This window comes from Hemiscyllium ocellatum, chromosome 4 (genome assembly GCF_020745735.1).
Source record: "Hemiscyllium ocellatum isolate sHemOce1 chromosome 4, sHemOce1.pat.X.cur, whole genome shotgun sequence".
Classification (NCBI taxonomy): domain Eukaryota; kingdom Metazoa; phylum Chordata; class Chondrichthyes; order Orectolobiformes; family Hemiscylliidae; genus Hemiscyllium; species Hemiscyllium ocellatum.
Window position 1 is genome coordinate 107,123,157 of NC_083404.1, and position 144,179 is coordinate 107,267,335.

The window sequence follows — 144,179 nt, forward strand, 5'->3', positions numbered from 1 at the left end:
AAAAGGCATCAGGATGAGTATATATAAAGGAAGGGTTTAGAGGGAAATGGGCCATGTGCTGGCAAAAGTCGCTAGATTAATTTAGTGTATCTGGTCGGCATGGACTAGTTGAAGCTGAAAATGTGTTGCTGGTTAAAGCACAGCAGGTTAGGCAGCATCCAAGGAATAGGAAATTCGACGTTTCAGGCATAAGCCCTTCATCAGGACTAGTTGAACCTAAGGATCTGGATTAATGGTGCTGGAAGAGCACAGCACTTCAGGCAGTAACCGAGGAGCTCTGCTCTTCCAGCACCACTAATCCAGAATCTGGTTTCCAGCATCTGCAGTCATTGATTGTACCTAGTTGAACCTAAGGGCCTGTTTCCGTGCTATACAACTCAATGGCTGTATGACTCCTGCTTTGATCCCCTATGTGGCCAGCGGTAAGTTTCTGCAGACACGGTCTGATGGGCTGGCTATTTCAGGTCTATGCACTAGAGGGCAGCAGGAATTTCTTCCCACACAAAGATGGCTTCCCACAGTGTCTCCATGCTCCTGCAGTAAGATGGCGGCAGGATGTCGTCATCGCTGTGCGCCAGCCGTCGAAAGGAGGACCCGGGTCGCTCGTGGGTTTGTGCTTGGGGGCAAGTTAGTTGTTTCGGTTCTGACCGGCGGCTCGAAGATGATGGGCTCGGCCCGAGGTGGGGTCCGTGGCGGACAGGATCAGTTCACCTGGGAGGAGGTGAAGGCAGATAAACACCGAGAGAATTACCTGGGTAAGGCGCTGAGCTCTGGCGCTGACACAGGGAAGGAAGGGGGGGGGGGGGGGAAGGGTGAGGGCTGACCTTACCCCCCCCCCCACTTCTCCCCCGAAGGTGGGGAGTGGGTGAGTGACACACGCCCACACTCCCTCTCCCCCCCCCCCTCCCAGGGTGAGGAGTGACCGCCCCAGGGTGGGGCTGGAATAATATTTGTGTAAAAGGTGCAGGGAGGTGGTTAACCTCTGAGGGTATGGGTGGGATAGTCCCTAATGATAAGGGGTGGGTGGGTGAGGGAAAGGTAATGTATTCAGCCCAAGGAGGTTAGATTACTCACAGTGTGGAAACAGGCCCTTCGGCCCAACAAGTCCACACTGACCCGCTGAAGCGCTACCCACCCATTCCCCTACATTTACCTCTTTACCCAACACTACAGGCAATTTAGCATCCTGGGCAAAGTGATCTGAAATGATTTCATGTATGCCACATCTTTATTTGTGTCTTGTTCATAACCACATGCAGGAAATTCGCTGATGGCACCTGTTGGGCGATGGCAGAAAGGGAAGGACCTCACCTGGTATGCAAAGGAAAAAAAAGCAGAGGGGACACAGTCTCGCAGTGAAGAGTTGATGGCTGTACGGAGAGCTGAGCAAGAAGCCCTAATGGCAGCACTGTGAGTGGTGAGGATAGCCTGTACCAGCCTGATTGACTCCCTTCTCCTGTGAAGTATTATGATTCTGTGGATAGTGACATTTCTCTTTTGAGCTTCTATAAGGAGAGGGGCAAAGCCATTCAACTGAAGGGGCTGCTCTCCATGTTAAACACACTTGCAAACTAAAGATCTCTTTAGGATGATGCTCCTGATCTCTATTACTTACACTGTTCTGAATATCCACCTATTAAGTCATTGGTGAAGAGGGTGGAGGGAGAAAGTGGTGAGAGCCCTGTAATAGCACAACTTGTATTTATGTAATACTGCTTGTGTAATTATAATATTCCAAATACTTCATAGCGTTATACTTGGATCACTGTTGATAATGTCAAAGTTGAGGCAAATCCACAACATGGTTTTAAAAGTAGATTTTAGGCAGTTTAGAGAAGAAGAGAGCTGGAGGGTTTGTGCTAAAGAGATATGAGGGAAGTCAGTGCTTGGGTTCAAAATGCTAAAAGTACAGCTAACTACATTGGGGCAAAAGAGCATGAGGAGGAGGAGAAATCTAGCGCTAGAGCAGGGAAGAGGATTTCAACATGTGGATAGGAGTTTTAAAATTTTCATTTTAGAAAACCACTTTTTTGATGCAATGTTTTGTTTGATTAGTACGTTACACTGAATTTTTCAGCAGCTGTCATTGATTTCCTTCCTGTCTTACTGAATTAGATTTGAGCCCAGACTACTTGGTATCAAGCTGGTGACCGATAATTCCTCCATCCAATAACTGTTTGCTAATGAGTAAATAAATCTGTGTATGTGGTCTGCTTTACATGTATGTCTCCCGTGTTGGAAGATTCATGAAAGGTGAGACAAATCTCACTGTGTTGTTCTGTGGACCCGTTTATCGGTATTGGTTTTCTTGCACATCAGGACCAAGCCAATCCATCCTGTCAGAACATAAGAAATAGGAACAGCCTTATTATTTAATAGGGTCGTGCTGATCTGATGCTCGGCACATCCACTCTCCTGTCCTTTCCCCAAACTCTTGATTCCTTTACTGATCAGGAACCTATCTCTTGCAGCCTTAAATATACACAAGCATAGTGCTTTGTGGCAAGGAGTTTGAACAACTCTCAACTTTGAGAGAAGAAATTGCTCCTTAAATCAGCACCCCTTTATTCTGAGACTATGTCCTCTGCCCTAGACTCTCCCTTGAAGGCAAACATCCTCTCAGCATTTAACTTGTCAAGCCCATGAAGTAACCGTATGTTTCAATAAAGTCACCTCTCATTCTTCTAAATTCCAATGAGTGGTACTCCGACCTGCTTAGTCTTTACTCAAGACAATTTCTTCATGCTGAGGATCATCCTAGTGAACCTTCTCTGAGCTGCCCCCAATAAAATAATATTTTTCCTTAAATAAGGGGACCAAAACTGCTGTCAGTCCTCCAGATGTGGTCTTACCAGCACAATTGGAGTAGGACTGCCCTACACATACCATTAGCCACCTTGATTACCTGCTGATCCCCTGTGTTAGTTCTGTTTTGTGCACAAGTATGCCCATATATGTCCCTTTATGTTGCAGATTTCTTTTCATTTAAATAATAATCTATTCTTTTGTTTGCCTTTCCAAACTGAACAACTCCACATTTTCCCACCCTGCACTCCATTTGCTAGCCTTGTGCCCACTTACCAAATCTATTAATATCTCTCTGTAAACTGCTTGTATCTCCCTTGCAAACTGCCTTTCTACCTAGTTTGGTGTGTTCTGAACACTTGGCTACTATACGTTTGCTTCCCCCCTCCAAGTCATTAATATATTATTGTAAACAGTTGTGGTCCCTGCACTGATACCTGTGGAGCCCCACTGATCGCAGATCGCCAATCTGAAAAAGGTTGCTATTTCTTGCCCATTAGCCAAATCTCTCTCCATGCTAATATACTACCTCTAACACTGTGGGCTCTTACCTTTGTGACTGAAGTTTTTGTGAGGTACTTTGTCAAACGCTTTCTGGAAGTCCAAATACAATGCGTCTTCTGGTTTCCCCTCTCGCCACTTGAAAAGCTCGAATGAATTAGTCAGACAAAATGCTGACTGTGCTTGAATAGGTTAGGATTTTTGAAGTGTTCTGCTAGTTGTTCCTTAATAATTGATTCCAAAACTTTTCCAATAATAGATGTTAGGATAATTGGCCTATAGTTGCCTGCTTTTTGCCTCTCTCCCTTTTTGAATGGGGGTGTCACATTAGCAATTTTCCAATCCTCTGGTTCTTCAGAATTCAAGGATTTTTGGAAAATTACAACCAATGCATCCATTATTTCTCAGCTATCTCTCTTAAGATCCTACAGTACAAGCTTTCGGGGCCAGTGGACTCATCTGCCTTTAGCTCCATTGGTTTGTCTGGTACTGCTTATAGAACATTACAGCGCAGTACAGGCCCTTCGACCCTCGATGTTGCACCGCCCTGTCATACTAATCTGAAGCCCATCCCACCTACACTATTCCATGTACGTCCATTTTCCTGTCCAATGACGACTTAAATGTACTTAAACTTGGCGAATCTATTCCCGATGCAGACAAAGCATTCCATACCCTTACTACTCTCTGAGTAATGAAACTACCTCTGACATCTGTCTTATACTTATCTCCCCTCACTTTAAAGTTGTGTCCCCTCATGTTTGCCTTCCCATACTTGCAAAAAGGCTCCACCCTATCTAACCCTCTGATTACCTTGTATGTCTCTATTAAGTCACCTCTCAATCATCTTCTCTCTAATGAGAACAGCCTTAAGGCCCTCAGCCTTTCCTCGTAAGACATTCCTTCCATATCAGGCAACATCCTAGTAAATCTCCTCTGCACCCTTTCCAAAGCTTCCACATCCTCCTTATAATGTAGTGACCTGAACTGTACACAATACTACAAATGTGGCCATATTAGAGCTTTGTACGGCTGCAGCATAACCTCCTGGTTCCAGAACTCAATCCCTCTATTAATAAAGGCCAAAACACTGTATGCCTTCTTAACAACCCTGTCAATCTGGCTGGCAACTTTCAGGGATCTGTGTACATGGACACGGAGATCTCTCTGCTCATCTGCACTCCCAAGAATCTTACCATTAGCCCAGTACTTTGCATTCAGATTACTCCGACCAAAGTGTATCACCTCACACTTGTCCACATTATACTCCATTTGCCACCCTTCAGCCCAGCTCTGCATCCTATGTATTCTTTATTGATGGTACTTAATTCCTATACTGTATTCCTCAGTATCAATGGAGGATTTGAAGTATCCTCCACCATAAAGACTGATGCAAGATATCTGTTTAACTCCCCTACCATTTTCTTGTTTCCCAAAATTGTCTCCCAAATTCATTCTCTGAGATACTTATGTTCACTTTGACCTCTGATTCTTTTTTATATATTTGTAGAAGCATTTAGATTAGATTCTTTACAGTATGGAAACCGGCCCTTCGGCCTAACAAGTCCACACCGACCCTCTGAAGAGTAAACCACCCAGTCCCATTTCCCTCTCACTAATGCACCTAACTCTAAGGGCAATTTAACATGGCCAATTCACCTAACTTGCATGTCTTTAGACTGTGGGAGGAAACTGGAGTTCCCGGAGGAAACCCACACAGACACAGGGAGAATGTGCAAACTCCACACAGACAGTCATTTGAGGCTGTTATTGTCAGTTTTTATATTCCTTGCTAGTTTGCTATCATAGTTTATTTCCTCTCTCTTTATTGTCCTTTTCGTCCTCCTTTGCTGGATTCTGAATTTATCGCAGTCTTTGGGACTAGCACTGACCTTTCCTCTGCCCAGTTCACTTTAGCTAACACTCTCCTTATTTCATTGTAATTCCTTTTATTTAGGTTAACTACAGCTGTTTCTAATCCAAGTTTCTCTCACTTGAACTGAATATTAAAATTCTATCGTTTTATGCTCGCTATTTCCAAGGAGATAGAGTCATAAAGATGTACGGCATAGAAACAGACCTTTCAGTCCAACCTGTCCATGCCGACCAGATATCCCAACCCAATCTAGTCCCACCTGCCAGCACCCGACCATATCCCTCCAATCCTTTCTATTCATGTGCACATCAAGATGCCTTTTAAATGTTGCAATTGTACTTGCCTTCACCACTTCCTCTGGCAGCTCATTCCATACACGTGCCACCCTCTGTGTGAAAAAGTTGTGCCTTAGGTCTCTTTTATATCTTTCCCCTCTCACCCTAAACCTATGCCCTCTAGTTCTGGACTTCCCACCACAGGGAAAAGACTTTGACCATTTATCCTATCCATGCCCCTCGTAATTTTGTAAACCTCTATAAGGTCACCCCTTAGCCTCCGATGCTCCGGGGAAAACAGCCCCAGCCTATTCAGTCTCTCCCAAAAGTGCAATTCCTCCAATTCTGTCAACATCCTTGTAAATCTTTTCTAAACCCTTTCAAGTTTCATAACATCGTTCCGATAGGAAGGAGACCAGAATTGCACGCAATATTCCAACAGTGGCCTAACCAATGTCCTGTATAGCCACAGCAAGAACTCCCAACTCCTGTACTCAATACTCAATAAAGGAAAACATACCAAACGCTGACTTCACTATCCTATCTACCTGCAACTCCACTTTCAAGGAGCTATGAACCTGCACTCCAAGGTCTCTTTGTTCAGCAACACTCCCTAGGACCTTACCATTAAGTGTATAAGTCCTGCTAACATTTGCCTTCCCAAAATGCAGCACGTCGCATTTATCTGAATTAAACTCCATACTCTGATAATTTATTAAACCAGCCTCGTTACCCATTACCATATTTTAACCCAGTGACAATGAATGAAAACTAATATATTTCCAAATCAAAGTGATTGGGAGAACTTGGAGATATTGACTGCCATTGTCCTTCCAGACAGTAGGAGTCATTGATTTTGGAAGGTGCTGTTGTAGGAGCCTTAGTGAGTCACCTCTGTGCATCTTGTAGTTGGTACTTACTGTTGCCACTGTGGTGAGGTGGGGAGGTGGGGGGGTGGGGGGAGCAGCTCGCCTGAGGTGATAGTGCCGTATATACAATGTAATTCTGTGTAGAGCTATAGAACACAATGACATAAATGTGACAGTGGGCTTTGGTCTCCAAAATGTCGAATGTTGGTCATGGACTAGAAAGAGACCAGAATGAGTTTAAAGTTGAAAGAAAAATACTATTGGATCTTCCTGTTTCGCAGTCCCACTATAAATCTCCCAACTTGAAGAGTAAATCCCCAAGTTATGTGGCAGTCTGTTCAAATAGCTTTCTATCAAACCATTGCTGTGGCTGATTGGTTAATGTACTAGCAGCTAAGTGAGTATCTAGCAATGACCAATATCCTTTTCCTGGTCAATAAAAATAATAATAGACAACATCATTGGAACATAACCTTTCACTAGTCATAAACTTGGCATATGCATGTTAACTTTAAATTTTGTATAGATTGCTAGGATGAACAGACATCAAATAGTGATAAATAGTGATTTATGCAAATATTTATTTACTTTTTCCACAAAGCATTTTTTACTAATGAGTGTATGTGCCCAAAACAATATCACTGAGGTCATAACTGTGCCCAGCTGGTTAGTCATACTGGGCGTCACTGGCTTAAACATTCCACAGTTCCTTGAAGTCTTATTAGGCTAATCATGGAAGTGTTTTTAGTGAAGCAAGAGTATTTTTTGAAATACAAAGTTAGAAGTTCAACTCTAATTCAGGAATGAGCTGCCAGAGGATGTGGTGGAGGCTGGTACAATTGCAACATTTAAGAGGCATTTGGATGGGTATATGAATAGGAAGGGTTTGGAGGGATATGGGACAGATGCTGGCAGGTGGGACTAGATTGGGTTGGGATATCTGGTTGGCATGGACGGGTTGGACCGAAGGGTCTGTTTCCATGCTGTACATCTCTGATTCTATTAAAGAGTGCAGGAGGGCATGTCAGAGGCATCACCAGGTATTTGTAAAAATGAGTTGTTGATGTTTTTAAGTTACAAACCAAGACTACTTGCACATCATACAGTGGAAGCAGCATTTGATAGACAAGGTGACCTTCATTTCACAACCCTTAGATCGGATCATAGTTATGTGGTCTTGCCATATTCAGTTGTGAATGGTGGTTGATGGTTAAACAACTAACCAGAGCAGGAAGTTCCTCAGATTTCCCCATCCTTGATTATCACTCTATTAGCTTACTCTTGATCATGAACAACATGATGGGAAAGTCATCAACAGTGTTTACTCAGCAAAATCTTGCTTACTGATTTTTCCATTTGGGTTTTACGATGACCACTCAGCTCCTGACATTATAGCCTTCATTGAAACATTGATGAAAGACATGAACTGAGAGGCAACAGGAGAATGCCCACACTAGGTGTTATTATCATTAGACTGTTAGTCCAGAAACCCATTTGGGGACCTAGACTTAAATAAATTGCAATCAAGAGTCTGATTACCAAGATTGTTGGGAAAAACCCATCTGGTTTACTAATGTTCTTCGGGGAAGGAAGTCTGCTGTCTTATGTGGTCTGGCCTACGTGTCACTCTGGACTCATTCCAACATGGTTGACTTTCAATTGCCCTCTGGGTAATTAGTGTTAGACAATAAATATTAGCCTGGCCAAGGATGTTCACACCCTGTGATTTAAAAAAAACTTGAAATGAATGGAGCATTTGATTGAGTGTGAGCCCTAACACATTTTGAAGTTGGTGGGAATCAAGGTAAAATGTCTCTACTGATTGAAGTCCTATCAAATATAAAGGAATATTGCAGAACATTGTCCTGTGTAACTCCAGTAGTGCCCTGGGTCAGAATTGGGGGATATTTGCTGATGATTGTACCATGTTTCGTTTGGGGCGGCACGGTGGCACAGCAGTTAGCACTGCTGCCTCACAGTGCCAGAGACCTGGGTTCAATTCCAGACTCAGGCTTCCAGAATTCCAGACTGTGTGGAGTTTGCACATTCTCTCCGTGTCTGCGTGGGTTTCCTCCGGGTGCTCCGGTTTCCTCCCACAGTCCAAAAATGTGCAGGTTAGGTGAATTGGCCATGCTAAATTGCCCGTAGTATTAGGTGAAGGGGTAAAGGTAGGGATATGGGTGGGTTGCGCCTCGGCGGGTCGGTGTGGACTTGTTGGACCGAAGGGCCTGTTTCCACACTGTAAGTAATCTAAGTAATATACAACTCCTCATGTACTGAAGCAGTTTGGGTTCAAATGGCTGAGGATCTGGACTCCATTCAGGCTTAAACTGATGGATAGTGAGCAAAATTCATTTTATACAAGTGCAGGCAATTGCTATCTCCAATAAGACGAATGTTAACTATCCTGTTTTGATATTCAGATTAGCATTGTTGAATTCCCTGTCATCATCCTTTGGGTTACCATTGATTGCAAACTAGCTTCATAAATATTGTGGCTAAAGGAGCAGGTCAGAAGACTGAGGTTTTGTGGTGAATAACTCAACTCCTATTAATGTCATTTCACCATTTACAAGACCAGTCAGGAATGTCACTTGCTTAGATGAGTACAGCACCAACAAAACCAGCACAAAGTGGTCTGTTTGATCAGATCCCTGTCCATCACCTTTTAAATGTTCACCCCCTCCACCTCAGTGGCAGCATGTGCATCATCTACAAGATTTGTTGCACCAACTCGCCCAAACTTCTTCCCCAGCACCTTCTGAAAATGTAATGTTTACCAATTGTAATGAGAAAGGCAGTAGTGAATACTACGACACTCATATTCCCTGCCAGGTCACTGACTTGGAAATGGATTGTTATTTCTTGATCAGCGCTGGGTTAAAAACTCGAGAGCTCCCTTAAAATGGCACTGAGTGCAGTGCTTTTGAAAGCTGCTCATCAGCATCTTCTTAGTGGCAATTGGCTCAGGCCATAAACACTAGCATCATCTGTGATGCTGAAATTCCATGAATAAATTCAGAAAATAAATTCACAATGAGAAAATTGGATCTCGCTCACAACATGAACCAATTATGTGTACCCTAGTTTTCCATGAAGGTGATGGAGGTCATCTTGAGGTAGTAATGAGGGAGATTTGCCCAGCAGCAAACCTGGGCTATATTTGCTGTTAGAAGATTTTTTGAGATAGAGTGGATGAAACGTTATTGTTTATCTAATCCACGCTGCAGCTAACTTGGGAGTGTTTGGTCGTGTAGAATGGACAATGTGATGTCTTCAATCTGGATGATGGAACAATGTGGAATGAACTTTACCTTTTAAACTCATTCTTGCTCCATTCAACATGGGAGGACATGGTGGAGTGGTGTAAATGAATTATTACCCTGTAACCAACTTGTGGTTAATCAGCCTTGGGAGCATTTAAGTGAAATCATTGGGAAGATGTTCCATTGACAGTTATCAATCACTAGAAAGTAATGAAGTACTTATTTTTCTCTTGATAGAGGATACAAGAATCCCAAAAGGAAACCCACCGGAATAACAAAAGAAGTAAGTAATGAGTGAAGTCCAGTAAAATGAATGGAAATTGTACAATAGTAGGTTTGTGATTCTCTGTGATATACTGCATTTTGTATATCACCCATTATTGTACAGTACTCTGCAAGTGATCCATTGTAAGGTTCACTGCACTCTGATATATCACAGAGCATCAAACACTCACTCCACAAGAGATCTTAGAACATATAACAAATACAGTGCAGTACAGGCCCTTCAGCCCTCGCTGTTGCATCGACCTGTGGATCTATTCCATTCTTGTTCATATGCCTATCCAGTGACCATTTAAGTGCCCTGAAAATTGGTGAGTCTAGTGTTGCAGGCAATGCATTCCATGCCCCCACTACTATGAGTAAAGAAACTGCCTCTGACATCTGTCCTATATCTGTTACCCCTCAATTTAAAGCTATATTCCCTTGTGCTAGCCATCACCATTCAAGGAAAAAGGTTCTCACTGTCCAACCTATCAAACCCTCTGATTGACTTAATTGAGACATAGAATACTCTCAACTTTCATCTCTGTAACGAAAGCAGCCTCAGGTCCCTCGATCTTCCCTCCATAACAGGCAACATCCTTGTAAATCTCCTCTGAACCTTTTACAAAACTTCCACATCCTTCCTATGATGCGGTGACCAGAACTGTACATGGTACTCCAAATGTTGCCGCTCCAGAGTTTTGTACAGCTGCAGCATGATCTCATGGTTCTGAAACTCTGTCACTCTACCAATAAAAGCTAACACACCGTATGCCTTCTTAACAACCCCATCAACTGGGTGGCAACTTTCAAGGATCTATGCACCTGGACACCGAGATCTCTCTGTTCATCTTCACTAGCAAGAATCTTAACATTAGCCCAGTACTCTGCATTCCTGTTGCTCCTTCCAAAGTGAATCACCTCACATCTTTCCGCATTGGACTCCATTTGCCACCTCTCAGCCCAGCTCTGCAGCTTATCTATGTGTCTCTGTAACTTGCAACATCCTTCGTCACTATCCACAGCTCTACCGACGTTAGTGTCATCTGCAAATTTACTAACCCATCGTTCTATGCTCTCATCCAGGTCATTTTTCTAAATGACAAATAACAGTGGACTCAAAATAGATCCTTGTGATACACCACTGGTAACTGAACTCCAGGATGAATATTTCCCATTAACCACCACCCTCTGCCTTTCAGCTAGCCAATTTCTGATCCAAACCACTAAGTCACTCTCAATCCCATGCCTTCGTATTTTGTGCAATAGCCTACCGTGGGGAACCTTATCAAATGCCTTACTGAAATCCATATACACCAAATCAACCACTTTACCCTTATCCACCTGTTTGGTCACCTTCTCAAAGAACTCAATAAATTCTGTGAGGCATGACCTACCCTTCATAGAACTGTGTTGACTATCCCTAATCAACTTATTTCTTTCTAGATGATTATAAATCCTATCTCTTATAACCCTTTCCAACACTTTACCCACAACCAAAGTAAAACTCACTGGTCTATAATTACCAGGGTTGCCCTGACTCTCCTCCTTGAACACGGAAACAACATTTGCTATCCTCCAGTCTTCTGGCACTATTCCTGTCGACAATGATGACATAAAGATCAAAGCCAAATGTTCGGCAATCTCCTTCCTGGCTTCCCAGAGAATCCTGGGATAAGTCCCATCAGGCTCAGAGGACTTACCTATTTTTACAATTTCCAGAATTGCTAACACCTCCTTGTGCACTGCAATCCCATCTACTCTGGTAGCCAGTATTATCCTCAACATATCTTTCTAGTGTGAATACTGATGAAAAGTATTCATTTAGCGCTTCCCCATCTCCTATGACTTCGTACACAACTTCCCACTACTATCCTTGGTTGGTCCTAATCTTACTCTCGTCATTCTTTTATTTCTGATATACCTGTAGAAAGCCTTGGGGTTTTCCTTGATCCTATCTGCCAATGACTTCTCATGTCCCCTCCTAGCTGCTCTTTGCTCTCTTTAGATCTTCCCTGGCTATTTTTTTTGAACAAGGCTGTTTCTCACTGAAAAATGAGCTCTCAGTGCTGCATGTTTGGCTTTAACAACAAAGGAAATGTTTATTACTCACAAGTGAAGACTCTGAATGAATACTCAGATGTAAAATTTAGACTCTCAAACTGGATGCAATGTTCAATTCGTATTATTATGCATGTGTACAAAGAATGAACATTCAGCCATCTGACATTTTACAAAGGTTCAAATGAGCACATTTTAAGTATTTCTTATTATCAGTTACAATTAACAGCATAATTAACACCGGGTTTCTAGCAAGGTGACAATTGTGTACAATCGACTCATTTTGTGAGTTGCATTAGGGAGAAACAGCTAAGAATATGTATCAAAATCAATTTGCTGGAAAAACCCAGCACGTATGGCAGCATCTGTGGACAGAAAGTAATTATATTTCAGGTCCAGTGACCCCCCCGCCCCCCAAAGAAATATTTTAGTAAAGAATGTGTTTGTTTTGCAGGAAAGGTTTATGCAGGTGAGTGGTTGTTGTTTGGAGCTATCTGGCTGTGTGATGGTTACCTCCTTCATTTTGAATTGGACTATCCTCTGCCATGTTTGTGCTGTTGGCATGCCTGGGATTAACTCTTCCCCACTCTCGCCCATTCTCTTTGCCCAAAGTGTAGAATATGGGGTTACTTTGAGTAGTGTCAGTTTTAGTATTTGTAAATTTTTAACGGAGCTCTTTGCAGTGCTTAGAACTGCTGCTTGAAAGAGCAGGGACCCGGGTTCGATTCCACCCTTGGTCGGCTGTCTGTGTGGAATTTGCACGCTCTCCCCATGTCTGTGTGGGTTTCTTCCTGGTGCTCCAGTTTCTTTCCACAGTCTAAACATGCACAGGTTAGGTAGATTGGCCATGCTAAATGGATATATGGATTGGCCATGAGAAAAGCAGGGTTATGGGTTAGATAGGACAGTGGGTCTGGGTGAGATGCTCTTCAGAGGGTCAATATGGATTCAATGAACCGAACAGCCTGCTTCCACACTGCAGGGATTCTATGAAAATAATTTTGGCTCTCTTCTAAGGCTGTGATTGCCCATGTATGTTTTGGCACCCTTACTGCTAGTCCTACCTGATCCTCCAAAGCTAAATTCTGCACTGTCATAAGCGATGAAAATCAAAATAGAATAAGTAAAGGTATTTAGCAAAAAAGACAAATTTAAATTTTTCAGAACATACTGTAAAATACAATCTTAATTATACCAACAGTATTTGTCAGAAAGGATTCCTGTCTGTATCAAATCTATAATTTAACTGTGACTTCAATTCCCTTATCTTGAGAATCTGATCTCTTTTTTTTCTTGAGTTTTCATATAACTGAACTTAGTTTTTCTCTGCTTCAAATAACCTCTTCAGGGTTTTAACTGAAACAGTTCTTGTCTGGAACTTTAACTTAAACGTCTTTCACTGAGGAGCACATTTCTTCACAGTTTTAAACTATCTTCCTCCTTTTGAAGCAACTATTTTACATGCATTTTCATCCAAGACTTTTGATATTCGAGAAACTGAAACTAAAAGCTTTTCCAAGCTATGGGTGTTACCCATGCTTTAAACAATTCCAGAACCTTCGACCCAAAGCCTAATGCACTACACCCTGTGCTTGTAAAACTCCTCCAAAGTAAACAAATTCCTATTAGCCTCTAGGAATGATCCCTGTCATATTATTTTTAAAAATAAATCGTCATGGCAACAGGTATTTTTAATTAATTCAGTACGTTTCTCTGTCTCACATCCACACACGCATGCTATTAGTTAAGCATTTAGAATAAATTAAGATTCATATAAATCTCTCACCTTGCATTATAGTCACTGATATACTGCACTATGTTATCCTCGGTGATATACTGTACCCGTGTGATGGCATCTGTTTAATATGTTACATATTGATGTGTGAGAAACTGGCGTCCTTTTCCTTGGCAACAAATTATGTGAATGTTTGAAAGAGGTCCTTGAGCATGAAGGATCCAGACAGGATTGAAAATCAGACAGAGTAAAGGTAAGTAGCAAAGGAGTCAATGTTAAATATGAAGAAAATCTTTCTTGGGCAGCAAGTGATGAGAATCTGGCGGACATTGACTGAATGTGTGATGGAAATGAATTTGGTCGAGGCGTTCAAAAGGGAGTTGGATAAAGGGTGAATGAACTATTTGATGAAGATTGAAGAGTGACGCTAGCTGAGTTGTAGAAAAGCAGTATGGACCAAATAGCCTCTTTCTGTACTAGAGCCATTCTATGATTATATAATTCTGAGTGGCGAGGTATCTGTCATTATCTGAATATTATCTCTCCAAAAATTTATTCTCCATCTTACTTTAGGAGCTGTTAGAAGTCTGTAAACGTGAGACCGTGGAACCAGACAGCAAAGATGTTGACAGAATCCTCGGACTTGGCAGTTCCAGGTATGGAAATCCATGTCTTAGCAATTATAGACCTTCCCTCTATGTCTCCTTTATTGCTGCATATAACACTGCCAAATTATATTGTAACACATGACTGTAGATAATATTCCTGAATATATTATCCCAACATGAGATACAGCTGTTTGCATTGTATGTTAACTTTTCTTGCACGACATATTTTGCAGAGAGGGTTAAAACTAGGTAGAAGATAGCTATTTAGGCAATCATACCCAGAGTGGGACAGGAAAAGGTGGTGTACAAATATTAAAGTGGCAAGGTAAATAAATGCAAAATAAAATAGGGAAAAAGCAAAGTTAATGGCTCTTTATTTAAATGCATATAGAATTTAAAATCAAATAAATGAATAACACAAATAGACGTTAATGGGTATGGTCTTCTATCCATTGTGGACACGTAATTACAAGGAGGCAAAGTTGGGAACTGTATGCAACGTTTTGGAAGGGCAGACCAGATGGGAATGGTGGAAGGGCGGCTTTGTTAGTATGAAATTGAAGTATGGAATGAGCAAGAAATGATCTTTGATCCATCCATATGGTTGGAGACATGAAATAACAAGGGGTAAAAAGACACTAATGGGACTAGTCTGTAGACATTCGAACAGTAGATGTTCTGTAAGATGAAGAATAAATCATATTATGGAGTCATGATCTGAAAAGGAAAGGCACAATAATAATCATGGGTGGCTTTAACCATCATGTAAAGTTGGAAAATCAAATTCGCAGAAGTAACCATGAGGAAGTGCCATTATGAGACTAGATCAGTTAAGGCTATGTTCACTTGAGCTTAGAACAATGAGAGGGGATCTAGAATCCTATAAAATTCTAAAATGACTAGACAGGGTAAATGCAGACAGAATTCACCCTTCAGTTTGAAAGTGAGAAACTTGGCTAGAAAACAACTGTGCTAAACTTAATTTAATTGTAACAACTCTTGTTTAACCTGGAATGGACTTGGAAATGAGTTTAACAGAAGACGGTTGATGAATAATGGAAAGTGTTTCAGAAAATTCTTAATGATTTGAAATACTTAATGATTTCCAGCAAAGATTTATCTCAGTGAGGAAGAAGGATTCCAGAAATGAGATAAAACAACCATGGTTAACCAAGGAAATTAAGGATAGTATAAAAGGGACCTCGTGGCGCAGTGGTAGTGCCCTTACCAATGGACCAGATGATCCACCTTGAAGTCCACCTGCTCTAGGGTTGTGTAATAACATTACAGGGTTGACTGGAAAATATCTAAAATTGAAACAAAAAATACATACAGTGCAAAGATTTGTAGTAAGCCAGAGATTTGAGATGGTTTTCAAACCAATAACAATGATTAAAATAAAGACGGAGAAAATGAATCATCAAGTTAAACTAGCAATTATGTATAAAAGTGGACACAAAGAGCTTTTTTAAATATATAAATAGGAAGTGATATTAATAATGGGAACCAGGAAATAGCAGAGGAGTTTAATAAATACTATGCATTATAATAATGGTAGAAGACACTAATAGCATTGCAAAAAATATCAAATAATTCAGGGGCAAAAGTTGGGGAGGAGAGAGGAAATAAAATAACTAAAAAGAAAAAGTAGTCAGAAAGCTACTGGGGCTGAAGAGTGGTAAATTCCCTTTGACTGACTTAGTTGCATCCTTGGATATAAAAGGAAATGGCTGCACAGATAATGGATATACTAGCCATAACCTTCCAAGAATTCTTAGATTCTGGACAAAGCCCAGTGGATTGGAAAATGCCAATGTAATACCTTTATTCAGAAAGGGATGGAGACAAAAAACAGGTAACTATTGGCCAGTTAGCTTAACATCTCTCATTGTGAAAGTATTAGAACCTATTATAAGGGATGTAACAGCAGAGCATTTAGAAAAACTTATTCAAACAAAGTCGGCATGGCTATCTGAATTGGAAATCGTACATCACAAATGTTTGGAATTCTTTGAGGTAACATGAGGGTGGATAAGGGGAATGTAATGTATTTGGATTTCCAAAAGGTGTTTGATAATGTATTGCACATCAGGTTACTTAAGATAAGAGCCTAAGTAGATTAGTATGGTCAGAAGTCACATGGCATCAGGTTATAATCCAATAGGTTTATTTGAAGTCACAAGCTTTTGGAGCACTGCTCCATTGTCAGGTGAAGTGACTTAATCATCAAGTCACTCCACCTTATGATGGAGCAGTGCTCCAAAAGCTTGTGATTTCAAATAAACGTGTTGGACTATAACCTGGCGTTGTGTGACATTTGACCTTGTCCATACTATTCTGACATCAGCACCTCCACACCTGTACTACTACGGATAGAAGAATGGCTCATCACTTGGAAGTTTGGATAAGGGCCACATTTTCAGTGGGCACATGTGGAGGTACCACAGGAATCACTGTGGTTGCAATGATTTACAATATATGTTAGTGACTTGGATGAGGGAAGTGAATATCCTGTCACCAAGTTTGCAGGTGACAGAAATAGGTGGGATGGCAAGTGTGTTGGTGTCACATAGCCTGCAGAGGGATATAGACAGTTTCATTGAGTGGGCAAAGACTTTGAAGATGAAATATAATATGGAGAAATGTGAGGTTATGCACTTAGGCATGAAGATTAGAGGATTTGAACATTATTTTAAAAACGAGACTGGAAGAAACTTTAGCACAGAGGGACTTAGGAGCCTTTTGCATTAGTCATCAAGTTAGCATCCATTTTCACATGGTAGTAGGGAAAGCAAATGAACCTTTGGCCTATAGTTGAAAGGAAATGCAGTTTCTTTAAATAAAGGAAGTCTTGTGAAACTTTACAAGGCACTATTCAAACCGCTTTGGCTTCCCATCTGTGGTCTCTTATATTTTGTTATTGACTGTAAGGAATGTATGCTTTCTCAGATCACTGTGTAACCTAATAGGTTATAAAAGCACAGAATGCACCACAGGAGGGGGCCATTGTGCCCCATTGGCAGTTGTTTAAAATGATTTTGATTGTTTCAAAGGGTTGAAGGAGACCATTTAGCCCTTTTATGGCTGTGCAAACTATCTGCAACAACAATTCAGCCAATATCGTTTTGTCATTCTTTCCTTGCATTGTATAAGTTTTTTGTTTGTAATCTACTTACCTTTGAAAGCTTCAGTTGAATCTGTATGTGCCACACTGAGGCAGTGGAATTCAGATCCATTTGTTGCTCAAAAAAATCTTTTCTTCCTGATGTTGCTGTCTTTTTTGCTTATTTGCCTTAGTTTGAGGTCCTCTTGTTCTGACCCTTATGCTAATCAAAAATTTCTCTTTGCTTGTCTGGATGCCTTATGCTTTCAAACATCGGTGAAACCACGTCTCCTGCTCGAGGAAAAGTCCTATTTTCACCAATCTATCTACATCAATCTACAAACTGAAGTTCCCCATTCATGAAACCATTTTTGTTTTTTTTTTGCATCCTTTCTAAAGCCTCTGCATTATTTCTATAATGTGATGCCCAGAACTGGATGCTGCTCCAATTGAGGTTGAACCAATGACTTCCTTGCTTTTATACTCTGTACTTTTTATTTGTTCAACCCATATCTGGATTACATGAACAGTTTTGTTCTCCTTACGATAATTGCATTCAAAGCAGTTCAGTGAAGATTGATTTGACTTGTTCCTGGAATGGTGGACTGTTGTTTGGAGTTTAGAAGGATGAGAGGCGATCTTACTAAAATGTACTGGATCTTCAGGGACCTGGATATGGCGGATGCCAGGATGATACTTTCTTATATGGGGGAGATTATAACTAGGAGGCACAGTTTAAGACTAGAAGACCTCAATTTTAAGACTGAGAAAAGCGGAATTTTTTTTTGTGAAAGTCATTAGTCTGTGGAATTCGCTTTTGCAGGAAACTCTGGGAGCTGGGTCATTGTATTTATTCAAGGAACAGTTTGATTTTTGATCGAGTTGATCGAATCTTACAGGGCTCAGCCAGGAAAGTGTAGTAGAGACCCCAGCCAGATCAACCATAATAGTTTTGGGTGGTGATGTACGCTTGAAGGGCAGAATTGCCTATTTCCACTCTTATGTCTAAACCCCAGGCTGCCATAAGGCTTATTTATTGCTTTCTCTCTTGCCTTACCATCTTTAATGGTTTACGCACCAAAATCCTTGGGGCCCTTTATTTCTGAAACCCATTTGGAATCTTTTCCTTTATTTTATGTTGCCTCACCTCATGCGTCCTAACTAACTGTATTGTTTCACACCTTAAGTTCCATCAGTTATATGACTGCCCATTTGATTAGAATGTCTTCTGTTGTCTTGATGTCTATTACTATCCTTCATGAGGTTTCCCGACTTTGCCATCTGTGGTTAGATTTGATTTTATGCTCTCTTATGCTTTGTTATTGACTGTAAGGAATGTATACTTTTCTCAGATCACTGTGTAACAGAATAGGTTATATTTTAAACTTTATTGCATCTCTAATGGGCTGAGAGCTTTTTCCGTTCTCCCAGTTCTTTCATTTTGTATCCCCCCCTATCCTTTACCTCCCTATTGGAGCCTGTACCTTCAGCCATTCAGGCCCTAATCTCTGAAAATACCCCTGAATTGTCTCCCTACCCAACTTTCATCTGTCTCTATCTTTAAGCTTTTGGTCTCTTGCCCTAATGTCATCCCATTGCAATTGTGTGCCCTTCTACACACTGTCAAAGTGTCTGAGGAAGTTTTGCCATGTTAAATGGCACTATGAAATTACAAGTTATGTGACTGGCCTAATCTTGGCTATGGCAGTAATGGATGCGACACATTTTAAGATTTTATCTTCTTTAAAAGAGGATAGCTTAGCAAAATTGCCACTTTTAACTTGATTTCTCATTGGAAAGGGCGTGCACAACATCCTGGGACTGACTGTAATCCTTTGCCTTTGGATGCCATAGTCGACATACCTGCTAATAGTTCCTGCTTTTAGCAATGATTCATGGCTATTTGTAATGGGTGTGGACAAGATCTGGGAGCCTGTACCCGAGAACAGGCTTTTTCTTTGAGAAAAGCAAAGAGAACCACGATGATTGACTACCTATTATGTCAGTGATTCTGTAAAATTATAGGGTATAAATATCGTGTTTATATTGTAACATATCATTGATACTGCTTTCATGATTTTCAAATAAATCAAATTGTGTTTTGTAAAAGCAAATACATTTGGCAGTTGAAAGATTCCAGAAAGATGAATTACTGTTTCTCTGTCTCCTTTGGTTGAGGGAGAAATGTCACAAAACACTGAACTCTGTGCTCTTCTTTTACATCTTGTCACGTGTAGGGTTCACTTTTATTTTCAGGGGCTCCTCTTGAGAGCCTTTCAGGGCTGCATTTTTGATTTTCACAGGCTTCTTGTTCAGTTTCCCGTACTACTTTATTTGATTAAGCCATTTTGTAGCAATACAAATTTCCCTCCCAACTTCTATCAGTAAAAATATTATTATACTTGAATTTCCAGAAGGCACCTGGCGAGCTGCCACACCCTCATGGTATAGGAAGTAATATATGAGCACGGCAGGAGGATTGGTTGGCAGAAAATAGGGTGTGCATAAATTGGACTTTGCTTAATTGACAGGATGTGATATATGGAATCCTAAAAGGGCATCAGCTTTTTATATTTTATATCAATAACATAACATAAATGAGCAGAATTAAGGTCTGGTAGCTAAATTTATAAATAGGAAGGACAAAAAGATGAGTGGAAAAATATATTGTGAAAAGGACTTGAGGTTTAGTGAGTTGGTAAAAAATTGGCATAAGGAGTGTTATGTATAATTGTTCTGAATTCCACACTCTTATCTATCTTTGATAACCTTTTGTTAAACTAGAATCTATCTACTGCTGTCGTTAAAAATATTTGATGACCTCACAACCACCATCTTCTGACAGTTTCAAAGTCACACAAGACAGTGTTAAAACAGTGTTCTCTGGATCTTGACTCACCCATAAAAGTAAACACCTTTTCCACATCCTCTTTGTCCAAATCGTTCAGGATCTAAAAGTGTCAATCGACTTACCACTTGCTTTTCTAAACTCCAGTTGATCCAAAGTTTCCTAGTTTCAACATCATAACCCTTGTGTGTACTTCCTGCAATGTATTTTCATCCTTTCTTGAATACGGAAGCTAAAACTGCACACAGTATTCAAGATGTGGTCTCACCAATACCTCTGTATAATACTGAAGTATAGCATCTTTCCTTTTGAATTCACTTACCCTTGTAATAAAGGATAACATTCCATTAACCTTAATTATTTGCTGTACCTGCTTACTAAACTTATTTAAACTCATGAACTAGAACATCTTGGAACTCTGTAGTCCATTACTGTACTTTCTGAAGTGGCCAACTTCATATGTCCGCTCATTATAATTTATCAATTGGTTGCTTGCTCACTTAACCATCGATATCACACTCCATTCTTATGTCATCTTAACAACATACTTTCCCACCTATCTTTTGTGTCATCCGAAAATTTAGCAATAATGCCTTAGCTCCCCTCATTTAATTCATTAATATAGATTATAAAAAGTGCACTCATAACCTGGCCAAACAGGTTGGATATCAACTCGCAAATCTTTCCAACATGTTCCAGTGCCAGACAGTAAGTGTGGGAGAAATCTGTGGTCAGCCTGGCAATTACAAAAATTGGAACCTCCATCATCAATATCTGTAACTCCACATGGCAGCATACTTGCAAAAGTCCACTTTGCCACAACATGTCTGGCTACCTGAGTGTAACACTTCAGTGGTTGGGCAAGTAAATTATTCTTAAAAAGGGGTCTTATTGGTGGAGTGATGATGTTTCTAGGGCAGAAGGCCCAAATTCAAGTCCTACCTTCCCTATATATACAGGGAAACTTGAATTTGGTATGGAGTGTATTGCACATAGCAATCCATTGTAATAGGCTATTAAGATGGACTCTTGAGATCACCTGTATTTTGTGTGACCGTGAGGATTCAGTGTTCCCTGTGTACACAGCTGTGAGGTTTTACAGAGCCATGTTCATGATTTGAAGAGGCTTTCACTTAATTTTTGTTTAAACTTCAGCCTCATAATCCAGTTCTTTTGTCACCCAGTATGCAGAGGGGCAGGCAGATTGAAGGATTTCTTGGCACATCACAGCTGATTGGCACCATGGGACCTGCAGTGCATTGGATGTATTGTCACCCCAAAAGTAAATTCAATTGATGGTTCCCTTAAAGAATTTTATTTTTGTTGCAGGGCCCCTTTCAAGACATGATACTCTTTACTTGGTTTATTTTAGTTTGATCTTTCGGAAGAGTATGAAGGAAATTTAAACTTTCTTTCCTCTTTTCTGCCTACACCTGTTGTTCCTGGAGAGGAATACTGGAGCCCTTAATCATGGCTCACAATCCAATTTTAGTTATGTTCTGAAAGTTTAAATTGAATTTTGATTTTTATTTCAAAGTCCCTTTAATTTGGTTAGTTTTATTCATTTTGCTTTCATAGGAATATAAAGAGAAACGTTGATCTGATTATATTCACCTCTTCTATGGTTATATCCATGAACATGTGGTACAGGACTCGGAGCAAGTACATGGAGTCTGCTGATATGTTTGAGACCTCCCCTGACCAGTGGGCACCACAGGGGCTGGAGAATATTATCACTTTTTCTCAGTCCCTAAAATAACAATTTAACTTGATTTTGCAATGTTGCTTTAAAGTTTTGATGATAGGTGAGAGTGCCCCTTTAAAAGCTCATCACTTGTTAATTTAATTTCTTTCAATTTACATTGGTTTCAAAAGAAAAATGTGTTGACATCAGAGTATGATGGAGTTAAAAGGTGTGCGCTTTGTAATACTTTGCTGTCCAAGTTAGTTAATACTAAGCAAAGATTAGCAGCTGTACTATTTTTTTTTGTCAACTTAAATAAAATATTTGAGAGGATCTTGTTCCAACTGTGCTGTCACTTTCTTACCTCAGTGAGGAAGAAGGCACTTTGGTGGATCCATCCTGATGGAAGTTTACAAACATTTTGATGAGGAGAGTGATCTGGCACTTAACAGAGCTTAATTTCCCCTCCTCTTCAATCTCCAAACATGTTTGAATTTTGTTGCTACTATGATTTGAGTGTTGCAGAGGAATCCTTTGCATCTGTCACTCATCTGCTTCCAGTTCATGTAGATCTGGGATTAATCTCTCAAAGGGAGAGCAAGGTGTTTACCTGTCATGCATGCCCCCCAGTTCATTGATAGCGCAAAGGAAAACTACTTAAGGTAAAAGAAGGAACTAGTGAGGGTAAACTAGTATCTAATAACTAGCTGTTCTAACCTGTTTGCTTCTTTATAGTGGGTCCGCGCCCAGACTGATGCTGACCAGAGAGGACCGTGAGGCGGCTAAGCTTGGACTGGCTGTTTTTACGGTAGGCATGATTCAATTAAATGTTTTGCTGTGATAAGAGGCTGAGTTACCAATGAGAAAATTATGCAGATGTTTGCAGAATCTTGGTTGGGCCTCAGCGTATATTGACTTTAGAAGTGTTCATGTTCATAAGAATGGTATTGAGGCAATAGAAACATTGAAAATGATGTTACAGTGAAGAAGGTGGAAATGCACCTCTGCTAGACCCAATTTGTACTCTATTGGGTTTGTGGTGGCTCTGGTAAGGATCACGGCTTGCGTAGCAGCATGAAGCAGGCAGAGAATGGTGGCATTCGAGGAGGATATTTCACAGTCAACAGAGTTGAGGGCTTTTGAGAGATTGAAGAAGACCCCATACACAGGTTGGTGTTGCACTTTTCTTGGATTTGTCACACACTGAAAATCATGTCCATTGTACCTCTTGATTGGTGGAAGCAGCATTGAGACTCTGGGAGGAACTTTCTAGCACAGGGAAAAGGTAGTTGCGGAGCATTCTCTCTCTCTGTGAGAATCTAATAGTGTGGTGGGCACTAGGGAAATCCCTCTGTAGCGTCCACAGTCTGACCTGTTTCCTTTCCTGAAGATAGTTACAATTAGGGGGTATCTGTGAGATGTCCCAGCTTGGTCTCTTCCTTCCAGACAATGACCATGAGGTTGTGGTCATGCCTGTCTGCCATATTTTGGTATTTCAGGATTTTCATCAATGCACTAGGTCTTGTTATTTTTCAGGGTCAGATGGCTTTTTTGGCTTCATGGTGGATTGGTGGTATGCTGAGATGGCGAGAGATAGTGTTGCAGGATATTGTTGAAATCACTTGTGTCGAACGCTGCACCTTGGTTGAGGAGGTCCTTGGAAAGCTTGCTCAAGTGGGCATTTACGGCTTTTTGGAATGACTTTGACTCTCAGTGGAGTAGATCTCTGTCTACTTGTGCTGAAGACGCCATGCACGTTGTGGTTGTCAGCAACTTGATGAATTTTCTGCACTCTTCCCACTCACCATCTATTTAGATCATAGCTTCTGTTTTTGCACCTCACCTTTCAGTTGCCACAGGCCTGTTTCCTCTCACTTGTATTTTTGTGGAGCTGCTAGTTCAGGGAGGCCTTGTTTTTGTGGTGTAGGAAATACTGGATTACCTGATCTAAACATCATTTTTCTGCTGCCTCTTGATACCTCTCGACATCTTTAGTGTCGAGAAATCTTTCCTTCAAATATATTGAGTGACTTGGTGTTCACAACACACGTGGTATAGAACTACACAGATTTACCATTGTTTGAAGGTATTTCTCCTCACTATGGTCCTAAATCATAGAATTGTTAGAGCATGGAAGGAGGCTATTTGGTCCAGTGTCTCTGTACAGTTTGTCTGAACATTATGGCTTCGTGCCAACTCCTTTTTTCCTGTAACTCTGTATGTTATTTTTATTTAAGTAATTATCCACTGCCCTCTTGAATGTCTCCATTGAATCTGCTACCACCACACTTCCAGGCAGTGCATTCAAACCTGGCCCACTGAAAAAGTTTTCTCTCCTCTCAATTGCTGCTTTTGCAAACATTTTAAAACTTGCAATCGTCTTGATCTTATACAAGCAGGAAGATTTTCCTGTATACTCTGATTGGACCCTTTATGCTTTTGAGAACTACAATCAAGTCCTCTCTAAGAGAAACAGTTTTAACTTCTCCAACCCTAGTGGTATATTTCTACAGTTCCCTGCACAGTTTCTATATATTCAGGAGACTCTCTGATGTGATGATACTTTGGCGTTATATAAGAAGAGAGGTTGAGAAAGAGGTGACGTGTAGTTGCTTGGATTTTTTTAAACGTTGGAGCAATAGTAGAAGCCTGATAGGGTGGGGTCAAACTCCCAAGGAACCAGGATTTTAGTTTAGCTTTCAGTAGCTGTTGGGGTTGTGACAGCTGTTACATCTCTTGCTCATGCTCTCTCTCGTGCTTTGCTACAGCTACATATAAGACAATCTGTTACTGAACTTCCCTTTACCAAGTATGTGCTTGTAGGATGTTGCTATATTGGAAGAGTTGATGAGTACAGCTTGTTCTGCTATAACCTGTGTTTCATTAATGTGATTGGCGAAATGGGGATACTATTTCTACAGCGCGATCTTTTAAAATGTTTGTTATCTGTAATGCAATTGCATCACCAACACTTTAAGAGCTGTTTCTAAAAGTTTTTTTTTATAATGTGGGGTTGCACGAGAACACGACTATTGCATTATAGAAGAACTACCTGTAGTGCATTATTATTTTAAATAGTTTGATCGAGTTAATGTTAAGCCAATTCTCTTTTTGTCTTTATTTTAACCATTGTGTATGAATAGTGTGTTTTGTTTCAAGCTTGATAGTTTGACCAATTGAATTGGATCCCGAACACAATGTCTGGCACTTGCCTTTCAAAATAAGAAATGGTCAGGGTCTAGGCTATCACCTTGATGTATTTTGAGAGGGTTTAGTCTGTCCGTAACACTGGCACTATGTCAGTATTTGCAGTATTCCATGGGACTGTGCCAGTATATTCTGAGAGATCTGCAGTTGATTTTCAATATTCTTAAGTTCCTTTCTCTCTTGTTATAGCACCACAAATCTGACGACACCAGCAAGTCATCAAGCCAGAAGCGGAAATCAGAGCCACATTCTGGAGAACCTGAGACCCTGAGGTGGGTAGTTTGGGAAAGCTGGTGCTGGTCAGTGGTCAGAATGGCTGTGTTTTCTTTTTAAACTTCATGGCAGTGCTTCTGGCAATCAGAGGCAACTCCTCTCGAGCAGTGTAAATTATTATTTCTTTGAAATTTGGTACTCTTGTGATTTGCTAGTCTTGTGATTGACTTAATGAGTGTGTGATGAAAATCTTTGACAGCATATTAATATTCAAATTCTGCACTACCAAGCAACCAATCATTTGTTATTGAATATTTTTATATTTTAAAAAAATTTGCAATTACTTAGATTCCATCTCTAACTAGCAGTATTCACCAGCCAACTAACTGAAGACCTTTTCTTTTCCCTGTGATGACTGAGTGTGGGACGAGTGGCCTGTGGTCAGTTCTTGTTGAAAAAATTAGAATGACATCAAAAAGTCTGAGTTCATTGGCTGGTAGTAGAAAGGGAGAATTTAAAGGCAGAAAGGTCAAGCCAAATATCAGACCTGATGTGCACACTTCTTTATCAGGACAGAGTATGTATTATTTTATTGTAGTCTATTCTATACTCTGGTTTTAACCTTGATAAAGTTAATGTGAGTACTAGATAACATATAAAAAAAAGCAACATATTTGAACAATTTTACTAAATTACAGGCCAATTTATCTTAAATATTTTTCCGATGACAGATGTTAACATCTTTGAAGAATAGGTTCTAACACTTGGATATCTTCAACGTAATTAGCAGATTTGTAAAAGGGAAATGTTTAAATATTTATTAGAGTTCTTTGGAGAAGTAACTTGTGTTGTGGATAACGGGGAACTAGTGGATGTACAAGTACACAATCCTTTATCCAAAATCGTCAGGGCCAGCTGTTTTCCAGATGTTGTAGTTTTTCAGATTTTGAACAAATGTTGTACCCCCTGTAGGGTCCAGGGCAGCACTCCATAATCTAACATCAATAATGCAGCAAAAACATATGAATATTCACACTAAGTGGGATACATAAACCCTCTTCGCTGTCCACTACACCTACAATTTTGGTGTCATTGCAAACTCACTAAGTGTACCTCTTATGCTCGCATGTAAATGACAAGAAGTAGAGGACCCAGCACCGATCCTTGTGGCACTCCACTGGTCACAGGCCTCCAGTCGTCATCATCATCACTACTATCCTTAACGCTTATCTGTATTTAACACCATTTCAGCAATTTTCCCATTGCTCGAGGAATGCACGACAGGTGCATCATTGTCAATGTTCAGCATTTCTTCGATGTCAGCTTCCTGCAATCAATTTACACTTGTCTGATAAATGTTATGCATAAGTTACAAAGTTTGCTCTCATCGTTTTCTCTTCAGTGACACAAAATCCTTCAAAGTTTTCATTTGTAGGTTTATTTACATCAAACATCATTGCAGGCCACAGGCTGTGCCAAGCATTTGCTAATGTTGATTTATCAACATCCTTCCAAGCATTAGCAACTGCATAAATGGCATCCTTAACTCTAAACTCTTTCAAGAAGTCTTGTATTCTTACCCCGCTGTTAACTGCAGCAAGCGTACAGCTTTAAAAATAGTCTTTATTCTTGTTGTTCATGGAGCATAAAATTCCTTGAGTCACAAGGCTGTAATACAGATGTCAATTAGGGGACAAGTAAATACTGAAAGCATGATTTTTCACAAGTCGCCCAGGAACAATAAAATTATAGTTTTCTTCCAGTCCAGCTTGCCTGCAATGAGCCTGTGCTGCTGGAATGAAGTGTTTACTGAACCAGTTGCAAACTCCATGCATTCTTGTTTGCATAATAATGTGCAGGTAAATGGTGTATACCTTTCAGACATCTCGGATGTTTGCTTTTTCCAATCACAGCCAACTTCATCTTGTGTGTACCTGCAGCATTGGCACACCCAAGAATATTTCACTTGTTTTTAAAATCTGTTTGTGCTCTCTCAACAGCCATTGTTAATGTTTTTCTAGGGATGTAGTGCTAATAGAGAGAGTTTCATCAGCATTATAAATTTATTCAGGACCTAAGGCTTTTGTCGCAAATCACCACAGATTTTCAGATATTTTATACCATTATGCTGCTTAAACTTTTGAATATTGACACACACACCTTCCATGTTCAGTTCTTTATGATATTTTCTAGCTTATTTCATGACCAACAAACCAGTCAGTGGCAAACGTTCACTTAGTTGTCAAATTGACTCCATCCACAGTTAAGATCTGCATTTTTTTTGCCCTATGCAGTGTTTTCCTATTTTTCATTAGTTTATGATTGTCACTGTTGCCATAAAACTTCAGTCACTTCTCTATTTCTTTCAGTCATATATAGTGGTAGTTCTGATACCATATTATTCAGTAAGACACACCACAGACACACCATGATCAAGCTTCTGCACTAACTCCACATTCTGTTGTTGATAATGTCAGATACTTCCTTTTCTTATTATCTGCAGCTCTGTTGGCATTTTCACAGTGAAATTGAGACTGAAATTGAACACGATGGGGAAAACAAAACACAATTGACATCTGCCTGTGCTGGGCCTCACCGCCATGTGGGTTGAGTGGGTGTGAACTTCGTCCACCAAACGAATCTTATTACGTAGGCATGACTGATGCTCCACACACCACGAAAAACACCTTCAGAGCTTTTTGGATAAAGAATAGTGTACCTGTGTTGTATATGAGGTTTCCAGAAGGTGTTTGATCAGGTGCCACATCAAGTTATTCTGGAAGATAAAAGCTCATACTATAGGGAGTAAGATTGGCTAGTGAAAGGGAAGCAGAGTAGGAGTAAATTGATCTTTTTTAGGCTCGCAAGATGTCATGAGTGTGACATAAGGGTCATTGCTGGGGCCTCAACTCTACAATGATTGGGATGAAGGGATTGCAGGTTTGGTAGTTCAGTTTGCTGATGGACAGAGATAAGTAGGAAAATGAGTTGTGAAGAGAAGATAAGGAGCCTAAAAAGGGATCTATCAAGTGGGCAAATGGAGTACAATGCAGCAAGGTGTAAAACTGTCCATTTTGGTAGAAAGACTACAAAAGAAGCTTATTATTTAAATAATGAGAGGATGCAGAGATCTGGGTGAACTAGTTAATGAATCACAGGTTACTGTGCAGATATGGCAAATAATCTGGAAAACTAATCAAATGTTATGTTTCATTGTGAGGGGAACTCAACGCAAGAATAAGGTTATGTTTCAGCTATACTTAAAATTTGCATTGCTAAGACTGTATGAATAGTATGTATAGTACTGGCTGTTGCACTTATGGAAAAGTGTTAATACATTAGAAGTAGTTGAGAGAAACTTTACTAGACTAATATCTGGAATAAGTGGATTGCTTGAGAAAGATTAAGTAAGGCCTGTATCCTCTCAAATCCTCTACTACAGCAAAGAAACAAATCTGACTTCCCAATCTGACCAAGTTCCGCTTGTCATCATTTGGCCCTTCCTATTCATATACCCATCTAGATGCCTTTTAAATGTTGCAATTGTACTCTCCTCTTTCCGCTGGCAACTCATTCCATACATATACCACCCTCTTGGGGGAGAATCTAGAACTGAAAGTCATAGTTTGAAAATAAGGGGCTGCCCAGTTAAGACATGTAGAATTTTTTTTTTGGCTGAATGTTTGCAAGGTACTCAAAAAGACAGTGAACGCAGAATATTTACCTCTGCTGTAAAAAAATATCTAGATTGTTGATTACCAAGACGATTAAAAAATTCAGGAGTGTATACTGGTGGTTAAAATCAGAGCATATTTAAAGAGCCGAGTAACCACCTCTTGGTTGTATATTGAACCTAATTATTTGATTCTGATTCTGATCACGGGCTTGGACTCTCCACACCAGGGCAGCTAGCCCTTTCCACGACACTTGCTGAATTAAGGTCCTTCCCAATCAATATTTGCTGCAATCTTAATATAAATCATCTCTAATCAGTCGAAACTCCTATCTGGAGAGGTTAGTAACACTTGGATCTCTGTGAGAATTCCTCAAGAGGAAATCCGAATCCTGTGTCTTACGAATTGCAATTTGAACATTTTACTGGATACAAATGTTTTATCATTCCTATACCTGAACACTTGGGGTTTTTTTGTCGAAGGCTTTGTTCAGTAATGATATGTCACTCTGACTGGCATCACTGTTTCCTGAAACGATGTGGTCCTGCAATTTCACAGGGGAAAACCACTCTTTAAAGATGGAAATGAAGTATTATCTTGCGTTGAATGCAGACGAGCTTTCTCATTTTTACACCCAATTCTTTGTCCAGGGGTTCCAAATAACAGATCAGCCAATTAACACTACACACTGTAGAAATACAACCATTATCTAGTATAAAAATCACAAAACACCAGATAGTACTCAAAATAGCATTCTGAAAGCTTATATGTTCAAAGAAACTTGCTGGACTATAATCTGTGTGATTTTTAACTTAGTCATGGGAGACTGATTAGCAAGGTTGGATCTCATGGAATACAGGGAGAACTAGCCATTTGGATACAGAACTGGCTCAAAGGTAGAAGTCAGAGGGTGGTGATGGAGGGTTGTTTTTCAGACTGGAGGCCTGTGACCAGTGGAGTGCCACAAGGATCAGTGCTGGGTCCTCTACTTTTTGTCATTTACATGCGAGCATAAGAGGTACATTTAGTGAGTTAGCAAATGACACCAAAATTGTAGGTGTAGTGGCCAGCGATGGGCTGAGAAGTGGCAGATGGAGTTTAATTCAGATAAATGCAAGATGCTGCATTTTGGGAAAGCAAATCTTAGCAGGACTTAATGGTAAGGTTCTAGGAGTGTTGCTGAACAAAGAGACCTTGGAGTGCAGGTTCATAGCTTCTTGAAAGTGGAGTTGCAGGTGGATAGGATAGTAAAGGAGGCATTTGATATGTGTTCTTTTATTGGTCAGAGTACTGAGTACAGGAGTTGGGAGGTCATGTTGCAGTTGTACAGGACACTATGCAATTCTGGTCTCCTTTCTATTGGAAAGATGTTGTGAAACTTGAAAGGGTTCAAAAAAGATTTACAAGGATGTTGTCAGGGTTGGAGGATTTGAGCTATAGGGTGAGGCTGAACAGGCTGGGGCTGTTTTTCCTGGAGCACCGGAGGCTGAGGGGTGACCTCAGAGGTTTACAAAATTATGAGGGGCATGGATAGGATAAATAGACAAAATCTTTTCCCTGGGCTCGGGGAGTCCAGAACTAGAGGGCGTAGGTTTAGGGTGAGAGGAGAAAGATTTAAGAGACCTAAGGGGCAACTTTTTCACGCAGAGGGTGGTACGTGTATGGAATGAGCTGCCAGAGGATGTGGTGGAGGCTGGCACAATTGTAACATTTAAGAGGCATTTGCTTGGGTATATGAATAGGAAGGGTTTGGAGGGATATGGGCCAGGTACTGGTAGGTGGGACTAGATTGAGTTGGGATATTTGGTCGGTGTGGACGGGTAAGACTGAAGGCTCTGTTTACATGCTGTACATCTCTATGACTATGTGGAGGTGCCAGTTTTGGACAATCTAGTATAGCATAACCGGCAGCAACTATGATACTTTTGGGCTACCTTAAGTTTACAGCTACTATTTTCTTCCATTGTTATATTTGGCCTTAGACCCATCTGTTTCATGAGTTGCTTCAAAATTTGACTCCTTATCCTTGGGCAATATTCCTGAGTGATATTTGGAGTCATACTAGAAGCATCTATTAATAATTCCAGTAGATGAGATTTTTCAACTATCCCCAAACTTCTTTTGTCCTTGGTTTAGAAATCTACTAAAGGTACAGTCCACCCCCCCCCAAATGTATTGCAGCAACTTTATCCTTGTACTACTAGATGCCCTTCAACTTTGAGTGTCAGTACTTGTAATCTTCTATTCTCTGTAATGCAGAAGATCTTCCAACATGTCCTGGAAACAATACTCATAAGATTTTTAGTGCAGCTGCCATTTATTCGAAGAGAATCATTACCTCAAAATTGAACATGTGTCAAAACCAAAAGTCTGTCTGCCTGAGATTAGTGCATAATCTAATACCTTAAAACATCAGAATAGACTTTAGAATTTCTTTCTTGAAATGATTGTCCTTTAATCACCCCTCAAACTACATAATTGACTATTCATTTTAAATATATCAAATAGTGACACTCCCTTGGTGGCTTCAGACATTTTTTTTTTGGAAACTGTTTAAAAACCATAAAGATCTTCAGTCTCCAGGTCTGTTACATACAGCCCCAGAAATAAATGAAAAATAATGTTACTCTTTTTCCTTGTAATGAAAAGCCAAAGCCATTCCTTGTTTTTTGGTAAGGAAAATGACTGGGGTGAATATCTCTACAATTCATGCACTGCGGCTCTAATTCCAAAACACCTTTTTGAAAATCCAACACTAAGTCACCCAAATAATCAACTAAAATAATTAAACCAGTAACGATTAGTAAAAAAAGAGGGGACAACTTTGAAATGTATTTGGCAGCAGAAATAATGCACCCTACATCTTGCAATGCCAATACCCCTCCAAGACTCAGGAGTGTTGGGTTATAGTGGTGGCTTCTAAGGTACTTTAGGGTGTGCAGAGGATATGAAGCTTATTTTCACATAACTAAAGTGCTTTCAAGGAGGAATTTAAAGCCTGGTTAGTCAGACAGTAATGTTCTAAAATGGTGGTTAAATTTCAGATCAGATCTACATGAGAGCTTATGTATGTCTCAGTTTTACTAGTGTGTTGATCCCAAACTCTAGGTTTGAGGGCCAGAAACGACACAAGAAGCAGAAAAACAGCAAAAAGAAGAAGGAAAAGAAGAGAAAAAAGCACAAGAACCGAACAAAGTCACCACCACGGGTGTCAAGCCATCGAGACAGGTGGATGGAATGGACTGGGGTGGGGGTGGAGGTAGAGGGAAGAATCATCCAGTGCATCTTCATAATTGGGAGCGACCAAACAAACGCTGTCACTCAGAAAGGATCTTTTAAGTTGCGAAATGAGATAAATGTAACCTATCTTCACAGTGTCATTGTTGGCACTGGATGACAGTTCCTAGATGAACCACAATTCACATTCTAACCAGCCATAATAGTTCACTGAACAGATCAGGGTTAGTTTACAAAAGGTAACACCACTTATTGAAAAAAAATCATAATCTGACGTGGTAACTATTGCAGAGTTAATGTTGAGGCATGTTGGTTCACTTAAACTGTAATGAGTTTTACACTAACCTATGCTGTAAATAGTGCAAGTATTTGGTCCTGTGATTTTAAACCACATTTCCAAACTTTGTGGCAGAAATTACATTGTGAGCTTCCCCTCAAAGCAGTATTCTACTAGACTACCAATGGTGAGAGCGATTCTTTTGAAATAGGACACTAAAATTTAATGGACACTTGCTGAAATTTGTAGGTATTGATCCAACAATATTTAAGATTTAAAAATTGTTAATCTATAACTTAGAAACAATGTTAGTTTATTGTACTGTTGCTCATTTGTGATATTATAACAATGTATGGTAGTATGAAAGTGCTAGTTTAATCAAGTCCAATGATTGAGATAATAGGAACAAGTTGTTTGATCATAAAACTTAAGAACGGTCTGTGCTTTGAGATGTTCAACTCCTTGAAGCAACTGATGATTGGGACCAGGACTCAGCCCTGCATAACTACTGTAGTGATGTTGTCCATGATCTTCAAATGACTTTGCTTTATCAAATGCACCTAATATCACCTCAAATTCCACTTGTCATATTTAGTCCTAGGCTATGAAACTTAGAACAGTCTCTATGATGGAACCTAAACTGAGCATAGCAATAAATCAGCAATGTATATTCCTTATGGCCAACTTTTTTCTCGGAGGGTGGTGTGTGTATGGAATGAATGCCAAAGGAAGCATTCGGGCCAAATAGGACTAATTAGAGTAAGATATCAGGCTGGCATGGACGGGGGGTTTGACCAAAGGGTCAATTAATGCTGTATATCTTTATGCTGATTACCTCATGATAGAAACAGATGGAGGTGTTATTTGGTTTGTCCTTCTATGCACATGTACAATTTTCATTTACAAAAATTCCAGTATTAAATAGAAAAATAATTTCTCTCTACCACAGCCAGTTTCCCCCCCCCCCCCAGTATTTCCTCAGGATTATATTCAAGCAAAAAGCAACCAGTTTAAAAGCATCTTGATCAATCAGAAGCTGTGTTAAATTGTTACAATTTTGTACTTTGACCACTTGACATGTCTTAATGCACAATTTAAATATTAGAATGGGGCCACACTGCGAAAATTCAGAAGTCTTATTCTATCATCTTCTAACCCACTCTGATTTTCCAGGAAGTTCCATTCGTCATCTGACCAGAAGACAACAGCATAACATGGATTCTTCTGGGGGATAGTAGAACTTCTAATCAGAAGAATGAAGATCACTGTTTGACTCTTAAGTGGCATAGAATGGAACTTAGTTTGCAAATGTGTTTGCAGGTATGAAGTGTTTATACAACATTCTCTTAATCTGTAGTGGCTTAGCACTCAAATTGTAAATATTTATGCAAACACAATGAAGTTAAATAAAAACCATTTCTACACACCTGATTTCTTTTGCCATTATTGGTCAATTATCACCAAAAATGGGAGATATTCTGAGCCCGATTGCTATGCTAATTGACAATTTGCTTCAATAGCAGCAAATTCTTAAAATAGCATACAGTTAAAGAAATTAAGATTTTCTGTATATCTTTCCCACTTGTGTAGTATTTAAAATTTGTAAGTATCTCACTGCATTTTAAAATAATGCTAGGCAAGTGCAGGAGCAAAAATTAAGGAATCTTAGATTTTATTCTAACAGCTTTAATTACAGTGCTCAAAATAAATTGAAACAAGTATACAAAACATTTGATTAGTAGTGTATGTAATGAAAGGATTAACTTCACAGCAATATCCCAACCTGATCAGACCCAGGTATTACTGTCCACACTTCTCAGCATTAACTAAAGGTAACGATAGGAAAAAAAACTGCTGGCAAACCAGGTCCTTGCAGTATTCATGTATCAAGTGGCTGGGTCTTGCCTTGAACTCCACACATTCAGTGCTACAGCACGAGGGAAAAGGAACAGGAATTGATGGAAACAGGTCTTTGCTCAACACCAAAAATGGAATGACTCAGATGTAACTTTAACACACTAAGAAAAACATAAGGTGGGGAAAGGGATTTAGGTGCATTCACTGGACATTGCTATCTGGTATACACTAGCCAAGGAACAAGCTAACAAAAGCCAAAAAGCTCTTCATCTGACCCAACGGTGCCAGCATGCTGTGGTCAGTTTATAGTTACTCAGAGGTGAGCCACAAGGCAGAAAAGAGTCAGCACAACTCTTGAATCAAACACTATCAATTAGACACTTTTGGCTAATTGTGTCTTTTCACTTCAATAGTTTAAGAATTGTTGCCACAGTTACTGACTCCCTCTTCCCTGATAAAATTAATTTTGCTTTCAGGAGTTAAGTGGCCTATAATTCATATGAACCTCCAGCATTTCACTATCGAATAACTAACCAGTATTTACTCATTTTAAATTAAACCATTTGAAAATTGGACTTCAAATTATTCAGAAGGCAGAAAAGTGGGTTAGAATATTTTATTCTGATTTCAAATCCAGCCTGCATAGGTCTAGGAAAGGGATACTTTTGCAACCGTTGGGAATAATTCACAGGACAGTGCAAGAGAACTGGAATCCATAAAATCACTTCAAAACCATGTTAGAATTGAGAAAAATCTAACAGTCCTTCACTCCCAAAATCTGGGCAAGGAGGAAAACAAGTAGGAGAGTCACATGCAAGCTTCCCTCCCTCCATCAAAAAGCCATACCCCACACCTTGGAACCTTGTTCCAGAGTTAACAAATGAAATCTGCTAACATACTTTGCAGTGTGTTGCACTCTTCAGTGCATACAAACACCTCCCACTTTAGTCTATTTGTATATCCCTTTCCTACACTTAATATTTACACATCAGTTTTACACATCAGTTTAAACCTTCAAAAAGAAGGGAAAACAAAGAACAACCATGAGGGTAAATATTGCATAGGAGTAGCAAGAAGCTGCCTCATTACAAAAAGGGACGATATATATACACATTTTAAATAAGAAACTGCATATTTCCTTTCATGTCTGCACTTCTCACCCATACAGTATGTTATAGTTCGTGATTGGATGTAATGAAGCAGATTCCTGGCACCCAATACCACAAAGTAGCAGTTTGCCACACTACATTATGAAGCAGGAAGGAGAAGGGACAGGCAGGAAGGGGAAGGAGGAAGGGGGGGAAAAAAATTATTTGTTGCTTTTGAGCTGGCTGGACAGCCAGTCCAGTCCTTCATACAGGCCATCTCCACTGGTTGCACAGGTTGCCTGGATGAACCAGGTCCTATGACGGAGTTGATGCAGACCTAGTTTATCTGTGATCTCTGCAGCATTCATTGCATTAGGCAGATCCTGGAGGGAAAAAAAATGCAGAATTGGATCGAAGATTCAGTCATATAGCATGGAAACAGATTCTTTGATCTGACTTGCCCATGACAAGGTCAGCCCATAACCCTCTTCCTATTCAAATATCTATCCAAAATCTTTTATATTTAACTATTCCACATATGTTCTACCCCTTTTAAATCTTGCTCCCCTCACCTTAAAATATGCCATCTCTCCTCCAACACCCCCCACAAAATTCACATTATCTAAAAAGGCCACTCCTCAACATCCTATGCTCCAGTGAAAAAAATCCCAATCTATCCAGATAGTTCAGAAAAGATTTGAGGATGTTGTGGGACTAGAGGGTTTGAACTATCTCCAATTTAATATCTTTCCTTTAGCAGGCTGACCAGAACCACACACAGTACCCCAAAAATAGCCACACCAACATCCTGTATAAGTTAGAGGAACTGCGATCATCTGACAAAATACTCACCTCGATTATCCAAATGACAGGCGGATGATCGAATGATCAAGGTTCCTGACATAATCATTGGCCTGAAGGCAAGTGTGCTAAGCATGTTCTTAATCAACCTGTCTTCCTGTGACAACTTTCAAAGCACCATCTACTTGACCCCCAGGTCACTATCCAGGGCCTGACTGTAAACGGTAGAAGTCCTACCCTTGTTTGTTTTATCAAAATGCAATAGCTCACATTTATACCAGTTAAACTCATCTGCCAATCCTCAACCTATTGGCCCAATTTATTAAGATCTCTTTGTACTCTTAACATGCTTCACTGTCGACCAATTTTGGGATCATCCACAAGCTTACTAACCTTGCCTAAAATCTTATCCAAAATTATATTTAAGATTCACTCAGGGTGAGAGAGTGTTGCTGGCCAAGCCAGCATTTATTGCCCTAACCCTAATTGCCCAGAGGGCAGTTAAGAGTCAACCACCTTCCTGAGAGTCTGGAGTCTCAGACTAGAGCAGGTCCTTCAGGGAATCCTTACATCAGTGAACCAGATTTTTTCCAACCAGTGAATTCAGTCACCATAAGACTTACTTCTAAATTTTAGAGTTCAAATTACACCATGTGCCACAGTGGGATTTGAACCTGGGTGCCCAGATTACAATCTAGTGATAATAAGTCCACATAAAAAGTGACAAAACAAAAAATGTACACACCACAAATCCCCAAGGAACACTGCTGCTCACAGGCCTCCAGTCTGAAAAGCCACCACCTCTCCTACTGTCAAGTCAATTTCATGTCCAATTTAGTCAAGAGGGAGAAGATCAAATATGCAAATTAGCCAGTAATCTTAAAAAAAAGGAAGATTACAAGCTTCTTTAGATACATGAAGGGCAAAAGGAAGGCAAAGGTTGAAAGTGGGACTGCTGGGAGATGACGGAGAAGCAGTGGAGAATGAAGAAACGGCCAAGGAACTGAATAAGTACTTTGCAGTAGAAGGCTGTCAGAAAGGTGAGCAAAACAAAAAAAATTAAAAACTCACCTCTAGCATCCGGACCTGCCACTGTTGTTCCAGCAGAAGGAAGTGCGGGAGCATTGGGTAGGAGGCTGTCAGGAAGGTGAGCAACCAGGGGCTCACAACAATATATTCGGGCAGCGGCTGAACCAGAGACACTACAGGTGTAATGTCTCCCACCCACTCTCTTCCTCTAACCCAAAAAAGGGCTGGTTTAAAGAGTATTTTTCCTCTTCAATTAATTGAAGACCATAAAAAGTTATTTAACTCAAACGTGTATTTATTAACTAGGTAGAGATTAGGCAAAAGCAGGTACTGCAGATTAGACTAGTGCTGGAAAGCGCAGGTCAGGCAGCAGAGGAGCAGGAAGATTGAGGTTTCAGGCAAAAGCTCATCAGGCCCAAGTTTCCTGGACGCTGTGTTTCAGGAGGCAGTCACATCTGGTAGGTTAAGTAATTCAGATGTTGGGGTGCTTGCAAGTGTGGCAGGTAGGAGGATCCTAAGTTCAGGAGTAGTGGACACTCACCTGTTGGATATGATCAAAAGGTATGAGATTCTTGCTCCCAGTGTGCATGAGGAAAAGGGCTGTGGGGAGGATGAGCCAACTGACCATGGCACAATGGTGCAAAAAGGCCATTCAAGAGGAGAGAGCAAAAAGACGAGTGGTAGTTATAGGGATTCAATAATTAGGAGGACAGATAGTATTGTTTGCAAGCCGGATTGGGAGTCCTGCATGTGTGTTGCTTGCCCAGTGCCAGGATGCAAGAGATCTCTGACTGGCTTGAAAAAGGACGCTGGAGTGGGAGGGGGAGGATCCAATTGTAGTCAAAGTTGGGACTAACAACATAGGATGGAGGACCAGTTTGGGGATTAAGTACTAGGAACGAAATTAAAGAACAGGCCCTCAAGGGTTATAATCTCTGAATTACTGCCAGAGCCACATGCAAGTTGGCTTAGGGACAAGAAAATTAGGGAAGTAAATACATAGCTAACGGAGTGATATGGGAAGGAGGTTCCATTTCATCGGTCATTAGCATCAGTTTTGGAACTGGGGCTGAGGGTGGGGGAATTTGTACTGATGGTTTAGATGGAGATGGTCTCAATCTGGAACCAATGTTTGAGTGATAGTGATAAATAGGGTGGTCAGTAGGACTTTAAACTTGCGAGTCCAGGGAGATGGGGGGGGGGAAAAAGGGGGAGAAAGAAGAGAAAGAGGAGGAGGAATGGGGGTGTTGGCCAACAGGAACTATGGTAACCTTTTTTTTTGTTTGTCACCAACAGTTAACATGTATGCAGGAAGGTTTAAGTTCAAGGCAGACTGGAAGAAGCAAAAAACGAGGATAACTCCAAGAATGAGAGATGTTGTGAATTGTGACAGTTTAAGAAAGTTAGCATAAAGGCACTTTACCTGAATGCTCGTAACATTCTTAATGTTGGTGAGTTAACAGCATGAATCATTGTGAACAAATGATTTTGTAGCCATTACAGAGACATGCAGAATGGTCATGACTGGGAGTTAAATATCCAGGGGTACCAGTCTATTTGGAAGGACATACAACAATGCAAGGAAGGTGATGTAGCTCTGATATTCAGAGATGACATCAGGACGGTGCTGAGACATGACAGGTTCTATTGAGCGCAAGGTCGAATCCATTTGAGTGGTAATGAGCAATTCCCCAAGAAAAAAAAATGTCATTGATAGGTGTAGTCTACAGGTCACCAAATAACATTTCACTGGGGCATGCAATAAACACGAAAATAACTAATGCCTATAAAATGGTACAGCTATTATCATGGGGAATTTTAATCTGCATGTAGATTGGTCAAACCTGCTTGGTTAGGGTAGCCTTGAGGAGGAGTTTGTTGGAGTATATTCGGTGATAGTTTTCTCAAACAGCATGTAATAGAACAGACGAGGGAACAAGCTATCCTAGATCTGGTCTGAAGTAATGAGACTAGGAATAATTAGTGACCTCAGTCAGGGATCCTCTTGAAATGAGTGATCACAGTTTGGTTGAATTTAAAATACAGCTGGATAGTGTGAAGATAAAATCCAATACCAGGGTGCTGTGCTTGAGTAAGGGAGACTATGATAGAATGAGAGAGAGGACCTGCCTAAAAGTAGACTGGAAACAGACTTCATGGTGCAGCAGTTGACGAGCAGTGCTTGGCACAAGTATATTCTGATGAGAAGGAAGGATAATCTACCATGGGTGTCGAAGGAAATAAGACAGACAAAGTGAAAGAGAAGGCATATATATAAAAAACAAAGTGGCCAAAAACAGAAATCTAGAACATGTATCTGTTAGTCTTTAGTGTTCCCAAAGAGTATTAACGTAAGATACAGACGGAGAAAAAAGCTAGCACAGAATAAAGACAGACAGCAAGAACTTCTATAAAATGAAAAAAAAAGTAGCTAAAGTAAGTGTTGGTCCTTTAGAGGATGAGAAGGGGCAGTTATGAGAGATGAAATGGCTGACTCAAAACAGGTACTTTGCATTGGTCTTAAAAGTGGAGGAGACCATTAACCTGCCAGTAAGTGACAAAGAGGCGAAGTTAAGTGATGACCTAGAAACAATTATGGAAGAGCTAGGGTTGGGTAAGCTAATGGAGCCAAGGATAGATAGGTCTCCTGGCCCTGATGGATTGCATCCCAGGGTACTGAAAGAGATGACAGGAGAAATAGCAGGTGGACTGGTGGTAATTTTCCAAAATTTGCTGGACTCTGGGGCAGTCCCAGCAGTTTGGAAAATAGCAAGTGTGACACGGTTTCAAAAAAAAGGGAAAGTAGACAAAAGATGGGGAGTTAAGCTAGTGAGCTCAACTTATGCAATGGGGTAGATGCTAAAGTCTTATCAAGAAATAGCAGGGCATAATCGAAAGAAATTATCTAACTGTACAGACGCAGCATGGGTTCATGAAGTGCAGGTCATGATTCACAAATCTTTTTGAATTCTATGAAGACATTTTAAGCAAGGTGGACAATGGAGAGCCAGAGGATGTGGTATACCTAGATTTCCAAAATGCCTTTGACAAGGTGCTACACAGGAGGCTGCTGCATAAGATAATAATACATAGTGTTAGGGGTTAATACATAATATTAGCATGGATAGAGGATTGGTTGCCTGACAAAGCAAACAGTTGGGATAAAATGAGTGCTATTTTGGCTGGCAGTGACTAGTGGTGTGCATCAGGGATCAGTGTTGGGACCACATTTATTTGTAGTTTGTATAGATGATCGAGTTTGGGACCACAGGTATCAAAATTTGCCAATGACACCAAGGTGAGTGGCAGAGGAACTAGATACACTGAATCAGTGGGCAAAGGTCTGGCAGATGGAATACAATATTAGTAAATGTGAAGTCATACGATTTGGTAGGAGTAACAGCAAAATAGATTACTTGGATGGTAAAAAGTTGCAGCATGCTGATTGCAAAGGGACCTGGGTGTCCTTGTGCATGAATCGCAGAACGTTGGTCTACAGGTACAAGTGGAAAGACAAATGGAATTTTGTCCTTCATTGCTAAAGGGGTTGAGTTTAAAAGCAGCTGTAGAAAGTGCTGGTGAGGCCATACCTGGAGTACTATGTACAGTTTTGGTCTCCTTCAGGGATATACTGGCATAGGAGGTGGTTGACTTACAAGGAGAGGCTGAGTAGACTGGGATTATATTCATTGGAATTCAGAAGAATTGGGGGGGGGGGGGGGGGGGTGGTGTAGAAGAGAGAGATCTTGTAGAAACAAAATTATGAAGGGAAATCAATAAAACTAATACTTAGGATGATTCCACTTGTAGGTGAAAACTAGGACAAGAGGGCATGCCCTCAAGATTAGAGGGAGCAGGTTTAGAACTGAACCAAGAAGGAATTTCCTCACCCAGAGTTGTTGACCTATGGAATTTCTTGCCCAGGAAAGTAGTCGATGTTACTTCAGTTACCATTTTTAAAGCTAAGGTAGATAATTCCTTTATTTTTCAAAAAAGAAAGAGAAACGTTGAAAGTGTGGATAAGTGGAGCGGAGTCCACAAGATTAGCCATGATCTTACTGAGTGGCAAAGCAGGCTCGAAGGGCTGAACAGCCTAATCCTGCTCCTAGTTAGTTATGTTGTTTTCCACTGAAGACTGACATAAAATGAATAATATACCAAAAATTCAAGTCAGATACTCAATAGGTGAGTGTAATGGCCATTACCAAGAAAGATGTGGGCCTGGAAAAGCACAGCTGGTCAGGCAGCATCTGGAGGAGAATCAACATTTGGGGAATAAGCCTTCATCAGGAATGAGGCTTGTGGGTCAGGGCGGAGAGAAATGGGAGGGGGTGGTGTGGGGTTGGGGAGAGGCAGCTGGGAAAACGACAGGCAAAGAGGTAAAGGAGATGATAGGTCAGACAGGGCAGTAATGGATAGGTCTGGAGAGTAGGGCCAAGTTGGAGGCTTGGGACTGGAATGGGAAAATGAGGAAGCTGTTGAAATCCACATGTGGTTGCAGGGTCTTAAGGTAGCCCAGGACCTGCACGTCTTTGACGGAGTGAGAATGAGAGTTGAAGTGTTCAACTACAGAGCAGTGGGATTGGTGGGTGCAGTGTCTCAGATGTTCTGAAACGATCTGCTAGGCAGCATCCTGTCTCCCCATGGCTGAACACTTCAATACTTCCTCCCACTCCAAGGCTGTGCAGGTCCTAAGTCCCCTCTACCACCAAACCGTAACCACCTGACATCTGGAGGAACACCTCATCCTGCCACATGGGATCAATGTGGATTTCAATAGCTTCACTTCCCTTCCCCCATTATCCCAGTCCCAAGCCTCCAACTCGACCCCACCCTCTGGACCCATCCATCACTGCCCCCCTCTGACCTATCACCTTTGCCCTCACTTTCATCTGCCTGTCACTTTCCCAGCTGCCTCTCCCCAACCCCATCCGTGTCTCAGGCCCGACCCTCATTCCTGATGGAGGACTATACCCGAAACGTCAATTCCCCTGCTCCTCAGATGCTGCCTGACTAGCAGTGCCTTTCCAGCACCACACTCTAGACTGATCTCCAGCATCTGCAGTCCTTAGTTTTTCCATCACCAAGGAGAAGGTGGTATTAGAAAACCAAAAGGTCTGAGGACGGATTTTACAAAAAAAAAATCACTTGGACCAGGTGAACTACTCCCCAGAATTCTGAAGGAGATAGCTGAAGAGACAATGGAGGCATAGTGGTGATCTTTTAGGAATCACTGGAGTCAGGGAGAGTCCCAGAGGACTGGAAAATTGCTAATGTAACCCCATTTAAGAGGGAAGGCAGCAGGAAGTTACTGGCAGATTAGCCTGACCTATTGTTGATAAGATTTTGCAGTCCATTGGGAAGGACAAGATTTCTGAATACTTTGAAGTACATAGTAAAATAGGACAAAGTCAGGATAGTTTCATCAAGGGGATGTTGTGCCTAAAATCTGTTAGAACTCTGGAGGTGGTAACGAGCAAGTCAGACCAAGGAGAGCCAATGGATGTTGTTATCTATCCAGACTTCCAGAAGGCCTTTGACAAGATGCTGCACAGGAGGCTGCTCAGCAAGGTAAGAGGTCATAGGATTAGATGCAAGGTACCAGCTTGCAAAGAAAATTAGCTACTTGGCAGAGAGAGTGGGGATTAGTGGGTCCCTCCCAGGATGACAGGCGGCGACTAGGTGTTCAGACCACAACGTCCCATGGAAACATTAATGATTGCAATGAAAGCACTGAGGGCATGCTGGCTGGACCGATGGACAATATTGAGGCGGCAGAAGGATTCAAACAGGTTTAGAAAGTGGGCAAATTGACAGATGGAATAAGATGTGGTAAAGTTAAGTAATGCCTTTTTTTTTAAAAAAAAAAGAAAATTCACAAGTCTGAAGTGCAAAGGAACTTTGGAGTTTGGTCCAGGATTCTCTTAAGATAAACTTGCAAGTTGAGTCAGTAGTTAGGAAAGCAAATACAACCCTGGCATTTATTTCACTAGGACTACAGAATAAGAAAGCAGGATGTTCTCCTGAGACTTTATACAAATTCTGGTCAGACTACATTTATAATGAGAATTTTGGGCCCCATAAGTCAGGAAGAGTGTACTGGTCCTGGAGTGGATCCAGAGGAGGTTCACAAAAATGGTCCCAGGAATGAGAAGCTGAACATATGATAAGTGTTTCAAGACTCTGGGACTATACGCGACAGAGTTTAGAAAGATTTTTCTTCGGGGGGGGGGGGGGGGGAGGTCTACTTAAAATTTAGAATACTGAATGGCCTGAACAGAACAGACATTGAGATGATGTTTCCACTGGTAAAGGGAAGACCCTTTAGAAGGGAGGAGGCAAAACTTCAGCCAGGTCACAGTACATTTAAGATAGATTCTATCTTGTCAAAGGGGATCAAGGGTTACAGGGAGAATGGGATGGAGAAGCTTAAAAAAATCAGCCATGATTGAATGGCAGCAGACTAGGTGGGCCAAATGACCTAACTTATGTCTTATGGTCTCTGAATTCCATGTAATCTTACTAATAACCTACCATGCAAAAACTTGTCTGTGGATTTTAGTAAAACCTTTGACAACATCTGCTGATCTTCCCTCAATTGAGGACACAAAAACACTCAAGCTTATAAGACAGTCTTCCACAAAAGAAACCACACTGACTATCCTAATCAAACCTTGCCTCTCTAAATACATGTTAATCCTCTTTCAGAATCCCTTCCAACAACATATCCACCACTGATGTCAGACTCTCAGGTCTGCAGTTCCCAAGCTTCTTCTTACAGCCTCTTAAATAAAGGCACATTAGCCACCCTGCAGTCCTCCAGCACTCACCTTTGGCTATTGATGATACAAATACCCTTTGCTAGGATCCCTGCAATTGCTTTCCTAATCATTCAAATCCAGACCCATCTGAACATGGCAGTGAAGAGGAAAGTTTGACAAAAAGGCACTCAGTAACTAAGTCATGCCATATAAATGCAAAACATTAACTGCTGGAATGCAGTTAAAGTGTAAACAAGTTTCATGTAAGCAGCAACATTAGAATCAAATGGTACCATGTCAGCTTAGCAATCAGAATTTGAAACACTTGACTATTTAATAGATCATAATTCAATCTGATACAAGAGAACACTAGCTTTCATGCTCAAACCAGAATAAACATACTAAATCTTACAACTACAAAGTTTACACAGGTTGTGCAGCAAAGCAACAAGAGTCTGGCTCCATTCAATAGTGTGACCAGAATGTCAAGTTTTCAGTGCTGACTGTTCTTTCAAAGTCTGGAATTTACCTGTTTGTTTGCAAAAAGTAACAACACAGCATCTCGTAGCTCATCTTCAGATAGCATTCTCATCAACTCTTCTTTAGCTTCATTCACTCTCTCCCTGTCATTACTGTCAACCACAAAAATCAAACCTGGAATACAAGCAAATGTTAATTAGCAAGGTGGTTTCTCATCCCATCTTGCTGCATATCACCAAAGATTACTTCATTGTACTTTGCATACAGTGAACATGCCATCTGCAGATATCTCCACTTGTGATCCTAGAAGTTGGTAAAACCAAGGACACTATCCTCAGGAACACTGCAACAATCTCCTGACATGGATGTGGTTGTTGGTCACTAATCAATCTTTCTTACGAGTAGATATGACAATTCTGCTTCTCAATGTCCATTTTACTAAGGTTTCTTGATGCCACACCATAAAATGTTGCCTCTTTTCAAATGGGCACCCAATTCTGAAATTCAAAGATATTTTGAGCAGGTTTGGAAAAAGATTGTAATGAAGACAAGTATCTAGTAGTCAGGGTGAAACAAGAACTTATCAGTCATTAGATCAACACTATATTACCCAGTCTTGTCCACACCCACAGCAATGTGATCAATTCTTAACCACTCCTTTCAATCACCTAGCAAACCACTCAGTTTAAGGGCAACTGAAGTTGGGCAAATGCTGATCTTATGAGCAAAGCCCATAACACATGAAATTGTAAACAAGTGCTACTTGGCTAATTTGCCAATACAAGTGAACTGATGGGGCAGAAACTAGCAAGACTGGATGTGTCCCATTCATGGACAGGACATAACTGGTTAATTTTTCATTCTGTCAGGCTGATGCCAGTGTTGTAGCACTAAGTCAGCTTAAGGTACAAGCTCTAGTTATTTTTTGTTAATTCATTAAAGTGGATTTCACTGGTTGAGCCAGCATTTATTGCACTTTCCTAGTTATCTTTGAAAAGGTGATGTCGGTAAACTTTGTTGAACCACTTATTTTTGTAGGTACTCAATTTGGGAGGGATTCAGACCCAGGGAGAGAGTGAAGAAATGGTGATACAAATTCCTCAGTGGTACTGAAAGTGGCATCTTAATGGGTCAGCATCACCATATACCCAAACCATGGATAGGTTAAAGTGTGAAGATACCAGTCTCTACCACTGCCTGCCTGCATTTCTCGAGCAAAAAAGTCTTAGTTGGGACAAGTTGGAGAATCACTCCTTGGACCCAATTCACCTCAACTGATCTGGGTGAGATATTTTAATGCAACATAGATGCTCAAGGAAACTCTATCCCTGAGGGGAAAAAAAAGGAAAATCCTCAAAACAAAAAAAGGCATAACCTTTTGAGGGCTAAACTACTCATTGTTCTGGGAAGTGTCAATTGTTATTAGAAGCAGTGAAAGCTACTGATTGCCAATCAGAACTGTTTGTGAACATTACATACTGATCGGCAAGGCTTTTTGTGGTTAATTATGTAGTGGTGAGCCACACCGTTGCACTGCAGCAGTGCATCTCTATAGATGTAGTGCTGTTAGGAAGGAAATTCCAGGATTTTGATCCAGGTGACAATCCAGTCAGGATTGCACATGCCTCAATAGGGAACTTGCAGATCATGATGAAGCCATGCATCTGCAACTTTTGTCTTTGATGAGGCAACGGTCACAGGTTTGCAAGGTAATGTCATAAGGATCTTAAGTTTCTGACTCAATGCAAGCTTGGGAACGTGACAGCATCATGATAAATCCCAATATGGTAGATGGTGACATGCAAATTCAATAAAATATGGAATTCAAAGCTACCCAATAGAGGAACCTTGATTATCCAAATACTGGACTATACAAGACATAGAAACATCATATCAGACATGTTTCCAACACTGATCACATCTCTTGTTTACATTGATTAAAAGAGAACTCTGCTTCCTGAAATGCTGCCGAGAACAGTCCTGGACTGATGGGAGCCCAGGTACCATCTCCAAATGGACTGTCCACCCTCTCTCTCCACTTTACCTGGAGTTCGACACTGGGGGTGTACCCTAAATCCTTCCTCCAGAATCTCTCCAACATTGCCCTGTACAGGGCAGAGGTGGAACCTGTCAAAGGATTGCAGTAAAAAAAAGGAGAGTGTGTCTTGTTGATGATGTCCAGTCCAGCTGCCCAAGGGGGGTTTGGGGGCAGGCAGGTGTCAGTGTTGGACAGGGGGGCTTGTGCACAGGTGTGCTGCTGCCTAAACTTCTGTCCCCATTCAGTATACTACAGAAAAACGCCAAGCCCCAGAGTAAAGGCATTTAATCAATTTACCAAATAATCAGTTACCTGAACGAAAGTGCCTGCCCATCATGTTCAGATAATAGAGGTTCCTCTGCAGAGACTAACTGCCATTAACCAGTGGTGATAAAACCCAGATGGTCCACTAACATGCTGTGTCCTCATTTGTGGGCGGCACGGTGGCACAGTGGTTAGCACTGCTGCCTCACAGCGCCTGAGACCCGAGTTCAATTCCCGACTCAGGCGACTGACTGTGTGGAGTTTGCACGTTCTCCCCGTGTCTGCGTGGGTGTCCTCCGGGTGCTCCGGTTTCCTCCCACAGTCCAAAAGATGTGCGGGTCAGGTGAATTGGCCATGCTAAATTACCCGTAGTGTTAGGTAGGGGTAAATGTAGGGGTATGGGTGGGTTGCGCTTCAGCGGGTCAGTGTGGACTTGTTGGGCCGAAGTGCCTGTTTCTACACTAAGTAATCTAATCTAATGATCTGGTCTACATGTCACCCTAGACCCCAATAATGTAACTGACTCTTAAATGCCCTCTGAAACAATTAGATTCCCTGCAATGTGGAAACAGGCCCTTCGACCCTCCAAAGAGCAACCCGCCCAAACCCATTCCCGTATGTTCACCCCTGACTAATGCACCTAACACTATGGGCAATTCATTCAACCTGCACATCTTTGGATTGTGGGAAGAAACCGGAGCACCCAGAGGAAACCCACACAGACACGGGGAGAATGTGCAAGCTCCACAGTCACCCGAGGGTGGAATCAAACCTGGGTTCCTGATGCTGTGCGGCAGCAGTGCTAACCACTGAGCCACCATGCTGCCCCCAGAGAACCAAATCAGATCAAGGACAACAGGCAATAGTCAAATGCCAGTGATGCTGAATTAGATAATATATTTGTTCAGTTCCTCTCGCGGGAAATTCTGTGGTTGGCAGATGTGCAGTTTCTCAAGAGGTTAAAAGGAAGTGGCATGCAACTATAATTACGAAGCCCACAACCACAAGATCAGACTGTCTGACAGCTTTGCATAAATTGGACAATCAGCAAAGTGTGGAAAATATTGCAGAATGTTCAATATTTAGGCTCTCTCCAAAAGATAAAATCAGAAGATCAAAACTAAAGTAACATGAACTGCACTTACCTTGTGTATTCTGAAAGTAGTGGCGCCAAAGCGGACGGATCTTATCCTGTCCGCCCACATCCCACACTGTAAAACTAATGTTTTTGTATTCCACAGTTTCTACGTTGAAGCCTAGGAAAAAAAACAGGACATTACACAAATAATTGTACACTTGAAAAGCAAATTACTGCAGATGCTGGGGATCGGAAATAAAAACAAAGTTCTAGAGAAAGTTAACAGACCAGGCAGCATCCGCTAAAAGGGAAACAAAGTTAAAATGTCAAGTCCAATACTGGAAATGAAGCAGGCTGGAAAATTAATGTTGTTAACAAAGGCTGAGGAGCAACCGCTAGTGGTACAAACGGTGAGCAAATCCACAGACAGACAAAAGTGGTAGTAGAATTGGAACACAATCAAAATAGATGTTAATTGAACATGAATAATCAAATACTTTGCTCTCAACAAAACCAAAGGTCCAAGGACAGGGAGAAAAATCAAATTGGAAGACATTGAGTTCCAACAACTTGAGTATTCACAATGTTGACTCCCGAAGGCTGTGAAGCAGCAGACCAAGAAACAAATGTTAGGTCAGCAAAACGTGTCTTGAAACAGCAAGTAAATGGAAAGACAGGGTCATTCTTATGGATAAAGTGCAGGTGCTCCTCAAAGCAACTATCCAGTATTCGACTGGTCTCAGCAATGTAGAGTCAAGTTCATTGGGAGCAACAAATAAGCTAGATTGCTAGTACAGTAAAGTAGTGCTTCACCACTAAGTAGTGTTTGGGGTTTTGGACAGCAAAGAGGCAGGTGGTAAATGGGCAAGCATTACATTTTCTTAATTGCAGTGGGAAGGTGCTGAGAGGGGTTGTCTCAGGAATGGTGAAAGAGAATAGATCAGAGCATCAAGGATGGAACAGTCCCTACAGAATGCAGAGAATGGGAGAGGGACAATGCATTTAGTAGCAGTATCTTGGAGGATATTGAAAATGTAGCCTCATGTATTCTACTTCCCCCTTCCACTTTTGTCAGCATACAAAAATCATTCCAGCCTCCATCAGTTATACAGTCCAACTGGAACTCAATTTCTCTCCACAGATGCTGCCAAACCAGAATTTCTCCTGCTTTAGTTATTTTTGTAAAATTTTCTAAGCATGACCTTCCAGATTCACTTAAGCTATCAGAGGCAACTACTTCTTCCTCATATCCCACAAATGAACCCATTATTCAAGACTTCTTTAAAAGCAGAATGTCAATTTGAAGCTAAGCTTATATACATACTACACCTGTCAAAAAAAAATCCATTCTGAAGCCATCAAGCCAACACTGTCATCTGATAGCAGAAAGTATTTTTCTAAGCTAGTAAAGTTGCACACTTCAGAACCACGCATAATACATTTTCATTAAAAACAGTATTGCTGTTTTGTCCCATTTTGCACATAGTCCCAAATTTTTCTAGTACCATTTCACATGCATAAAGTTTCAAAATAATCATACTGCCATAGTGTTAAGAGTTTAGATGGAGAGGAATTTGTTAAGTGCGTACATGAAAACTTTGATTCAGTATGTGGATGTACCTACTCTTAGGAAATAAGGCAGGGCAAGTGACTGAGGTGTAGTGAGGGAGCAATTTGGAGCCATCAACCATAATTCTGTTACTTTTAAAACAGTAATAGAAAAGGATAGACCAGATCTAAAAAAGTTGAAGTTCTACATTGGAGGAAAGCTAATTGACAGTATTAGGCAAGAACTTTCAAAAGCTGATTGGAGGCTGATGTTCGCACGTAAATGGACAGCTGTAAAATAGAAAGCTTTCAGAAATGACATAACAAGAGTCCAGAGAAAGTATATTTGTTAGGGTGAAAGGAAAGGCTGGTAGGTGTAGGGAATACTGGATGACAAAAAGAAATTAATGGTTTGGTTAAAAATGAACGAAGCATGTCAGGTATAGACAAGCTCGATTGACTCAATCTTTAGAGTATAAAGGCAGTAGGCGTACACTTAAGGGAAATCAGGAGGGCAAAAAGGGGACATGAGAACTATTTGCCAAGCAAGGAGAATCCAAAACAGTTTTTACAGATACATGAAGGTCAAAAGGGTAACTAGGGAGAGAATAGGGCCCCTCAAAGATCAGCAAGGTGGCTTTTGTGTGGAGCTGCAGGAGATACTAAATGAGTATTTTGCATCAGTGTTTACTGTGGAAAAGGGCATGGAAGACATAGAATGTAGAGAAATAGATGGCAACACCTTGAAATATGTCCATTTACAGAGGAAGTAGTGCTGGATGTCTTGAAACACATGGATAAATCCCCAGGACCTGATCAGCTGTACCCCAGAACTCTGCAGGAAATTAGGGAAGTGATTTCTGGGCCCCTTGCTGAAATATTTGTATCATCGATAGTCACAGGTGAGGTGCTGGAGGTTGGCTAATGTGACGTCGCTATTTATGAAAAAGGTGGTAAGGACAAGCCAGGACCGTCAGACAGTGGTGGGAATCCTCAGGGACAAGATGTACATGTATTTAGAAAGGCAAAGACTGATTAGGAATAGTCGACATGGCTTTGTGAGTGGGAAATCATGTCTCACAAACTTGACTGAGTTGGTTTGAAGTAACAAAGATAATTGATGAGGGCAGAGCAGTGGACGTGATCTACGTGGACTTGAGTAAGGCAATTGACAAGGTTCCCATGGGAGACTGGTGAGCTCTCATGGAAAACAGGGAGAACTAGCCATTTGGATACAGAATTGGCTCAAAGTTAGACAGAGTAGTGGTGGTGGAGGGTTGTTTTTCAGACTGGAGGCCTGTGACCAGTGGAGTGTCTCAAGGATTGGTGCTGGGTCCACTTTTCATCATTTGAGAGATTTGAATGGGAGCATAAAAAAGGTAGAGTTAGTAAGTTTGCAGATGACACCAATATTGGAGTTTAGTGGACAGCAAAGGTTACCTCAGATTACAACAGGATCTTGATCAGATGGACCAACGGGCTGAGAAGTGGCAGATGGAGTTTAATTTAGATAAATGTGAGGTGCTGCATTTTGGGAAAGTAAATCTTAGCAGGACTTATACACTTAATGGTAAGGTCCTGGGAATGTTGCTGAACAAAGAGACCTTGGAGTGCAGGTTCATAGCTCCTTGAAAGTGGAGTTGCAGGTAGGTAGAATAGTGAAGATGGTGTTTGGTATGCTTTCCTTTATTGATCAGAGTATTGAGTACAGGAGTTGGGAGGCCATGTTGCAGCTGTACAGGACATTGGTTAGGCCACTGTTGGAATATTGCGTGCAACTCTGGTCTCCTTCCTTTCGGAAAGATGTTGTGAAACTTGAAAGGGTTCAAAACGGATTTGCAAGGGTGTTGCTAGGATTTGAGCTATAGGGAGAGGTTGAATAGGCTGAGGCTGTTTTCCCTGGAGCAAAGGCTGAGGGGTGATCTTCTAGAGATTTATAAAATTGTGAAGGGCATAGAGATGTACAGCATGGAAACAGACCCTCTAGTTCTGGACAGGGGTTGCAGATATATGGGCCAGGTGCTAGCAGATGGGACTAGATTGGTTTGGGATATCTGGTCGGCATGGACGAGTTGGACAGAAGGATTTGTTTCCATGCTGTACATCTCTACGAATTTGACGAAGTTAAAAACAAGTTCACTTACCTATAGTGGGAATAGTGGTTACAATTTCACCCAATTTCAGTTTGTACAAAATGGTGGTCTTTCCAGCTGCATCTAGACCCACCATGAGAATACGCATTTCCTTTTTTCCAATAATATTTTTGAGGAATGTAGGAAGTGATAACCCCATGGCAAAAGCTTCTGGTTTGACTCAAGGATTAATAACAATCTGTTGAAGATAAAAAATGCATCAGGCAAATACAGGAGACAAGATTCAGAGAAGATCAAGTTGCAAAAGAAACTGAAAATCTGCAGTTATCATAGGCTTTCAGCTGTTGGCAGAGCCATGTTGCCTGATTAAGAACTAAAATCTATGACGCAAGTACTCACTAGTAAATCACATCTGAAATGGTTTCTCAAAATCCCAGAATGGTATGAAGTTAGCTGATTGTAAAGCCATTGTGCTACAACACTCCATTTACTTCAGTTGGGGAAAAAAAGCTGGACGCAACTGTGGGTCATGATGCAATAAATATAAAAAGGAGACTTTTGTAATTAGAATTAAGAGCTCTCTACAAAACAAATGTAGAGCCAATTTTATTACTGCGACAGTACAGCTTTTGACAATAGCACCTCAGAATTTGTTAACTTGGAATTAGAAGTTCAGTGTTGGTCTTAGAGGTCACAATAAGCGTGACCATGGTAAAAAAGAGTAATGACAAAGTGTACTGTTACAGACTTGTGAAAAGGGTATCATAGCACTATTGAAAATAAAAGTGACTCAGATCCTAGAGACATACACACTGCCAATTTCTCAATTTCATAAGCTTGGGGAAAGCCTTCTTAACATCAGTTACTATGATAATTCACAAGCAGAATCAAAACATTAATAAAAAGATGAAAAGCCACAAAATAAGCTCATAGCTTTTCTACTCAAACCAGGTCAGTGCACAAAGAAACCAACAGGAGAGACAGAGCAGAGGAAACAGAACAATGTTTGGCTACAATTGAAAGTGAAAGGAGGAGACTCTCAGAATGGCAGAAGTACCCTATAACTCCATTGATACCTGTTGTTATTTCCTCACTTTAAAACATTGTGACCTCTAACTTTCTAACCATTACTTTCTACAGAAAATGCTTTCAACTTTTTTTTCTACAGTGTTGCAGGAAAGTGTTGAGTTTTAAGCCCAAAAAAACCAATGCACTGCTGATTTCTCAATTTCATGTGAGCTTTTGTTACAAGTGGTATTCTCTTAGATGTAGCACTGAGGGGACAACTACAGAAATTTCCCTGCAATTAATTTGCAAGTCACCAAACCAACCTATCCTGATCGAAATAGCCTCAGTCCAAATCAGGAATTTAGTTTCTACCATCTTTCAATCCTTCTTGGTCACAATTCTCCATTTTTAAACTCAGTTTAAATGAACTCCACCATTACACCTGTTAAATTTGCTTTATCTTTGTTCAGATTAGATTCCCTCCAGCGACCCTCGGAAGAGTAATCCACCCAGACCCGTTCCCCCTAACTAATGCATCTAACTCTACAGGCAATTTAGCATAACCAATTAACCTAACCTGCACATCTTTGGACCGTGGGAGGAAACATGAGAAAGTCACCTTCAGGAGCCAACATCTTATGTAAATAAATTTCCTCAACTGCCAATTACTCTGCAAACTCTAAAAACACCAGCTTCAACCTTCAGAATGCTTCCTTTCATTAGCACCTCGTCTTACTAGCTGAAACAGTTATAAGTTTTACAAATGCAAATTACTGCTTTAACTCTGTACCATTAAAATATGGCATAGCTTTCAGTCTAACAAGCAAAACTTGGCAGTTACATTGAATTTTCTTCTGAAAAATTCAGAAAATATGGCATACTCCATTTAAAATGGAATGGCAACACAATGCTTCAATCCAACAGCCCATTTAGATTCACTGGTGGAGCATTTAAAAAAGATCCATAGAGTCAAATAAAATGTTCACTGATGCAACAATATACCGGGAAGAGTTTAAAACTGTACTAATCTCCTGAAGTTCAGTTCTAGTACAAGACGGTGCAAAAAGTTCAGAAGGCCTTGGTTACAGAGTCAGGATTATACAGCACAGAAACAGATCCTTTGGTCCAACTTGTCTACACCAACCTAAAATTATCTTGTGCAATTTTTCAGCATTTGGTCCATATACCTCAAGATCCCTTGCTATTCATGTACCCATCCAGATGGATTTTAAAATATGATTATATCCTCCATCACCTCTTGTAGCTCGTTCTGGTCTCTCACCACCTTCTGCATGAAAAACTTGCCCCTCAGCTCCCCTTTAAGTCTTTTCCCATAAACATACACACTAGTTTTGGACCTTGGGGAAAAGACTTGGCTATTCACCTTATCCATGCCCCTCATGATTTTGTTAATCTCTATTAAAAGATCACCCTCAGCCTTGTTGAGAGACTTTACAACAATGCACACATTTCTCGAATAATTTATTTGCTGCAATAAAAATGATTGAGAAATTGATCAAGCTAAGCTGAACCATTTAAACAGGTCATTGTAACAAGAGACTTTAAAATACCTGTTTGGATGTGAACAAATATATTGTGTCTAGTCAAATGTTCCAGAACAGACAACTCTGGCACCTAAATGAAAACTGTTCAGGTGAACAAATCAAATCTGGCCAAACAACATTTCCATCCACAACCATGCTATCAAGTGGCATATACATAGCAATAACTTGGTGATGCTCAGTTTGAGTTCCATCAACGTCCCTCAGTTCTAGATTTTTTTGGTCCGAGGCTATAAAAAAAGTGGAATTTAAAGAGATAAGGCCACATTAAGTGCATTTGACATCAAAGCAACAGTGTGCAAACAAGCCTCACAAAATCAATGAGATCAGAGAAAAATCTCCAGTTTGCAGTCAAGCCTAAAATGAACACATTTGCAGATATTGAGACCAGATATCATTGCAGTGGTTACTCAGGGATGGGTCCTAGGCTTCAGTTGCTTCAATGAGTTCCTTCCATCCCATGGTAAAGTAAGGATGTTCACTGATGATTGTTCAGAAATTAGCACCCTTCACATATGCAAACAATTGTCCATACAGCAAGACATTGCAATCTGGCTTGGTCAGAAGTGTAACATTCACACAGAAACAGTAGTGGCAACTTCAAATCTTCAAAGAAAATAACCTCAGCATTCAAGGTACTTCTATCACTGGACACCACACACTGTAGGAGGAAAGTGTGACTAATTTGATACTTCTTTCAAACTGCTAGTCCAGGTAAGAGGGCTGGGTGTGCTCCACCATTGCTGCATGAAGTGAGACATTCAAGTGTCAAAGCCAGCAAATGAGACAGTTGGTGCACATCAGCAACATAACATTTCATTTGGAGCAGAAGCTAAAGCAAACATAATGCCTTAAGGTTGGTGCTTAAAGGACTAAGTGTCACAAAATTCACACTGCACAATATATTTTTCTTTAAAGAGGATATTTAATGGTCACCAAATATAGCACATTTTAGGTGATTAATGAAGCAGTGGAGAAAATTTAAGCTAATTTCTCACACTAAGGATATGAACAATTAATATAAGAAAAACAACATGAAGACAAATCAGGAATCTCAAATTGTATTTTGTCACCTTAATTTAGACAAAGTTAAAGTTGAAGTTTTCCAAAAAAGGGAAGAAATCACAGAGAGAAGTACATCAGAGTCTTCCATAAGGTAGGAAGGAAATTAAACAAAACTTAGAACTGCAATCTCTTTCCTGTGCTTCAGTCATGGAAAGCATGTTGCAGAATGGGAAGGAGGGCATAAGGCTGTGGAGATGGTGCATTAGTGAAGAATTCTTACTTCAACTGAGCACAAAAGCAATACTGAAGTGAAAGCTTTGACTATCAAGCCAAGATCAGAGATAATAAATTAGGTTGAGCAGTGAAAACTAAATTTTAGACTAATAGTGGAGCAAGATTGACAGTTGCTGGAATAGCAGAAAGCTTTGCTGACAAAATGGAAACCCAGAAAAGATCAAAATATGCTAGAAGAGATGCAGAAAATATTGAATATTCAAGAAAAGGAGTCAGGACTGGAAGAGCAATTATCTTGTAACTGCAAATTAAACTAAGAAAGTTATGGCTTAGGTTTATACAAGGCTGATAAAATCCACTTTCAGGACGGGAATGCTATGCAGCACTAAAGGATTTATTGTATAAAGCTTTAAGACAAATGGTTGCGAAATAAAGAAATACATGGCACAAACCTTGAAATGAGATGGCAGAGAACTGTCTTGCACAGAGATAAAGTAATGTTTGAAGTAATCCTAGTGCAGTAGAAGGTATCTAAAAACCCTAAAAACTGTAGTTGAAGGCTGAAGATCTTGCAAAATTTAGGATAAAATTATTGACTTGATTAGTCTAGAGACATTATATTGGTCCTCCATAGTTGCCAGAATGTAACAAGTGGAATCTGAAACTATGGGATAGAATCCATCATTGTAAGCAGCAGATAAAAGCATAATGCTAGGGATATTAGTAGAAGAGAAGAAAAACTTTAACCATCCACATGCGGCTATGACAATTGCCAAGACTGATCAAGACACATTCCTTATGGAGATGAAGTTTCATTTTCATACTGAGAATACCCTTCTTGTTGTGAGAAACTATCACTGCATTAAACAGGACAAACTTCAAACAGGTAGCAGGTCTGAAAATGACCGAGGAACTTGGTGAAAGGTATAGATCAACTTGCATAGACATAAGGCAGTAGCATTAAAGTGTAAGACAGAAGACTGAGTGGAAAAGCAAGGAATAGAATTAGATTTTCAATGCCAAAAATGTAAAAAGCATGAATGACCAGATGCAACAAATTCAATTCTACATAATTTAAGCAGATGGAGTTTTATGTTCAAGAAATTAGCATACATGAACAATTTTGTACAGAGAATTGACTTGGCAAGAGTGAAGAGTTCTGGTACAATTCTCAATAGCTTGCTGTATTCAGTATGTACAATACAGTACAGAAGCATGACATGTCAGGGTGGAAAATGGCCATGGAGAAACTTGAAGTACTAGAACCATTTCATCTAAGATTTAATATAACTTTTCCAACATCTGGACAGACTTAATTTGGGCATTTAAACTTAATACTAAGAATGTATGCAGATAAAGCAATTTGGTTTCTAGCAATGTTTCAAATATAGCGATGGGAAAAGAAATCAGATGAAGTTAGCTTGAATCTTTAGCAAAATGTCTTCAACAAAAGACAAATGGCTTGCTTCTGATCAAGAAACATTACCATTTCTATGACAGAGAGAAACACTGCAATACAGCATTCACAAATTTCAATCATTTGCAAATTGTCAAGACACAAACTAATTTCCCCCCCCCAAATCAGGCATGATTGTCTTATACAAATAAATGTCATTGTTGGTAGCAATACTCACCTGAGCCAGAGGTGTGGATTCAAACCAATGTACCAATTCAAGTAATTGTTACGCTGAACTAGGTGAATTATATTTTTTAAAAAGAAAAAAAAAAGAGACTGGAATACATGCAGAATGGTTACACAATCTGTGAAACAGATTAAGGCAGACTGGTTTTATTTCATCAATTCAGACAAGCACACAATTAACTACTTTCACTTACTCCCTTGGCCAAAAACCCTTCGCCTTCCCCCACTGCTTATTGGAGTGAGCCTGAACTGTACTGCACAGCACAAGAAACAATATTTCTGCAATACTGATGTTCCAATAGTAAACTTCGTAGATAATGCAGTGTATATTTTTAAACTGTTTTCTTGTAGTATTAGTGAGGTGGGTGATTGCCAAGATGTGTCACAGGTCCTGCTAGATGAATAACGAAGAAAATTCCTAAACACCTAAAACAAGAAGGATGCAGTCAATATCTTGCAATCACAGCATCTACCATTGCAGCTATAATAAGAAATCTAACTTACACAAATAATACTTACCTGAAAGCTATTAATAATTTATGACGATGCCAACTAATACACAAGTTGGGGAGAGAAGAAAAAAAAACGAACATGATCACCCATTCCATGTAGAAAACAAACATTCAGACTAAAGCTTTCAATCTTCAGGTGAAGATAATGTTGGTTTTTGTTCTTCCCTTCCCGCTCACTGAGGTTGAGGGTTGTTGATTATGTTGTGATTGAGGACCATGGAGGGACCTTTCAAACCCACTGCAACGATACTCAAGATTTAGAACCAGTTCTCAGTCATTTGACCAAATGGGACAAAGAGATTGATATTGACAATTTAATATTAGTTTGAAAATAATTCAAAGTTGAAGAACACAATTGTTCCAGCTCTTCAATACAGTTTTCAAAACTAGTATCCACTTGCATGGTTTATAATTAAGATGGGAGACTCAACAAGGACTTCTAATGTGGACAGATAACCAAACAAAAATCTATTCTCCTGAATATTGTAAGCATTGTGAAAAATCAGGAAATCAAACAACTGCTCATTATGGGATACCTTATTCACAAATGCGAAAGTTATGAATTTACCAAAAAAGGTAGTAGTCACCATTTCTGCTTTTATACTAGAAGTTTAAAACAATAGTAAAAGACAGAAACTGGCCTTTCAGTCCACCATGCATGCGCTGGCTACAATGCCATTGTAAACTAATTCCATCTGCCTGCACAGTAGTTTATAGCCTTCTATTTCATGCATCTAAATGCCTCTTAAGTGTTGCTATCATGCTGTTATATTCTATACCTTGCCAAACAATATTCAAATCTTTGAAGCCCCATTATCAGGCAGAGGAACTACACCCTGTACTAAACAATGATAAATGAAAAAAATTCAGCCGAAAGAAATAAGCTAATGAAACTTCATGTAAATTACAACTGAATGCTCTTACCCTATTTAGGCAGCAGGCTTTTGTATTTAAATTAAAACAGGGGCATAAATCTCCCAAAACTCTGATCACTTGCAGGGTTACAAGATTTTTCAATGAACCACTTCACCGTGCAAATATTTGAATTAGGCACCAAAGCACAATTCAGAGATAATTCACCCGACAGTTGATATCAACATTACTTCAAATCGTAACAAGTTATAATCATACTAACCCATAGCAAAGTTAGCCAAAGAAAATAGTCTTTCACAGAATATCAAGAAAAAAAATTTACGATTTCAAAATGAAATAATCAAAGTGAAAAATTTCTTAGATCCCATGGCACCTTTTGAAGATGATAATTTTCCTACTACTTATACCTCACCCAAAATCTCCAGACAGGCCAGTATCATTTCATTGTGCATGGCAACTTCCCACAAACAACAAACTGTCTGCCAGAACTCTTCACAGTTCTAAAAAAGTGTTATGTAGCACCCTGAAGTTGTCAGAGATTATACAAATTTCAGTTCTTTATTGGTAAGGCCTACACTGAGCTAACGTTGTCGCACATTATTAAACAAATGGTGATAATTGGACTGAGACTGTAGAAATAATTCAGCCCATACAATCTTAAAGCACAAAAAACACAATTAGTACCTATAGAGGATCAAGATTATCTGAACAATTCAATGTCCTAATTACTTTACCATAGCCTGCAAGTAAGTATTTCCTCAAATATACATTTAACTCCTTTTGGAGTGTGATAATTGAGGTGCTGGCATTGGACTGGGGGCAACAAACACCAGGTTTAGGCAAACAGGTTTATTTGGAAGGACTGAAGGATATTTCCATGCTGTACATCTCTATGATAAGTTTCCAGAGTGCTACTCCATCAGATGGCTGTCCACAACCACCTGGAGAAGGAGCAGCGCTCCAAAAGCTAGTACTGCCGAACAAACCTGTTGGACTACAGGATGGTGTCGGTCATTTTTAACATTTTGAAGGTGGCTATCGGAAAATTGTTCCATCTTCCCAAATCAAGTAGTGCGTTTCAAGTCATTACATTACCCACTACGTTTTGACACTCCGGTTTGTGTTTCCATTGTAAAGTCCGTTATTTACAATGGAAGCTATCCAAGTTAACCGTTACTGACTACACCCACACCTAGTAAAGGCATAGTAGCACCACCGCTGACAGGGGCTTGTAATTACACCTATGGCACGTTTTCTTCCAATCGCAGATGTAGATTGAAACTCTCAAGTTGTTAGCATACATGACGAATATTCGATAAATAGTGAATCAGGAAAAAAGAACTAGTAAGTTCTTTCTTTAAAAAAAAACGCAACCGGCCGTTCAAAGACGCATGAGAGCTTTTTGTAGGTCTAGAAATTATAGGGCCCCATATTAGCATTGAATAGGAAGGTACAAACTAACTGAAAACCAAAAGTACCGTGCGCACTGAAAATCTTGCATCACAACAATTGCTGCAAAAATCCAGGACTGGTAGCAGCGGGGAGAAAAAACAATAAGCGTTTCGAGTTTGGTGTGACTTTTTTCCGCCACTCCTGAATTTTGCCGCACAATTCTGATAAACCACATCAGACTTGAGACATTGACTGCCCCTCTCTTTCTACAGACACTATCAGATCCGCCGAGTGTCTACAGCAGCATCCGATTATTAGGTTAGCACCACACTATAGATATAAAAGAAACATTTATTTCCCCACCGAATGGATTACAACTCATGATACATTGGCAAATGGCGAAGGCGAATCAACATCTTGCAGCCCCTCTGCCAGTTCGTTAACTCAAAATGGCGGCAAAAAAAACCATGCCCCCACCGAAATGGTAAATATCGGCTCTAGTACGGCAAAGCACAAAGAGGAATTAATGGGGACGGGAGTAAGGAGGCAGAGATTTAACAAATTGCCGGTCACTACTAAGAAGAGCGGCCCCAGCCAACCATTACAGCCGAATCCATAAACTAACGGTTCGTACACTGCACCTGGGCCGAACCGTCACACGATTTTTCCTCTCTCTCTCTCTCCTTTGATAACGGTTTGTTCCTCCACCTGCGTCGCTGGTGCTTTCCTCCTTTTTTTCTCCCCTACCCCGTTATTTCTCTCAATGGAAAGGACACCCAACCGCTACTTAACCATCAACCGATCCTGGACATTTCGTTTCACTTTGCGTTCGGGTCCTCACCTCGCCTTAAGATGGCGGACACGGCTCGCTGGAGCTTTCGACCCCCCCTCTCCGTTCCTTTGCGCCACGTCAAGGGGATGAAGGAAAGAGAGCGACGAGCTGAGGTCACCCAATGGCGAGCAGGAACACACCCCTCCGTCCCTCCCTCCCTCGTATCACACGAGCCGCAACCACCAAGTCACGTGACAAACCGCAACTGATTCCGAGGTGGGGAGGTGGGAGGATGGTTCACCATGGAAACCCAAGGACGGCCAATGTCACTCCAACACCCACCAGAAAGAGCCTTTGAAAGTAGTTTGCTGGAGTGGGGATCTAATACTGTTTAGGTACAGAAGGATTCCTAGCACTGATTTTTTTTTATTACCTAATGCCACATAAGGTAATGTCGGTTGCATCAGTCTCCGCCACATTTCCAGGCAGTGGAAATCCAAACGGATCCTCACGCATCTGTTGGCACCCAGCTCCCAATTTAATTCGAAATGAAAATCAGCACTAGCCTCTTAACGGACAAACAAAAAGGAGATGGGCAAGGTTGGTGGATCATAAAGAAGGTTTTAAAACTTGATGTCACTAATACAGTGTTAGATTCCTCGAATTGTGCACCTATACCTCTCCCAACTCCTACTGCTAAATTATCATTGATGTTAGAACCTAGCGTTTAAAACATTGTAACAGGATATTTGGGCATGTTCAAGGTAATCAGGCATAGCCAACATGGTTTTATCGGAGGGGAGTCATGTTTAACTAATTTATTGGAAATTTTTGAGGAAGTAAATTGTGCTTTACATAAAGATAAATCAGTGGGTTTAAATTTAGATTTCCTGAAGGTCTTTGATAAGGCACCACACCAAAGCTTATTCCAGAAGATAAAAGCTCATGGTGTCACTGGCTCACCATGGATAGAAGATTGGCTGGCTAACAGGATGCCACAGAGTAGGAATAAATGGGTCTTCTAAGGCCTCCTCATCATGTGTCACAGGGGTCTGAGGTGGCCACAATTCTTTATGATTTATTTATATGATTTGTATGAGGGAGTGGAAGATATAATAACTAAATTTGCCAATGGCATAAAGATAGCTAGGAAAGTGTGTTGTGAAGCAGACATAAAAAGCCTACAAAGGGATAGAAATAGGTTAAGTGAGTGTGTAAACATCTGGCAATTGGAGTAGAATCAGGGAAAGAAGCCCCTTGGTCCAACTCATCCATGCTGACCAAATATCCTAAATTAACCTAGTCCCATTTGCCAGCATTTGGCCCAAATCCGTCTAATCCCATTCTATTCATGCACCCATCCAGATGCCTTTTAAAAGTTGTAATTGTACTAGCCTCCACCACCTCCTGTGGCAGCTCATTCCATAGAAGCACCACCCTTTGCTTGAAAAAGTTGCCAGATGTGAGCCTTTTTAAATCTTCCCTCTCCCACTTTGAACCCCCCCCCCCAGTTTTGGACTCCACTACCCTGGGAAATAGACGTTGCTCTCCACCCTATCAATTCCCCTCATGATTTTCTAAGACTTGAAAAGGGGCTTTTGACATCTGACACTCCAGGGAAAATAGCCCCATCCTATTCAATCTCTTCCTGTAGCTCAAGCCCTCCAATCCCGACAATATCCTTGTAAATCCTTTCCAGCAGCCGTCCAAGTTTAACAACATCTTTCCTCTAGCAGGGAGACCAGAATTGAATGCAGTGTTCCAAAAGTGGCCCAGCCAATGTCCTGTACAGCTGCAACATGACATCTTAACTCCTATACTCAGTGCGCTGACCAATAAATGCAAAGTGTACCAAATGCCTTCTTCACTATTCTATCTACCTGTGACCCAACCTTCAAGGACTACAAATCTGCATCCCAATGTCTATTTGTTTCACAGCACACTCTACCTTTTCATTAAGTATGTAATCCTGCCTTGATTTGCCTTACCACAATGCAACTGCTCACATTTAACTAAATGAAACTCCTCTGCCACCCTTGGCCCATCTGATCAAGGTTCCATAGTACTCGGAGATAGCCTTCTTCACTGTCTACTACACCACCAATTTTGTTGTCAGCTGCAAACTTACGAACCATTCCTCCTATATTCACATCCAAATCATTTACTTAAATGATAAAAGCAGTGGTCCCCGATCCTTGTGGCACATCGCTGGCCACAGGCTTCCAGTCCGAAAAACAATCCTCCACCACTATCCTCTATCTCCTACCTTCAAGCCTGTATAGTGTGGAAACGTGTGAAAGTAGCTATTTTAGCAGAAAGAATGAAAATAAGCCTATTATTTAAAGGATGTACAACTCTGAGGTATGGAGACACCTGGGTGCCCTAATGCATGAATTGCAAAACATTAGTGTGCATATACAACAAATAATCAGAAAAGCTAATAGATTAATATATTTGTTGCAAGAAGAATTAAATGCTTCACTTGTACATGGAATTGGTGAGATCGCATCTGGAATATTATGTATAATATTGGTCACTACATATGGAAGATTTTTATGCACTGGAAGCACTTCAGAGAAGTTTTAATAGACTATTAGCTAAAATGAGTGGATTTTCTTATGAGAAATAGACATGCTAGACCTGTAATCTGTGGAATTTGGAAGGTAAAAGATGACTTAGTTGAAACATAAGATCTTGAGGGGATTTGACTAGGTGGATATTGAAAGGACGTTTACTCTTGTGAAATAATCTAGAAAAGGGGATCATATTTTAAAGATAAGGCATTACCTATTTAAAACAAAAATGGGGAAACTTTTTTTTCCTCCAGATTGTTGTAGGGTTTTTATAATTCTTGTCCTTAAAAGTCAGTGGATGCAGAATCTTTAAATAATGTTAAAGCAGAGGTGAATAAATTATTGATTACCAAGAGGGTGAAAGATCATTGGGGAAATGTAGACATGTAGAACTGAGATCACCTATAATCTTATAAAATGGCAGAGCAGACATGAAGAACCGAGTGACCTATACTTGTTCTTTGTTCACCTGTTCATATCATACGGCCTCGCTTGCATTGAATGTTGCAGAATTGTTTTTGTTCTGAATGAGGCTTAATGCCAATTAGACTCCTGTCACTTCCTCATAACTCTGTATGTTGTTAAATAATTAACTAGTGCCCTCATGATTGCATCAATTGAACTACAAGGTTCCGCCTCACTTCCAGGCAATTCACTCCAACCCATTTAATCTGTGAATTTTTTTTTCTCACCCTGCATTTGTCTTTTATAAAATGCTTTAAAACTGCCCTCTGGTTCTTGATCCTTCTATGACCGTAAACCGATTTCCCTATCTACATATTCCAGAGTCTTCATGATTTTGAAAAGTTTTATCAAATTTCCCCTGTTATCTCTCCAAAGAAAACAGTCCCAACATCTCCAGTCTATCCTCAAAACTCAATCTTGAAAAGACTGATCCAATTGTCCTTGATACTTCCTCCAAACTTGCTTTCCTCATTGCCTACTCCATCCTGGTCCCATAGAGATTGAATCAGACTGTTTGCAACCTTGATGTTGTATTTGCATACATTTGTCAGATTGTCTCTTACAACCTATGTAATATCACCTGTTTGCCCCACCTCACTTCATTCATTATTCTGATTTGCTCTGGCCTGTCTTCCTATCTTCCATGCTACAAAATCATGAACTCATACAAACTTCTACTGTAAGTATGCCAACTCGCATGCAATCCCATTTACAAATGTCTTCCTTGCTTTACCTTTTGTTTGCTTATGGGCTATGAATTACTAGGCAAGGTCATTATTCATTGCCCCATCTTTAATTGTCTTTGTCAGGGTGGTGATGAGCTATCATCTTAAACAGCTAGCAATGGTATCATAAGAAGTAGGAGTAAGCCATTCAGCCCCTTGAGTTCTATCTTCAATTCATTGTCATGGCTGACTATCCACCTGAATGAAATATTCTTGTTCTATCCCCATAATGTAGTTAGGAGTGAGAACATATGAAAAAGGAGTAGGCTATTTGATCTCTCTACTGAAAATGTGTTGCTGGAAAAGCGCAGCAGGTCAGGCAGCATCCAACACATTTTCAGCTCTGATCTCCAGCATCTGCAGTCCTCACTTTCTGCTAGTTGATCTCTCTGGGCTGCTTTGCCATTTAATAAGATCATAGCTGATTTAATTGCAACTTCAATCCACATTCCCGTCAATTCCAATAACTGTTACTTTGTTGCTTCCCAAGAATCTATCCACCTTTGCCTTAAAGATATTCAAAGACTCAGCTTCCACTGTCTTTTGAGGGGAGGAGTTCTAAAGACTCATGATCCTTTATGAGAGAGAAACCTTCATCTCTTAATTTAAATGCACCATCCCTGATTTTGTAAACAGTGACCACTAGTTCTATATTCTGTCATTACGGGAAGAATCCTCTCCACACCTATCCTATTAGGACCTCTTATAAACTCCACCAGAAACAAAACCAACCTGCCAATCGTTCCTCATAAGACAACACAAGCATTCCAGATATTAGTCTGGTAAACACACAGAATGGCTTCCAATATGTTTACATCCTTCATTAAAAAGGTGACCATCATTGTGCACAGTTCTCCAGATGTGCCTTATATATTGATATATAATTGCCCTGTTACCGCAATTTTTCTCATAATAAACAATAACATTCTATTAGCATTCCTAAATTACTTGCTGAATCTGCATTTTAATCTTTGCAGTTCATGCATAGCCTCTTCCAGACTCCACTGGATCTCACAGCTCTCACACTGTATTGATGATATGCTGTACTTCTTCGCAGGCTGTCAAAATAGACAATTTCATATTCTAATCTCTCATGTTATACTCCTTTTACCAGATCTTTGTGCAGGCATTTATATCTCTTCTTTTTAGCTCCTCATAATTGTTTCACAGCTTACTTTCTTACTTTTTCGATGAAGAGATAGATTTGGTTCTTCAGGCTAAAGGGAACGGATGCAAGTTGGAGCAGGATACTGAGTTGGATAATTGGTCATGATCATATTGAATGGGTGGAACAGTCTTGAGGGGCCAAATGGCCTACTTCTGCTCCTATTTTCTATTATTCTATATTTTCTCTATCTTTATATCACTATCAAATTTGAGAACCATATGCTCTGTCCTTTAAAGGCTCTTGTGTTTGATTCCTTACCTCAAACCTGACCTGAGTAATAACATCTTTAAACAAGTTACTTAGAAAATATCTATCTTGTGTCCTTTTATCCAAGTAATTTGCGTACATTGTAAACCATTGAGTAGTAGCACGTCACTTACATTTAGCCAACATGAAAGATGTCCATTTATGTCAACTCTTCTTTCTGTTTTCCAATAAACCTTCAACAATGGCAATAATTTGTCTGTTTAACCATGAGCTTTTGTCTTATGCAATAACCTTTGATGTAGCATGTCCTCAACTGCCTTCTGGAAATCAAATTCTGGTATATCACAAGGTCTCCTTTAACATTAGCACATATGTGAAGTACTCCAATAAATTGGTTAAACATGATTTACCTTTTACAAAACCATGTTGACTTTGTCCGATTACTATTATGATCCTAGTTGATGTTATTACTGACAAGTCAGATCCCAGTCAGGAACCTGAATTAATAAATCAACTATCCATTTGGATACAGAACTGTCTCAAAGGTAGAAGACAGAGGGTCGTGGTGGAGGGTTGTTTTTCAGACTGGAGGCCTGAGACCAGTGGAATGCCACAAGGATCGGTGCTGGGTACTCTACTTTTTGTCATTTACATAAATGATTTGGATGCAAGCATAAGAGGTACCATTAGTACTATTGCTGATGACACCAAAATTGGAGGTGTAGTGGAAAGCAAAGAAGATTACCTCAGATTACAACAGGATCTGGACCAGATGGGCCAATGGGCTGAGAAGTGGCAGATGGAGTTTAATTCAGATAAATGCAAGGTGCTGCATTTTGGGGAAGCAAATCTTAGCAAGACTTATACACTTAATGGTAAGGTTGTAGGGAGTGTTGCTGAACAAAGATATCTTGGAGTGCAGGTTCATAGCTCCTTTAAAGTGGAGTCACAGGTAGACAGGATAGTGAAGAAAATGTTTGGTATGCTTTCCTTTATTGGTCAGAGTATTGAATACAGGAGTTGGGAGGTCATGTTGCGGCTGTACAGGACATTGGTTAGACCACTGTTGGAATATTGCGTGCAATTCTGGTCTCCTTCCTATTGGAAGGATGTTATGAAATACTAACGGGTTCAGAAAAGATTTACAAGGATGTTACCAGGGTTGGAGGATTTGAGCTATAGGGAGAGGCTGAACAGGGTGGGGCTGTTTTCCCTGGAGCGTCAGAGGCTGAGGAGTGACCTTATAGAAGTTTACAAAATTATGAGGGGCATGGATAGGATAAATAGGCAAAGTCTTTTCCCCGGGGTTGGGGAGTCCAGAACTAGAGGGCATAGGTTTAGGGTGAGAGGGGAAAAGATATAAAAGAGACCTTAGGGGCAACTTTTTCACGCAGAGGGTGGTATGTGTATGGAATGAACTGCCAAAGGAAGTGGTAGAGGCTGGTACAATTGCAACATTTAAGAGGCATTTGGAGGGGTCTATGAATAGGAAGGGTTTGGAGGGATATGGCCGGGTCTGGCAGGTGGGTCTAGATTGGGTTGGGATATCTGGTTGGCATAGACGGGTTGGACCGAAGGGTCTGTTTCCATGCTGTACATCTCTATGACTCTATGACTTTAGTTTGACTGAAACAAACACACAAAGCTGCAGATTTTGCTTTATCAATTAAGTAGAAATTTATTAATAAAAGGAAATCAACTATTTGTAATACAAATTCACATATTCTTATACACACAGTAAAAGTATAAAATTATTAATCTCAAACCCTCTTTTATAAATTGATAAGAAACAAAGCAGCTGTTTTATTGTATCCAAAACACATCTCTGTAGTTCATTTCTGAGTTCAACTTTCAGACTGGAGGCAAGGAACAAGTGACAAATGTTCCTGGAGTGCAGGAGAGTTTCCTACAACCTATGTGTTCATTCCAACACGAAAAGATGCACTTTTGTATCTGGTCCTTGGAAATGAAATCTAATATCGGCGGGAAAACAGAAGATAGCAATCGTTCTATCATAAACTTTAGGACAATGATGGAGAATGGCAAGCATCAAACCAGCGTAAGAAAACTCAGTTGGCAGAGAACTGATTTGAACGGACAAGGATAATGCTCGGCATGATTGACTGAAATAAGAGATTAGGTGAAAATCTGTCATTGTACAATGGGTTACCCTCAAAGAAGAGATGGTTTGGGTGCAGTCAGGGTGTATTACCTCAAATGGGAAAAGTAGGACAAACATTTAGAATACCATGGATGATAAAAGAGATACAAGTTAAGATAAAGATGAAAAAGTGTAATTGGTTGAGTGGCCCATCTGCTTCCATATCTTAAGGTTGGGGAGGAATTATGAGAAAAGTCTGACAGCCAACGTAAAGGGGTGTCAATAGTCTTTTTTAGAGTTGCATGGATCGTAAGAGAGTGGTCAAAGGAGAAGTAGGCCAGTTAGAAACCAGAAAGGGGATTTGCATGTGGAATTAGTAGGATTGCTGAGGTGTTGAAAGAACACTGAGGAGGAACCTCTGTCATCAGAAGCAATTGATAAGGAAGAATTGGTACTTAAAGTTGACAAGCATGTCTGAAGAAGGATCCAAGGATTTTGAAGGAAGTGAGAGTGGAGATTGCAGGGGCACAGGGCATTCTTCCCTTGAATTGTTCTCGTGGTGTAGTGGTAGTGTCCATACCTTTGGACCAGATTACCTAGGTTCATGTCCCTGCTGCTCCTGAGGTGTTTAGAGAATATCTACAGTGTTGACCAGTTTATCAAATTGGATAGTACATGTGTATATTATGAGGAAGGAAATGGCCTGGTGGTATGATTGCTAGATTATTAATTGGAGGTTCTGAGGACTTGCGTTCAAAACCTGTCATGGCAGATAGTTGAATTTAAATGCAGTAAAAATCTAGAATCTAGTTTCATGGTGACCATTGCCAATCGATGTAAAATCCCATCTAGTTCATTGATACCCTATGGAGAAGGAAATCTATTGTCCTTACCTGGTCTGAGCTACATGTGACATCAGACCCACAACATTAGTTGACTCTTAATTGCCCTTTGAAATGGCCTAGGGAGCAAATCAGTTCAAGGACTGCTAGGAGTAAACAACAAATTTTGACTTTACCAGTGCTGCTCATATCCCATTCAAGAAAAAAAACAATTATTGGTTTATTGTGAAAACACAACCTATTGGGCAACGTGCACACATTTGCGTGCATACTTGGAAGCACAGTGGTTCAGTGGTTTGTGCTGCTATCTCACAGTGCCAGGGACCCAGGTTTGATTCCAGCCTCGGGTGACTGTGCGTGCGTAGTTCGCATGTTCTCCCCATATCTGCGTGAGTTTCCTCCAGGTGCTCTGGTGTCCTTTCTCAGTCCAAACTGTGCGGCTTAGGTGGATTGGCCATGCTAAATTGCTCCTAGTGTCCAGGGATATGTAGGCTAGGGTAAATGTGAGGCTATGGAGATAGGGTGGTGAGTTGAATCTGGTTGGAATCCTGTTCGGATGGTCAGTGTGGACCTGATCATCCGAATGGGTCCTTTCTACACTGTAGGGATTCTGAGATCTATGATCTCTCTGTTTTTCTCTCTCTCTCTCTCTCTCTCTCACTCTCTCTCTCTCACACACACACACACGCACACACACACACAGAAATGAAAAAAATATATTTGTTTGTAGTGATTAATTTTGGGAAAAAACACTTTGGCCAATATTTGTTAGTTCTTGAAAAATACTAAAGTATGAAATGGTCAAGGTGGCTTTCACTCCGTATCATGGCACACTTAGATGAGTATCAGTAACCTCAGGCGGTTGTCATTGGATATTTGTGGGTGCAGTTCATTTTGTAATCCTTGAGAAGAGCATTCTCCTCGACTTTTCAGTAGAAAAACTGGATTACTGTTGTTATACTTCACTGGGATAGCACGCTTGACAATGTGAACTTTGGACAATTAGGAATGCATTCATTCCTGATGAAGGATTTTTGCTCGAAACGTCAATTTTCCTGCTCCTCGGATGCTGCCTGACCCGCTGTGCATTTCCAGCACCACTCTAATCTTGACTCTGATCTCCAACATCTCCTCACTTTTGCCTAATAAATGTTGGCCTAGTCAGTGATGCCAGCTTTCTGTGAGCGAATAAAGAAAAAAAGTAAGCCGAGGTATTCCCAGAGTCTCACAAAAGTTTAAAAAAATCCCCAATGCACTTGATTTTCAGACCTGTTTCACAGAAAGCACAGACCAGGTTTCTATACTTAAGAATTACTATTAGTTTCAAGTAATTAGACTCTAGCTACAAGTAAACAGTTATAAACCTTCACATTTAATGTAATAAACGAAAACACTAATCCTCCAAATCTCCCTCTTTCACAAACAGGCAAGGAAAAATATTTGCACAAGAGAAATGGAAAGCAGCTCAGTGGCTCTATTCACAAATTGCTGAGATGATCTTTATATTGGTCAGAATGTTGCTTCTCAGTTGTCTTTCTTCATATGCTTCGAATAGTTTGCAAGGTGGCTGGTGCACTTAGGAACTTTCCCTTTCCTATCAGTTAAAAATCACAGCTTAAAGCAAATGTTGAAGTAAAGATTAAATGTTTTCTTCAGGTTTAAAATGAATTTTATCTGCAGAGAACAGAGAGATAGCATCTGTGCTGGTGGAGATCAAAACACTTTGTGCTCTCTTCACTTAGAGAGCTGTTCACTTATCTGAGAACTATTCACATGTTGATGGCAGGCAATAGGCTTTGTCATTGATAACTAGATACTAGTACATAAACCACTTAATGTGTTCTTGCCACCCAGTTGCATCTGTACATAGGTACCTATAAAATGGTGTCATAAGTGTCAGGTTATTTGCTTTTCAAAGTGCACAGCAATCCTTCAAAACACAGGTTTTACCACAGTTCTTTCTCATTTCCGACCACATTAAAAAAAACACAAAAATAAACAGTTGTTCTTTCAGAAGCTTTTCAGTAGAACAGCTGAATTAGTGTTTCAGTTAGCACACTGGATCAGCCACAGGACTTCCTCAGAAAAGTAGAGGATGAACTGAGCTACCTTTCTCTTTCAGCAGGCTGTAGGCCAACTGAATTCCTAATTCAGAATGTGATTGTAAGTAAATATAAAAGTTAAGTGATGACATATGATTTCCAGTGAATCCAGTATCTTGACTGTTTCCTTGACTTAACCTATGTGATTTCTAGTAAGTGGTTTTGGAAAAAAAAATGTCCTGCTGTCCTTTGCTGACCAATGACCTATTTAAGAAAAATAAAGCTTCTCAGTATTCCAAATGTACCACTGTTTATTTAAACAAGAATTTGAAAAGGAAATTAAAAATGAAGGCATGTTCATAACACCATGTGATAGTGACCCTGAAGGCTGTAGCTGGGAGAAAGGGAGAGCGATATCAGAGCAGTTTCACACAGTTTGCTGCGGACCCGACTAGGCTTCCTGGACCACGGATCCAGGTAACTGATTAAATGATTAAAAATGTAATTAAGGGTGATTCTATAGAATCTGTGATTTTTTTTATGATAGTGGAGCAATTCCTGATGAATGTGGAGGCTAACATGTTGAAGGTGGTTTCTCTGTGGCAATCTGAAGAGCTGTCAGAATCGAAAGGTTTATGTTCCCAGTAGAGTGTCCAATAAGAAAGATCTTTCCTAATTTCTAAGCAATGCAATCAAAGGGGTTTCCCTTCCTGTTTGAGGTACCCAATGATCTGTCTGCTCCGAATTTATTTCAATGCGCATCTTGAACAGCACCTCTGTGTTGAGTCACCCTCACAGTTGCTGACCTGTTCAGTAACATTTATCTCACCTAAAGGAGCTTCCAAGACCGTGGATCTGCTGCTGTGTGATTTGACTAGCAGCCTTGAAGCCCTGCCCACTGTCCTTAATAGCATAATGAACATGGAGATGGTCCATTAGGATACTGCCTTTGGGAAGATTGCACTGTTGAGAGCCCTGCCAGTAAGTGCTGTCAGTGAGCACTGTTCTGTTCTAATGTAGAGACCCAAAATTCTTGGGAACTCAGCCCAATGTTCCTGATTTGTGACCTTTTATCAAAATAATGATATCTTTTGAAGTAAGCTTACTCTTTAGAAAAGGAGAAAGTGAGGATTGCAGATGCTGGAGATCAGAGCTGAAAATGTGTTGCTGGAAAAGCGCAGCAGGTCAGGCAGCATCCAAGGAGCAGGAGAATCGACATTTCGGGCATGAGCCCTTCTTCAGGAATCCTGAAGAAGGGCTGATGCCCGAAACGTCGATTCTCCTGCTCTACTCTTTAGAAGAGACAATCAAATCACAGGCCAGCTCTTTCCTCAAACTCACTTTTGAGCTCATTAAAGTTTCTGAGGTTTAGTCTGGGGATAAACCTTCATTTCAGCTTGTTGTACTTGAATCATCATTGTACCATCATAGCTTATGTGAATCTTAACTCTACTTTGCGTTTCCCTCATGCCCCTTATTATCCTAACCAAATGTCTAACGATCACAGTTTCATTGGTTCTTTTATGTCCTCCTAAATAGGACAGATTACATGGCAGGCTTAACATCTCTGTTGTAAGATAGTACTTAGAACATAGAACATTATAGTACAGTACAGGCCCTTTAGCCCTCGATGTTGTGCTGAGCTGTCATACCAATCTGAAGCCCATCTAGCCTGAACTATTCCATTCTCATCTATATGCCTATTCAGTGGCCATTTAAATGCCCTGTTGCAGGCAGTGTGTTCCACGCCCCTACTACTCTGAGTAAAGAAACTACCTCTGACATCTGTCCTATGTCAATCACTCCTCAATTTAAAGCTATGTCCCCTCATGCTAGCCATCGCCATTCAAGGAAAAAGGCTCTTAATGTGTCACCTATCTAACACTGATTATCTTATATGTCTCAATTAAGTCGCCTCTCAACCTTCTCTCTAACGAAAACAGCCTCAAGTCCCTCAGCCTTTCCTGTAAGACCTTTCCTCCATACCAGGCAACATCCGAGTAAATTTGCTCTGAACCCTTTCCAAAGCTTCCACGTCCTTTCAATAATGCAGTGACCAAAACTGTATGCTATACTCCAGATGTGGCCGCCCCAGAGTTTTGTACAGCTGCAGCATGATCTCATGGTTCTGAAACTCAATCCCTCTACCAATAAAAGCTAACACACTGTATGCCTTCTTAACACCGCCATCAACCTGGGTGGCAACTTTCAGGGATCTGTGTACCTGGACACCGAGATCTTTCTGCTCATCTTCACTAGCAAGAATCTTACCATTTGCCCAGTACTCTGCATTCCTGTTACTCCTTCCAATCACTTCACACTTTTCCACATTAAACTCCATTTGCCACTTCTCAGCCGAGCTCTGCAACTCATCTATGTCTCTCTGTAACCTGCAACATCCTTTGTCACTATCCACAACTCTACCAACCTTCGTGTCATCTGCAAATTTACTAACCCATTCTTCTATGCTCTCATCCAGGTCATTTTTAAAAATGACAAACAACAGTGGACTCAAAACAGATCCTTGCAGTACTCCACTCGTAACTGAACTCCAGGATCAATATTTCCCATCAGCCACCACCCTCTGTCTTCCTTCAGCTCGCCAATTTCTGATCCAAACCACTAAATCACCCTCAATCCCATGGTTCCGTATTTTGTGCAATAACCTATCGTGGGGAATCTTATCAAATGCCTTACTAAAATCGATATACACCATATCAACTGCTTTACCCTCATCCGCTGTTTGGCCACCTTCTCAAAAAACTCAATAAGGTTTGTGAGGCACGACCTACCTTCATAAACCATGTTGACTATCCCAAATCAATTATTCCTTTCTAGATGATTATAAATCCTATCTCTTATAACCCTTTCCAACACTTTATCTGCAACTGAAGTAATGCTCACAGGTCTATAATTTCCAGGATTGTCTCTACTCCCCTTCTTGAACAAAGGAACAATATTTGCTCTTCTCCAATATTCTGGCACTATTCCTGTAGACAATGAAAACATAAAGCTCAAAGCCATAGGCTCGGCAATCTCCCCCCTGGCTTCCCAGAGAAACCTGGGATAAATTCCATCCAGCCGAGGGGACTTATCTATTTTTACACTTGCCAGGATTGCTAACACCTCCTCCTTATGCACCTCAATCCCATCTAGTCTAGTAGCCTGTAGCTCAGTATTTTCCTTGACCACGTTGTCTTTTTCTAGTGTGAATAGTATTCATTTAGCACTTCCCCTATCTCCTCTGACTCCATGCACAACTTCCCACTACTACTCTTGATTGGACCTAATTTTACTCTAGTCATTCGTTTATTCCTGATATACCGATAGAAAACCTTAGCGCTTTCCTTGATCCTATCCACCAGTGACTTCTCATGTCCCCTCCTGCGTCTTCTTAGCTCTCTCTTTAGGTCTTTCCTGGCTAACTTGTAACTCTCAAGTGCCCTAACTGAGCCATCACATCTCATGTTCTTATGAACTTCTTTCGTAAACCATGGCGCCCACGCTCGACAACAGCCTCCAGTATATATTTATCAAGGACCTGCAGTAGCTGGCCCCAATTCAATTGTGCCCATCCCCTGCAGTTTCCTTCTCCGTCCTATGCATTCTAAATCTTGCCTAATCGCATTGTAATTGCCTTTCCCCCAGCTATAACGTTTGCCCTGCGATATATATCTATCCCTTTCCATCAATAAAGTAAACATTTTTTATAAATAGTTTTATTAGAAATCTCGTACAAAACATCTATATACAAAAAAAGAGTAATATCAAAATACAGAAGAATAGAGGCAATACAACAATGTCACATCACGATACTATTAATAATATTATTAATTATTAATACTAATATTCTACCAGAACAAACGTATCTATTAACTTAAACTAAACTGCAAATAAATTAAAAATTAAATTAAACTGAATTCAAATTAACTTATATTATATCTCACTACTTTAGTCTATTTCACTCATTACACATCCCTGGGAGCACACATCATTGTACCTGTATTCTTTTCCCCAGCCTCCCCCTCCCAGGGCCCCACGGGCACCTGGACTGATTCCCATGGCCATACCACAGCCCTAATTAATATTGCTGATAAGTCTGCGTCAATATAATTTAAAAAGGCTGCCACATCTTATAAAACTGCTCCGTTTTGTGGTGCACCACATTTGTGGGGTTGTCTTGGGGAAGATGCTCCATCACCAGCCTATGCTACCCCATAAGACCCAGGGGTTTTTTCATCTTCCAATTCATTAAAATGTTCCTTGCACAGTGGGTAAGAATGTTAAACAATCTCTTCTGGTGTTCCGCCAGATAGGGCAAATTTAGCAACCCCAGAAGAAGAAATACAGGATCCACTTTAACTTCGATCTCCAGGATACTCTTCAACCCCCTTACTATAGCACTCCAGTATCTCTGGATCTTACAACATGACCAATAGCAGTGTGTAGGAGGGTCAATACTAATTTTACATTTGGGACACCCTGGTAACGCTCCTTTCTTGAACTTAGCTAGCGTCTCTGGCACCATATGAGCCCTGTGTAAGATCTTCAATTGCATGGCCTGCGTTCTGTTACATGCTGAAATTTTCCTTACATTTTCCCATATATCTTCCCATACCGCCAATGAGATATCCTATCCGAGCTCTCGATTCCACATCCTACAGATTCCTTCCACGTCCCCTAAAGCACATCCTTTCTCTAAATGATACAAAATACTAACTGAAAGAGCATCCATACACCGGAGCGCTCTTTTCTCCACATCCAACTTGTAAAACTGAGCCAGGAGTGTGGTCTTCCTCTGTATGTAATCCCTTATTGGAAAGTACTGGAAAAGGTCCCTATTAGACAATCTATATTTCCAATTTAACTGGCTAAATAACAATTCGAGACTTCCTCCTCGAATAAATCTCCCAGACAGGAGATTCCCTTATTTTCCTATAATTTAAAGCTGGAGTCCATTGCCTCAGGTTTAAATCCTTGGGCTCTCACCAACTGGGTAAACAGCGAGGTCTTAAGCCAATTACCCTCATCTTGCCTCATTATCCTCCAAGCTTTTATCGTATTTAGAATGTTTGGATTCTTACACTGCTCAGTCATGGATTTCATCTTATCTATGAATAATAAATTAACTAGCAGACATCTCGATTGCGAGGCTTCAACGTCAAGCCAAATCGACACCGAATTCCCCTGTACTGAGTCACCAACATATGCTAACAGGGCGCTTATTTGATATCTCTTCAAGTCCAGAAGATCCACCCCTCTCTCCTCTGTTAAAGCTGCAATTTGGGAAATTTAATTGGGGGCACCTACTACACTAAATAAAATAACCTAGCAAACAATTGAGCTTCCGTAATACTCGTCTGGGTAGCAACAACAGGAGCACTCTCATGAGGTACAACAGGTGAGGAAGAACATTCATTTTAATCAGGGTTATTCGGCCTAACCATGATACCGGTAATCCCACCCACTGCTGCAAATCCTGTTTTATTCTCTCCAGCAGTTGTACATAGTTAGCTTTATACAGGTGATGGAAGGCAAGGATAATAGAAAAAAAACCTTTCGATGACCATCTAAACCGGAACTGCATTCATCCTTCAGATCAGGCACCTCCACTAATTCCCCCCACCGGCATGGCTTCTGATTTTGTAACGTTGATCCTGCAGCCTGAAAAACTGCCAAGCAAATTAATCAAGGAACAGACTCCTCTGGATTAGCCAAGAGCAAAAGGACGTCATCAGCATCGAGGGTGATCTTATGCTCCCCCTTTCCCACCCATGGCGCCACTATCTCAAGATCCGTCTTGATAGCCTCAGCTAACAGGTCAATTCCCATGGTAAATAATAGCAGTGAAAGAGGACACCCCTGTCAATTACCTCTCCCAATATTGAGGTTATCTGACTTAGTGCCATTTGTGATGACTGCTGACTTTGGATCATTATACAACCCCGCCACCCATCTAGCAAAGTCTCCCCCCAGATCAAAGCGCTCCAGGACCCCAAATAGGTCTGGCCATTCTATCTAGTCCTTTTCTGCGTCTAGGGAGACCACTAAACCCGGGATCAATCTTTACTGGCATACCTGCACTATGTTCAGTACCCTCCTGATATTGTTGGAGGAGCCCTTGATAAAACCCATCTGATATTCTTTCATAACATAGGGCAACACCTTTTCCAACTTCAGGGCCAGCATCTTGGATAAAATTTTAAAATTTACATTCAGCAACAAAATTGGTCTGTATGAAGCACATTCTTAGGGGTCTTTTCCCTTCTTCAAACTGAGGGAGACATTCGCCTCCCTAAGAGAGGGTGGCAGACAACCCTGTGCGTATGAATAGATATACCTCCTCAGAGGTGGCTGCGCCAACACATTTATGAATTCCTCATAGAATTCACTTGGAAATCCATCTGACCCTGGTACTTTGCCACCCTGGAATGCTTTATTGCTTCCTGTACTTCCTGTACTGCATTCAACAGGGAAGCCTATTTTGCGTTTATACTGGGAAGGTCTAGGTTCTCAAAAAGGACTGCGTTCTCACTGCACCATGTTCGCCTCCCTCTGACCGGCATCACTCTGCAAAGTATTCCCCAAATCTAACAATGATCTTCTTCAACTCACGGGTAACCATGCCAGCCTTCTCTCTAACAGACATAATAGATTGGGAAGCATTTTTCTTTCTAGCCGGATATGCCAGATATCTACCTGGCTTATCTCCAAATTCAAACAGTGGTGAGGAAATTGTTGGAGAATATAATCAAGAACGGGAAACTGAACACCTTGAAAATATTTAGTTAATTGGAGAGGGCCAGCATGACAGATCAGTCGTATGTGATATATGTTATTGAATGCTTTGAAGAGGTGACTAAGGTAGTGGTCAACGGACTTCGAGAGTCATAGAGGCATAGAATCATAAGAGATGTACAGCATGGAAACAGACCCTTCGGTCCAACCGTCCACGCCGACCAGATCCCAATCCAATCTAGTCCCACCTGCCAGCACCTGGCCCATATCCCTCCAAACCCTTCCTATTCATATACCCATCTAGATGCCTTTTAAATATTGCAATTGTACCAGCCTCCACCACTTCCTCTGACAACTCATTCCAAACACGTACCATGCTCTGCATGAAAAAGTTGCCTCTTAGGTCTCTTTTATATCTTTCTCCTCTCACCCTAAACCTATACCCTCTAGTTCTGGACTCCCCAACCCCGGGAAAAGACTTTGTCTATTTATTCTATCCATACCCCTCATAAGTTTGTAAACCTCTATAAGGTCACCTCTCAGCCTCTGACGCTCGAGGGAAAACAGCTCCAGCCTGTGTAGCCTCTCCCTATAGCTCAAATCCTCCAATCCTGGCAACATCCTTGTAAATCTTTTCTGAACCCTTTCAAATTTCACAACATCTTTCTGATAGGAAGGGACCGCAATTGCACGCAATATTCCAACAGTGGCCTAACCAATGTCCTGTATAGCCGCAATATGAACTCCCAACTCCTGTACTCAATACTCTGACCAATAAAGGAAAGCATACCAAAGGCTTGGATAATAACATAGAAAATCAAATTTGTTCATGGCACAAAGTTAGGTGTCATTGGAGACAGTGTAGGTGATAGTCTGTCCATACTCGAAGTGAATGGACGAAACTGTGGCAGATTGAGTTCAATGTAAGCAAATGTGAGGTTAGCCATTTTGGACTGAAAAATGATCAATCAGGATACTTTCTAGATGGTATAAAGTTAAATATAATAAATGTTCAAAGAAACTTGGGGGTTCAAGTGTACAGATCTTCAAAATGTCAAAAACAGGTGCAGAAAATAATCAAGAAAGCTAATGGAATGCTGGCTTTTATATCTGGAGAACTGGAGTACAAGTTTGCAGAAGTTGTGCTGCAGTTATATAAAACCCTGGTTAAACCCCACTTGGAGTGCTATGTGTAGATTTGGGCAGAACAGAAATGTTTGTCTTGGAGAGAGTACAGCATCTTTTTGAAAGAGTGATGCCTGGACTTCAGAGGTTAAGTTAGGAGGAAAGTTTGTACAAATGAGACCCATTTACTGTAGAATTTAGAAAGTTAAGATGTGATCTGATCGAAGTCTTCAAGATTTTAACAGGAAAAGATAGGATAGATGAATATAAGCTATTACCACTGATTGTAGATTCTACAACAAAGGGCGTTGTCAGAGAATTATGGGGGGTGGGGGGGCAGTCATTCAGGAGAAATGTTGGGAAGCACATCTCTTCACAAAGAGAGGTGGATATTTGACACTCATTTTGACAAACAGCTGCTTTAGTTGTAATGTTAAATCTGATATTTAGCAATGTAAGAATGGGTAAGAGCCAGAGGTGGGTATCTGGGGTTCGGCCACAGATCAGCCATGATTTCACTGTATGGTGGAAAAGCTCAAGGGGCTGAATGTCCCACTCCTATTCCTATATTCCCATTCACCACCAGATGGAGTTATAATGCTTATCCACCTATCAGCATGTCAAGTTGAAGTGAACCACTAGATGGCGCTGTATGGCCTTGACATCTTTCCTTGCCATTCTAAGTGTGTGAAAGTTTTTTAAAAAACTAATTTTCTTTTAATAAAGTAAAAGTATACTCAACAGCAATGTTCACATTTCATTCACCTCTATAATTGCATTGCTTTGCTTCTTCTATGACTTTGATGCAGCTATGTGACTCAATTTTCTGTCATCTGGTTTGGCCCTGATTTGATCTCAAGTCTACTGCACCCTCAGAACCTTACTGCTAACCATCCAGTGGGACTCGCTAGCAAGTGCACATGAGAAAAGCAATTAAACTCTTCATTCATTGACAGTAGGTTATTCAACTTATAGGGCATTGTTAATCCCCCCAGTATGTTCCTCAGATTGCTTCAAAGCTTTTGGACAACTGAAAGAAAAATTGGGAGTTAAGAAGGAATCTACTCAGTTTAAGGATATTTGGGGATGGCAAAATATTCTGAGCTTGCCAGCTCTGTCCACATCCCACAAAAGAAGAAGAAAAAAAGCACAATGTTCAATGCCCATCAATCATGTTTTAGCCAGAAGAAATAAGAGCAAGATTAGGCCATTAAACCTCTCGAGTCTGTTCTGGCATTCAATAGAAAAATATTATGTTTCCCTTTGCACCAGGTATTAATTTCAGGGGGCTCAGCATTATGTTTTCCATAGTCTCCCTTCAGTCAATGCTAACAATATCTCCATCTATAAGCTCCAGTCCTTACCTTCTTGTCCTTCATATGTTCTTCACAAAGATATAGGTAGCCATTTGGGCCATCCAGTTCATCCTTCCATATTTCTCCATCAAGTTAATACAGTGCCAGCCTGTGCTCATAGAATCATTCTCATGTCTGAATCAGAAGATTACAAATACAAGTATCAGTCAAGTAATTTGAACATATCCAGGTTGACATTTTATGGAATATTGAGGGAGTATTGAAAGTGCTATGCTGTGGATCTGAGGTTTGCCTTCCTTCACAAATTGAGTGAAAGATCAATTTCATGCCATTAAATAAAGTACATTGACCACTCAAATAAAATGTGACATTATCTGATCATTCATCACTTTGGTGTTTTTGATGTTTGCTAAATAAACTTTGTGTCGAGAATCAATGTAAGCAGGTTGATTGCAACCAGTTTAAGCAGAGTGCAAGGTGAAATACAATGCTTTTGGTATAGCAAACATGACTGTAACAAATAGCAAGTACTGGAGCCATTCGGTCTAAGCAGTAGCAGCTAATCTGTTTCATTTTTGCCTTCAGTGCCTTGCTCTTGAAGATACTTCAAATTAACCAAGAAGTGAAGGCAGCATGGATTGGTATCAAAAGTTTCCCTTCTCATCTCTATAGCATTAGAATCTTGCAAAATATTTTGATGTACCCTTTAAATGGTCACAGGTCGTTATTGATTAGACCACATTCTTCTATACAGATTCCCCTTTTAAACAAGGTGGATAAGGTTTAATGTTATGGGGAGCAGCCACACTTATCATGCCCATGTAATATGCAGTGTTTTCACTTGTCACATACTGAGTTTGTTTTTCTGATCGATTTCTCGGTTCCCTAAGGATAGACCAACCTTTTGTTCAAGTGATAACTGCCTGTCTTAATGATACCACCAGAGGTTGCATAGAAATGTTCTGATAGCAAAAAGAGGTCAAATAAATATGGCAAGCCAAACCAGTACATGTCTGGAATAATACAGCTGCAATATTCCAGACATCATTCGTTTAATAATAGGCAAATAGTAAATTGCTTGCACTACAATTTGCCAATACAAGTTTTCCAATGTATTTGTCCACACAGAAAAGTATTCATTAACAAAATAGTGAGCTAACTTGAGTCAATGACATTTCTATCAGTCCCAACACATGCATTGTATACATAGTCCTTAAAACATGCAGGTTTCCAAATGATAAGTGTGTTGATTGCTGTTGGTTTCTTTTTGGTATTCGCTTGCTCCTATGTGATGATCCTTCTTTGGGGAGTATCATTCTTGTGGCGAGTCCTACTTATCATAGTAATTGTTGTTTTGAATGTATTTCTGTTGCTGGGGAACATTGGACTTCTGGACATGAATGTCATTTTGTACTCTGTGCCAGATGTGAGATCACATCTTCCTAATGAGCTGTTTGCAGTGAAGCAACAGCTTCTCCAGTTAAGGACATAATGACCTTAAGAAATAGGAACAGGAGTAGACTGGCATCTCGATCCTACTCCACCATTCATTAGGATCATGGCTGACTTGACGTCCTTCATGTCCACTTTCCTACCCTTTCCCAAAAACTTCTCTATCTCCACCTTAAATATATACAAGGACTCTGCCCCACAGATCTTTGTGGCCTCTGAGAGAACAAGTTCCTTCCCACCTCATCTGAAATTGGCACTCCTTTATTCTGAGATTATGTTCCTGGTCGTAGACTTTCCCATGAGGGAAACATCTGCTCATTTCATAGTTGTACTAGATATCTGTGATTGCAGCAATTGGTCATTCATATTCACTGCATGTGATTGAGGCGACAAATGGTTTCGTGGGCTGACTTTTGTTGAGATCATTGTATATTTAGAATCATCATCAATTCACTTAGACTCAACGTCTCTGGTGCTCAGCTGTGACAATAATATGGTAGTTTTGTCAATATGAAATTTGGCTTTCTGCCATTTCACCTTGATTTTGTCATTCACACTTGTTATTATTTCTGGGTGTGGTGTGATATTAGTACTTGGAATGGACTACTTTCCTTAGCTCCAGTACTTATGTTTTGGCACTCAAAAATTGCCTTGTACAAGTCTGTGCTGGATTTGCTTGATTGTGAATAATCAAGAGCAGTCAGCATGGTTTTGTTGAAGGGAAGTTATGTCTGGTCAACTTGATTGCATTTTTTGAAGAGGTGACCAGGTGTGTGTTGAATGCAATGCACTTGACGTGTTAGGCTTTTCATAAGGTCAAACGTGGGAGACTGATAGCGAAGGTAAGAACCCATGGGATCCAAGGAAATTTGACTAATTGAATTCAAAATTGTCTGAGTGGCAGAAAGCAGAGGGTGATGATCAAGGGCTGTTTTTGTGAATGGAAGCCTGTGTCTACTGGGATTCCGCAGGGTTGAGAATTGCTGTTTGTGGGGGTATGTATAAATGAGTTAGGTTTGACTAAAGGAAGGTTAATCTGTAAGTTTGTGGATGATACGAAAACTGGTGGGGGCTAGTTAGTGAGAAAGCTGGCCTTTGATTACAGGAGGATATAGACACACTGGTAGATTGGGCTGATCTGAGGCAAATCAAATTCAACCCAGTTAAGTGTGAAATGAAGAATTTCGGGAGGACAAACAAGGTAAGGGAATAATGATGAACAGTAGGACCCTGGGAACCACTAATGATCAGAGGACCTTTGTGTGTATTTCCATTGGCCCCTTAAGGTAGCATACAGATAGAAAAATGGTTCAAAATGTATATGGGATACTTTACTTTTTTAGATGAGGCATGGATTTTAAGAGAAAGTTATGCTGTAATTTAAAAAAGGTTGGTTACACGGTAGCTAGAGTATTGTGTGCATTTCTGGGCCTGTATTCTATAGAAGAGAGGAAACCTCGTTGAAATTTACAAAATACTTAAAACAATGCAAGTCAGATGTTTCCTCTGGTGGGGCATCAAGAACCACGGCCCAATTTCAAAATAAGAGGATACAACTTAGGTGTGCACTGAGGAGAATTGTTATTACTCAGAGAATTCTGAACCTTTGGAATTCTTTACTATAGAGGTCTATGGAAGCTTAATCTTTGAGTATGTTTATACTAGAGATTTGTGGATTGCTGATTACCACTGGTGTACAGTGTTATGGGGATGGGCTGGGTAAAATGCATTAAATTGGAAGATCAGCCATGATCCATGGGCAGGCTCGATGGGTTGAATTCCTATTGCTGTTGTGCTGTTCCTACATGGTCATTATTAGGCTATCTTTTAAATTCCAGGTATTTTTATAGAATTCAAATTTCACCATTTGCTATGGTGGGATTCAAACCCATGCCACAGCCTTGGTTTTGGATTACTAGTTTAGTGACATTATCACTACACCAAGAAACCTTAAAGCCCATTCAATGGATTTAAATCACCTCAAGCATATATTCTCTTATTAAAAAAAAGTGTCGGCATAAATGCCACGTTAAAACAGCTAAATTTTGACTAATTTCTCTGAGATGTCGATCAAACTGTGACTCACACAGCAGCACCCACCCCTATATTCCGAGCAATAATGGTAAAAGGCAGACAACCATTAATACTGCTGAAATGGTAAGAAAGGGCTGTGCCAATATGTAGCCAAATAAATCACTGTAATAGATCTTACTCAACTCCTAGTGGTACAAGCATCTATCAGTTTTTAAAGGGCTGGTTATTTATACAACTTTTATAGGTTGAGAATTCTACAGAGCCTCTTCACTCTTTATTTGCATTTACTACTTCGCTAAAGATTTTTAACTCCAACACTGCAGCTTAAGATCCTTGCTGCAGTAAAAAAAACAGTCTGTTCAAACTCAAAACTAAGTTTAAATAGTCCTACAGAGTTCAGATTTCCCACATGTGAGAATTACATTTTGTGTCTGGCAAAAATAGAATTCTATAAAAATAGGCACGGTGGCTCAGTGGTTAGCACTGCTGCCTCACAGCGGCAGGGACCTAGGTTTGATTCCAGCCTTGGGCGACTGTGTGGAGTTTGCACATTTTTCCCGTCTCTGCGTGGGTTTCCTCCCGGTGCTCCGGTATTTTCCCATAGTCCAAAGATGTGCAGGTCAGGTAAATTGGCCATGCTAAATTTCCCACAGTGTTCGGTGCATTAGTCAGAGGGAAATGGGTCTGGGTGGGTTACTCTTCAGAGGGTCGGTGTAGACTTGTTGGGCCAAAGGGCCTGTTTCCACACTGTAGGGAATCCAAACTAATCTATTTGGAAATGGGGCTAAACTTTAAGGTCCCATCTCCATGACCGTGTAATTATCCCTTCATTAGCAAGCCAGAAGCCTCTGAAGTGCTTTGGGATACCCTTAAGATTAAAAAAAAGGTGGGCCTTCCATGTCAGTTATCCCAAAACTTCACAGCTTGTGAAGTGCTTTTGAAGTTCAATCTGTGTTCTCAAACAGAAAATATGGCAGCCATTTTGCATATTGGTAAGTGCCACAAACAGCAGTGAGATAGTAATAATCTATTTAAATATGCCAGTGAATGATAACATTGGTTAGAAAATACATGAATGATGCTTTTTAAATGCAAGTTCCAAAGAAGCCAAGAAGTGAAACATTTTTGGAATCAAACTGGTTCCCTATGCTCTTACCTTAAAATGGAAAGGATTGTCTATTGAATTTTCCACACAATCTTAAAGAGTATATCAACAGATATCTGTACATTCATTGTAATCTCTCAGTTATTATTTGTTACTCACGGATACACATAAGGCACTTCATAAGATTTTTAAAAACAGCAAATGATATGTCACTTCATTTAGAACATCTTTATCAACCATTTTACTGTTTAAGGCCCAGACATCAAACTGATTTACAAAGCAGTTTTATGCTGCCATGAGAAGTCAATGAATTAAGATGCATTTGACGAAAGAGGTCATACGAGCTGAAGTATTTTTATCACCTTGTGATCTTGTGACCTAATGGTTTCTTAAGATTTTCCCCCTTATGTGACATCACCAATAACATAATGAACATAGTTGCTACTTAGAATTCATCGAAACCGAAAGTCCACAGGGCTTGAGGTGAGCTAAATAAACCAAAGATTTTGTGCCAATACCAGCTGAGTCTTCTTGCCAACTGCTGAGAAGAGCAGGTTAAAAAGCAGAGATCAGAGTAGGTAAGGCTGCTACTGTCTCTAACTGCCTGTCAATCTAGTATCTACCGGCAGGTGATGAGAGATCCTTGTTGTTTTCCTTTGAGGAAGACCCAGTGCTCCCTGAATGATACTGACCAATCAGAGGTCAGTAGCTTTTCGTTATAGGCAGTGCCAGTTTGAGTGTTGACAGCTTCTGGCAATACATTCACAAGGGATCCATGATTGGTAATGTACCTAAGGAGAAAGTGAGGACTGCAGATGCTGGAGTCAGAGCTGAAAATGTGCTGCTGGAAAAGCGCGGCAGGTCAGGCAGCATCCAAGGAGCAGGAGAATCGACATTTTGGGCATGAGCCCTTCTTTAGGAATGAGGAAAGTGTGTCCAGCAGGCTACGATAAAAGGTAGGGGGGAGGGGCGTTGGAAATGCGATAGGTGGAAGGAGGTCAAGATGAGGGTGATAGGCCAGAGTGGGGGTGGGGGCGGAGGGGTCAGGAAGAAGATTGCAGGTTAGGAAAGCAGTGCTAAGTTCGAGGGATTTGACTGAGACAAGTTGGGGGGAGGGGAAATGAGGAAGCTAGAGAAATCTGAGTTCATCCCTTGTGGTTAGAGGGTTCCTAGGCGGTAGATGAGGCGCTCTTCCTCCAGCCGTCGTGTTGCTATGGTCTGGCGATGGAGGAGTCCAAAGGCCTGCATGTCCTTGTTGGAGTGGGAGGGGGAGTTAAAGTGTTGAGCCACGGGGTGGTTAGGTTGGTTGGTCTGGGTGTCCCAGAGGTGTTCTCTGAAATGTTCCGCAAGTAGGTGGCCTGTCTCCCCAATATAGAGGAGGCCACATCGGGTGCAGCGGATGCAGTAAATGATGTGTGTGGAGGTGCAGGTGAATTTGTGGCGGATATGGAAAGATCCCTTGGGGCCTTGGAAGGAAGTAAGGGGGGAGGTGTGGGTGCAAGCTTTGCATTTCTTGCGGTTGCAGGGGAAGGTGCCGGGAGTGGAGATTGGGTTGGTGGGGGGGCGTGGACCTGACGTGGGAGTCACAGAGGGAGTGGTCTTTTCAGAACACTGAAAGGGGAGGGGAGGGAAATATATGTCTAGTGGTGGGGTCCGTTTGGAGGTGGCGGAAATGACGACGGATGATACGATGTATATGGAGGTTGTTGGGGTGTTAGGTAAGGACCAGTTGGGTTCTGTCGTGATGGCGATTGGAGGGGCGGGGCTCAAGGGCAGAGGAACAGGAAGTGGAGGAGATGCGGTGGAGGGCATCGTCGATCGCGTCTGGGGGGAAATTGCGATCTTTGAAGAAGGAGGCCATCTGGGTTGTACGGTATTGGAACTGGTCCTCCTGGGAGCAAATGCGGCGGAGACGAAGGAATTGGGATTTGGAATGGCATTTTTACAGGGGGCAGGGTGGGTGGACGTTTAGTCTAGATAGCTGTGGGAGTCGGTCGGTTTATAGTAAATGTCCGTGTTGATTTGGTCACCCGAGATAGAAATGGAAAGGTCTAAGAAGGGGAGAGAGGAGTCTGAGACGGTCCAGGTAAATTTGAGGTCGGGATGGAAGATGTTGGTAAGGTGGATAAACTGCTCAACCTCCTTGTGGGAGCACGAGGCAGTGCCGATATAGTCATCGATGTAGTGGAGGAAAAGGTGGGGGGTGGTGCCAGTGTAAGCGCGGAAGATGGACTGTTCCACATATCCTACGAAGAGGCAGGCATAGCTGGGGCCCGTGCGGGTGCCCATGGCTACTCCTTTGGTTTGGAGGAAGTGGGAGGATTGGAAAGAGAAGTTGTTCAGGATGAGGACCAGTTCAGTCAGTCGAAGGAGGGTGTCAGTGGAAAGGTACTGGTTGGTACGGCGGGAAAGGAAGAAGTGGAGGGCTTTGAGTCCTTCGTGATGGGGGATGGAGGTGTACAGGGACTGGATGTCCGTGGTGAAGATAAGGTACAGCTGAGTAACTGGAATAAGGCTCACAGGAAGGAGCCATTGACTATAATGAATGGCTGGGGACAGGGGTTCAGACGAAACAGCAGGAGTTCCTCACAGAATAATCTCCTCCTCCTCCTCCTCTCTCACACACACACACACATACACACACACGTTTCTGATACTGAGTCCCTCGATCAAGCACCAACTACCTTGAAAGAAAGATTGACTTCCCTGCTTGGTGACTGCCTTGGTCATCACTGGTTCAATATCAGTGGCAGCAGGATGAGGTCCTTCAGTAGGCATTAATTGCCTACTCAAAGGGTATAGTTAGTGTCAGGGCAGAAAGTCATCATGCCTGCAACTAAAAGAACTAAACCAACCCTTTAATTTCCGAAATGTTTGTCGAGGAAAAAGAAGGTTTAATAAGCGAGGAAAAACATTCATTTTAGTAAGAGCAACTCGACCTAGCCATGATATTGGCAGGACCCTCCAGCTTTGAACGTCTTGTTTAATCTTGTCAAACAAATGAACAAAATTAGCCTTGAATAACAGATTAAAATTAGAGGTAACAGAGAAGTCCAAATAAAGAAAGCCTCCGTGTGCCCATTTAAAGGGTAACCCACTTTTAAAGTCTGGTATTCTCCTAAGATCCCCCATAGGCATAGCCTCCAATTTTGAAAAATTGATCTTGTAACCTGAGAAAAAGGGAGAACTAGCCATTTGGATACAGAACTGGCTCAAAGGCAGAAGACAGAGGGTGGTGGTGGAGGGTTGTTTTTCAGAATAGAGGCCTGAGACCAGTGGAGTGCCACAAGGATCGGTGCTGGGTCCTCTACTTTTTGTCATTTATATAAATGATTTGGATGTGAGCATAAGAAGTATAGCTAATAAGTTTGCAGATGACACCAAAATTGGAGATGTAGTGGACAGCGAAGAGGGTTACCTCAGACTACAACAGGATCTGGACCAGATGGGCCAATGCGCTTCAAAGTGGCAGATGAAGTTTAATTCAGATAAATGCGAGGTGCTGCATTTTGGGAAAGCAAATCTGAGCAGGACTTATACACTTAATGATAAAGTCCTAGGGAGTGTTGATGAACAAAGAGACCTTGGAGTGCAGGTTCATAGCTCCTTGGAAGTGGAGTCGCAGGTAGATAAGATAGTGAAGGAGGCATTTGATATGCTTTCCTTTATTGATCATAGTATTGAGTACAGGAGTTGGGAGGTCATGTACAGGACATTGGTTAGCCCACTGTTGGAATATTGTGTGCAATTCTGGCCTCCTTCCTATCGGAAAGATGTGAAACTTGAAAAGGTTCAGAAAAGATTTGCAAGGATGTTGCCAGGGTTGGAGGATTTGAGCTATAAGGAGAGGCTGAACAGGCTGGGAGCGTTGGAGGCTGAGGGGTGACCTAATAGAGGTTTACAAAATTATGAGGGGCATGGATAGGATAAATAGACAAAGTTTTTTTCCCTGGGGTTGGGGAGTCCAGAACTAGAAGGCATAGGTTTAGGGTGAGAGGGGAAAGATATAAAAGGGACCTAAGGGGCTAATTTTTCACGCAGAGAATGGTATGTGTATGGAATGAGCTGCCAGAGAAAGTGGTGGAGGCTGGTACAATCGTAACATTTAAAAGGCATTTGGATGGGTATATGAGTAGGAAGGATTTGGAGGGATATGGACCAAGTGTTGGCAGGTGGGACTAGATTGGTTTGGGCTATCTTGTCGTCATGGACGGGTTGGAAGAAAGGGTCTGTTTCCATGCTCTACATCTCTATGACTCTATGACCTCTTCCTCAAACTAAGTCCTCTAGTCTGATTAAATGCCCACCCCTGTCCACCTCCAAACTCACCTTAGGGGAGGATTTTAAATTTTGCTTAGTGTTTCAGAACTGGGATGGGTGTTATGGTGGAAACAAAGTCGTGAGGTAAAAGATGCGTAGCAGATATCAAGAAAAGAACATTTTTAAAGTAATAATGTAATTCTAATGATATAGAGACAAGAAAGACTGTTGTAGAGTGGAAGTTTGGAATGTAGAAGTGAGAGAAGTATCACACTGGCGATGGCAATATAATTTGTTCTCAGGAATTGGGTGACACAGGTAAAGCTGGCATTTATTCCATCTAGCTAATTACGCAGAGCCTTCTCCTGGGAAGCGCAGTCCTTCTGGTGAATGTCAAACTGCTGAAAATAGGAGCATGAGTAGGTCATTTGGCCCTTTGAGCCTGCTCTGCCATTATGACTATGCCATTATGACCATTCAGTTCAATAGCCTGTTCTTGCTTTCCCATCATATGCTTTGAACACTTAAACCTCAAGTGCTATATCCAACAACATAAAATCATAAAATGTTTGGCCTCGACTGTGTTCTGTGCTAGAGAATTCCATTGGCTCATTACTCACTGGGTGAAGAAATTTCTCTTCACAGTTCTAAATACTTTATTCCAGAACCCTAAACTGTGACCCATGGTTCTGGACTCCCTTGATATCATTCCTTTAGGTACTCTCTATCTAGTTAGAACTTTATAGGTTTCTATGAGATTTGCCCTCTCATTCTTCTGAACTTCAGCACCTAACCAACTCAGTGTCCCCTCGTATGTCAATTCTATCATCCAAAGAATCAGTCAGCTAAACCTTGCTGCACTCCCTCGATCGTACATATATGCTTCCTCAGACAACAAGCCCAAAATTGCACACAGTATTCCAGATGTGGTCTCACCAAGGCCCTGTATAATTGCAGCAAGTCATCCTTATTCCTGACTTTGAATCCTGTCACTATGAAGGCCAACATACTATTTGCCTTCTTTATTGCCTACTGTAACTGCATGCTTTCTTTTTGTGACTGGTGTGCACAGGGCTCATTTCACATTCCTCTCTCAATATATAGCCATTTAGATAATGCTTTCCTGTTTTTGCTACAAAGTGTAAAACCTTATATTTATTCCACATTTTCTTCCATCTGCCATGCGTTTGCCCGTTCATTCAGCTTGTCCAAATTTCTGAAATATTTCTGCGTCTTCCTCATGACTCACCTTTCCAGCTTTGTATTATCTACAAATTTGGAAATATTAGATTTAGCTCCCTCATCTCAATCGTTAATATATATTGTGAATAAGTGGTGTCCTAGCATTGAGAATGTGAGCACAATTCCTTGGATGAAATTACAAAGCTAATGTCTTCAAGTGTATCAACTTAAGGAAAATAGAACTCACTCTGAACTGTTTACCTTAGTTTTATTGTTAACTTCCTCCTTTATTTTGGTCCATTCTTGAAAACGTCTTCATCACTATGTTGGAAACTGGATCTATGAGTTTCTGGTTCTAAACATTACTGTCTTTTTATCTCCACTCAACCACTGCACTGTAGAAAAATCTTTCAGTCATCTGTTCTCTGAATTACTTTCCACAACTATATAAAAGGAGTTTTTTCATCTCACTCTTATCTTAGCTTAGGGTCAGTGCCAGTTTAACCAAGCATAGATGATTTGACAAACCTTCTCCAGTGAACCCATTATCACATATACCAGTCTTTAGCCAATTCAATTCACTCCACATGATGTCAAGAAATGGTTGGAGACATTGGATACTGCAAAGACTGTGGGCCCTGTTAAAATTCCAGCAACAGTACTAAAGGCTTGTGCTCCAGAACTTGCTGCTCTCCTAGCCAAGCTGTTTCAATACATTACAACACTGGCATCTGTCCAACACAATAGAACATTGCCCAGGCCTATCCTGTACATAAAAAGCAGGACAAATCCAACCCAGCCAATTACCACACCATAAATCTACTCTCAGTTATCAGTCAAGTGATGGAAGGTGTCATTAGTAGGGCTATAAAGCAGCACCTACTCAGCAATAACCTGCTCAGTGACACCCAGTTTGAGTTCTGCCAGGCCATTCAGCTCCTGACCTCAATACAGCTTTGGTTCAAACATGGACAAAAGAGCTAAATTCCAGAGGTGAGGTGAGAGTGACAGCTCTTGACATGAAGGCTGCATTTGACCAACTGTGATGAAGAGGAGCCCGATCAAAATTGAAATATATGGGTATCAAGGGGCAAACTCTTTGGTGGTTGGAGTCATGCCTGGCACATAGGAAGATGGTTGTGGTTGTTGCATGTTAGTCATCCCAGCTCCAGGACATCTCTACAGGAATTCCTCAGGGTAGTTTCCTAGGCCCAACCATCTTCAGCTGCTTCATCAATGATCTTGCCTCCGTCATCAGGTCAGAAATGGGGATATTCACTGAAGATTGCATAATGTTCAACATCATTCATGACTCCTCAGATATTGAAGCATTCCATGTTCAAGTGCAACACGGTGGCACAGTGGTTAGCACTGCTGCCTCACAGCGCCAGGGACCTGGGTTCAATTCCCGCCTCAGGCGACTGACTGTGTGGAGTTTGCACGTTCTCCCCGTGTCTGCGTGGGTTTCCTCCGGGAGCTCCGGTTTCCTCCCACAGTCCAAAGATGTGCGGGTCAGGTGAATTGGCCATGCTAAATTGCCCATAGTGTTAGGTAAGGGGTATATGTAGGGGTATGGGTGGGTTGCGCTTTGGCGGGTCGGTGTGGACGTGTTGGGCCGAAGGGCCTGTTTCCACACTGTAAGTAATCTAAAAAAAAAGATCTGGACAATATCCAGGATAGTACTCGGGCTGACAGGTGGCAAGTAACATTCGCGCCACTCAAGTGCCAAGCTATCACACAAAAGAGACAATCTAACCACTGTCCCTTGACATTCAATGGTGTTACCATCACTGCGCCCTGCACTATTAACATCCTAGGGCTTGTCATTGACCAGAACTAGATTCACAAATAAGGACAGTGCTTACAAGAGCAGGTCAGAGGCTAGGAATACTGTGGCAAATACCTCAACTCCTGACTCCCCAAAGTTCTAACAGCATTCAAGAAGCTTGACATCATCCAGGACAAAGCAACTAGCTTGGTTGGCATGACATTGACACTCAGTCGCAGCTGTGTGTTCTATTACAAGACACACAGCAGAAGTTTACCAAAAGTCCTCAAACAACACTTTCCAAACCACTTGCATCTAGAAGGACAAGGGCAGTCAATACATGGGAATTCCACCACCTTCCAGTTGCCTCCAACCCACTCACCATCCTGACTTGGAAATATATCACTATTCTTTCACTGTCTCTGGGTCAAAATCCTGGAATTCCCTCCCTAATGACATTGTGGCTCAATCCACAGCAGGTAGACTGTAGCGGTTCAAGAAGGCAGTTCTCCACCACCTTCTCTGGGGCAACTAGAGACAGGTAATAAATGCTGTCCCAGCAATGACCGCATTCTACAAATTAATTTTAAAAAAACAGGCTCTTTGCCTGAAGAAAGCTGCATGTGACTAAAATTTCCAGTTCTATTTCAAGTATTATTTATTTTGAGTTTTATGGCTCTACATAGAAATGGAAATGCCAATAAAATAGAAGCACTGAAGTAGAGGCAGTGGACAAGTTTAATTACCTTGATTCAATTATAAACACTAAAATTGCATCTAGAAATGAAATCCATTCTGGATTAAATATAGTGTCCAGTAAATGATATAGCATCTTGGAGTCCAAAAGTATCAGCATGAAACTGAATAAAATGTCTAGTACAGTCACCAGGATGGAGTGTTGTGCTGAATGGACGCACCAATGACCTCTGAGAAAAAAGGATGAGAAGAGGCTAACAATCATTAAAATGTAGGTACAGCAGAGGGTGCTTAGATCACCTGGATGCACAGAAAGACAAATCAGTTGGTTCAATCAAGTATGAGATTAGGAATCAAAAATATTGGCAGGTACAGTTGGAAGGGGGGGGGAGAGAGAGAGAGAGAGAGGAAAGATAACCCAGTACAGACATTAGAACTGAACACCAGGCAACAATTCAGGGAAAAATTGAGGGTACAAACAAAAGAGGAAGAAGAATAATAAATAGGTGGATAACATTGAGAGATGGATTGACTGAGTTTTGATGAAAGCCAGAGACGTAAGGCAAAGTCATTGGCCGTATTAAAGATTACTGTGAAAAGGAAAATGCACAAATTCATTTTTCAAAACCTCCTTAAAACCCAGCTCTTCGAATGTGCCTTTGTTTTTTTTCCTCAGCTCCTTCTTGAAATTGATTAATTTATTAATTCTTTTCTTGGCAACCACTTGCAATTTTGGTGAAGCACTTTGAGGCATTCATTCATGTGTAGAGAAATATCTTAAGATGCTACTTAAATGCATTTTCTCCATTCTGTTCAATAACTCACACTTTGAACAGTTGGTGACCTGACGGTTGTTTATGACTCAAGCTACACCAAGCAGACATCCTGTGTAATTAATCTAATGCTTCTGCCAATGTTAGCTTAGTGTGAATATGCACTGAATGGGAAGAATTCAGAATCAAATCGCAGATCTTGGTTGACACTCTCACCACTCTGCCAAAACATCATGGCTCTGAGCCTCCTTTCAAAGTTGAGCAAACATTGTTGGCTGTAAAGTATTGAGGCAATGTTGCACTATTGTATTTTAATGGAATTTTAAACTGATGGTTGTATTGGTGGATTTGTTGGACTTGAAATATTCTCTGGCAATTTTTGAAGAAGAATGATGAGCTTGCCAGATTCATGGTCATTTTTCTGTCCTCAACCAAACCATCAGAAATGAATTTTGATATTTATGTACCTGCAATTTGTGGTACTGTGTTGTGCACAAATTGTCAGCTGTCATTTCTTATTTTGAATCATGGAATGTTTGCATTGCTCAAGGAAGCCATTTCAGCTATCATGTCTATGTCAGCATTGTGCTTTGCCACTCCCTTGCCCTTTCCCAATTAATCACTGATCATAAGTGCTTGTAAGTATGTCTTTTTAATCTACTTTATTAGGTACAAGCAGCTTTCTTCCCTGCTTTCATTTCGCAAACATAATCAAGCAAGATTTCAGACTATGCATTGATTTCCAGTGTCAATATTTATATTTCATTATTTCAAAAAATATATTTTTTCTATATCTTCCCAACCCAGTCTAAACCAAATTATTAACAAACTTTTACAATACCAATTAATTCACTAATCTCAAAGTGTTCCTGAGCAAATGTTGCATTGTGATTTGAATATATTAAATAAGACTTATATGTGCTGTGGTATTGCTTTCAATGTAATGTGCTCCTAATCCCTTAATACTTCCAGCGTGAAATATTATTCTCATAAATATTAACATTGAGTATCAGACATTTAGAAATAAGTTTTTATTTTCAGGTTCTTATCCGATAATCCGTTTGAAAGCCAAGATTGTATCTGTCTCCACTACACTGAGTTAACACATTCCAAGTCCTGACCACTTGCTGCATGAAAAAGGCTTCTTCCTCATGTCACTTATTTTTTGATAATTCCTCTCCCGACGTCCCCGCCAGTACCTTTCCACTGACACTCTAATTCGTTTGGCTGAACTGGTCCTCATCCTTAACAATTTCTCCTTTGAATCCTCCCACTTCCTCCAGACGAAGGGGGTAGCCATGGGCATCCGCATGGGCCCCAGCTATGCCTGTCTCTTTGTTGGCTACGTAAAACAGTCCATCTTCCGTAGTTACATCGGCACCACTCCCTACCTCTTCCTCCGCTGGGTCTGGTCGAGATGCTTTTCAGAGGATTGGTGTGGACTCAGTGAGCTGAATGGCCTGTTTTCACACTGCAGGGATCCTATGAACAACTTAAGAGTCTTAACTAGGGCAAAAGCTGCCCTAGCTCTCCGCAAAATTGTGGGCAGATAAAGGGCAGACAGGGAAAGTCACCAAAGGAATTTTTTGGACCTCTCTGCCTGTAAATCTTCCAGCACAAACCCAGTAAATGCTATAATCTATTATAAATGATAAAATAATCACTTGCATAATAATGATCTGATTGGGTGTATCAGCAAATGGGAAGTCATATTTGACAACTAGTTGGAGTTTTAGAAGATGTGTTAAACAAAACTAATAAAGGAAAGCCGACGGATGCAGTACACTTAGATGTTCAGCTTTGGACAAAATCAATAAATGGGCAAGAACACGGCAGATTGATTATAACGTGTAAAATGTGAGATAATCCACTTTGGTAATAGGACCAGATATGCAGAGTGTTACTTGAATGGTGAGATGTTGGAAAGTATAGATGTACAAAAGGACACAGGTATCCTTGCCAATAAATCAATGAAGACTATCATGCAAATAAAACAAACTATTAGGAAGACTAATAAAATATTAGCCTTTATTTCAAGAGGATTTGAATAGTGTAATTGTGCTTCGGTTATTTGGGAACTTTGTTTGCCCGGAGTTCAGATTGAAGTTTTGGTCTCCTTTTTTCAGGAAAGATTTAATGCCAAGGATGGAGTGCAATGAAGGTTCACTAGATTTCTTTCCAAGATGGCAGGACTGACTTATGAAGAGAAATTGGGTCACTTGGATCTGGTAGTCTCTAGAGTTTTGAAGAATGATTTGTGTTTCATTGAACCTTGCAAAGTGTTTAAAGGCATAGATGGGGTAGATGCAGCTCAACGTTACCCCTAGTAGGGGAGTCTAGAAATGGGATGGGGGCACAATTTAAAAATAAGTTTGGGTCCAAGATGACTGAGATTTATTTACTCAGAGCTTTCTTGAATTCTCTACTACAAATGGCTGTGCAAGCTCAGTCTTCAACTGTGTTAAAGTAGAATTTGATTGCTTGATTTCTGATTATCAATGGTATAAATGTTTATTGGGATGATGTGGGTAAAATCCATCAAAATGTTCGAATAGTCATGATCATATTGAGTCGTGGAGTAAGCTTGACAGATTGAAAATGTCTTTTTATTAATTAGCCAACCAATGGGAACAAAGAAGTTGAAAGTGATAACAAATTCTACTGGATGACACCCTTCCCTGAACCTCCCTCTGTTTGAGCAAAAGAAGCAATAGCTGTTCAAGTCACTAACTCGGACATTTCCTTCCTAGTATCAATCTTTTCTCAGGACTCTCGCAAACCTCCAGTAATGGAATTATTGGATTAGCAATTCATGTTCTGGATGTTTCAAACTTAATGTATTTCCTCATTTCCATATACAGAATCTTTATTTGTAACATCCAATAAACATCTGTATCAGTTATATATAACCATATTGTAAATGGTAAACAGTTGATTTCTGTGTCTTGTTTTGTCTGCTTGTTTAATAAAATGAATGACTCTGAGTATTTTGTACCTGACAAGCTTCTTCATAACAACAGGTGTGATTACTTCAAGTTGCAGTATGGCCTGATAAAAACTGTAATTATGGTTTCAATAACCCAAATAGAAATGCTACACAATCTTTTTTGTTGATATTCCATTTTCCAAAAATAGACCTTTGAAATGGAATGTGAGCCAAGTACAGTATATTATGTGGAAACATGCTGAGTAATTTACAATGAAGTGAAGCACATGGTAACTGGAGTCCATGTCTAGTCGAACACCATAAAAAACACATCAAGTGGGATATGCCGAGTGAAACACATGTCAGCTGGAACACAGTTTCAGGGTTGAGAAATGCATGGGGCCAACAATATCCATGAAAGGGAATTAAAGAAAATGATGAACATGGAAAATGGAAGTGATATTGTGGACATTAATAACAATAAAATGAAAATGTGATCAGTTTTTGGTGATTCACTAAACAAAGTGGCCTACAGCCAAGACATATGAAAAGGATAGAACAATGGAGGGAAAGAGATTGTGCATGAGTTCTGCTGCCATAGATTTTGATTGGGTGATGCATAGGAAATGGTATGCACACAAATGTTTAATGCATTGGCAAGCTGATCAGAAAGCCTGTTAAAATTGACTATAAACCATTGGAAATGATATGCCAAAGACTACAAATAAGTTTACCACCATGATTGCAGAGTTTACTTGTCAAGGTCCAAAGATATGGCTTTGAAGTAAGAAATAAGCCAGGCATTGCAAAATTACACCGGACATTCAGTAGATTAAAACACCCATACAAAGATAAAAGTCATTCCTCGATCTACATTTTTTTTATTCATTCACAAGGTGTTGCTGGCTGGACCAGCATTTATTGCTCATCCCTAAATACCCAAAGGGCAGTTAAGAATTAACCACATTGGTGTGAGTCTGGAGTCACATGTAGGCCAGACCAAATAAGGATGGCAGTTTCCTTCCTTAATGGACCAGATGTTTATTTTTCCCAATGATCAGCAGTGGTTTAATGGTCATCATTAAACTCTCAATTCCAGATTTTTATTGAATCCAAGTTCTACCATCTGCTGTGTCAGGATTTAAACCTGGTTTGCCCAGGACATGACTTGGATCTGTGGATTAACAGTCCAGTGATAATACCACTGTGCCATCACCTCCTGTAGAGATGTTAAAGCTGTAGACTATAAAAATTGAAGACATTTTCTGAATTGTTCTATTATATTTTGAACAGTTGCAATCGGCAGCTGTCAAAATGAGCCACTATACCAAAGTTGCAGGAGACCATTATCTCAGGAATGAGCTGACAGTACAGAGGAAACTCCTGAGAAAATTTTTGGCCATTCAGAGATGAGCCTGGTATATTAAGGTAAATCATTTTCAAGAGTATTATTCCGAATGCTAAACATTACACCAACGTATCATGTCCATGGTCCACCAAGGACTTGCGTATTGAACCATAATAGTTGGCATGTGAATCTGTACACTACACAGAGATTCAGGATATTCAACAACTAATGAATGTATGTGAGATCTACCAATCGTATCAACCCTAGCAGCAGAGGGATCTGTGCTAAAATCCATTGTTTTTGACAGAAGTAACAACAAATGCAAGCACACGGAGTCTTGGACCAGATGCTTTTCTAAATTCCCATTATTCAACGCAGCAACACAATGAGTCCAATTTTCATTAGCACGGTGAGTGCTATTTTAACTTTTGGTATCCTGGAATACCTGATATCTGACCACAGCTAAACTGTTTCAAGACATGTGCTTGGGGAGTTGCTGATGTTACATTTTTGCACTATCCACATTCAAATGATCTCGCAGAATTGATAGTATAAATTATGAAATCAATTATCACTTAAATATTGAACAATAAGAGCAGTTTTCATATTGCCTCTCTGCATTAACCTGCTACATCATTGGAGGAGGGCTTACAACTGTACAACTTTGTTCACTTGTCCAGCAACCAATCATCTAAGCATTCTGACACACAAGAAATTATTCGGTCTGAGGAGAATGAAAGAGTTGCTTGACAAGTGAACAATTGAACTATTGCAACTGCACATTGGGCAGAGAGTGAGAGTTAGAAATACAAATACTTGGATATCTACAAAAAGTTCTAAAATATGTAACCTGTCCAGAGCATACAAAGTCATAGTGTCACATTGCAAAAGCACATAAGTGTAGTGGTGATGTAAAGGTAATGTCATATTTTTGGATTATTAGTAATGCCTGTAAGGTCATGGGTTTAAATCTCACCATGGCAGATAGTAAATTTGAATTCAATAAGTATCTGGAGTTGAAAAAGCCAAACTAATGGTGACCATGAACATTCTGTTGATTTTCTTACAACCCGTGTGGTTCATTGTTGCCATTTTGTTAAGGGAAAGAAATTTGCCATACTTAACCTAGCCTGACCCTACTCACAGCAATGTGGTTGCCTCTTAATTGTCCTCTAAAAAAATTGGGGATAGCGCAGCCGGAAGTGCCCACATCCCATGAATGAATATTTAAATCTAGTTCAAACCAATGTATAGCATATTAATCATGCAAATACGGTGAGGAGGAATTCTGCAATGGCTGCATTGAAGTTGAGTGGCAACAATCAAGTAGTCAAACAAAAGCAACATAAAACAATGTGTACCTCTCTGGGTGTGTGTACAAACATTAAATCAGATCATGTTATCAAGATTCTAAAGTGTCACACTGAAATTTGAAACTTTAGTCTTGTAAACTCTGTTTAACCAGTTTGTCTAAGTATTGAATTAACAATATCTGCTGATCATGCATAACTATTTTGGGATGTTTTCATCTTTGATATGTTGTGACAGGTCTCACAGTCAGTATGTCAGAATACCTTTAATTAATTTCTTATCATGCTATTACCATTGCACTTGACCTGAGTTTATATAGATCCCATACTCCATCCTGCCTTGGATTACTTGAAGCATGATATTCTAAACAAGCTTTTATGTTGTCACATAATCTAATACCTTTTAAGTGCATAATGAATGTTGTGTTTGTATATAATAAATTTCTGCTGGGTTCTTCAAAATCCATGTCCAGTTTCTTCTGAGGGATAGCACAAATTTTGTTTCATCAGGAAAAACAGCATAATAGAGGCAAACTTGCATAATTGACAACTGGGATTTTCCTCATGTCATAGCTGCCATGTTGTCAGCTCATTAACAGAGATTCATGGCTATGATTAATCAACAACTTCATTTTAATTGCATCAAATGATTACCAGTATTTCTCTCATTTTTTCCCATAAAAGAAGTTCCCTAGACCTTGTTTCCTTTTAGTAAATGCTATCCATATCACTCTTGGACTTAATATGTTTTGAAAGTATTTTATTCTTTGTTTTATTCATTCATGGTGCTGGGCATTGCTAGCTAAGCCAGCAGTGATAGGGTTAGGTTTATACAGTACGGAAACAGACTCTTTGGTCCAATTTGTCTTTGCTGACCAGATACCATAAACTGATGTAGTTCCATTTGCCCATATCCCTCTAAATCCTTCCTAGTCATGTATCCAGCCAGATATCTTGTAAATGTTGTAATTGTACCTGTCTCCACCGCCTCTTCTGACAGCTCATTCCATACACGCACCACCCTCTGCAAGAAAAAGTTGCTCCTCAGGTACCTCTTAAATCTTTCCCCTCTCATATTAAACCAGTGCCCTACCCTGGAAAAGGTATTCTTACCCCTCATGATTTTATACATTCCTACAGAATCATTCCTCAATCTCCTATGCTCCAGTGAAAAAAGTTCCAGACAATTCAGCCAGTCCCTATAGCTCAAACCCTCCAATCCTGGCAACATCCTTGTAACTCTTTTCTGAACCCTTTCAAGTTTAACAACATCTTTCTCATAGCAGGGAGAACAGAATTGAATGCAGTATTCCAAAATTGGCTTCAGCAGTGTCCTGTACAGCTGCAGCTTGATGTCCCAACTTCTATGCTCAATGCACTGAACAATGAAGGCAAGCATGCCAAATGCTTTCTTCGCCATCCAGTCGACCTGTGACTCCACTTCCAAGGAGGTATGCACCTGCATCCCTAGAATTTCTTTGTTCAGCTACACTCCCCAGGGCCCTACCATTAATGGTATAAATCCTGCCTTGGTTTGTCATGTCAAAATGCAACACCTTACATTTATCTAAATTAAACTTCTTGGACTTTGGCCCATCTGATCAAGGTCCTTATGTACTCTGAGATAAACTTCACTGTCCACTACACCACTAATTTTGATGTCATCTGTAAACTTGCTAACCATACCTCCTATATTCGCATCCAAATCATTTATCTAAATGGTGAAAAACAGTGGACCCAGCACCAGTTACGTTATTGCCCATCACTAATCCAAAGATGTGCGGGTCAGGTGAATTGGCCATGCTAAATTCCCCGTAGTGTTAGGTAAGGGGTATATGCAGGGGTATGGGTGGGTTGCGCTTCGGCGGGTCGGTGTGGACTTGTTGGGCCGAAGGGCCTGTTTCCACACTGTAAGTAATCTAATCTAATCTAATTTCCCTTAAAGGTGGTGAGCTGCCTCCTTGAATTACTGCAGTTCATGTGGTATGGGTAGACTACATGTGGTGACATGAAAAATGCTAGAAAAGGCAATTATTTTTATCAAGTGAGGAAATAAAGGCAATATAGAGCACTAAATGAAGCAAATAAGATCCAAAGCTATCAGAGAAGGACCACCAGGACCTGTGTTTGACTAAAATAGCTGGTTCCTAGGCCATTGTAGATTCATCTCAGAAAGGTACGGGTAGATGGATGTTGGGATGATTGGTTCCCATCTCCAGAGTCAGAATTGAGTAATTAGGCTTGATTTGTGCATGAGCAATACCTTTCAGGGTCTACTAACTGGAGAGAGAACTGAATTTTCCTGATATGCCATCTCTTCTGAAAATAAAGGTAATTAGATTAGATTAGACTTACAGTGTGGAAACAGGCCCTTCGGCCCAACAAGTCCACACCGACCCGCCGAAGCGAAACCCACCCATACCCCTACATTACCCCTTACCTAACACTATGGGCAATTTAGCATGGCCAATTCACCTGACCCGCACATCTTTGGACTGTGGGAGGAAACCGGAGCACCCGGAGGAAACCCACGCAGACACGGGGAGAACGTGCAAACTCCACACAGTCAGTCGCCTGAGTCGGGAATTGAACCCGGGTCTTCAGGCGTTGTAAAGAAGGAACCGAGCAGGGAATTTATACTCTAGTGTCCTTTCATCCAACAGTATTGATATGTAGTGGCTTGAGAATGGTGCAAGCAGCTGGATTCAACAACAACCATGGAATTTAAGGAATTATATTCAATGTCTCTGCCCTTAGCCCCTGACTCCATTTTCTTCCTTCTGAACCAGGCTGGGACTGGTTATCAATCTTGACATTATAGCTTCCATTCTCCAAAAATGACTAATTTTTAATCAGCACCAACATGTCACCCCTTCAACAGGTTGGAACATGAATCAGTTTAGAATTGTCCCTGGTCTTGCTCAGTGAGATCAACAGTTACTGATTGTTAAGAGTCTTTAATTAGCAAGCTGGCAATTACAGACTCACTGATGGAAAATTAACTTGCATCAGGATTAGATCACACATATTTCCTGACTAACAAAATGTTTTTCAATTCTCTGTACAAAATGCAGAGAATGGGGGAAGGGTGCAAGTGCAGGCTTGGGGTGATGGTAAGGTGGTGGTGGGGGTATATAAATGCTGTGGCTACAAGAGCAGACCAGAGGCTAGGAATCTAGTAGTGCGTAACTCACCTCCTGACTCCCCAAAGCCTGTTCGCTACCTACAAGGCACAAGTCAGGAGTGTAATGGAATACTCCTCACTTGCCTAGATATGTGCAGCTCCAACAACACTCAAGCGGCTTAACACCATTCATAGGAATTTTCCCAGTGCTGAAGGTCTTAATACCTTCCTTTCAACTGGCTTTTCTACCTATCTTTGTAGCATATGTAGACTTGTTGATGCATTTATAAGCCAAAATGATTAGCAGGGCTTCATGCAAAGGAAGAGACAAAATATGTCAGAAAATAAGATTTCTGAATTCTGGTCAATCATTCACTTAAACAGAATAACATTTACTGTCACTGCAATAAATAATGCTTCAAAAATAAATTAAAGTAGATTCCTGTCAAAACTGTTTAGGGCAGCTGGTTGTTAATATAATTTAATTATAAATCAATCCTCTTCCTACATGCTTTGAATTGAAATTTCAGCAGATAGGTTGGGCCTGCCTGAAATCCTTGGCTCCTGTTCAAAGTCACCAGCCACAAGGAATCATCAGGTGCGGAATGAAGTAAGCTGTTTCAGTAACTCTTGTGATGCCAAATCCAGGAACTGGATGAAGAATTCCTGGTTGAATTGCTAACCCCAAGAATGCTGTCATTGAGCAATGCCTTGTCCTTTGCCTCAGTTGTTGATTGAAACTTGCAACAACCTGCTCCAGTGATTGTGGTGGACGTGAATGGTGCCATCACTGCTGTCACCTTGGAAGGTTTGATATATTGAATGTTAAGGAAAAGCAAATTGTTAATACTTGGGCCAACTTTGCAACCAACACAGCAAAAACAAATCGACCAATTGTTATTTGTTTGCTGTCTATGGGATTTTGCTGTCTCAAATTGTTGCCTTAATAACTAGTGCATGTGTCAAAATTCATTTATTGGCTCAAATACTAAAAATTACCATGAAACGTATCAATCTTAACACTAGGGCATGCCAGCACTCAAATTTATCAATAGATTTCAAATAGATTTTTCAGCAGAAATTCAAATATTAGTGATAGTGTGGGATCTTATTAAATTTTTCAAGCAGTTCCAATTCTTCACTATTGAACACTTTGTTATGGAACTCCCTCGAAAGCCACTCAATTACAGATGGTTGAACAAATGTTCATTTTTGGTAGCTCACTGTCCCAATCAGAACTGTGCGTTCCTGGGTTCTAGCAACACTCGCAAGCCCAATTTTAGCTTTTCACAGACTGTTCTTCACTAAGCAGTTACTTTACCAACCCCCTGCATTTCTCTGAGCTATAAGCTTGCTCACCTACATAAAGCAAATAGTAACTTATGCACATTCTTCGAACTAAATGTAAGCTGCACTGAGGTATTAATGGCATATGGCTTCTTCTGAGTTCCCAGCACTGCCAGGGGTTGCTATTAGTAGCTGCATCTCTTGATTGCCTGAACATTTAGTGAGTCTAAACAGTTCCAAGCATGGTCCAAGACCTCCTCTTTGGGATGAAGCCTCTTCTTGCTGACTGACCAGCAGCCCAAAAATTCTCCTTTGACTGTTTCTGCTCAACTGCCTAAGTCCTTTAAATGTTCTGAGTGACCTATTAAAAACTTCACAACAAGCAATGCCATTGTTCCGAGGAATTGTTCCTGCATAAAGTAACTAATATTTTCAAGCGGTCAAAGGTAGTTACCCTTGGAATTCTCTGTTCCATGAATGTTGCCATTTCCATAGATTGTTAACTTATACAGTACAAATTGTGAACAAAAAATGGTTTTCATCACAAGCCCTGTCATCTGTTATGATATTTTCTGATGCCAAGGTTAAAATATTATGAAGAGAATGCAAAAATTCTGCAGGTACAATTGCAACATTTAAGAGGCATTTGGATGGGTATATGAATAGGAAGGGTTTGGAGGGATATGGGTCAGGTGCTGGCAGATGGGACTAGATTGGGTTGGGATATCTGGTCGGCATGGATGGGTTAGATGGAAGGGTCTGTTTCCATGCTGTACGTCTCTATGATTCTATGATGATTGTAGGGGGTGGTATATTAACGAGGAGAAAGTGAGGTCTGCAGATGCTGGAGATCAGAGCTGAAAATGTGTTGCTGGAAAAGCACAGCAGGTCAGGCAGCATCCAAGGAACTGCTGGAGATCAGAACTGAAAATGTGTTGCTGGAAAAGCACAGCAGATCAGGCAGCATCCAAGGAACTTATGAAGAAGGGCTTATGCCCGAAACGTCGAATCTCCTGTTCCTTGGATGCTGCCTGACCTGCTGCGCTTTTCCAGCAACACATTTTCAGCAGGTGGCTTTATTAACACCAATGTGATAGAGAGGGAAGGCATTGGATTGTTAATGTAAGATTTTCAGGAAATGGAGAAAAAGTTAAAAAGTAGGATTTTGAAAATAATCTCTGGATTGGTCCCAGTGCTGCACCAGGAAAAATAGAACTAGGAAGACAGGGATAATTGATGCATGGCTAGAAGTTCTGGAGATCACTCCTCACATGTAGACTGAGCACAACAGATCCTTGGAGTGAGTGTTGGCTTCTTTGTGTCACTTTTATAGCAGATTGTGGTTCCTAGGAGTCTGGCTTGGTGCAGTAGTTCTGAATGCCTCCCTCTGTCCCTTTGTTGAGAAGCAGTGATGCTGGCTTCAAATCTTTCTCTTCAAAATGGCTGATTCCAGATACCTTCATCAAAATCAAACAAAATGGCGCAAATATTAATTTTGATGAATCATCATTCCACAAAACAAAATCAATTATACTGGCATTCCTTGTGATATCCCTTACATTACTCTTTCAACACGACATAAATTGTTGCATCTTAGCACTTTTTGAGCTTTCAATGGAATCCATGAGTTATTTACTGACCTTTTGTGCTTGGTTTTAGAATTGAATGATTTGCTTTCGGGTGAATTGAATCCATAGGAAGCATTCTGGAAGCTATCTTGTAAGACTGTGTGGATTAAATCTTACGTTCTTTTGGCTAAGTGTGAATTGTGTCAAAATCTTTGGAAGGTTCTCATTGAGATGCCTGACATTAATTTTTCATTGTATCTTACTAAAGTGGCCTCAGTAACTATACTATCCCTCTCCTATACCATGCATCATTTCCTTACAACTCATAACTCAGCAGATATCCATCAAATTACTAGCATCCCTTGCCCTCACAGCATCTTTAAAAGGCTGCAGTGTGCCTGGATGAGTACTGCATTCTGAAGATGCCCCGCTTGGAAAGGGCAGATGGATGTCAGCAAGAGGATGATGGTGCCCCAATTCTCCACCAGGACATGGAGATCCTGATCAGAGGGGTGGTACAAAGGAGAGGAATCCTTTTTCTGGAGGACTGACAGAGGAACCACAACACTGGACCCTGGCAGCACGGTTCGAGAGTACCACTTGGGTCAATGCAATCTACATGGTCCGGAGGAACAGCCAGCAATGCAGCAAGAATGTCATTGACTTTATCTGTTCTGCCAGGATGTGTACCACACTCTTCTTGCTGATAACTCACACTCAGTCTATCCCTTTCTCTACACGTCCCTTCAAGTCTCATGCACTGCTACTCTGGTGAATGCCTGCAATATCTTCCCTCTCTCACTCTCACCCCCAGCTTCCCATAACACGAACCCTGCACAGCCTCTGCACTGCCTACTCACTTGCCTAAGGCACCTCAACAGTTTTCCACTGATTGCACCAGCACTAACAATCATGGCACTTACTTTCATCCTACTCAATCCCTTTCATTACCTAATTCCAGGAAAAGACAGCCCACAATACGGTAGAAAGAGCCTTTACAGATGGAGGGGTGTCCAACAACATGTTCCTCATCTTTACTGAGGAGAGAGACCTGATTTTAGGACTAACTAAATAAGTATCACTCTCTGTTACACACCAAATCTCACAGTGTCATGCTGCCAGTGTCATTCTTTGTACATCACTCTTAGTTACTGGCCACTACATCATCTCTTTCTTTTGTCTTCAATATTCCAACAGGATACCATGTCATCAGTGGTGAAATAGGTTGCTGCTCCAGAAGCCATCTCCTTGACGTCTGAAAATGAGAGTACATCCGCAAGGTTACCTCCTGCGCAGTGCACCAGCTCAGATATTGACTCCAAGGTGGGTCATTAACCTCAGAAAGTTTGGGAGCATCTCACTATGACAGTTCCATGAGGAAGAGGTAGGGAGAGAATGGGGACATTGAGAATGGTGGGAATCTGTGAGATTAGAGGCCAATTGACAGAAGATGTTCAAAAGCCTCAGGGAGAGATCAGAAGCGTTGCCCAAATTAGATATGATGTTCAACCATGTTGCACAGAGGAAGGCGGGAGAGATAGGAAGAGTGAGGGTAAGGTAGGAACCATTTTTCAGGTAAAGCTATTGTTCTTTGTGCCATCATGTGGCGGTAGAGCAATCTCACAGTTAAGTGGAAAGACATGTAGTGGGTTCAGCAGTCCTCACTTCTCTTTAGCTGGAGGCTTTCCTTCTAACCTAGGAGTTCCAGTTGGGGCTAGGTTTATTTTTAAAGTGAAGATCAGATCTGAGGTTTGCAGAGTCAGTCTCATATGAAAGGCAGGAGATTTAAAGGGGATTTGAGGAAAACCTTTTTCATTCAAAGGGTGGTGGGAATCTGGAATGCACTGCCTGGGAAAGCAGGGGAAGGAAAACACTACCTTTAAAAACTACTTGAATAAACACTTGAAATGTCATAACATTAAAGGCTATGGGTTAAGTGCTAAAAAGTAGGGCTAGTGTAAATTCAGAGTAATTTTTTTTGGTGCAGACATAATGGGCTGAAGGGTCTCTTCTGTACTGTGTAATTCCATAACTCTATCTGAATAATATACCTGCCTTCTGAGAGTGAGTGATTCTTGTGGCACCTCCCAATCCTGTTAATGCCAGAAGAAGGCAGTTTGAGGCATGCTGGGTTTGAATTGAAAATACTTTACATGTTAACATGATATTGAATCCAAACCCATCCATTCTGCGGGATTGAAATTCCACTCTATTGCTTGACTGGTAGGGTGTTGTTATATCAGAAAGGTTTCTATTTGTACTCAAATCTCATTAAATCTCTTGTCTGACAGCAGATCAGGATTAGACATGGGCCAAAAATAAACAAACAATGGATTACTTTAAAACAACATGTCAATGTATGACAGCTCATTAACACTATAGATTAGCCACTCATTTATCCTTGTTGGATCCAGTAAATTTTTTTTTGTTAAGTCTTATTCAGTGCAAGGAACAAAGCTCTTGTCCCACTTCGTCAACCAGTTTTAGGGTCAAACACTTCTCTAAACTGAGGTTGAAATTGAATTATATTCTCAACACAGAGCCTTCATTAATGGGAAGACAAATTGGACAATATGGCACATAGGTCAGGTCAAAATTGAGATCTCCCTTTCTTTTAGATAAACATAACTCAACTTCTAACCCCAGTAAAGTCGAAACAGTAGTAGGATTGCACTTTGCATTACATGGATGGAGTCTTAATACCTTTGAAAATAATTTCTCACCAATGGTCTATGAGCCTGACCTGCCTGTGCAATCTGCCTCTGACTTTAACTTAATTTTGACCCCCACCTTAAGGTATACTTTACATGACTATCTGTTTGTATACTTGAATACAACTAACAATAGTTAACATAACAAACCTTCACAATTTAACTCTTTAAGTACTGATACCATTTTAATGAATCTGTGATGCAATCCGCAAAGGATAATAAGTTCTCCTTGAAGTATCTTGGTCAAAACCAAGTGCAGTATTCCAGATGGATACAGTGCCTGTGTCTGAGCTAGTAGCTGTGAGTGCCAGGCCCCAAATCACAGAGATCTCAGACAATGCTGAGTAGTTCTTTCTCCTCCTGCTCAGCCCAACATGACTGGAAAAGCAACAGTTTTTAGGTAGAAACCAATAAAAAAGATCATCAGAGGAAGAATGTGATAATGCGAGGGATTGGTGGAATGCAGAAAGCCCATGGTCATACAATCAAGCATCTTACACATTCTACCAGATATCTGAATAGGGGTGAGCTGCGATTCATGATTCTGTTACTGCCAATGTTCTGGGTATTGCTGGGTGCTACACTCTGTTTCAGGTATCTCCATGATACAGAGATCTATCTCCTCCAAAGGATTCAGGAGATGTAGATGCCCTGGTTTCCCCCACAATGCAACTCAGTTTCCAGCATGTATGAGCAATGTTTTTCTGAAAGAGTGGAAAGAATGTCAGTGATTATCTTGCACAAAGTAATGAAAATTGGAAGTTTGGAATGAAGCTGTCATCTTTGCAATGGATGTATGGATGAGGTAAAAGTTAAAAATGAGTCCCAAGTGCAAGGGACTACAGCTATGTGAGTGAGTGTTTCACCAGGCAGCAAGTAAGATTTTTTGGTTCTTTATTCATTCACAGAATGAGGGCATTGCTGTTAGGCAGTCTTTATTGCCCACCCGTAATCACCCAGATGGCAATTAAGAGTCAACCACTTTGCTGTGGGTCTGAAGTCACATGTAGATCAGACCAGGTAAGGACAGCGGTCTCCTTCCCTAAAGGGCATTAGTGATCCACATGGGTTTTACCTGACAATCGACAATGGATTCATGGTCATCATTCGAAAATTAATTCCGGATACTTATTGAATTCAAATTCCACCATCTGGCATGGCAGCATTTGAACCTGGTCCCTAGACTGTTATCTGGGTCTCTGGGTTAACAGTCCAGCGATAATACCACTGCATCCCCTAGTTTCATTATACATGGGTTATCAGGTTGTTTGAAGATGTGTTAATAGATTTTAAGCACGCATGTGAGGTCATTTTTGTAATTGTGCTGCCGGGTCCTTGGATCAAACTCTGGGCATTAACCTTCTCAGCCATCTTTTCCTGTTTTCTTTGGGGCAGAATCCTTGAGGACCTCTAGTTCGCTGCAAAAACATGACCTCTGCTCCAGTCCACTGTCTTGTCAAAGCTCTCTGTTGTATAAGATAATGATTCTGAAGAAGTTAATGTTCATGCTATATTGACTCCATCTATTCTGTTAATATCATACAGTCTGGTTGGAGACAAGGAGTTCTACTTTGTCTTTCAGAGGAAGCAAATGTAGCTTATTATGGACTAGGCCAGACTACTCAAAACATTCTTAAGCAGACTGTCTGGATTGTGACTTTGCTACTTGTTTCGGTAAGTGTACAGTGAAAAGTATCTGGAGTAAATTAGTTAGATTGACTACCAGATTTTAAAACAGACAAAAATGTATTCACAAAGTTATGGAATGAATCATAAAAACAGAATAAAGAAGACCTACAGAACTCATTCTATCCAAACTAGACTTAATTATACTGTTCTGAAAATGCACAACAATCCCAATAAACAAACTCTTTAAGCACAGTAAAAATGAAACAGCGGCTTACAGGTCGAAGTTTGAAGGGCAGAAGGAGAAAGAGATTAGCAGCCTGTTTCCACACAGCTCCTGCTGAACTGACTCAAACAAGACTTCAGCTTTTAGGACTGACCACTCCCCTTTCATTATAAAGGTCACTTCTAAAACATAAAAGCTTTGGGCTAAAGACTCATCTGTTTACATATAAACAACAAGACCTCCCAATACCCTTTTCATCTCTATACTAAACCAGTCGATTTGGAGCCTGGTCTGTTTTAGACCCCTCTGAAAAAGGCCAGGCGCACAGTGTTCTTGAGAGAATGAACAGCTTTTAGAAAAAAGGACCAGCTTTGTGACAACCTGTACCAGCTCCCCAAGTAATACACCTTCCACCTGCCCAGGATCATTCTGAATATTCTGTCCAGAACTGCTCTTTCCCTTATTGGAGTTCTATGTGCTAGTTTAAAAAAAAAGTCCTGGATACATTTTAAAAATGTTGTTCCCTCTCTGCCTTGAATGCTAAAGCTATCCTAGTTAATATTTGGGTAATTAAATTCCCTACAGTCACTTCCCCAATTTTCTTAGATTTCTCTGAAATTTGATTATGTATTTGATCTTCTGTCTCTGCCTGGCTGTTTGGGACCTGTAGTATACACCGATCAGTGTGCCCTTCACTTTGACCTGTGTGGCCTCATTTGATGATCCTTTCAAGATATTGTCCCTCCTCATTGTTATAATTGATTCTTTGAACAATAGAGTATCTCCATCCCCCCATCAGTCCCCCTCTCTGTCATGTTGGAGTACACTACTTACAGGAATATTGAGCTATCAACCTTGCCTATCTTTCAGCCAAATCTCAGCTATAGCTATGATATCATTCCCCATATATCTATCCTACCCTTGATTCATCTATCATATTCCCTGGGCTCATTGCATTAAAATCTTTACTAAGCTCATTTCCCTCTTACCTTACCTGTTTTCTCTGCTTTCCAGTCTCACTTGCTCATGTTTTAACTTCTAAGTCCATTTCAGCTTCTATCGCCCTAAATAACTTGTCAAGACCCCTCCTCTTGCCAATCTAGTTTAAATCTATCCCAACAGCAATTGCAAAGCTCAGCTGTGAGGATGTTGGTTCTATTACTGTTGAGATGTAACCGATCCAATTTTTACAGTTGCCACTTGCCCCACAAATTGTCCCAATGCCTCAGAAATATAAAGCCCTCCTTCTTGTACCATCTGTTCTCATGACCATAACTCAATTGATTGAAGGCTATTATGGAAAATGATAAGGATGGGCCAAGAATAAAACTCCTAACCGGAAGAAAAAAAACTCTAAGGTAAGGTTTTTATTTCTTTATCTTTCTTTTTCATATATTTAAGTACATTGTTTGGTTTTAGTTAGTTTATATAAAGCTAAACTTACAATGGCAGAGGACCTCAGACCTGTAGCATGTGCTTCTTGCTTGATATGGGAGCTTAGGAACATGTCTGACATTCCTGACTCTCACCCTTGCAAGAAGTGTGTCCAGCTGCAGCTCTTGTTGGACTGCATGATGGCTCTGGAGCTGCGGATGGACTCACTGTGGACCATCCACGATGCTGAGGAGGTCATGGCTAGCACGTTTAGTGAACTGGTCACACCACAGGTTAGAATTGCTGAGGGAGACAGTGAATGGGTGACCAAAAGACAGAAAAAGAGTAGGAAGGCAGTGCAGGTATCCCCTGCGGTCATCTCCCTCCAAAACAGCTACACCGTTTTGGATACTGTTGGAGGAGATGGCTCACCAGGAGAGGGCAGCAGTTGTCAAGATCATGGCACTGTGGCGGGCACTGTTGTTCAGAAGGGCAGGAAAAAGACTTGTAGGGCCATAGTCATAGGGGATTCTATTATGAGGGGAGTAGATAGGCGGTTCTGTGCCTGAAAACGGGACTCCCGGATGGTATGTTGCCTCCCAGGTGCTCGGGTCAGGGATATCACCAATGAGCTGTAGAGCAGTCTAAAAGATGAGGGTGAACAGCCAGTTGTCTTGGTGCATATAGGCACCAACCATATAAGTAGAAAACAAGATGACGTCCTGAAAGAAGAGGAGACAAGTTAAAGGGGAGGACCTCAAAGGTAGTGATCTCAGGATTACTACCAGTGCCACGTGCTAGCCAGGGTAGAAATGAAAAAATAGGCAGGATGAACAATCGGCTTGAGGGACGGTGTAGGAGGGAGGGGTTTAGATTTGTTGGACATTGGGACCGGTTCTGGGGAAGGTGGGACTATTATGAAATGGACTGTCTACATCTGAACCAGACCGGAACCAATGTTTTCGGGGGAGTTTTTGCTACTGCTGTTGGGGAGGTTTTAAACTAATGTGGCGGGGGACTGGGAACCAGAAGAGAAAACAAGTAGGCAGTGAGGTGGAGACTGGAGACTGTAAGAATCATGAAGATAGCATTAATAAAGGGAAGAGTAGGCAGAGGGCAGATGAGTGCAAAAGAACTGGTGGCCTGAATGTATTTACTTTAATGCAAGGAGTATAGTGTGTAAGGCAGATGAACTTAGGGCTTGGATTGGTGCCTGTGAGTATGACATTATTACAATCACAGAGACTTGGTTGAAGGAAAAGCATGATGATTGGCAACTAAATTTTCAAGGATATAGATGCTTCAGACAAGACAGGGAGGAAAGTAAAAGGGGGGGGGGGTTGGATTTGCATTGCTGGTCAGGGATGATACCACGGCTGTGCTAAAGGAGGACACTGTGGAGGGCTTGGGTAGTGAGGCATTATGGGTGGAGCTGAGAAATAAGAAGGGGGCAGTTATATTGTTGGGGCTGTATTACAGGCCTCCCAACAGTGAGCATGAGGTAGAAGAACAAATAAGTAAACAGATTATGGAAAGATGTAGAGGCAATAGGGTAGTGGTGATGGGAGATTTTAAATTTCCCAATATTGACTGGGATACACTTAGCGTCAGAGGTCTGGATGGGGTAGAATTTGTAAGAAGGGTCCAGGAGAGTTTTCTAGAGTAATATGTCAATAGTCCAATGAGAGAAGAGGCCATTTTGAACCTGGTACTGGGGAACGAGCCAGGATAGGTGGTAGAAGTTGTGGTGGGGGATTTCTTTGGGAACAGTGACCACAATTCTGTAAGTTTTAGAATACTCATAGATAAAGATGAGAGTGGTCCTAAGGGAAGAGTACTAAATTGGGCCAAGGCCAATTATATCAGGCAGGAGCTTGGAAATGTGGATTGGACACAGCTATTTGAAGGGAAGTACACATTTGATATGTGGGAGGCTTTCAAAGATAAGTTAAAGATAGTGCAGGATAGGCATGTCCCGTTGAAGGCAAAGGATAAGAAGGGCAAGATTTGTGAACCGTGGATGACAGGATAAATTGTACGACTAGCCAAGAGGAAAAGGGAAGTGTTCATAAGGTCTAGGGAGCTAAGAACAGAATGGGCCCTGGAGGAATATCGGAAGAGTAGGACAAGTCTTAAACAAGGAATCAAGCGGGTTAAAAGGGGTCATGAAATAGCTTTAGTGAGCAGAATTAAGGGGAATCCCAAAACATTTTATTCTTATATAAGAAGCAAGCGGTAACTAGAGGAAAGATTGGTCCACTAAAGGATAATGAAGGAAAGCTGTGTGTCGAACCTGAGAGAATGGGCGAGATTCTGAATGATTACTTTGCATCAGTGTTCACTGAGGAGAGGAACATGATGAATCTTGAGATTAGAGATGAAAATTTGATTAGTCTGTATCACGTTGACATAAGTAGGGAAGATGTGTTGGGTAGGCGAGAGGTTATTAAGGTGGCCAAATCCCCAGGACCGGAAGGGATCAATCCCAGGTTGCTGAGGGAGGCAAGAGAGGAAATAGCTGGGGCCCTGATAAATGTCTTTGTGGCATCCTTAAATACAGGTGAAGTGCCAGAAGATTGGAGGGTTGCTCATGTTGTCCCCCTGTACAAGAAGGGCAGTAGGGATATTCCAGGTAACTATAGACCAGTGAGCCTGACATCGGTGGTGGGAAAGTTGCTAGAGAAGGTACTGAGGGATAGGATCTATTTATGTTTAGAAAAGAATGAGCTTATCAATGATAGGCAACATGGTTTTGTGTGGAGAGATCGTGCCTTACCAACTTAATAGAGTTCTTCGAGGAAGTGGCCATGTTGATAGATAAAGGAAGGGCTGTTGATGTCATACACATGGACTTTAGTAAGGCATCTGATAAGTTTCCCCATGGTAGACTAATGGAGAAAGTGAAGTCATATGGTGTGCAGGGTGTTCTAGCTAGGTGGATATAGAACTGGTTGAGCAACAGGATACAGAGAGTAATAGTTGAAGGGAGTTTCTAAAATAGAGAAAGCTGACCAGTGGTGTTCCACAGGGGTCAGTATTGAGGCCAGTGTTGTTTGTAATATATATAAATGACCTAAAAGAGGGCACTGTTGGTATGGTCAGCAAGTTTGCAGATGACACGAAGATTGGTGGAGTAGCGGAACGCATAAGGGACTGTCAGAGAGTACAGGAGGATATAGATAGACTGGAGAGTTGGGTGGAAAAGTGGCAGATGGATTTCAATCTAGACAAATGTGAGGTGATGCATTTAAGCAAGACTAATTCTCGAGCAAATTATACAATGAACGGAAGAGCCTTGGGAAAAGTGGATGGGCAGAGAGTTCTGGGAGTGCAGGTCCATTGTACCCTGAAGGTTGGTGCACAGGTGGATAGAGTGGTCAAGAAGGCATATAGTATGCTTGCCTTCATTGGATGGGGTATTGAGTAAAAGAGCTGGCAAGTCATGTTAAAATTGTTCAAGACATTGGTTCGGCCGCATTTAGAATACTGTGTGCAGTTCTGGTCGCCACATTATCAAAAGGATGTGGCTGCTTTGGAGAGGGTGCAGAGAAGGTTTACGAGGATGTTGCCTGGTATGGAAGGTGCTAGCTATGAAGAGAGCTTGAGTAGGTTAGGTTTGTTTTCATTAGAAAAAAGGAGCTTGAGGGAGGTTTACAAAATCATGAAGGGTACAGACCGAGTGGTTAGAGGCAAGCTTTTTCCCAGGGTGAGGAATTCAATAATGAGAGGTCATGCTTTCAAGGTGAGAGGTGGAAGTTTAAGGGGGATACATGTGACAAGTACTTCACACAGAGGTTGGTGGATGCCTGGAACACGTTGCCAGCAGAGGTGGTAGTGGCAGGCATGATAGATTAATTTAAGATGCGTGTGGACAGATGAATGAGTAGGTGCGGAGCAGAGGGATACAGATGCTTAGTAATTGGGTGACAGATTTAGATAGTAGATTTGGATCGGCTCAGGCTTGGAGGACTGAAGGGCCTGTTCCTGGGCTGTAAATTTTCTTTGTTCTTTGCTCTTAAACTGGAGAAAGGCTATTTTTACTAGGATAAAGTATGATTTTGTCCAAGTGACAAATTTGATAGCTTTTTTAGGAGGTAATCAAGTGTTGATGAGGTAATGCATTTGGTGTGGTCTATATGGAATTTGGCAAGACTTCTTATGGTAGACTGGTCAAGAGCGTGGCACATTGGTTCCAAAATTGGTCGAGAGACAGAAAACAGAGGATGATTGTAGAGGGATGTTTATTTCCAGTGGGTGTTGAGTGTCGCAAATGTTGAGGCTCTTGCTTTTTGTGATGTGCATTAATGATTTGGACCTAAATGTAGGAGGCATGATCAAGAGGCTTGCTGATGGCTTAAAATTGGTAGAATGGTAAAAAGTGAGGGGAACAGATGTAAACTGCAGGAGGATATCAACAGATTGCTCAGGTGTGCAGAGAATGACAAATGGAATCAACCTGGAAAAGTGTGAGGTAATGCATTTGCAGAAGGTTAACATGACAGCTGATTACATTATGAAAGGGAGGACCCTGGAAATTATTGAAGCTCAAAGGGACCTTGGTGTGCATTCTACACATCAATGAAGATAGCAGGGCAGGTAGATACAGTAGTTAAGAAGGTATATGGAATACTTGCTTTTAGAATTAGAATTAGATTTTATTGTCATGTGTACTCAAGTACAGGAGTGCGGTGAAAAGTTCACAATGTTGCCATTCACAATGCCATCTTAGGTGCAAAGATACCTTAGTACAAAATCTTAGGTGAAGAAGTTGAGAAATAAAGAAGTAACTTAAAAGTTCATCATTACAGGCCTTGTCAGTATAAAGTAGTAAATAAAAAATAAAGCTCCAAATTACAGTCCTTCTTTAGCCATCGGCCAGCAGTCGCTCCACCTTGGGTTTTCTCCATGAGGGCTCGGTCTCTCCCCTGCACTGAGTTCGATCTGTCAGCCCCTGCACCTTCATGTTGCCATTTCGCTGCTGATTGCCATTTGGGTTCACAAGTTGTCTCACCACAGGTCACCAGAGTCCCACGCTGGTGCCACTCTGGGCCCCCTTGCCACATCTGCGATGCTGCGACCGCCATAGTCCTACGCAGGCACATCAACCACCTCATGGCTGACTGCCAAAGTCCCTGCTCTGGTTCTCTAGCTGCTGCTGTCACTGCCACTGCCTCCACAACTGAGCTCCCTCCAGAAGGTAAACAGAGAGAAAAAAAACTAAATATAATGAGAAAAAAGCAAGAAAATAAAGAAAAGCAGTTGGAGCAGTTGAGCTCTGGTTCAGGAGCCCTACTCCGCTTCTATTCATCAAGCAGAGAATGCAAAAGCAATGAGGCTATGCTGGAACTATAAAATGATGGTGAGGCCAACTTGGATACTGTGTGCATTTCTGATCACCATGTTATGGAAAGGATAAGGTTGCATTTCAGAAGGTGTAGAGCAGATTGACCAGGATGGGGTTAGAAAGTCTGAAATATGAGTAAGATTGGAAAGACTGGGGTTATTTTCTTTGAAACAGACAAGATTAAGTGGGGACCTAATAGAGATGTTGATGATTATGAGGGCTATAGATAGGGTTGAGGACACGTTTTACAGAAGTAGAGGGATCAATAATCGGGGTACTTAGATTCAAAGTAAGATACATAAGGCAGAGAGGACAGTTGAGGAGAATTTTTCTCACTCAGAGGTTGGTAGCAGTCTGGAACTCTGAAAAAGTAGAGTCATAAACTCACTTAATATTTAAGCAGTATTTAGATATTCACTTGCATTGCCATAGTCATATAGAATGAATAAAGCATTGGTTAATGCGAGAATACATGCTTAAAGATGGCAGATTAAAAATAGAGCTATTGAGACAGTCTCAAAGCAGTAAAACCTCACAAGCATAAATTGTAGAATTATAGGTCATTTTCACAGAATGTGCAAAAGTAAAACACATTTCCAGAGCAGAAATGAGTCGAAGGTGTACTCATGCAAAGAGATCAATTCTGTAGACTTCCTGTTTTGAGCAATGATACCCGAGGCATCCAAATATTCTGAATTTCACAGAACCTACTTATATGATCATCTTATGAATTTTAAGATTGACACAGATGTATGTGTCACCGTCCTTTCGGATCAAACTCCTTGGCTGAAGGAACAACCTACAGTTGTGAGCTTGCATGGGGTATGAGGACTGGCTACTACCATTAAAGGGACAACATAAAGAGCTGAGATAGCACAGAATATGTATGTTATTCAAAATTACAAGCCTTCCTCATGAGCAGGAAAATGTGTGTTTCTCTCAACGTTATTTGAAAAGTGGAAATGTTGCAAAAACACAGCAGTGAAAATTAATTCAGATGGGTTACCCTAAATTGTTAACTTTCAGAAGGCATTTGACAAGGCATCACTTTAAAAATATCTGTTGTAGAAGGTTAAATCGCAGGATGCTAAGGATAGAGTATTGACTTGGATAAAGGATTGGCTGACTTGATAGAAAGAAGCAGGTAAGGATAAATGGGTACCTCTCTGGATAGCGAACAGTAACTAGGGGTGCCATAGGGTTCATTTCGTGGACCTCAACTATTTACAATCAATATAAATGATATGCAAGCAGGAACAGTAGCATAGCAAAATTCACAGATGTTAAATGAAATAGGTGGAGAGCAGGCTCTGATGAAGAGATAAAGAGTTTACAGATAGATATTGGTAGGCTAGTTGAATGGGCTAAAATCTGGCAGATGGAATTTAATGTGGATAAGTGTCAGGTTGTCTATTTTGGCTAGAAAAATTAAAAGGCAAATTATTATTTAAATAGGAAGCAGATTCAGCATGCATCAATGCAGAGAGATCTGGGCATCTTTGTGCATGAATTGCAGAAAGTGGGTTGCAGGTTCAGCATAAAATAAAGAAGGCAAATGAATCCTGGCATTTATTGCAAAAGGACTGGATTATAAAAGTAAATATGTGTTTTTTCTAATATCTTGTGTTGGTGACATCCTTCTGGAGTATTGTGTCTAGTTTTGGCCTCCTTATATGAGGAAGGTATGATGACACATGAGGCAGTTCAGAGGAGATTGATTGATTTCAGGGGTGAAAAGGCTGTTGTACGAGGAGTAGTTGGATGCTTTGGGCTTGTATTCAGTGGACTTCAGAAGAATGGGGAGGGCTTCTGTTTGAGGTATATAAAATACTAAAGGGAATTAATAAGGTGGATTTTGAACAGAGGTTCCCTCTTGTAGGACAGTCTCCAACAAGAGGTTTAGATATACAGAGAGATGAAAAGAAAGTACTTCACTCAGAGGGTTGTGAATCAGATGAACCCGCTGCCTCAGAGTGCGGTGAAGGCAGAATCAATAATAGATTCAAGGAAGAAATAGATATGTTTCTGATGAAAAACAGGATAAAGGACTCTGGAGAGCAGGCAGGAGAAGGGAATGCAGACCAGGATTAGATCAACCATGATCATGTTTGCACGTTCCTAATTCCTATGTTCCTGTGGTCACAGGATTACGCAAACACAATACACTGTTTCGCTAAGGAAAGATAATGATCCGTATGTCTCCACACACTTGGGTTGACACTTTGCATCCCTTAATAAATCATATTCAACAATAACTTGAGGAAATGGGCATCATTTCCCTGGGAATTAAGCCAAATGAGTTGTACTCAGGAATGGTTACTATACCCAAACCCAATGGTTCTACTAGAATATGTAATTCTACTTTAGCATTCAGAGAGAACAGATGTATTTGTATAAACTCATTGTAATTATGCTTGCCGAAATGTTATTTTCCTAATGGTGTCATGAAATAAATCTTCTTGTTATCTTCTGTAGCTACTCTCCAGTATTATATCTTCTACCACTGATGACCAAAAAGACCAAAGACAAAGGAGAAAATACCTCAAATGATCCTTACCCTGTTCTACATACAGATGGAGGTACCAAATGCCAGAAGATACTAGGATTGATCATCTGGCAAAATACCACATCCTGTAGCACCATATTTTTGAATGTAAGTACCTTCCTTGTTCCACAGTGTGTAGCTTCTATATTCAGTAATTGTAAGTAGAGTCAACCAACAGCTGCTCACTTCTACTGAGTGTAACTCCCCCAAGGTTAACAGCTACTGTTCAGGTTTGAGGATAAGTTTGACCACATTTAGATCAGTGCTACAATCATTGAAAATAATGAGCCAGTGTCAAGTTTCCATGGTGTTTGTCTAAATAGCAATAAGTGTGGGCAAATCACATGCCACAATATGAGAACTGACATGAGTATTACCATTAAAAAAAATGGTCTGTTTTATGTTTGTTAGGTGCAATGTATGATAGTTCAATAGATCATTGTTCTCCATCTGCCATAGGTTTGTCTGCTTAGTTCATTTTGTAACCTCCCATTCCCAACATTTTTTGAGATAGATTGTCAGCCAGTGCAGTGAATGAAAACTGAGATTTTGACTTTATGGAATTAGTAGTACTTCAAAAACTTTTAAAAGCAACTGGGGAACCTGGACATGACTGATTCTACCCACTATCCCAATTCCATCAGATCCAATTTTTGCTGGTGGTGCTGAATTCAAACAGAACCCATTTTGACTGTTTTTAGGGTTTAAACCTGCACTGTGGGAGTCACAGTTTGATAGAACAGTCATAAATGAAGGCACATAGAGTCTGTAGACTGTCATGATCTGAAACTTCTAAAATCTCCTGCATTTTAAAACAAAGGTTACAGTTGCCACTGAGAGTTAAAACAAAAATTATGTTTATTTGGATTTTTATTTAGTTTACATTTCATTGTCTATCACAGTCAGATTTGAGCATTTGACTCCAAAGCATTAGCGTGGGGGATATTGATTGCCAGTCCAGCAATATTACCACTACAATATTGCGTCTTCTCAAAGGCCTTCAGGTTGGAGAAAATTACACAGATAGAGTGGGCAAAGTCATGGAGGGATTTGGAAAGAAGGATGAGAATTGTAAAATTGAGGCATTGCCAGACTGGAAACAATTCAAGGTCAGTAAGCCTGATGGGTGAATGTGACTTGGTGCTGGATAGGACATAGGCAACAGATTCTTTTAGATGTGGCTCATGTGATGCTGTGAATGAGGATGGAAACTAGGAGGACATTCAAAAAAATGGCTTCTCATGATGGGCTATATGAAGAATATACCTATAAATAATAGGTATTAAATAGAATTTTCTTATACCGACCTTTGTTCCTACATAAATGAAAGAAACATGAATTTGGTTGAAAAAAACATTTCCCCATGTTGTACACAGAAACGTATAGTAGTAACAAACTTGTATCAAAGCTGAGAGTATCAGCCACCACGAAAGCTCATCATAAATTCTCAATATTGTTTTAAGAGCTCAGAAAATATGCACTCGTCATTTCTGGATCTGTTGCAGTCTAATTGATGGAATTGATTTCTATGATCAGTTAATGACTTCATTACCATTGTATTATGTATCTACTATGAAGTTAGAGAGCAAATTAGATGGAACTTTCTTGGCCTGGCAATGTCCAGCAATTACTGTGTTCATCTAAGAGAAGTAGCAGATGATATAGCTCCAGGTGATGGTAACATTGCGAATGATTGTAGAAATGAGGGATCAAAGACAAGGAACCAGATTATGAACAAATCTTTGGAGAGTTTTGGAAACAGGTCCAAGATCATTCATTCCCAACCTTTCTGCCTCCAACAATGACATATTAACTTAAATTATGTGCTCAAATTCAATAGATTTTAATGTGCTCCAAAATGAGCCAAGTTGACACCCATGCGTGGCAATCCCAGGTGGGTTTCCATCTGCGGCATAAGTCGGAGCATGTTGAGGAATTTAGTGCTCATTTACTGCAAACCGCCACAACTCATCAGAAGGGATGAAATGATGTCAGCAGCTCTGGAATTGAGTCTGTGATAAGAAGACAAAGCAAGGTGACTCCCTTTTAAACGAGTTTAACAATTTGGCATTCCACCTTGCTGTTACAGGACTAACTGTACTGCCAAGGCAGGGCTCTGCATTTCTGTTTTATTGTTCAGTGACTGTGCTGGCAGCTTGAGTTTTTCCACACAAAGCAAGTTGCCACATGCACAGTTGACAATTTGTATAGAACACCTGTGGACCTGAGGTCTCATGATAACTGACAAGAAACTGACATGTTTATGGGACATGTGCAAAATGCAATGAGGGAAAATATTAACTTTGTTTCATTTGTGTTTTACTACAATGGCTAGGAATCCTACAGTGAGTAACTCACCCCCTCACTCCCCATCTACAATAGACAGTCAGGAGTGTGATGGAATACACTTGCCTGGATGGGTACAGCTTCAGTAACACTCAAGAAGCTTCACACTATCCAGGACAAGGTACTTGCTTGATTAGTACTGCATCCATAAACATTCACTCCTTCCATCACTGATTTTCAGTCACAGCTGTGTATATTATCTGCAAGATGCACAGCAGAAATTCACCGAAGTTCTTTACACAGCACATTCCAGATTCACCGCCACTATAATTTAGAAGGACAAGGGCAGGAGATACACCACGCCTTCAAGTTTCCCTCCAATCCATTCACCATCCTGATTTGGAAGTATACCACACCTTTAGTGTGGCTTGGTCCAAATACAGGAGCACAGCACCCCTCCTCCCCCAGTGGCATTGTCAGTCTACCTACCCTAACTTGTTAGCAGCAACTCAAGCAGGCAACTCAGCGCCACCTTATCATGGGCAACTGTCAGTGAAGCCCATATTCTCATGAATGAATAGAACAAAATGGCACAGAGATTAACTTCCAAGTCATGATGTCCTGACCTCAACCTTTTCCAAAGTGCATCAGTCTCCAAAACAAGTCAGATATTTTTAAATCTCAAGGGTATCTTCTATATGCAAATTAGAATTGTAGCACTGGTTGCAAAATTCTAATAGAGACTTCATTGAAGGTGCTGAACCATAATGGACTGAAGTGGAAACAAATTTTTCAAAAGCTTTGTTATTTCAATGGAGTCAGGAGATACAGGGATAATTCCTCAAAACATTGGCAGCTGTAAGCCTGAGTTAGTTCTCCCAATTCTGTTGCCGTTGCCCAAAATCTATTTCCATCCAGTTTTATTCTAATGGACTGAATGCAAGCAACTGTTGGGTTCTGAGGCTAGAGCTTGTCCAATCCATCCGTTTTTCTACTTTTCCTTCTTTTCTCTTTTGTTTTTCTTTATCTGTAGTTTTCTTTCCTTACCTTCTGGAGAAAGCTTGATTGCGGAGGCTGCTGTATTAGGATCCAGAGTGTGACAGCAACTAGGCTGGCCCAGAGCAGTACTTTGGTGCTTGGCAACGAGGTGGCTGGTGATCTGGGTGGAACTCCAATCGGCAGCGTTGCAGCATTGTCAAGGTCCGGAGCTGTCGGCATCGAGGTAGCTGACCAGCCCAAATGGCAGTCAGTGGCAAGGCAGCAGTGCAGAGCAGGGTGCAGGGGAATGATTGAGCTCAGCACGGAGGAGAGATCAAGCCCTCATGGTAAATGCAAGTCTTCTTGGGGAAAGCCAATTGTGGAGCATCTGCAGGCCCATGGCGAAAGAAGGACTACATTGCTGAACTTTTAACTTTGTTTCTTTATTTTTCTACTCTAGACTAAGAAGAATTATAATGTTTAACTTTTAACTTATTTCTTTATTTTTCTCCGTTGTACCTAAGATTTTGTACCTTGGTACCTTCGTCAGAAATGGCGACTTTGTACACTTTTCACTGTAGAGAGTGTGGTGTTGGAAAAACACAGCCATTCAGGCAGCATCCAAGGAACAGGAGAATCAACATTTCGAGGCTCATTCCTGATGAAGGGCTTATGCTCCTCGGATGCTGTCTGACCTGCTGTGCTTTTCCAGCACCTCTGATCTCCAGCATCTGCAGTCCTCACTTTCTCCAACTTTTCACAGTATTCCTGTGCTTGAGTACACTAACAATAAAACCTAATTTTGATTCTAATATTTTTATTATAGATGAACTAAAAGGAATGTTGATATAGAATGGGTAGATTTTAATGCCCTGAAGATAAGTTTAATGATTAGGGCATTTAATGAGGCAATTAATACCCACTTAAATGGCATCACCCACCAAAACTGAAATGCACACAGCAGCAAGGGGGGTTGGAGGGGGGGAGGGGAGGTCTTCCTATGAAGTGAGCCCGTAAAGCAGCCACTAGCATGTTTACTTGCAGGTTCAAAGAGCTGTTAACAGTCACATGAGGTTTCTCAGATTATTTGATGGGATTGAGATTTCAGGTGGAACTGGACAATAAGTCTTTGGTTACATGATTGCATTCCAAGAAAATAGCAAAATGCTACTCAGAATCCAAAAGTTCGGACTCAGGTTAATGAATCAGAGCTACTTGACAGATTACTGCTGGTGCACAGTCAAGCACAATCATCTTAGGCTGAAACAGAATATTTGGTTCTCATTGGAGAGGTAATATCATTTTCTACATGATTAATAAATTCATTACTGTCTCAGGAGATTATAGGACATACATGAAACTCAAAAAGCAGATCATGAATGCATAAAAATCAGACAATTCTGTTGGAAGTACCGTTCAAGTACTGTTGAGGCAGCACAGTGGCTCAGTGGTTAGCACTGTTGCCTCACAGCACCAGGGTCCCAGGTTCAATTCTAGCCATGGGTGACTGTCTGTGGGAAGTTTGCATGTTTCCCCCTATGTCTACATGGGTTTCCTCTGGGTGCTCTGGTTTCCTCCCACAGTCCAAAGATGTGTAGGTCAGGTGAATTGGCCACGCTAAATTGCCCAAAAGTTTTAGATACATTAGTCAGAGGGAAATGGGTTTGGGTAGGTTACTTTTTGGAGGGTCGGTGTAGACTTGTTGGGCCAAAGGGCCTGTTTCCACACTATAGGGAATCTAATCTAATCAAGAGAAAGTATTTTTAAAAAAACTATGAACAGATTCAACACTTACTGCCAGTTGATGATCTGCTTGTATTTGATCACAGACTGGTAATACCCAGCACATGAAAGAAGAAATTTTAGTCCTGAAAAGCTCTCAGTCTACCTCAGTGAAGGGTAAGGTAGCTCAAAAGTTTGATCAAAAGCTGAAGCCAGCTGTTTAATGCTGCTACTATGCATATGTGATGTTCTCCACTAACAGAATGCTGTTGTCAAGCCAAAAGGAGTTCTATCACACAAACAAATAATGTGGCATATAAATTTCTTGCTGGAATGAAGCTAGATGTGTAGACTGTACAACCCAAGGAAAGACTGTATTTAACAACATATCCCTTTGTCTGTTTGCAACTAGCAAAGTACTAATTGAACCAACCAGGCAATGTTTGGAAAAACCAAAATACAATTTCCAACATTAGATAGAATTCTGTAATCCGACAAAATTTGCAGAATAATCCTGAGTGTGCAAAACATTATATGGGCAACCATATTTAAGATTGCCAATTGGGCTTGCATTGTGGCACACGTTTTATACTGGAAGCCACATATATTAATATGCAGGGCCATGTTCTTTGCAAGTAGAAAGGCACATTAAACCTATTTCAACTCCAAAAAGTTATTTTCTTGACTTAACCATAGCCGTTCTGATTTTAAGAGTGGGAGGAGATGTTGATGATGTGAATGGTCTTTTTAAAAATGTTGAAATTATGTAAACATTAAACAGAAATGTTCTGGGGTACATTAGAGAAATCAAATCAAAAATGGATGCTGAACCAGATAAAGAAATCATGGAAACATTACAAAGGGTGCCAAAAACCTTAATCCAAAAAACTGGGTCTTAAGAGAAGTGCAAGGTGGAAGAGGTCAAGGAAATCTAAGGTAGCTAAGACCAATGGTGGGGCAAAGAAAGACTTCTTTCTCAAAGAAAGTCTTTCTCCTAACAATATGTGCACCAGCTGGATTCTGTTCTAACTTGAGGTGAAAACTGACATGGATGGTTAATTAGGCAATAATGAATAGATAAATGTTTCTTAGTATGAATTGACTGTGCATTCTGTTGTTGCATATGAATAGAGCCAAAAGTAGACAATTCGACTATGTGAGTCTAGATAGCATTTAACTAGATTTATTTGTTATATGGCTGTTGAACTGCAGTGTTATATCATAGTCATGGACTCAAGCCTGTGTTATTTGCCCTATTGGGTTCTGTCTACCATGGCTCTGGATGTTGTTATCTGTATTGCACTCTTGAGGCTGCTCTATATAGCTTGGCTGTCCCTGCTCTGGGTCTACTTCATCTTTAGCTCCACCTTTAGAAAGAGTGACAGTTGTCTGGCATTATTGCTGGTAGGTGCCTCCATTCACTTGCTTTTACTTGTAATCTATCCTTATACCCTACAACTTTGGTCTAATTCTTCAACCTGGTGAATCTACGCTGCATCTGTGAGGCACAAATATTTCATAAAATACCAAAAGTATTATAACATGGCCATAAATCATTGTTCTTTTGAAGTTAATTGTATAACTTGCTTTGTAGGTTTTAAAATTTGTGATGTTAATCTGAAATTGTAACCATTGGGTCACCATACAATTTTAATGCCCTCTAAAGTGAAATAGTTGCTTGAAAAGAAAGTTCACCACCACCAGAGGGGTGACAAATGTGGATTTTTTCAGCATCACCTACATCGTGCAAACAAATAAAAACAAAATGGGCCAATTGATAGAAAGAAAATTGTAAATAAAATAAATTACATTAACTAGAAGAGATAATCCCTTTGTTAGTTTTTTCAAATAGGGACAAATATGGAAAACAACTGATTGTAATAAATACTGTTACATGACTAAATAGATATACACAGCCCTCAGGAAAGCTACCAATATGACTTACTAAGCACCAAATACATTGATATTTGCTTGATATGTTACTTAATTGAAGGCAGTTAGGTTATTCTGGAGAGTTTTGTTTAATTAATCCAATTTAGTTTGAAGAGAGGGGTTGTTAACTTCTGGGTGGAGGGCTGAGGCCTATGTTCATTAAAGCACACTAATAAGAAAAAGCCTTTCTCTGTGATTACAATGTAGTGTCAGTCATTGCCTACACACAATACCCACACTGTACTTGGGTTTTTCTTCAGAGAATACATCTTAACTAATTAAATATTTTGCTGACTGGTTGTAAAATGCTTGAATAAGGGCAGTGGGGTTTAGACAAATGACATTGAGACAGAATGGAACCTCACACTTAAAATTACAAGTTTGAGAGTCCTGTGGCTGTCATGGAATGCTCCCTAAATTCCTTTGCGTCCGCTGCAATGGTTGGAAATCGGGCATTGTATAAGAAGCAAGTGAGGAGGGGTGAATCTGCTTTCCTCTCTTTAATATTAGAGTTGTTGACTTGTTTTGCTGAGCCTGAAACCACAGCTATTCAAGTGATATCTTGTACCCTCAGCAGTAATGCAATTTGCAGAGTACTTAAGTTCTTGCTGAATGGATGTTTCTTGATTTATTTCATCACTTACTGGCTTTTAAGGTTTTGAGAAGGACGTGGGAAGAAAAGAAGCTTTTGGTACTTGGTGTCACTAATCCATTTTGTGTTTCCTTCTGCTACCCTGCCAAGCTGCTGCTCCAATGTACATCATTTGTATATTCCATTATATTTGCAAGTTGTGATTTGGAGGCACCGATATTGGACTGGGTTGTACAAAGCTAAAAATCACAACACCAGGTTATGATCCACCAGGTTTAATTGGAAGCTCTAGCTTTTGGAGCGCTGCTCCTTCATCAAATGGTTGTGGAGTATAAGATCATAAGACACACAATTTATAGCAAAAGTTTACAGCGTGATGCAAATGAAATTACATATTGAAAAAGACTTGGATTGTTTATTAAGTCTGTCATCTTTAGATTGACCATGTTGGTTTCAGTTCTTTCATATGTAAGTGTAAGAACTTTTTTTTTAAAGTGACACTCTCAAGTGAACTTGAACAATTGGTGCCATGTCATCTCAGATAATGTATAGAAATTGTGAGCTGGATCGAAGGACTATCCAAGTTTAAGGCCAGCCATGTGCATGTGTATATTTATTGCCATGTTAGAGTGACTTGGCTACACTGTATCAAACTGATTTAAGAAGTGGGATGGGTGTTAAGTTGTCAATACCTTAGGCGCTGACTTACTGGAATGATTGCAATCATGACAATATAACCTGTCTCTTGGATGAAAGCTTTAATTATGAGTAATTTCTTTTGCCCACTTCTCTCCTGAAGGCATTGACTCATGTTGTGATGCAGTTCTCAATATGTTAACCAGCGCTTGCGTATCATGATAACCATGGCTATTCTTCACGTAGAAGATCAGATGTTACTCTTGGATGCCTCTTAAAATGATTTAATTGTGTAGGATTGCGACCATTTCTTATAGCAATTCCTTCTTTGGCACAGTTAGTAAAGGAAATTAGCCATCATGTTTGCTTTGGCTTTCTAGGACATTTTTTTTACATAGGAACGTAGAGGTAGGTCATTCAGCCTGTCCAGCTATTCAATACGATCATGGTTGATCAAACACTTCAGTCCCTTTTACCCAGCCTATCCCCATAGCTCTGTATGCCACTTGTAAACAGAAATCTACCAGTTTTGAGAAGATTTGTAGCTCAAGTCGAGGTGCTGGATGTAATTTTGCTCACTGAGCTGGAAGGTTCATTGCCAGACATTTCGTCACTATACTAGGTAAAATCTTCAGTGGGCCTCCGGCTTCGCCTGGAGGCCCACTGAAGATGTTACCTAGTAAGGTGATGAAATGTCTGGAAATGAACCTTCCAGCTCAGCGAGCAAACCTACATCCAGAAATCTACAAATCTGTACTTTAAACATATTCAAAGATTGCGCTCCACAGATCTCTGTGATGGAAAATTTCAAAGGTTCACAATCGTCTAAGTAAAAATAACTTTTCTTCTCATCTCAGATTTAAATGGTATCCCCCTTATCTTTAAATTGTGGCCCTTCATTTTAGGCTCCTCAGTCACAAGACCCATCTTACCTGCATCTACCCTGTCTATGCCTCTAGATATTTTCTAGGTTTCCCCCTCACTCTTTGAAATTCTAGAGAATACAGGTCCAGTTTACCCAATCTCACTTCATGAGGATAATCCTGCTATACAGCAACAATTTTAGTGAACCTTTGTTACACTCCCTTTGATATTAAATCTTTCCTTAAATAACGAGACCAAATCGACATGTATTGCTCCAGGTCTAACTAAGATCCTATACAATTGAAGTGAGACTTCACTACTCCTTTACACAAATCCTCTTGCAATAAAGTTTAACATCCAATCACTTTCCTAATAACTTGCTGCACTTATATAATAACCTTCAGTGACTTATCAACAAGAATGCATTTGCCTCTTTGTACTTATAAACTTTTCAACTTTTTAACCATTTAAAAAATAGTCTGCACACCTGTATCTCTGACCAAAATGGACAATCGCTCATATTTCCACATTATATTCCACCTGCCATATTCTCACTAAACCTGTCCAAATAACCTCACATTGTTTCTATTTAAATATTCATCTAATGTCCTCTTAAATGCCACAGTTAAACCTGCTTCCACTGTACTTCCAGGTAGTGTATTCCCAATCCTAACTAAAAAAGTTTCATTCATTTTGCATTTTTCTTTTGCAAAACATATGAAAACTGTGTCCTTTTATCCATTTAGAGTGAGAACCCTTTCTTCTAATCCATTCTGTCCAGACGTCTGATAACCTTAAAAATTTCCACCAGATCTCCTTTTAGCCATTTCCCCTGCGAAGAAAAAGAATCCTAACTTCTCCAATCCATCCACATAATTGAAGTTTCTTAACCCTGAAACCGTTATCATAAATTTTTTCTTCACTGTCTCTAATCCTTCCTAAGGTGTAGGTTCAAGAACTGTATACAATAACTGAGCTGAAATATAGCTACCATCTTATTTAAGTTCATCTGCTCTTGTACTCTATACCTTTTTGGGCTCATGCCCGAAACATCGATTCTCCTGCTCCTTGGATGCTGTCTGACCTGCTGCGCTTTTCCAGCAACACATTTTCAACTTTTATTAATTACTCTGGAATGCCATATACTTTAGCAGTTGTTCTCTTTAACAATCCTGCCACATTGAAACACTTATTCATACTTACACGATTCTCTTCTACTGCCTATTGCAAACCTACCTTCACTCATTAGCATTCCTACAGTGTCATGTGCTAAAAGGTTGTTGCCCTCATTGGAAACCTTGTAAGTAGGGTCTGAGCCAATGTTCATTTGTTGAAAATTGATGATGAAATAGTGCACATCAACGCCAACCTACAGGGAAATGGTAGGGGATCCTGAGGGGATCATGTTTTGGTGTATTTTGCACTTAGAGAAGTGTCTAAAGTGGTCACTCTTGGACCTGTAAAGTTCCCAGTCTATCTCCAGTTAAATTGGAAGGGTAAGCTATCTCAAAAATTTGAGCAACTGTTAATACTACCTTGTTCAAAGTACTATAATGCAATAACAACACAAGTGATATTTGCCACTAAATAATGCTGCCACAAAGCCACAAGACCTCTGCCTATCACATCAGTGATATGTGTATTTCAGTGTCAGTATGATGTTAGTAATATAGATTGTACATCCCAAAAACTGGCAGTTATATCAAATAGCATGTTCTTTTGGCTGTTTAGAACAAGCAGTATACCAACAGTACCCTGCGCTTAGAATATTATGATATGTTTGATTCCGCAATTGGTCAAATTTTGCTGGATAATCCTCTCTATGAGGAATTACACTGCAATCAAATAAAGATTGTCAGCTGGGCTCATAATGCAGCGCTGTAGTGAATATTGAAATGTATATATGTTAAAACACAGGATCATGTTCATTACAAAAGAAAGACAATGGACAAATATGGATTCTAGCTAGTGAACAGCATAATTTATTTGCAAATATAGCATGCATTTCCATCATTATTATCATGTCATTTCACCTTATTGATTTGCAGTTTCTTATTGGAGAGCGGTCAATAAAGTGGAGTTGAGGCTGAGGTGAATAGGCTGTGATCATATTAAATGGTGGAGCAGGCTTGAGCAGCTGAATAATTTGCTTCTGCTCCTAGTCCTTATATTCTCTAATGTTCTGACAGCTGAACTTCTAGAGGCTGACTGTTTGGAATGGAAAGTTCAGCAAGCTGAGAAGAGGGTTCAGAGAAAATAGAGACCAGTGAATCATTCATCTTGTCAGCACACTGAAGAAATGTGTACACATTGCCATGCTAGAGTGAGGCCTTTGAGACATACCTGCAAGGAATTGACAAACACAATAACTTCATGACACAGAAGACCATCACAGTAAACGTTCAGAAACAACAATGAAACAAAACCCAGACAATTTGTTTCTGAACAATGTTGTTTTATGTATAAATATTGGTTAGTCAAGATACCAAGGAGAAGGCAGACTGGGCCTCAGGTTAGCAACTCAAAGGCAGCACCTCCAAGTGTACAGATTTCCTCAGTACTTCATACAGCCTAAATTATAAACACAATTTTTTGGAGTGGGACTCAAAACTATGATGGTTTGAATAAGAGGTAAGAGGTCTATCAATATAATTTAATTATTTGAATGTGATCCTATCCTGTTAAGTGAATAGTGATTTTCCTTTAGCAAGCAATATAGAAATAACGTGTTTATATAAAAGCTGTCATAATAGATATCTTTTATTAATAATTTCACTACAATTAACACACATAAGGAATACTATCCCAAGATAGTAAGAGTTTCACTTCTGTCAACGTACTCCTTTGATTTGTTCTCCTGAAGATATTGATTCTTTCTGGTCTTTGCTTGTTGTGTTTTAATGAAATGGATACTGTGAATAAGGTGCTTCCAATATAGGCAGTCTCTAAGTTATGCACTGGTTCCATTCTTGAGCATGTTTGCAAGTTTATTTGTATGCAAGTCCAAATGCAGGACAATATAAAGTAGTCAGTCATTAAATACAGGCAAATGTTCACATGCTGGATTTTTTAAATTAATATTAATACAGACCTGTATGAGATCACATTTTTAAGTATGTTCATAAATTGAAGACCCCATTCATCCAAAAAAAATGAATCATTCTGGCTAATAACAGCTTTTTGGGACCAAGATAATTCTCATCAGATTTCATCATCAACAGTAAAAAAAACTTCATATTTAAAAAAAATTAACAATTGGCATAAATGTGAATTATTAATTTACTGCTATGCCCTTAACCTATACCCTAATTAACCTCCAAACATATATGCACACTCATTCACAAAATAAAGACAGGCAGAAATACTGGATGCAGAAACATTTACAGCCCTGACTGAAGTGGAATGAGCTGAGAAGCCTGGGAAAATAGGATGAGAATTCTAGAGAGATCTGTCTCAGTCTAAAGACCAAAATGTCACATTTCCCAACAGAGTTGTGGGTGTTGAAATGAGATTTATGCTGGGGAGCAGCGAGATGTCATTGCTCCTTATCATCATCATTAACACTGGATCTTGCCTCAGTAATATGTAGAATCCTACTGGATAGTAACTAGATGCTGAGAATTCCTAACAGGAAAGTCAGGGTACCTGTATATGATGACTCTAGTTCACCCTTCCTCCTCCAGAAGTAAATTTTGGAGACTCAGTGCTAATGTCTCCGAGTACAGCAGCTGTGCATTCCACGCCCGCGCTTTGGATTATACTGTCACCCCTATATGCAATGCTGCTGCAAGGACATTTATTGCATAAGGACAGGCACCCAGCTCATAGACTGGAGCAAGCTGCATCCAGGGATCCTTGCTTACTCTTCTAGCATGCACTCATCTTAATTCTGTTTGGATGCTCACACCATTCCAATGCTTTACCTTTTAGCACAGACACAAATCCAGGCAGCTTGTCACGGTTGTTGACACTCATCGCTGAAGCACGTAGACATGTAGTTGCATGGCACCATGCCATATCAGTGTTACATCTGCATGGTCAACGCCTGTTGTGGCAGAAACATTGTACGCTCTTCAACCGTAAGCTATAGCTTCAAGTCAGGGGGGAGCAGTGCTTAGTTACATCACAGTTAAAAATCACATGGGTTCTAGTCCAACAGGTTTAATTGGAAGCACTAGCTTTCAAAGCACTGATCCTTCATCAGGTAGTTATGGAGTATAAGATTGTAAAACACAGAATTTGTAGCAAAAGTTTACAGTGTGATGTAACTGAAATAATATGTTGAAAAAGACCTAGATTGTTTGTTAAGTCTCTCATCTGTTAGAATGACCATGTTGGTTTCAGTTCTTTCATATGTAAATCACAAAACTTTTTTAAGTTACATTAAAAGTCATATCAAGAAAGACACCCTTCAGTCAGGGATAGAGAGAAAGAGAGCAATTGACTGAGAATAAATTGGTCTGTCAAGTTATGAGCACTGATGCAAGTGATAAAGCCTCCTCAGTGGATGAGGAGGAAGCATAGATGCCATGCAGGGTTAATAGATTGGGAAATTGGTTGGTGAGAGTAAGTGAAGATAGATATTATTGTAATACTGAGATGAGTACAGCATTAACCTTGATAGAAAGTAGGTAGAAGAAGCAGCAAACAAAACGTGAATGTGAGGTAGCACAGAGAAGATGGCAGAACCATATAGTACTGGAGAAGTGGAGAAGGTCATTGATATTTTTTCCCTCATCACTGGCAATCATCAAGATGGCTGAGACTACTTTAACACGAATGGCAGCCTCAGACCAGGCCGGCATGATCTGGTGTCATGGCCTGTACAGCTGGTGCCGGAGGAGAAGGATTTCCTGTGTCTACATCACCCCACTAGAGCATGTAAACCAGGCAGCAGTGAAGAAGCAGCATTTTAGTTCCAAGTGAGACCTATATATGGCTTAGAGGTGAACCTGTAGATGATGGTATTTTTGTTACCCTTGTCCTTTTTATGTGCCAGAGATCAAGAGTTTGGTAGGAGATGTTGGAGAAGCTTGGCTGAATTTCTGCAGTGTATCTTGGAGATGGTACATGCTGTTGCCCCTGTGCAACAATAGTGAAGGGAGTGAATGATGAATGAAATGCCAGTCAAATTGATTGTTATATCCTGGATGGTGTTATGTTTCTTAAGAATTGTTGGAGCTGCACATATCCAGGCAAATGGAGACAATATAATCACACTCCTTGCTTTGGCCTTCTGAACGATGGACAGGCTTTGGGGAAAAAGGAGGTGACTTCTCGCCTCTGACCTACTCTTGTTGCTGCAGTAATTATATGCCCAGTTCATTCAGTTTCTGGTCACTCGTAACCGCCAGCAAGTTGATAGTGCAGGATTCAGAGACAGTAATGCCATTGAATGTCAAAGGGAGATGATTAGATCTTTGTTTGTTGAAGATAACCATTGCCTGGAATATGTGTGGTATAGTTTTTAATATGACATTTATCAACACAAGCCCTGAATGTTGTCCAAGTTTGTTATATTTGGACATCGACTGCTTCAGTTTCTTAGAAGTCGTGAATAGTGCTGAACATTGTGTAGTCACCAGCAAATATCACATTTCTGATCTTACAATGGAAAGAAGGCATTGATGAAGCAGCTGAAGATATTTGAGCCTAGGACACTATCCTGAGGAACTAGGGGCTCTTGCGTCACAACAGTAGTGTCCCTACCTCTGAACCAAGAGACTTGGGTTCAAGTGCCAACTGCTCCAAGGTGTGTCATATAACAACTCTGAACAGGTTGATTACAAAATATCAATATGGAACAACTGCTGCAATAGGTATTGTAGGTGAGGTCATTATTCTCCAACATGACAGTCTTTGTTGCAAATCTTTTCTGATGGGCCTGATACAGGACACAAATAAAATAAAGTGGCTCATACAGTCTGACACAGCTGAGCTTGTGTAAAGGGGGAGCTGTCGCTTCCTATAGTGTTGTCTTCCTATTCCTCAGAAAAAGACTGCTCCTGAGCATCTATCACATTGCCTCGTTGCCTGTTCCAATTGGGAAGAGCACAGAATGTCAGGATGTTGTAGTACAGTTTGCTAAGCACATCCCTCTCCCCCTGCTTCCCCCTGCTTCCCAGTGGTTAGCACTGCTGCCTCACAGCGCCAGGGACCTGGGTTCAATTCCCGCCTCAGGCGACTGACTGTGTGGAGTTTGCACATTCTCCCTGTGTCTGCGTGGGTTTCCTCCGGGTGCTCCGGTTTCCTCCCACAGTCACAAAGATGTGCGGGTCAGGTGAATTGGCCATGCTAAATTGCCCGTAGTGTTAGGTAAGGGGTAAATGTAGGGGTATGGGTGGGTTGCGCTTCGGCGGGTCAGTGTGGACTTGTTGGGCCGAAGGGCCTGTTTCCATACTGTAAGTAATCTAATCTAATCTAATCTAAAAAACATTTCAAGTAGTGGATCCATATCTTCAGTAGTCCTATTGCCTACTTCACCAAGAGCTGAAAATGTGTTGCTGGAAAAGCGCAGCAGGTCAGGCAGCATCCAAGGAGCAGGAGAATCGACGTTTCAGGCATGAGCCCTTCTTCAGGAAGAAGGGCTCATGCCCGAAACGTCGATTCTCCTGCCCCTTGGATGCTGCCTGACCTGCTGTGCTTTTCCAGCAACACATTTTCAGCTCTGGCCTCCAGCATCTGCAGTCCTCACTTTCTCCTACTACACCAAGACCCTATTATAGCAAGTGTGCCAGTTTGCCACACCAGCTGAGTGACCAATGCATTACATCAAAAGGGAGCATCCGCTGTGTTCTGATCCCCAGTTCCTATCCTGCACTCACCTCAACCATTCAGTCCTTCATTGCATTTAGTACACTTACCTGATAAATGATGACACAAGTCCTCCTCCTCCTCCCACATCACCCTTGGAAGCGATGGAATACTTTTGGCTATCATTCACTTCTTAGTCAATGTCTCTAACATCTCCAACATTGATTTGGCAAATTTGTAAACACCAATGAATACTGCAAATCATCTTTGACCAGCATTTAAATCCTAAACATGTTTACTCTGCATGCACTAACTGTCCTCCCTGCCAGTGAGCCCTGACATTACACATTAATAATGGTGCTTTATGCTTCCCTTATGAAGGTCCCGGTGGTGGTCTCAGCCAAAAACTGACTCCTTACCATTGCTTACCATACTCTCTGATGCTCTTCTGCCTATCTTCATTACCCATTGCATTTCCCCCAATCACTATCCTCGTATTCCACCTATTCAAATAATCCTGTTCTTCCCCTGCTGCCACAGACTTTACCTTCCTGCACTACCTGCAGCGGCCCCTTTCAACCCTCCTCAATGATCAACACACTGAGCCCCCAGGCTTGCATTTGCCCAGACCTCTGACTGCTTTGATAAACAGTCCAGACATGTAATTGACCATACTCCTGAGCACAATCTTTGCAATTCCCTGACTGATGAATATACAATTCCTCAGACTGTTCTGATGAATATACAATTCCTCAGACTGTTCTGATGGTCTGATCATTGCCTATTTCCCTGATTTGGAGTTAGATTCTGAGCCCTAGAAAGTAACTGATTGTAACCAAACCTCTGGACTGAGGACTAATTACCTCCTTTTCTGACATGGCCATTTTGTTAAATAAACATGTAGTGTATGTTCCACGCAAACAGCTGGCACATGTTGCAGGTGCTGGATTGATGTCGTGTGTGTTTTACGGTAAGATGTTCCCCTCCCAACACACAGGTGTCTTCTGACAAGCATGAAAAGCAGTCTGACACTATATCTGCAAAAAAGAACACATCTATACAGCAGGAGTGATAGCCTATTTCTCTGGCCAAAAAACCAATGTGTTAACAGGCATGACACAGCATAGCAAGGCATGCCGTGGATGCTGCAAGTTTCCAAGTATGTGCAAAATGAACAAGCCCTAAGAGAGCAACTGAGCAGCCCTGAAATGCAGCCTGGTCCAGTCCATGAACAGTGTGTCTGCTGGCATATGCAAAATGCCCTTGCAGCACTCTGCAAAACAGGTGTTTCCTAAATGGGCTGCAAATGGATTGGCAAGGGCTGTGAGGGTTGTAAGAGTACGGCAACGTTGAATGTCAATATCCACGGAAGAGGAGTGCATGCATCTGGTTAGTGTGGATCATGCCCTGCGATGCTGAGCAACATGAAGACTATTTCAGCCAGCAGTGAGCTGAAGTCACCACGTACCTGCTCTTGTCTTCCTTGTTGAGGGTTCTGAATTTCTAGTTTGTTTGGAACAAACTGAATAATAATTGGACTGTAACTCTCCTTAATTGGCAAATACCATTGCCTAGTGAGAAATCTGCCTCACCGCCTGGCAGTTGTATAAAAGACGCAGTGAGTTGTTTCGGATGTCAAGATAAATCTCACCAAACTTCTCACTTGATTTTGGCCCAAATCCTGCCATAGTCCCTATCATTTAGTCCCTATAGGACTTGACCAAGACTGTCCCTGTGTCCTAAGGTCCTAATTGTCACTGGTGTTGAAAAGGATGCATCTGCTTTTGTTGTTGTACAATGGTCAAGTCAGTCATCCTTGCCATACGACCTGAATCTTATTGAAATGTTTGTGCAGAAAAACACACTAACTACAAGTTCATTAGGTAGTACATGTAACATCCTAAAGGCCTGTGGGATCTTGATGGTATGGCATGGATTGAAGATTGCCTAGCTAACAGGAAACAGAATAAGCATAAGTGGACCATAACTGGTTGGCAATAAGTAACGAGTCGAGAGTGTGTTGCTGGAAAAGCACAGCAGGTCAGGCAGCATCTGACAAGCAGGAGAATCGATCTTTCGGGAAAGAGCTCTTCATCAGGAATCTTGATGATGGGCTCTTGCCCGAAACATCGACTCCCCTGCTCCTCGGATGCTGCCTGACATATAGAACATAGAACGTTACAGCGCAGTACAGGCCCTTCAGCCCTCGATGTTGTGCCGAGCTGCGAAACTAATCCGATGCACATCTAACCTACACCATTCCATTATTATCCATATTATGTCCAATGCCCATTTAAATGCCCTTAACGTCAGCGAGTCTACTACTGTTGCGGGCAGGCCATTCCACGCCCATACTATTCTCTGAGTAAAGAAACTATCCCTGATATCTGTCCTAAATCTATCACCCCTCAATTTAAAGGTTTGTCCCCACGTGTTAGCCTTCACCATCTGAGGAAAAAGGCTCTCGCTGTCCACCCTATCTAGCCCTCTGATTATCTTGTATGTCTCGATTAAATCACCTCTCAACCTTCTTCTCTCCAATGAAAACAGCCTCAGTTCCCTCAGCCTTTCCTTGTAAGACCTTCCTTCCATATCAGGCAATATCTTAGTAAATCTCCTCTGAACCATTTCCAAAGCTTCCACATCCTTCCTATAATGTGACCAGAACTGCACACAATACTCCAGATGTGGCATTACCCAGTGTCTTGTACAGCTGAAACATGACCTCATGGCTCTGAAATTCAATACCCCTACCAATAAACGTCTACATTCCATATGCCTTCATAACAACTCTATCAACCTGGGTGGCACCTTTCAGAGACTTATGCACCTGGACACCGAGAGCTCTCTGTTCACCTACATTGCCAAGAATTTTACCATTAGCCCAGTACTCTGCATCCCTGTTATTTCTTCCAAAGTAAACTACCTCATACTTTTCCACATTAAACTCCATTTGCCACTTCTCAGCCTAGTTCTGCATCTGTCCCTCTGTAACCCACAACATCCTTCAGCACTATCCACAACTCTGCCTACCTTAGTGTCATCTACGAACCCATCCTTCTACGCCCACCTCCGGATCATTTACAAAGATGACAAACAGCAGTGGCCCCAAAATAGATCAAAGCGGTACACCATTGCTAACTGAGCTCCAGGATGAACATTTCCCATCAACCACCACCTTCTATCTTCTTTTAGCGAGCCAATTTCTGATACAAACTGTTAAATCACCTTCAATGCCAAAACTCCTTATTTTGTGAAATAGTCAATTGTGCGGAACTCTATCAAATGCCTTACTGAAGTACATATACATCACATCAACTGCCTTATCTTCATCCACCTGTTTTGACGCTTCTCAAAGAACTCAATAAGGTTAGTGAGGCAGAATCTACCCTTTACAAAACTGTGAATATCCCTAATTAGATTATTCCTTACTAGATGATTATAAATCTTATCTCTTATCAATTCAGGTTCCCATCCCCCCGCTGCATTAGTTTAAATGCCACCCCCACCCCCACCCCCACCAAAGAGCATTATCAAATTCTCCCCCAGGATATTGGTAAAGCTCTGCTCCTCTCGTTCAGGTGAAGACCATCCTGTTTTTTCCCCAGAAAGAGCTCCAATCATCCAAGAATTCAAAACCCTCCCTCCTGCACCATCCCTGCAGTCATGTGTTCGGCTCCGCTCTCTCCCTGTTCCTTGCTTCACTAGCACGTGGCACGGGCAATAAACCAGAGATAACAACTCTGTTCTACCTCTAAGCTTCCACCCTAGCTCCCTGAATTTCTGCCTTTGATCCCCATCTTTTTTCTTACCAATGTCATTGGTGCCAATGTAGACACAACTTGAGGCTGCTCTCCCTCTCCTTTAAGGATCCTGAAAACACAATCAGAGGCATCACAAACCCTGGCACCTGGGAGGCAACACACCAATCGTGAGTCTGTCTCGTTCCCACAAAAACTCCTATCTGACCCCCTAACTAGGCAGTCCCCAATAACTAAAGCTCTGCTCCTCTTTCCCCCTTCCCCTCTGAGCAACAGGGACAAAGACCTGCGCCCCATTGCTTACCCGGGTAAATCGTCCCCTCCAACATTATCCAAAACGGTATAATGATTTGGAGATGCCGGTGTTGGACTGGGGTGTACAAAGTTAAAAATCACACAACACCAGGTTATAGTCCAACACGTTTAATTGGAAGCACACTAGCTTTCGGAGCGACGCTCCTTCATCAGGTGGTATACTTATACAAAACGGTATACTTATTATTGAGAGTAACCCAGCTACCTTCTTCAAGTGGTTGTGGAGTAACTACCTTCCTGTAACTCTTCTCAGTAACCCCCTCCACCTCCTGAATAATCCGAAGTTCATCCATCTCCAGCTCCAGTTCCTTAACACGGTTCTCGAGGAGCTGAAAGAGGGTACACTTCCCACAAATGAAGTCAGCAGGGGCATGAGAGGTGACTCTTACATCCCACATACTGTAGGAGGAACATTGAACTGCCCTAACCTCCATTCCTGCTATTTCTAAATTCCCAAGTAGACAGCCGGAAAAGAAAAGAAAAACGAACGAAAACACATGTCACTTTAAAAACCGATACACAAAGCTTTTGTTTTGGTTTGAGGAGGAGGACAGGTGGGAGACACTATCTGAGTAGTGTTTCGGGTAAAGCGATCACCCAAATAAGTGACATCCAGAAACTAAAGAAAATCGTATAATCACTTATCCCGATAGGCTCCACTGCTCCCTGGGGACCTCATGACCTCTCCCGACTGCGTCCAGAAACTGACCTACTATGCTTTCCCAGCACCACACTCTTGACTCTGATCTCCAGCATCTGCAGTCCTCACTTTCAACAGGTAATGAATAGCAAACTACAGGGATCACTGCTGGGAAATCAAGATTTTACTATTTATACAAAAGACATAAAAGTAACAACCAAATGTATGATAGCTAAATTTTCTAATGCCACAAAGGGAGATAGGAGAATGAATTGTGAAGAGGATATATGGAGGCTACAGAGGGGTATAGATAAGCTGCATGAGTGGGACAGGATCTGTTAAGTGGAGAATAATGTGGGAAATTTTAAATTGTCTACTTTTGAGAGAAGAATAAAAAGGAAGCATATTCTCTAAATGGTGAGAGGTTGCAGAGGGATCTGGATATCCTAGTGCATGAATCACAGAAGGATATTGCGGCAGGTTATGAAAATACTAAGGAAAATTAATTGAATCTTATTGTTTATTGTGAAGGCAATTTAATACAACAGTAGAGAAGATATGCTTTACTTATATAAGGGTATTGGTGAGAATACATCTGGAGTCCCTATGCAATACTGATCTGGAGTACTGTATGCAATATTGTGCTGAAGAAGAATCAGTGGAACCAAAACATTACCTCAGCTTTCTCCCCATAGATGCTGCCAAACCTGCTGAGTTTTTCCAGCAATTTCTGATTTTGTACAATATTGGACACAAATGCATTTGAAGTAATTCAGAGAAAGTTTTCAAGATTCAAACTTCGAATAGATGTGTTGCCTTATGAAAAAAGGTAGGACAGCTTACACGTGCATCTGTTTGCATTTAGAAAAGATAACTTGATTGAGACACATAGATCCCAACGGATCTTGAGAGGGTGGATGTGGAAAGAATATTTCCACTTGTGGAAATTTAAGACAGAGATAAGAATTTTTTTCTTCTGAAGGTTTGCATCTTTGGAACTCTCTTCCAGCACAGGTGGTGGAAGCAGAGCCTGAAACATTTTAATGTAGAGGTGGATAGATTCTTGGTAAACAACGGGGTGAAAGGTTATCGGTTGTCTGCTGGAATTCGATGTTATAAACAGATCAGCACAATCTTATTCAATGGCTGAGCAGTCTCCAGTGGCTGATAGCCTACACTTGCCCATAATTCCTATGTTAATAGCCTAGTTATAAACCTTCAAGTGGGTACATTGTAAATGTAACAATTGCCTAAATAGGCTTCATGGAACCTGGGTAATCTGTTATAACATTTTGCTGAATTTTGTTAAGCTTTGACAGTCGCTCGCACCTTCTAACTTCCAGACCTAACCAGGAACCTAACTAAAGAATATAGCAGGCATAACTGGCACCTTCTGGAGCAAGTCATAACTTATGACTTCAGCACAAATAGAAAATTCTGTTTTCTTTGCAGATATGCTGCTATCAGAAGTTTGAAAATAAGCACTTTTTTTCAATGCCGGACAGAAGCTGGACAGATTCCCCTGTCATTCTTAATACCTTCCACAAGATCCATGTGTAGTATAAATTGGCTGCTCAACCAGGAAACAAAACATTTCCAGTCAGACTCACTGTAGAATTTGAAAACTCTGTGTCTTTTAATATTTTCTTTTCTCCTAAGATCTCCTCTCAACAACATGACTTCTCCCGTTGCATAAAACCAGAAACATAGCTGCTCTCTCGTAGCCTGAAACAAGTGCCCACTGCTTTGGCATGGACTTAGGTAGTGATCAGGGCATGCTATGTTGCAGTGACAAGTCTACCATGAGAAGGTCTTGAGCAAGAAAATAAAGTTCTGTTCTTAGTATTATTCAATCTGAAGTTCTGTTTCTGACCTCTCCTTAAAACAAATCTAGCACTTGTTAATATTTCTCCTCCCTGCCCTGTTGCAATAGTTAGCAATCCAGCTGCTATCAAAGATACCACTTGACCCCAACTCTTTTCTCTAGGCATCTGCACCACACCTCAAGTAACCTGTGGGAAAATTCTCTTTTAATCCTTAGTCTTATTGTACTTAATGCCTCTGAGCCTTGTTCTTGTCCATTCCTGTTCCTGAGGGAGGGGCTCTTTGAGCAGCAAACAAGAAAAGACAAACCTAATTGAGGAGCTAGTGATACCAATCGTACCTTCCCAATTGCAGCTTTGGTGAAATAAGCTAATGCAAGGCAGGAGCAAAACCTCCCAAGTTGTGGCTTGGTGCTACACAAGCATGTGTGCCCTAGTGGAAAATCCAAAGCTGTCTCAAAACTGGGCCTCTGACCTCATTAACAATTCAAGAGCTGCTCAACATATACAATTCAATGTTTCGAATATATTCAAAACCATTGATTTGTCATACTACAATTCTTTGCATTGAATTTCATCTGTCACCTGTCTTACCAATTTTCAAAAGAATGTTCAAAACCTCTTGTTACATATCCTGTTCATCTTTGTAATCTGATGTCCTCATTAACTTTGTATTATGTTATAATTTAACAAATCTTATCCTACTTCTGAATCATTTAGAATACAATTAAACAAAAGAAACACTAAAACTAACCCTTGTGGGATCTCACTGGTAATCTTCTCTCTGATGGGGATCCCTGTACCACCATGCTGTGTAATCTGTTGGTCCCTCCTTCAAATCATAATGTAAAAATCAAAACTGTAGGTGTTTTAGCACCAGATGGACTACAGCAGTTCAAGAGGGGAGACTCAAGAAGCACTTTATCAAAGCCGATTAACAATGGACAACAAATCCTGGTCTAGCCAATAACATCCACATTGCATGAATAAATAAAAGAAGTCTCCCTTTCCCCAGGAATGTCTTCAGAATTCAGTAATTTCTACATGATTGTATTAGAATTCTGCTTCTCTTCCAATTTATCATTTTAAGAATTCACACATCTATTCTGGTCTCTGAGATTTATTTCTTCCTTAAATGTTGAGGAATATAATCAGTTTTACAATTTGCCGGAAAACATAATAGCATAATAGCATAATTTCTATAGGTATGTCAAGAATAAAAGGATGACTAGGGTAGGTATCGGTCCAGTCAAGGATAGTAGTGGGAAGTTGTGTGTGGAGGCGGAGGAGATTGGAGAGACATTAAATCAGTACTTTTCATCAGTATTCACTCAGGAACAGGACACTGTTGCTGATGTGAATATGGAATCACAAATAATTAGAATGGATGCCCTGGAAATATGCAGGGAGGAGGTGGGCAAAGTCTTAGAGAGAATGGTAAGGGATAAGATTTATGAACATCTGGGTAGGAATAACGTGATCAGGGATAGCCAGCATGGTTTTGTGAAGGGCAGGTCGTGCCTCACAAACCTTATTGAGTTCTTTGAGAAGGTGACTAAGGAAGTGGATGAGGGTAAAGCAGTAGATGTTGTGTATATGGATTTTAGTAAGGCGTTCGATAAGGTTCCCCATGGTAGGCTCATGCTAAAACTTCAGAGGTATGGCATTGAGGATACATTAAAGGTTTGGATTAGGAATTGGCTGGCTGGAAGGAGACAGAGGGTAGTAGTTGATGGATTATGTTCATCTTGGAGCGCAGTTGCTAGCGGTGTACCACAAGGATCTGTTTTGGGACCATTGCTTTTTGTTATATTTATAAATGATCTAGAGGAAGGACTTGAAAGCTGGGTAAGCAAGTTTGCGGATGACACAAAAGTCGGTGGAGTTGTGGATAGTGAGGAAGGAAGTGGTAGGTTACAGCGGGATATAGATAAGTTGCAGAGCTGGGCGGAAATGTGGCAAATGGAATTCAATGTAGCTAAGTGCGAAGTCGTTCACTTTGGTAGGAATAACAAGATGATGGATTACTGGGCTAATGGTAGGCTACTTGGTAGTGTGGATGAGCAGAGGGATCTTGGTGTCTATGTACACAGATCTCTGAAAGTTGCCACCCAGGTAAATAGTGCTGTGAGGAAGGCATATGGTGTACTGGGCTTTATTGGCAGAGGAATTGAGTTCCGGAGTCCTGAGGTCATGTTGCAGTTGTATAAGACTCTGGTGAGGCCTCACCTGGAGTATTGTGTGCAGTTTTGGTCGCCATACTATAGGAAGGATGTGGAAGCTTTAGAACGAGTGCAGAGGAGGTTTACCAGGATGTTGCCTGGAATGGTAGGAAAATCTTATGAGGAAAGGCTGAGGCACTTGGGGCTGTTCTCATTGGAGAAGAGAAGGTTTAGGGGAGATCTGATAGAAGTGTATAAGATGATTAGGGGTTTAGATAGGGTAGATACTAAGAACCTTTTACCGCTAATGGAGTCAGGTGTTACTAGGGGACATAGCTTTAAATTAAGGGGTGGTAGGTATAGGACAGATGTTAGGGGTAGATTCTTCACACAGTGGGTTGTGAGTTCATGGAATGTCCTGCCCGTATCAGTGGTGAACTCTCCTTCTTTATGGTCATTTAAGCGGGCATTGGATAGGCATTTGGAAGTTATTGGGCTAGTATAGGTTAGGTAGGATTCGGTCGGCGCAACATCGAGGGCCGAAGGGCCTGTACTGCGCTGTATCCTTCTATGTTCTATGTTCTATGTTCTATAAGACCTCTTTCCAGATTAAATTAATCAAATTGATATGTCTTCTTTTGTAAGGACTGATTCCTCGGATGACAGGACTGACATATGAGGAGAGAGTTATCGGTGAGGACTGTTTTCACTGGAGTTTAGAAGGATGAGGAGGATCCCATAAAAACCCATAACATTTTAACAGGGCTCGGCAGGTGAATGTTCCTGATGACCAAGGAGTCCATAACCATGGACTGAGATGAGGAGACATTTCTTCACTCAGAGATTGGTGGGCCTGTGGAACACTCTGCCACAGAAAGCGGTTGAGGCCAAAGCATTGAATATTTTCAAGAAGGTGTTAGATATATTTCTGAGAGCTGAATGAATTCAAGGATATAGAATGAAAAACCAACATGGGTACTAAGTAGGATGATCATCCATTATCCCCTTGAAACGTAGAGCAGGCTCAAACAGCAGAATGGACTACTCCTGTTCCTATTTTCTATGTTTCAATAAAATTTGAAGCAAAACATGTTTAAACATTTTGCAGGCTCTGCCACATCAGTTGTTTTATTCTAACTTGATCCCATTTCCCTTTCGTGATAAGACAGTGACAATATTGTGTTACAAAATGGGGTAAACCCTCCTGCTTAATT

At 40.8% G+C, this 144,179-nt stretch overlaps 2 protein-coding genes across 5 annotated transcripts; one reads left to right on the forward strand and one right to left on the reverse strand.

Moving 5' to 3' along the window:
• The first annotated feature begins 582 nt into the window (after positions 1 to 582).
• Positions 583 to 33,927, forward strand: c4h1orf35 (chromosome 4 C1orf35 homolog). Its single transcript, XM_060824448.1, has 8 exons — positions 583 to 755; positions 1,260 to 1,410; positions 9,830 to 9,875; positions 14,226 to 14,308; positions 22,631 to 22,703; positions 25,292 to 25,374; positions 32,098 to 32,217; positions 33,677 to 33,927. Exons 1-8 carry the CDS (start codon positions 662 to 664, stop codon positions 33,714 to 33,716), a joined length of 690 nt encoding a protein of 229 aa, XP_060680431.1. The 5' UTR covers positions 583 to 661; the 3' UTR covers positions 33,717 to 33,927.
• Positions 33,928 to 34,158: 231 nt separating this feature from the next.
• On the reverse strand, positions 34,159 to 60,711 carry arf1 (ADP-ribosylation factor 1). 4 transcript variants are annotated; one of them, XM_060823745.1, is made up of 5 exons: positions 60,610 to 60,711; positions 51,592 to 51,778; positions 47,967 to 48,077; positions 44,569 to 44,693; positions 34,159 to 35,831 (listed from the first exon to the last, which is right to left on the reverse strand). In XM_060823745.1, the coding sequence occupies exons 2-5, from the start codon at positions 51,737 to 51,739 to the stop codon at positions 35,670 to 35,672; spliced, it is 546 nt and encodes a 181-aa protein (XP_060679728.1). In that variant the 5' UTR covers positions 51,740 to 51,778; positions 60,610 to 60,711; the 3' UTR covers positions 34,159 to 35,669. The 4 variants fall into 4 exon arrangements, with proteins under 4 accessions (XP_060679728.1, XP_060679729.1, XP_060679727.1 ...); XM_060823746.1 differs by having other exon boundaries at positions 60,403 to 60,654; XM_060823744.1 differs by having other exon boundaries at positions 60,410 to 60,653.
• Between the last annotated feature and the right edge of the window lie 83,468 nt (positions 60,712 to 144,179).

Excerpts from the sequence above, each read along its gene's own strand:
- c4h1orf35 (XM_060824448.1), top strand. The coding sequence starts at position 662 with ATGATGGGCTCGGCCCGAGGTGGGGTCCGTGGCGGACAGGATCAGTTC. Across the intron at positions 1,411-9,829 it reads GAAGCCCTAATGGCAGCACT|AGGATACAAGAATCCCAAAA; the intron begins GTGAGTGGTGAG and ends TTCTCTTGATAG. Across the intron at positions 9,876-14,225 it reads CCACCGGAATAACAAAAGAA|GAGCTGTTAGAAGTCTGTAA; the intron begins GTAAGTAATGAG and ends ATCTTACTTTAG.
- arf1 (XM_060823745.1), bottom strand. The coding sequence starts at position 51,739 with ATGGGGTTATCACTTCCTACATTCCTCAAAAATATTATTGGAAAAAAG. Across the intron at positions 44,694-47,966 it reads CTACTTTCAGAATACACAAG|GTTTGATTTTTGTGGTTGAC; the intron begins GTAAGTGCAGTT and ends CTTGTATTCCAG. Across the intron at positions 35,832-44,568 it reads TACTTTTTGCAAACAAACAG|GATCTGCCTAATGCAATGAA; the intron begins GTAAATTCCAGA and ends TTTTCCCTCCAG.